Genomic DNA, 144,179 nt, shown 5'->3' with positions numbered 1-144,179 from the left:
ATAAATTGTTAAATACATAGTAAAAAAAAAAAACAGTTGAAGTGACAACCGTGTCAGAAATCTAGCGATTCAGAAATGTAAAAATTCAAATCGCGGATTCACAGATTAATGACACGTGTTTGTCTTCAATAGCTGTTTCCTGCTAATTTTTCTAGTAGATGCTTCATATACTTAACTGAACCAGTTTATTTTTCTAAAAGTAGACCTTGTTTGCTTACGGCATACAAGGTCACTTGGGGGAGAAAACGGCGTTTTTTCTGCTCCCAGTTTGTTTTTCTAAAAGTAGACCTTGTTTGCTTACGGTATACAAAGTCACTTGGGGGAGAAAACGGAGTTTTTTCTGCTCCCAGTTTATTTTTCTAAAAGTGGACCTTGTTTGCTTACGGCATACAAGGTCACTTGGGGGAGAAAACGGAATTTTTTCTGCTCCCAGTTTATTGTTCTAAAAGTAGACCTTGTTTGCTTACGGCATACAAGGTCACTTGGGGAGAAAACGGAGTTTTTTCTGCTCCCAGTTTGTTTTTCTAAAAGTAGACCTTGTTTGCTTACGGCATACAAGGTCACTTGGGGGAGAAAACGGAGTTTTTTCTGCTCCCAGTTTGTTTTTCCAAAAGTGGACCTTGTTTGCTTACGACATACAAGGTCACTTGGGGGAGAAAACGGAGTTTTTTCTGCTCCCGGTTTATTTTTCTAAAAGTAGACCTTGTTTGCTTACGGCATACAAGGTCACTTGGGGGACAAAATGGAGTTTTTTCTGAAAGATGCACTCAACATGTAAAATATAACGTTACCAATATACATACCAGAGAACAACACTAAATTATTACATAATACAATCCAAAATAGCATCCTAAAAAACCAAATACATGATCTTTGTAAAATGCTCGACAGAGCGCAAGAAATAAAAGCCTGAACATATCATAAACGGTTAAAAAGTAAACAAAAGTTACCTATAATACAAATTTCAAAAGTGTGAACGTCGACCTACAGTCGAATGTCCTCACTTGGGGGGCTAGTTGTATAGGAGGATATGCAAGATGGGCCGACATCTTTTATAAATATGGGTCTAATCCTAGTGGAGCTGATAAATGGGCAGATATGTTTGGTAAAGCAGACATATCGGCCTGTCGATGCTTGGCACGTGGCAACAATAGTTTGACACTTGGCAGGAAAAGCTTTGCATGCTTTGTAGCCACCTGTCATGGCATTTATTATAAATAGTAGGTTAGGAGTCATTAATGAGGGTAATTAAGATCTTTCTCTCTCTCTTTTTCTCTCTTTCTCTCTCTAATTTCTCTTTCTTCATCATAAACTGACTTTGTCATCGAAGTGGTTATCCCTGGAACACCCCGGGGTTAGCTAATCCTTTTTCTTTGTGTAGGTTCTCGTCTTGCCGATAGGAGCTTTACGGGTTCTATACTCGTGCTTTGGACTTTTGGACCGGGTTGTCGGATCCTTGCAGGAACATTATCAATCACCTATTATATGTAGATCTTTTATTGTGTAATCTCTAGAATATTTAAAGTGTCAAACTAATGTATGAAACAATAGTTAAAGTGTCATACTTTATGTGAATTATGTAAAAAGTCAAATTGAAATACGAAGTATGTGAATATCTTTGTATGTGAAAGTCAAATTCTATCTGTTACTGAATTGACATACTTGTAGAATTATTGTATTAGGTCCTGTTCTATTCACCTTAAAAAAATAATATTAAGTAAAAATAATTTCAGTTTAGTAAAAATAATTTCAGTTTAGTAAAAATAAGTTCAGTTCAGTAAAATTAATTTCAGTTTAGTAAAAATAATTTCAGTTCAATAAAAATAAGTTCAGTTCAGTAAAATTCAGTTTTCTTAAAGAAGAATTATAATAGAAAATCAGTAAAAATAATTTCAATTCAGTAAAAATAATTTCAGTTCAGTAAAATTAAGGTGAATCAAACAGGGCCTTATTCAATTGTTGTATATGAGTCAAGCAGTCAATAAAGTCACCGAGTGAGGTTCATCTTTGGGGCTAAATTCTACAAGTACTTCTTAAAATGGAACTAATTTAGATTTCGTTTGACTATGCCAATACTTCATCACCTTTTTTTAAAAAAAAATAATGCACTTATATACTATGGTTAAATTAGCTCATTAACAAACATGTTAAATTAATTGTAATGGTAAAGGATTTCCACCTCTAAAATTGGGAGGATTCAATATTATAACTTCTCCGTAACTAGGTAAAATCCCAACCAACTAAGCCAAATTTTGTTTGATACTCCGTATTCAACATTATCGTGGAAGCGAAATTAATTTTTACAGTAAATGGGATGTAATTCGCCTCCCAAAGACGTGTGACAGAAAATTGAATTGATTTTTGATTTGGTCCGTGCCCAATAAAAGAGTGCCTGTGTGTGTGGTATGCAATTAGTAATCCAATTTTTAATCAAGATTAAGTGCTGATTAAAGAGTAAACGACAATTATTGGTGGTCAATTTACAGCTTGCATTACATTCTTTCCTTCATTTTTCACCCAATTAATCATAATTTCACTTGATTTATCATCATTCTTTTCTTTTCATGGACCTGTTCCTTTTCGAGCTCTTTTAAATCCTCCGCTCTAAAGTATAATTAGGAGTAACATTGTTCTATAATTAATGGGTATATTGTATATATACCAAGATATTTGGTTGTATACTTGTATTACTTCTTCCATCGATAAATAGTGTGCCAAATTCGATGGATAAATAATGTCATTTTAAGGATACTACAAGATATTAACCGTTAAGTTATTATTGAAATTAATACTCCGTAGTTCATATAAACAAGTCGTAATACAACTAACACTTTAAGAAAATTTTTAAAATAGAAAACTAACCTAATATTGTATTTAGAGGCGAAAGGGCTCAAAGGACTAATATACAAGTATTTAGGTTTTAAGATTACATACTTGGGGTTGATGACTTGATGTATATGACTTTCTTCAAAATAACTACAGTTGTATGAACTTTTATCAAAAAAAAGTCCTGAAGGAACTAGTAGAGGTAGATGAAATTTAAACTTGTAATTCTATTTGTCACGCCATTGACACTGTATTAGGAAACCAGCAACTAAACAAAAAACTTAAGCTAATAATTGAAACCCATGATATTGATTTTATACGGATAACATTATTATGCATGAGAGACACATGGCGTTATCAAACATGCAATTATATACGAAGTATTATCCAAGAAAGGAAGCACCATACTCAATGCTTCCGTATTCACCATAATTTGCCCCATGTAGATGGTGTCCTATTTGATTTTTTGTCACAAAATTGGCAGAAAACTATGCTTATTTCGAGCACTATATGTCTATAAGATCAAAACATATATAACAGCATAACTTAAAGAAATCACGAAAATATGCTTTTAACCATTCCTATCAACATTAGAAATTTGATTGATATGTCACCATTAAAATAATGTTTGTACAAATTAAAGTCCCTTAAATATGAACATTAATGTGGACATCAAAGTATAATTTAATAATTAATTTGAATCATCATACTTTTTTAACTAATGGGAGTGACCAATTGGAAGAAAGTGGAGTTGGTTTAGGTACTGGATATTCGTATTAATCTTCTAAAGCTGTATGTATCCACATTCCACACTCATATTAATCCACAAATTTTGACTCAAATCTTATTGCTAAATGTAACTTTCATTTGTGGCTTACGAAATCTCTTGAACTTATTCTGCATACTAAGTCACCGCAAAATATAATGCAAACTAAGCTTATGACCAAACATCTACAGTATTATACACGTTGTGTGTCAATGTGTATGGAAGATGATGTTTGATAACTCTATGGGGTCGAGCACAAGCCCTTGCCACATTGGAGGAGAAATTAACCACATCTAAGTAAGCTTAGCTGGTAAGAAAAAATTAAACCCAGAGGCAGAATTTCATGATCTTTTAGCCAAAATTACTAGTTCTGTTTGGGGAGAAATTGACCATATCTAAGCTTACTTTGGTAAGAAAAAATTAAACCCACTAGCAGAATTTCACAATCTTTTAGCCAAAATTACTAGTTCTGTTTGGAGCAAGCTAGCTGCGCTAAGTAGAGGACATTTGACCTCATCATGTTGGATTACTAGTTCTGTTTGGGGAGAAATTGACCATATCTAAGCTTACTTTGGTAAGAAAAAATTAAACGCACTAGCAGAATTTCACAATCTTTTAGCCAAAATTACTAGTTCTGTTTGGAGCAAGCTAGCTGCGCTAAGTAGAGGACATTTGACCTCATCATGTTGGATTACTAGTTCTGTTTGGGGAGAAATTGACCATATCTAAGCTTACTTTGGTAAGAAAAAATTAAACCCACTAGCAGAATTTCACAATCTTTTAGCCAAAATTACTAGTTCTGTTTGGAGCAAGCTAGATGCGCTAAGTAGAGGACATTTGACCTCATCATGTTGGATTACTAGTTCTGTTTGGGGAGAAATTGACCATATCTAAGCTTAGCTTGGTAAGAAAAAATTAAACTCACTGGCAGAATTTCACGATCTTTTAGCCAAAATTACTAGTTCTATTTGGAGCAAGCTAGCTGCGCTAAGTAGAGGACATTTGACCTCATCATGTTGGATTACTAGTTCTGTTTGGGGAGAAATTGACCATATCTAAGCTTAGCTTGGTAAGAAAAAATTAAACTCACTGGCAGAATTTCACGATCTTTTAGCCAAAATTACTAGTTCTATTTGGAGCAAGCTAGCTGCGCTAAGTAGAGGACATTTGACCTCATCATGTTGGAAGTCTATAGAGGATCAATAGGGGATGGAAATGTGTATCCTATCCAAATTGCAAGATTAAAAGGCATCGCACATTAGGGGAGGAGAGTTGAAAAATTAAATAACATACATGTGAGCTAAGTTATCCCACATTAGAGAAATATTCCGCATAATAATAGAGATAAAATAGGTAACATATATGATCTCTACATCAGAGGTAGCATTCAAGTGGGTGTCAAATTGAGTCAATTTTGGTTGGTTCATATTCAAGTTGCTCGAATATATGGATTTTGGTTCGAGTCAGGTCGGATCGAGGCATTTTCATTTTTATAGTCAATATTGTATTATTAACATAATCGATCACTATTATATATTAGAAACAATGATTATATATAGGGTTGGATAACTTGGATTAGATCGAACCGGTTATGAGTCAAGAATAAATTAGTGATTCTCTAGTAAGAGCTCGGGCCTCAATTTAGCTATTTCGAGTACGTAAGAGAATCGAACATAGGTTGGTTTTGCCAAATCTTGTCTAGCTCCCGCCTCCGCCTATTACCACTAATTTTTAGGATGGAACCCTAATTATCTTAGACAACCCAATGGAGCTTGTGACATTTCTCGATCATTTCTTAACCTTATACGAAAGTATTTAATATATAAACAATTGGATATTTCAAAACCTACCTAAGACATTCAAAATACTAAGGAACAACTTTGAGAATCATGCATCTACTTAGGTGTGATTTCTTGTTAAATTTAATTATTAAAGGCCCTGTTAGCATTAACAATGGTCCTGGGTGATCAGTATCACCCATTGTATTTGTTAACTATTCTTTCAAAATGGTTGGTAGGTTTGGTCAATTGTATTTGTCGGGCTTGTGCCCAAAATCCAATAAATTGAGAACTTAATTTGTTAGAAAGTATTGACTCTAGTTAGTAAAATGACAAATAGCTATAATATCAAATTATGTTTTTTAAAAAATGAAATAAAAAATAAAAATTGACAAGTCATTGGTTAAAGTGTTAGACGTGTCACATTATAGAGATTGTAAAATTTGTTAACAAAAATTAGGATTAGGACTTTGATGATCCAAATTTAATTAATATACATGTACGTATTGTTAACCATGGGATGGAATATTAATTAGTAAACCTCATCCACCAATCATTTGTAATGGACACTTAACACAATTGGCTATCAATCCATACCATATAACCATCCGGAGTTTTAGTGATAGAAGATAAAGATATCATACCATACATTGATCTTAAGTTCGTTCTTAACCGGGCTTTGACTTACTTAGGTTATTATTCCGAATAGTGTGACGATAATGATTTACAAAAATATAGCTTTTAAGAAACTTGTTTACGGTTTTGTATTGGAATGAAATTTATTTACGAAAATATAGTCCACGTAGGCTTGGGGATACATTTGGGGGTAATTTTTTTTGTCTAAAACCGCTACTTGAGGTAGCGGTTTGTCATTAGTACTCTAAGTAAAGATACATTTAATCAATTTATGAAGGGTAAAATCGCTACCTCAAGTAGCGGTTTTAGTACATAAACCGCTACTTGAGGTAGCGATTTTACTTTTAAAAATAAAAAAATAAAATAAAAACTTATCCGAGCCTATGTGGACAGTAATTTCGTAATTAAGTTTCATTCTGACGTAAAAAAGTAAATAAGTTTTAAAATAACCATACTTTCGTAAATCATCCTTAAATTACCATAATATATGATGATTCGAGCTGTAATGAAGCAAACAAAAGAACTTTGACGATGTGTATATTCAATTCACAACCGACATATTATCAGTAATACAATATTATTAATCAAAGATGTACAATAAGGAAAAGTTAGTAAGGTTTAGGTTTTCTCTTTTCATTGGGTATTCAATAATTAAACAAAAGATGTTTAGGGTAAAAACATCTCTTTCACGTGAACTAAAAAGAAAAGGTAGCAAGTTTTATGAAATGCTAACACGTGGCAGCTAGGTGCCAACTCAACTTAAGTGGTCAATTAGAGTTTGACATAGTGAAATTTGACACTTAAATGGTGTATCAATGATTAAAAAAATTCGATACAAAAGAGTTGTTCAAGTTATTCAATATTCAATTTAAATGGTTAAAGTGTTGAACCCTAAATTACATTTTCGTTGTGAATTCAAACACATATCTACTCGCACTATGAGTACATTACAGGTTTATCAGTTCTCTCAAATCAGACTAGTTAGAAATTTTTTTTTTTTTTTAAAAAAAAAGAATCCAAAACCAAAGGTAGGCACGAGTATGTCATGCTCAAGCAAGCCGACACACGAGTCTACCTATCGTACTCGGCTACTCGCGTCAAACTTGTGCTAAATTTAGAAAATTATTATAATACAACTGTACAACTTTCATGATCAACTAGAGTGCCTCTTATCTTGTGTTGAACTTGTGATGGGCTCGTGCTAGGTTAACCACGCCGAAGCTCTACTTAAAACACAATAAACAGCCCAAGCTCTATTCAAAACACTTTAAATAAGGTTGAGGAGAGTGTAACCCCTCCAAAAAAAAAAAAAAAAAAAAAAAAAAAAAAGGTGAGGAGAGTGCAAACTTGGTTTGGATGGAGGGTATAATTGTACTGGTATGAGTTATTGGTTCTGTCAACGTAAGAGAAAGTCAGCTTGTGGTATGGGGCCGGGTGGTTCGAAACACAGATTTACAGAATTTAAAAAAAGAAAGAACCCAACAAAGAAAATGGGGCCCATAAAGTGTGTACTCAACTCGTAATACGCGCCAACATATCACGCTTAGCCTGCCATAATCTTCCACGAGCTCTAATAAGCCAACCATAGCCTGACACGTTTTTGGAAGACTTTATTTAATTTTTTTTAAATGAAAGTTTGTAAGTGATGAATTAATTATTGATGCGAGCAAATTACGAGGAGATTGCATGTAAGATACGGAGTGTAAATAAAATGAGTATTTGAATTTAGAAAATACAAATTACTCGGAAAAAAAACCTATGAAGTATTGACTCACCTGGTAAGACTCTTATCTCAAATTTTAAAAGTTTAGGTTTGAATTCTACTCGTATCAACTAAGGTATTTATGGACAGGGATTTCCTTACCTTCCCTTCTACTTGTTTTGGACAAAGGGTTTGTCTGGACTCTTGACGAATGAGATGTTATGGTAAACATTATGAGTTTTTTTTTTTTTTTTGGCACGAGGGGCAAGCCCAACAAAAGAGAACAAGCTAAAGAAAACTACAAAGAAAAAAGATGCAACAAAAAAAAAAAAAAAAAACAACTAAGGCCCTGTTTGATTCACCTTAATTTTGCTGAACTAAACTTATTTTTACTGAACTGAACTTAATTTTACTGAACTGAAATTATTTTAGAACTGAACTGAAATTATTTTTACTGATTTTCTATTATAATTCTTCTTTAAGAAAACTGAATTTTACTGAACTGAACTTATTTTTACTGAACTGAAATTATTTTTACTGAAATGAAATTAATTTTACTGAACTAAACTTATTTTTACTGAACTAAGATTATTTTTACTTAATATTATTTTTTTAAGGTGAAGAGAATAGGGCCTAACAAAAAACCTAAAACAAAACCATGGCCAAAAAACAAGCTAAGTACCCATCAAAGGTACCATCCTAAACCTCCTTACTAGAGATGGCAATATTAAGTGGATATCCGCTAACCCGCTCCACCCGCTTAAAATAAATGGACGAAAACCCGAATTAAATGGATGAGAAGCGGGTGACGGATGAAGCGGATGATGGATCGGTTCAGATGTGGAAAATTTTTTTTCACCCGCTAACCATCCACCCATCCGTTTAACATATATTAAATTTTTAATCAAAGAATTTTACTAATAAAATATAGAATTTGCAAGAAAATTACTTGTCTTTTTTTTGTTGCAAATTAATTTTTCAAACAATATGTTATTATTGTTTCTTTTTTATTAATAAATTAAAAAAATTATTATATAAATAACCGAAAATTAAAGTTTATCTGAGTTTTTTTTTCATTTTAGTACTCATCCATTTGTCATCCGCTCCACCCATTTCATCCGCGGATGATGGACGGACGGATATGGATGATGGGTGAAGCGGATGACGGATGGATGTGGATGGATCAATTAGGATAATGGATGGATGCGGGTGAAGCTTCACCCGATCCAAATCCGATCCATTGCCATCTCTACTCCTTACCCCTTCTAAATCCTCCAATAAAACGACACGAACATTAGGAATGACAACGGATCGGATTTGGGTCGGATGTGGCTAAATTCGAATCCGATCCGTTTAATAACGGACCCTGGACTCGGATCAGAATCTGAGTCCGAATTCGATCCGTCTCGTAATTTTCGGATCCGAATCCGGTCCGTTTATACGGACCTCCGAAATTATTCGAATATTTTTTTTAATTTTTATTTTTTGTAATGTCATATACCAATAATTGCTTGTATTGTCATACCGATTAAAGTATAAACATAACATATTTAAATTATAAACTAAGTTACATAACAAAATTTTGCTACAAAACAAGCAAATAATTGTCCAAAGTTATAGAGCATATGCTTATACCCTCGGATTCGGACTCGGATCGTACTCCGTCGGACTTTGCGTAGGGTCCAAGTCCGATCCACCTCCTATTCGAATTCAGATCTATTTTATCGGATTCGGATTTGGACTAATTTTAAATGGATTCGAATCGGATTTTTTTTCCTTCAGATCGGATCGGATCGGATTCGAATTGAACTCGGATTAAATTGTCATCCCTAACGAACATCCTCCGGGGTCGCATGATAGAGAATTATTTTTTGGTTGGACGTTACACCAATGTTAGCTAATATATCTTCCACTTAATTAGCCTCTCTATAGCAATGTCCAACAGTAACCACCCAATCACGTCTAGTTATAAGTGGACTTTCGAATCAAATGAATAAAGGGAGAGTTGGCGGGTATAAGATCCACCAACATTCGGATATAGTCTCTAAATCACCATAGTATATATTTTGAAATGATTTGGTTTGAAAGCTTTTGGTTTAGTCTAATTTTAATTTTACTTTGAATTTACTAGTACTTGTATTATTGAAAGAAAAATCATTATTAAATATAATTTCGTTAAACTTATCTTAATGAATATTGAGCACAAACTAAAAAATAATTGTAAAACATTTTTTTTTTATTGTTTTCTTTTTAATGTGTGATATGGATTGTTTTGTTAGTGTCAAATAAAAATAATACACTTGGGTTTGTTCTCATACGTTGAAATTCAGTTCAGTTCAGCTCAGCTCCTAATTTCCTTCTCTTATAAAATATTCATTTCATTTCAGTTCACTTCAGCTGAGTTCAGTCAATAAAAATAGACCCTTAAATGAAATTAGCCTGGTCAACTCATCTTGATCATAATTTGGTATTGATCATTGCTTTATAAACTTATAACTAGTATGATTGACGTTTACCGCCATACATAATTTCATTCCCCATTTTAAACCCAAGAATAAAACTCTACACGCCAAACACCTCCATATACTAATATGGCATGTATACGGTATATTAGTCTGTGCCGCGGCCCGCGGTCCGCGGTATACTGATGGTCGGTCAGAGTAGTCGAATTTCATTGTAGAAAAGAAAGCTCCTCTTTGGTGTTGGACCCACCTCTTCCTTTTCTTTAACAAGCTGACTAGAGCTGCATACCGCTTGAAACTTTTGCAAGGTTTAGGTTTATTAAGGTGATTTAAAGGCAGCTACACGACTACACTAACGTTTAGTGTGGATCAAAGTTTAGTTTTTGGTTTAATTTGCCTCCTACTCAAGTCTTTGATCAGAAAACAAAAATATAATAATGTTTTTTTTTTTTTTTTTTTTTTGGCATATCAATCAATAAATATATACTAAAAGACACACCGGTAATGATACGTGTCATCTTGTGTTGTGTCATTAAAAAAACAAATACTGTATTTTACACAGGGGCGAAGCCAGGATTTTCAAGTCCTGGGGGCCGGACTTGTTAAACAACAGATTGATGAAAAAAATTAAAATGTACTATTATTTTATTGTTACAAACAAAAATTAGTTGAATCGTACTCTATGATTTTTCATAGTAGCAAAATCATCACTCAAATTACTTTCGGGATTAAAATTAGCCTTTGAAGTGGAACTCTCTTCTGGTTGATTATTAACTTTTTTTGTAAAAAAAAATCTAGTGTTTTTTATTTCATGATTTAACCTATTCAATACAAAACAACAATTATCAAATTAAGTAGCATATATATAACCCTAAAATTTGATCTAATGGTCCATTCAATAAATTAAAAATTAGTTAAAATTATAAAATAAATAAATATATTAACTAAGTAAACAACTAATCACAATCATGTAAATAACAATAAGAAATTTATTAATTAAATGAAATTACATAATTTAAAATAATAAGAAGAATTTTTAAAAAATACATGTCAGACTTATTGGGAAAAAAAGTCATTATCTAACCAATATGACAAGCTTCATTTGTTGTATTAATTGTGTATTCATTACTATAAATAATATATTACAGGGGGCCAAAAGTTAAAATCAAGGGCCACAAATTTGGGCCGGGGAGGCCGGGCCTCCACCAGCCCCCCTTCCCTTCGCCCTTGATTTTACATATTACATATTTAAGGTAATAATTACGTAAAAAGTATAATAGAAGATTTAATGTATCTTTCCATAAAACAACAATAGTACTCCGTAGTATTTTTTTAGGAAACACATTTTATGTACTACATACATAAATCACAACAAGATTTATTCTTAATTATGTAATAGAATCTACAAACATAAACAATGAAATACAAATATCAAATCAACAAATTACATGATGCTTTTGTTATTTCATCAAGTAATACTCTATGGATACTTCAATAATACTTGTCAAGAACGACACATGTTGATCATTTTTAATGTTATTCTTTGCAATAATTTTTGTTGTTGTTCTTTAGCAAATTAGCATTCAATTGATAAAAATATAACACACGAAAGTCATAAAATTTGACATAGTGTTAATTTGAAAGTAGTTATTTTAAATTACCGTGCATAACACAAGCCCTAGTCTAGTTAAATTTATTAAACTTGTCTCACCCAATACTTTGTGTGTATTATTTGTAAAAAATAAAATATTTTTTGTTGAAAATAATAAGTAACTGAGGCAGTAATAGAGTTGTAGGTTATATTATGAATGTGTGTTAATTTTTGTTGGCCTCAATTCATTTTAATTAATTTTTTTGTTTTTCCCCCCTTAAAAAAGCATTGCACATTTACAACAAAAAACCCTCAAAACAATGAAATTTTGAAATGAAAAATTTGTAATATAAGATCAACTTTAAACATCATAAACCATCCTAATTTGCGATCTTGGCAATTGGTTATCACTACAAAAGTAGTTACCATGATTAATTGATAATTGATGAGTAGGATGTATATTTGTATATGTAGTTGTGAGTAGTTGAATTGTCTAGTTGGGGAGATTAGAGAGACAATTCTTAGGGTGGAGTTGCAATCACGCTAAGCGAAGTGCTTTCCACTTACTTCTACGGACTTAAAGACGAGAAGATTGAAGGGAGAAAATGATTACTCCAATTTACTCGTATCGAAAAAAAAAAAAATGACAATATCAATTAGTTTCGAACAAAATGGTTTAGCTATGCTTGTTACCATATGCTCAAAGTGTCATAATAATTAAAACTATCAAAGGTATTCAACCAATGTCATCTATTACGTATAAGATAGCTACTTTAATTAAGAATACGAGTATTTTTTTTTTTGACAAGAAGATTATGAGTACTTATGAAGGATAACTGGATAAGTGTAACTACATTTAATAAACAACATTATTCCTGTTTTAAAATTTTATGTTCTCGGTTAAAAATTTCCAAATTTTATGATAAGGATTTAGGAGTATAAAATTCTAGTCCTAAGACTCCAGCATTAACAATTGATTTTCTAATATCAATACTCTTTTTTTAAAGGGAATTCTAATATCAATACTTAACAAATACTATATTGCATGGTGTTTACAAAAATAATTGCCTAGGCGTCCACCAGTCATCTTACTACAAATTCCTTAACCAGCTAAGAACTTTCTTAATGATTTGTGAACACAAAAGCAAGATGCAAAACCAGGGAGGCAGGGAATAAAAGAAATCAAAATTTTCTGAACTAATGTTCTCTTAGTTTATTGGGCCATCTTTATGAATAAGTGACTATGATTAAACTCCAAAAAGGAAATTATGTACCAAGGACCATTATTCCATTAATCCACCTTTTGACTTTTGAATGCATATTAAATTTGTATCCATCATAGAATTTATGTACTCTTACGGGGCATTTGCCAATAGGGATATGGATGATGAGGATAAAAAGGTAGGATAAGGATAGAAAATTATTAGGTGAGATAAAGATAAAAATTATGATATACATTGTTTGAAATGAGTTGGGAATTAAATTGGAATAAGTAGCAAATTTATTTCAAATTTACTTAACTATCCTTACTAATTTTTCTCCTCTCTCCTCTTCCTTCCCTTTCATTAAGGGCAAATTTGTCTTTCACCTTTTAATTTTTATCCCAAAACCTTATACTTGCCCCCTATTATAGACATAGAGCCCCAATTTAGTCCCCATCCCTTTTATATGGGATAACTTGTATCCCTTCAAACAAACAAGGGATAATGGGACATGAGGGATCCTTACCCCACCAATAATCCCCGCAAACAAACATCTGGTGGCTTGGTGGCAACTTAGAAGAACTTTGTTCTCCTAAAGTTTCAGCCTACGGATTCGAATTGTACGGGGTTTTCACGGGTTGGGCCTGTTCTCATTGACTGAAGTCAGCTGAATTGAACTGAATTGAGCTAAACTGAACTGAGTTGAACTGAAATGAATATTTTATAAGAGAAGGAAATTAGGAGCTGAACTAAACTGAGCTGAGCTGAACTGAATTGAATTTCAACGTGAGAGAACAGACCCTAAGTCTACTAACAAGATTTAAGCACATAAGCAAAAGAATAAAACTGAGGTATTAAAAAAAATTATACTCATCTTCTTTCCCATTTTGTGTACCATATGACCGAAATGGGCCATGGCTAAAGATAACAAACTTAACCGGTGTAGTGGTTAAAGCTTGTGTTCCATGACATTAAGGTTATGGGATCAACCTCGTTAAAAAGAGCATTTTGGAATAGTTTCTTTTACTCTTTCCTCGCTTTCAAGAGCCTGAGTGGACTAGGAGCACCTTTGCAGCCCAACCCAACCAAAAAAAAGGTTGATGACTTCAAGTGCTATAGCCTAGCAATAATTGCAATTCTGATGGACAGAAGAATTAAGATGATAATAATAATGATCATAGTATCAATTTAGGGGATTTTATTACCCTTTGTAACGGTATTTGTTACTTGTACCTCATACCAAACTAATAGAAATGGAAACACTTATTTGTTTACGTTTGTTACATTATAAATTTCCATACCAAACACCCCCTAAGATCTACCTTTCCAGCAAATCGAAAGTTATGCCCGACATCAACTTTGGCATCACTTCATCTTCCCATTTGAGGTATCTAGATTTTTTATGCACCTCCCCATATCTATAGAAAATGGTGAACAAAAATTAACACGAACCGTTCAAGTATTAGCGCAAATGCCAGTCTGACAATCAAAGCATTCTAACACAAGAAGATTATCATTGAACTAAAAGCCAGAACAACATAAAATAATCAAATGAATGGATAGGAATGTTGATAGCAAGCCTCAGTGCAAATGAGAAGTTTACTATTGCCACTAAAATTTAAGAACTTCAGATAGATTATGGTCCATCCTACACAAGATTCAAACATAACTACTACTAACACAATATAATGCAAGAGACATGATTTATTAACACAAGATAGCAAAAACGTCACAGCCTTGGTTGTGTTAACTTCGGCTAAAAATGCTACTACATACACAATAAAAGACTTATAAGTCTACAATGTAGTGTGGGCATTTGCTCGAATATCCAAAATTTGCCATTCTAACACCACATTTTTCATCAGATAACCAAGATGTCACATTGAAAACATATCCTATTATCGAAATTTCATAGAGTTTGCCTAAACACTTGACTACAAGAGCTCAAACAACTTGAATATGGAGTATTCCATTCACAACAAGCAAATTTATATTTTATAAAGCTAATTAAAAACAGAGAACTACACTAACCAAGAAATTCTTTACTAGAAGAGATTTGATTTACCACAAACTAGGGAGCACAAACATAACATAGTGTTCATTATTAGCCAAAGCCAAAAATAGAGCTCCAGATACCCTATGATAACTAATTTTCAAGAGGTAGCAAAACCTGCAAGAGCTCGATTGACTTACAGTCTGAAAAACTACACAAATAACCATATAGACTCAAAACTCAAAAGGGTGACCATGGTAGCAATAGCTACAGTCTACAAGTGCTCTAATAAACTGATTAAACTCGAACATACTGCAAGATTAACAAGGTCAATTTAGCAGCAATAGCAACAATAGGAGCAATCTTTAAACTCTTTTCTACACCAAGAACAATAATCCTGCTTCCCAATTCTGTTATGACACCACCAGAGCATGTTTGACAAAGAGTTCATTTCATCGAAACTTTTCAGATTTCGGACCTTGTTCAATGCATTTTTTGAGTCAATTATAGCTTCCAATGCGTAAGCATAGCTCTTCCAATCATCACTAACATCCGTTCTTGCCAAAGACGGTGCCACCCAATCGATGACCTCTCTAATGTATCCAAGATCAGCAAACAGCATCTCAGTTAATGCAGGCATCAGTGGCTTAACTTGTAATCGTACCCTACATTCCCGGTTCCCAGCTGCAGTGCCCCACAGCTTATCTTCTCTCGTGTACTCCCAAACTATACCAACCATTTTATTCTTCTTAACAAATTCGCCCTCATACACCTCTCCACCTTCCTTGACATGCCACCAAGTCTTAGCTGCTTCGATCTCAAACGAAGCAAGTGTCGAGCCAATAGCCACAAGATGATCATCACCAAACACCCTACCCAACAGTGCAGCTGAGTAGTAAGCATTGATAGAAGCACTTGGATTTTCGGAATTCCGTTCATAATCATCATTCAAATTCCTAGTCCATGAGTGCAATTTATACACATCAAATGACCTAAGCTTAGTATACTTAGATTTCTCCCCTTTTCCCAAGCTCATATAAGAGGCTACCAATGCATACACTTCCCTCTTAAATTTCATCCCCCACTGAACATCAATTTTTGCAAGAACAGCAATTGAAAACACAAAATAACCCAATGCAAAAACATGATTATTGTAAAATCCAAACCCATAATCTGCCTTCGGATCAACAGAACCATGTTTTGATACAACTCCACCCCATTTCTCATCATATAAAAACCCATTTTTTTCAAATGAACCCACTAACCAAGGTTCAATTGAATCCCTCAAAAACTTCCTAATTGCTGGAATCACTTCCAAACAATTCACTTCTTCAGCAATCAAAGCCAATCTAGCAGCCCTAGAAACCTGCATTGAATAGCGATAAACATTTGTTGTCGAAATCGGGTTCGAATCTAAAGCCCCAACATCTTTCCATAATGCAGTAACAATTTCTGGGTAACTTTCTTCAGGAATTCCTCTAATTGAATGCCAAGAGATTGGAATATTATCAACCCTCAAATTCCACCGATTACCAACAATTCCAACTAAATCACCATCTATGCTTTTATACCTAAAATCATCAAGAACTTTAACTCCAGAATTATAAACTGATAGAAGCTTAACATGCAATGGATTTGCTAACATCAACAATTCACCCCACCCCTTTTTCTCCCATTTGTAATCCAAACTAAATGGGGTTGAAAAGACTGCTTCCCCATTTGTTGGATAACAAGTGTTGTGAAAATCAAGAATTTCCTCAAATTTGTTTGATTTTTCTTGAGGAATAACTGCAATTCTAACTACCCCAGAAAATGATTTTGAACTTTTGATATGGGTATTATCTTGTTTTTCCAGATTTAACTCAGAAGATGAGTAAACAACCCAAGTTTGATTGTTTTGAAGTTCGATTCTGTGTTTCGTTTGAGAAGAAGAAGAGCAGATAGTTTGAATTGCAGAATTCGTCGCAAATAAGAGAGGTAAAGGTCTAGAAACTTCTAGAGTGACATAAGGGCTTCCTCTTGCAAGCAAAAACCTAAAATCAGAACCCAAGAAATCAACAGTAACAGTCAAGTCACTGAACGATGAGACCAAATGAGGAGACGATTGTGAAGTGGAGACGGTGAAATCAGGGGTGAAATTCTGGGAAATGGAAGAAGACGACGAGGTGAGAGATGGGTAGGAGAGAGAAAGTGAGGAGAGAGAAAGTTTGACGAGATAAGGGTGGACGAAGATGGGTCGATCGCCATTTTTGAGGGTGAAATTGGTGAAGAAGGAAGTGGTGGGAAGAGCAGAGGAGAGGAGTTTTGGGGAGAAGAACTTAGATGGGTTAGGGGTAATGTTGGAATTAGCATGAGGGAAGACGAAATGAGAGGTTGAAGAAGATGATGGGGTTTCGAGTTTTGGTGGCATTGTTGTTAATGGAGGGAAGCAGAATTGAAAGGTTGAAGATGAAGGGGTTTCAATTGGTGGCAGTGCTGTGAATTTATTATGCAGTGTAAAATGAGAGGGTTTTAAGAATTACGGTGATGATGGTGTTTTGAATAGAATTTTGAATTTTAAAAGCTGAAAATTTGGGGGAAAAAGCCGAGTGAGGCCCCGTTTATCTCAACTACCTTTTTTATTTATCTTGAAAATAAAATACTCCCTTCGTTTCATAATGTTACTCCCATATACTATTTTGGGCGTTTCAAAAAAATCTACCCATATTGAATATATTTTATTTATAACTTGATTTTTTTTTTGAATTAATTGATTGTGTATTGATGACATGACTTTAAGTTAGGAAATTTTTACCTTAAATTATGCAATTATGATTATACTTTCCTAATGAAAAATCAAAAAAATTAAATAAGGTAAACTAATTATGAAATATGTTGTACTTTAAGAAGGAGGGAAACGCCGGCGCTGGCGTGAGAGAGGGATGGTTTGGGAGCCGGCACCGGCGTGAGGGAGGTTCGACGGCAGTGGTTAGGAGTTCGGCAGCAACCGGTGGGTGGTGGTAGGGAGGTTGTCGTTGTGTTTTTTTTTTCTTTTTTTTTAAATTTAGAATTTTCAACCCTAAAATTCTGATAATTTAAAAATAATTCAAAATTGAGATTATTTTGAGCGAACCGGTGAAAGTTGAGATTATTTTTATCAATTCCCCCCCCCCCCAAAAAAAAAAAAATTATGTCATTGTTATCAACTTAGATGGGTTAGGGGGTAATGTCGGAATTTGCATGAGGGAATTGAGAGGTTGAAGAAGATGAAGGGGTTTCGAGTTTTGGTGCCATTGTTGTTAATGGAGGTTTTGTAATTTTTTTAATTGTGTCAGAAAGTTTAGCAGATCAATGGTGTAAATTGAGAGGGTTTTTAAAAATTATGGTGATGATGGTGTTTTGAATAGAAAGTTGAACTTAAAAGAATATGAAAATTTAGGGGGGAAAACCTTTTTTTTTTTTTGTCTGGTATGTAGGAATGGCAATGGGTCCAAGACGGTAAGACCCGATTAGACTCGACCCATATTTTAGGGTTTGGGATAGACTGAATGGTCGAGTCTGGGTTAATTTAGACCTAGACATGACTCAGGTCCGACGCACAGACTTAAAGATATTTTTTTTTTTAAAAATAAAAAATTAAATAAGTCGTATATGATCTAGTTCCGAGAGTGAGGGATAACTCAAGTGGTTAGATCTTCCCTCCCGATTCAAGAAGATCATGTGATCGATTCTCACCCCTGCTCTTGTGGCTCTCTAAAAACACACACACACAAAAAAAAATAAAAAAAATAAAAAAATAGCTAATATAGTTTATTTATATGTATATAACCAATAATCCCAATCTCTTCGTTAGATCTAAAAATGTCACAAATGAACATTTATTTATCATGCACTTTTATAATGGCACTTTATAGTTTATACTACTCCATACACAGTGGCGGACCTAGAAATTTGACAATGGGGGACAATTTCGATAATTCAACTAACATCAACCTGTTTTTTTTTTAAAAAACGGGTACACAATACAAATGATTCGGGTACACAATACTAATAAGAAATAAACTAAATCACAAATTAATTCAAAAACATGATTTCATAAACATAATTACTCATAAACTAATTCTTTAATTTTTTATAATCTAAGATAAAAAAATTAGAAAAAAAAAAAAAAAAAAAAAAAAGAACAACCTGACATATAGAGGCGTTTCATTCACCTCAAATCATTTCCTATCTCCACAAATTAGTTTGTACGACTTTTTCCTTAAGCAATAAAATCAGCTAAGTATAAGATTTCAACAACAACAACAACAAAAGATTAAACACAAAAAAAGTTTATTTTGTCAATTGCCTAATACCTTCAAATCAATCTTGCAATTGGTAATAATTGGATTTATAAAATCTTATTCACACTGTACGAAATCACTATCAAATTCCAATCAAAATGTAACAAATTTATCATTTAAAAGCATCCAAAGTAATGAGAAAATATTAATGAAAAAATTAAAATCAACACACAATAACTTAGCTAAATTTGATATTTCCAACAAAAAAATCAACAAGAATTGTAAAATAAAGGTAATTATGCGTACATATAATAATCCAAAACCTAGGGTTTAGCAAACATACCAGAAACAGAGGGTTTTGACTGGGGTTTTCGTTATCCTCAGCTTGTTACTCCATTGAATTTTGAAGTACAAAAATTTTGATAGAGATAAACTAGGACTAAGTAGAATTCGTTTGTGATTTAATTTGCAGAATTTCAGAAATTTCTTCAGGTGTTGACGTCTTGACGGTAGTGGCGCTGTGGCGGTGTTGCGGCGAGAAATCCGACGGTCGGTGACTCGGTGGTGCCGTGCTCTTGCGGTGGTCGGTGGTGGGGATCTTCAATTTCTCTTAGGTTTTTGAATTTCAAAGCTTTTCTCTTTCCTCCCTTAATTTTCTGAAAATTTTTCTGAATTTCTCTTTCCTCCCTTTTTTCTGAATTTTTTTTTTCTCTTTCCTTCTCTTCAACCACGTGCTGCTGATTTTTTTTCTTTTTTTTTTTTATTTCTCTGATTTTTTTTTGAAAGTGGGGGACAATGGTCCCCCCTGTCGGGGTCCGCCACTGTCCATACATCTTCATATATAGTTTTCAGTCTTCAAGACATGTCTTAAAGCGTCTGTATACTTATTTTTGTACCCGTAAAATTATAAAATTTGGGAAAAATGGAATCTAAAAATTCAACCTTTGGCCGATCTGACAATAAAAATCCAACCTTCCATTAATCTCACAAAAATCTAACCTTTGCCCCCCTTCTTTGACTGATTCATTATCTGTTGATGACCGATTTTTGTAAGTTACGTGCCACGTGTCAGCTATTAATTGGTCAATTATTTTTTTTAATCATTTTAAAAAAATTAAAAGAAAAAAAAAACAGAAAAGCCCCCATCCCCACCGTACCTAACCACCCAATTTCCCTTCCACCACTACCACCTTAGGGAGGTGGTAGGATTTTGAAGGGGAGGGGGTTAGGGTGGTCGGATTTTGAAGGGGAGGGGGTTAGGGTGGTCGATTTTTGAAGGGGAGGGGGTTAGGGTGGTCGGTTTTCATGGGAGAGGGGCTTGGGGTGGTCGGTTTTCATGGGGGAGGGGTTAGGGTGGCTCGAATTTTGGGGGGGGGGGGGAGGGGTTAGGGTGTGGGTTCTGGGTGGTCGTGGTTGGGTAATAGTTTGGGTGGTTTTGGGTCGATGAACATAAAATATGGAGGGGAAGGAAAGAGAAAGGAAGGATGAAGGAGGAAGGAGTAAGGAAAAAAAAATAAATTTAATCTGTTTAACAGGTTCAAGGTCAAATGGACCTGTCAAAGAAGGTGGGGAGCAAAGGTTGGATTTTTGTGAGATTAATGGAAGGTTGGATTTTTATTGTCAGACCGGCCAAAGGTTGGATTTTTAGATTCCATTTTTCCTAAAATTTGATATTAATAAAATATACAATGTAACGAATCCGATGTATTTAGGGATAAAGGTGAAATAGGTGAAAGAAAGTTTTGATAAAAAAAAACACACACACACACTTGGCAAAACTCAATAATATGAGCTAGCTAGGTTCTCTAGCTGTAAACCTATCCACAATATAAAAAAGATGTTGAGTTAGGGCGGCCTGTTCTTTACAGGTATAGTTTCTAATTTCCTTTTCTCAAAAAATATTCATTTTTTAGATATATTCAGTTCAGTTCAGTAAATCATAACATGCCTTTAGTGCAACTCTTGGACAGAAATTAACTCAACTTTACTCCTTTTCGCAGCATCAACTTCAGCTCCCATGAATCATCCTCTGTAATGTATGGTTCACTCTAGCTAACACAAGGAATTTGAATGGTGTAAAGAACCTAATTGTGAAGCTTTCAAATGAAGGATTAATATGTATACGCACTTTTCGGTCAGTTTTGGTAGAAGATATTTGAACATCACAATTCACAATTAAGATGAAATGAAATTGATTTAGATTTATTAATAAAAACAATAGAATAAATATTTTAAATACTAGTTATCGTGATATTTAAAAAGAGTTTTGGACAGCCATGATGTCCATGAGAGTATCTTGATAATTATCTCTATAGGAAAATAACAATATATCTCCCCCTTTCATCATCATCTATCACAATTGTGGTCTTCACGATTCAAAAAATAAAAATAAAAAATTGTGGTTTTTGGATCTCACACAAATTTATCGTTACTTTTATTCATCTATCATCAAAGACAATTTATATATGAATTTTACAATTTATGTTCAGCTAGCATTAGGAAACCTAATTCCTTTTGCAATCCTGATGAGTTATGACAACTTATATAATACCTTTATTATCCCTTTGGTTTATGTAATCTTTATTTCTGTTAGGATAAGGGATAACCCAACCTATTCAAATGCTTTGTTTTTTACACGGTATACAATTCTTGTCCTCGCAAAGTCGCTTGTCCTCGCAAAGTCGCAATACGTTCACCGTATCATCAAATAAGTAAATTAACAAAAACTTGTTCTTATATTTTTTTTTTATATAAATAAGTAAATTTTTTTTATAAATTAGTTAAAACTATTAAAGCCGAATAGTGAAATTAAAGAAAGTTAAGAATACATAAGGCTAAAAATAAAGAAACAACAATCCACGGATTTGTCTTGTTGGGAACTTTGCAACTGAGAGTTGTCTTGTAAATCACATAAAGAATGTGCATGCTAATTATTTGCGTAAATCTATTCCAAATTGCAAATACCTGCATGAATCAAATGATATTCTCCTAACTATCCTAAGACTTGTTATGTTATTATTGCTACTTTGGTATTCTTCTAACTGTGCTAAGAAAAACTTGTTATGTTAATGACTTGTTATGTCAAAAAAAAAAAAAAAAAAAAAAAAATTTAGAAGACATGTAGTTGAAACTCTAATATACGCTTCTGTAACCTATGGATATTGTTGTAAAAATAAAATTAGTTATTAAAATATGAAAAATTAATTAAAATAAATAATATTAAATTTTTTTTTGTGTATTTACAAATTACGTGAGATTATTTTTAAAATAACAAATTAGATGTAATTATGTAAATATTACAAAGTCCGTATTGTTTTATAATATTTAGAAGGTCATTTTATTTTTGAAAATCCGTCCAAAGGTTATATCATTCTCAACAGATTTTCCTAAAACATATTCAGAAATGGAAATTTTTTAAGAGAAATACGATTAGTTCATACATTTGATTCTTGACTTTTGTATTACACTATTCTATCAATTTATTTTGATTGTATACGAGTTAATTCGGCTAACATTGTAACAAACTTGTTCAGATGTTTGACATAAGATTTATTAGTGTGGTTGATGGAATTAGAACACATTTAACAAGACAAAAAAAAAAAAAAAAAAAAGAATAATGTATTAGCAATTTGTACCTGCCATTTGCATCAAGTATTGGTTGTTCAATAATGGGTAGACATTTTTTTATCTTTATATTTTTTAATTGAGATTAATGCTCATAATACAATGTCCGATAATATAGTTTGGTTCCACGTGTAGTTGATGAAAGTATTCATCGTGACACTCTAGGATATTTAGATTACCGAATTAAGACGATTGTCTGATTTGATCAATCTCCACAGTGAGTATATGTCATCGATGAATGCATTATTGCAGTTGCTTTTTAATGGTTGGGATGAAAATCCGGGTCATTTATGATGAAACTTCGTGTTTGGGTCACTATCTCACAAGGGGAGCTCCGATCAATATTGCACTCTAATTAGAACCTGATATTCAAATATTAATTTAATTGAGCAGAAAAATTGTGATTGTAGCCTAATTACATTTGCATTATATTTAATTAATTGTTCAATGCAGAGGTTTGAGGCCATTCTGAAGCCTAGGTGTAACACCCTAGAAATTCCTTTCCTTCAAAATACATGTTTTGCCCTATTTAAAAATTTAAATAGGAATATCTAAGATATTACCGCCACCGTGAAAACGGCTAAGGCAACCATCAAAGACACACAGCGGAAGACTAACTTCAAAACCGTTCAAAACAAATCAACTTGAAAAGTCAACCAACAAAAATAAAGTCAAAACCAAAGTCAAATAAAATCAAACTACAACTTGGAACCATTAAAGGCCCTTATTCAAAAACCGTTCTAAAACCAAATCTTTGTGTTAGTCCACATAAAATAAGTCATAAATAAATAAAGCATAAAACACCTTGTAACCTAATGAAAACTAGTAAAATTCATTCTTCTCTCATGCCCCATCATGATCATGTTTCAATACCCGAAAAGTTTATCTCTATTTGTTTCCACTACTCTCCATTAGAAATGGGCCATCATAGGGCCAAGGTAAAGACATGGCCAAATACACAAACACACACAATCAGCAAAGCTGAGTACATAAGCGTAAATTAGCCACACTAACATGCTTTCACCTATCAAGACACACTTACCTCATTGCACCTGTTCACAAGCATACACACCAATCAACAAGACACAATGACTAGACACTAATTAATTCATTTTGCATTGATTACACATCGAACGGGTTTCCACCTACTAACCTCCCCCAAATAAATTTGAGGTTAACTGACACGGGAGCTAACCGTACCAGCGACAAAACCACACAAAGGTGGCGGAATTCCTGCGCATAATAATAAATAATAAAAAAGGAATATACAACGTCCTGTACTCCATTGGAAGTTATGGTTAAATATAAAACCCCATAACTCCCCCCATTATTCATACTCAAAGTATATACGTTCCAAGAGTTTTAGTGCGTAATCTCTTTCACTTTACGTTATTTACAGATTATTAGACTTGGTGATGACTCTCAAAGCATAATAAGTCAATCAACAATAATTATACAATCAAACTAACATACCAATTTAATTCTTGAATAATTAGTGACCACATATTATTTATTGTTGAACCCTTTTTAATTCTACCTCAGTGTCAAAGACACCTTAAACGCATAATGCGCCAAAAATCCTATCCCTCGGTGTTAAAAACACCTTAAGTGCACAAAGGCACCAACATACTATTTATTCCTTGTGTACATAGACACTTATATAACTCCTTCCTCATGCTTAAAGCATCAATAAAAATTATTTGAACCATAATAAAATTCCTTTTCAATATTCCAAACATAATTAAACATGTAGTTTAATTAATCATGCCTTCTAACATGCCATAAATAAAAATGTGGTTCAAACACAACATGCCCAAAATATAATTTTCCAAATCCATAACCATCACAAATAATTCATGCTTCACAATTCAATCACAAACACCACAAATTCTCAATTCCATACATAAACCTTAGCATGATACTACTTGTAATTGATTGAAATCAAACCTAACATGATTCTACATCATCAAAACATGCTAAGTACGCGTACGTACCTCAAATAAGCCCTTAAAGTAGTCGATTACACTACAACAATTCTAGAACCAAGTCCCCTACATAAAGGGACAATAATACTATATTAATTACCCTTGTATACACAATTTCCAGCAACTTAAACTCACTTTAAATAACTTATAATAATCTGAAAATTATTTAAAAACCCCTAATTAAACTCCTTTTTAATGGATAATCACACCCTTTTATTAAAAATCACAATTATACTACTTTAAATAAAATTCCAACATTTTAATCTAATCAAAAATCCTTTAAACTTCATCAAAATACATCTTTATACTTAAATTATCCATAGAAACATTAAATTATCTCTTACCCCTTTTAAACTCAAAGATAAAATTTAAACCATAAAAAAAAACTTCGTTAAAAATCAAAAACTGCTCGAAAATCGTATTTAGAGGCTGAATTTGGCCACGAGAAGGTGGTGCTCATTACCAAAGTTAGTGAGTCTTTCTTAAAACGTTGTTTCCACTCGAAAAACACTACTTTTTTTTTTATCAAAATCGGAGGAGTTTAGAACATGATCGGGATTAAGACGGGATTAATATTAACGAACGGAAATCTAATAATTAAAACATGAATTTACGTGTTCAAAATAATCTGGAATTAATTTAAACTAATAAGTAGTTATAATCACCAAAATTTCAAAACATCATTACTATAAAAGCCCTAAATCAATTGTTCATAAAAACCCTAAAAATAAAGTCTTGAATGAATTAAAACCCTAACTTTATAATTTATTAAAACTGAAAATAATGTCAATAATAAAAATCTGAAATTATAGTTTTAAATCATTATAACATGTTTTTTATACTAAATAAACACATTTAGAACTATTAAAATCAAAAACCCACATATATAATTATAACCCACCATTAAAATAGAAGAGGAGAGAGAAAGCAAGAAGTGGAGGATGGAACTCCGGCTAGGCGCGCGGCAGCCACGTTGCTGGCGGTGGTCGACAGAGCCTGGCAGGTGGTGGTCGGTGTGATGATGTGGCAGCAACAAGGCTGATATTTGGGTGGGTTTATGTCACCCAAAACCCACGTAAATGCAAGAAGAAAAAGAAAGAATAAGAAAAGGAAAAGAAGAAAGAAAGAATAAAAGAAAATAGCTTACCTTGACCATTTGACCTTTTTGGGTGGTAACATTTTGGGGATAAGTAGAGTATTTATAGTTCAGAGTAGGTTAGGGTAGGTTTGGGCTTCATAAAAATAATGGACTTAAATGATGAAGTAGGTGACCCAAAAGTAAAAATAGGATGATTGGGTTCATAATAAAGATGAGCTACGTTTGGATTAAATACTTATTGACTCAAATATAAATACTTGCTTTATCTATAATTCAATAATTAAAATAGTTTGACCCAAAATATATTTTATAATTAAATAAATAATTTATAAAATACATTAAAAATACGGGGTATTACACTAGGATAAATTCTACCGCATGTCTAGTTATGACCTTATTAAAGCTCAAAATGATGTGCAACATTCGTGAAAGAGACGCTACATTTGGTATCCAAACGGTGATGATTTCTCTATATATTACTATTAAGTAAATTGTTGATTTTGTTCATTAGTGATAGGGGTGGTGCAATAAAAAAGTAGGTACTTAATGTGGTTTAATAAAAAACAAAAATAATAAAATAAACATAAAAGGTGGTTTTTCAAAAAAGTTGGACAAAAAAGTGGTTTATACCAATTTTACCTATATATTATGCAAAAATTGCCCGAAATAATCCCACATTTGGGCTGTACGCTAAATATAATCCCACCTTTGGATTATTTTATAATAATCCGACCTTTATTGCCAATATTCTTTAAATGGTCCCAGGTGACTTGTATTTACACTTGTTTCCTCTTGATTGGTAAAAAAAAAATTAAAAAAAAAATTAATTAAAAAAAAAAAAAAACAACAAGCACCACCACTTCAGCCACACCACCATCCCCACCACCATCACCAACCAAACCCAAATCCAAAACTTGGAACCACCATCCAACCACCATCTCACCCAAACCCGAAACAACTTCCAGTCTACCACCTGACCACGCCTACCGACATCTTACGCCAGCCAACCTAACCTCGATCAAAACCCCCTTCGAAAATACCCCACTAACCCAAGACTGTTCGAAAACCACCAAACCAAATCTCAAGAAACAATTGGGCAACTTGATGCGGACGGAATCGGGGGCAAAGGATGTTAGCGCAGCCGGATTTGGAGGACGGAAGATATCAACGCAGCTGGAATCGGGGACAGAGGATGGGGGAGGTCAGCGTGTCTGAAATCAAGGGCAGGGGTGGTTAGCGAGGCCGGCATCGGGAGATGGGGGAGGTTAAAGGAGTTATGTCTTCGTCGTGTGCAATTACTAGATATATAAATGGATCAAATTATGGAGATAATTAAGTTCGTACATTTGGGTCGTCGTTTTGCCATAGCTAGAGGTACTAACGATCTTTGGACTAGTAAAATAGCCCAAAGCCCAATTGGACGGATCTTATAAGGTCACACAAAGGGGCTAGATCGAGCATTAGAGGACGAGGCCCAACATGGGCCTCATCACTCTAGGTGGCCGGCCATATGGAGTGGACAAGGGAGTTTTGGGCTTCGTGCCCTAGTCTAATTATAATGAGATTATAAATAGACTAGGTGCCTAGGTTTGCAGTAAGGAAGCAATTAACTGATCAGTGTGATCAAACCCTAATTGGCAAACATGAAACCCAACCCCTCTCATAGTCCTATCTCTCACGGCTCTCTCCTCCTCCTAGGCGCCGGTGGTGTGTCGCGGTGGTGGTGGTTCGTGCGGTGGTCGGTTGTCCATAAAGGTGGTGATCGCGGTTCTCCTCAATCACTCGATCAATCTACTATTAGTGGACGGCTCATTCGAATCTCGTGGACTAAGTAGAGGAGCAACGCTTGGGGCTTTATTCTCTCCCTGATTTGCCTGTCGAATAGCTTCGTGGAATTCACGCGTCAAAGGTATGATTATGTGTCTTGTGTGTTATGCATGTGATCTTGGGATTGGTACTTGATTGAATATGATTCATGTATTTCCGCTGCGTAGTACCTATAAACTCCTACAGTGGTATCAGTTAGCCTCTTGCATGAACGCGCTAGATCATAATTATATGATTATTTGATGTCCACGTTAATTTTATAATCAATCAAGAGGGAGAAATTAATTTAATTATGGTTCAATTATTATATTTAATGTGATTAAACTTTTGGAATCGATTAAATGTGATTTAATTATGCTCAAAATATCCATGAAGAGACCGAATTTTAGCCCTAATTGTTCAAAATTTTCGAACCCCCCAACCCTAAATTTCGAATTTTTCGAAATCGATAGCCCTAAAATATGATTTTTGTGCTTGTTTTTTATTTAATTCGATTTATTTTATGATTCATAATTTTAATCGGATTGATTTATGCATAAAAGTGTTTTGTGTATGATCATCAATTTAATTTTAAAAGTTAGAACTAAATTGGGATTAATTTTAAGAAGAACCCTAATTTTAAAGTTGAATGTGATTTAATTTTAATTTTTGGACTGATTTAATTTAATTTTAATAAATGTTATTTTAATTAAATTAAAAACACAAAACAAAAAAAAAATTATTTTAGGTGGCCGGCAACCGCGGCTGGGTGGCGTAGCCACGACGGCTGCCGACCAGATGGTGGTCCAAGAGGGAGGGCAAAGGGAGGGTGTCGGTCTTGGTGGCTGAGGTAGCAGTTGTGCAAGCGTTGCACGCTGCTGCCGTGGCTGCCTCTGCTGCTGGTTGTTGTTGCCTTGCGGCAGTGGCTGCTGCAAAGCAGCCAGCCACCGTGGCTAGCTCCGGCTAGCCAACCACGGTGGCCAGCAACTGTGCAGTCACGGTTTTTCAAAAAAAAAAATTTTTATCTAATTTTAAAAATTATTTCAAGATAATTGTGAATTATTTTGGGATAAAATCAGTTTTATTTTAGATAAGATAAAATATTTTGAAAATATAATCTTTTATTTTAAAAGATAAAATTGATTTTATTTGGATAAAATATTTTATTTTAGGATAAAATCAAATGTTCAAAAGTTGTTATATTTGATATTATCCATATTTAAAGTTGTTAAATTGGTAATTATCCTAATTAAAGTGGTTAATTTTGGATAAGATTGACTAGGATATTCTGAGCATATTCCAAAAGGATAATAATTGATTTAAATAATGTGATTATCCCATAATTAGATTAGGATATAATTGATTTTAAAATTATTTGATTGGCTAGTAATTAGGATAGAATCTCCTAAATTATTTAGGATAATCATGGAAGATTAAATATGATTTATCTTTCTAGATTAAAATATGATTTGATTCTATCTCATGACTAAATTAAATATATGATATTTTATAAACGGTCATGAATAATATATGATATTATCTAATTATGATTAAAATATGAGATATTTTAGGAAATGCGTTGACTTTATTATGAACATTCGATGTTGTATTTTAGACAAGCATGTTGAGTGATTTATTATATGACACTTTTATAATATATGATATTATGTTGCTATATATAGACTAGTATGGCCCATAGATTCTTAAATACGATCTGCGCGTCGTGATGTATTTTTGTAATCTAAATACGGTCTGCGTACCGTTAAGTATTTTTGTAAATTTTATTTAAAGTAAATAGAATAGTTATTTAAATAGTGTTAGTCCAAAGAAGCCCATGAAGTGAAGGCCCAAAGGAGAAAGGTGGATGGAGATCTATGATGATTCAAGTGGGAGCCTTTTCATTTCGTGTTTTCTTAGGACTAAGGGGCCATACTATGTCATGATTTATTGCATTAGTAGATTATGCATGTTAGATTTTATTTATGTTGATTGATGATGCGCTAGAGTTCACTAAATAATCACAACATAATAAATCTAGGTCCCAGTAATATTGAGATAGCTTTTCCAATTAAAAACTCGATGAAACCTTTGATATTTTATGATGGGTCATGCCTCAGTTGGGTGTCATATTATATCTTAGGGGAGTGGGGGTAAATCACGTTTTACACTTTTAATTGGTTATACTCAACAAGGTTACCTAAAGAGTTTAGAACCTTGAAGCTAAGGGTAATAATTAAGCATGAGATGATTAATTATTCAACCAAGAGTTACAAGAGTTGTAATCAGTAAAGAGTTTACTCACCTTGAAAATGTAATCATTGATGGTAGGGCCTCAGTTCGGTCAATTATTGCACAAATAAAGGATCTTGGAATCACTTAAAATTCAATTGGGATCAATTAATTATTGAATAAAGTGTTTTAAAGTTACCAAATGAATGCGTTTATGGTACTTTCATTTTATATTAAACATAATTATTAAACTTTGCCTTATTTTGACATAGATGGGTAGCCGTAACCACAATGACAACAACGTTTACAACCTTCGACCATTCCTTGAGTAGGATAGGTTGACAGGGGAGAACTTTTCCACTTGGGAAAGAATGCTAAGACTTGTTCTGAAATCTGAGGGTAAAGAGGATATCATTGATACCCCATTACCAGGACCTCTGCCAGAAAATCCAACTGCGGCAGAGATCAAGAAGCACAAGGAAGATCATGACAGAGCTATACCTATCACTTGCTTAATGATTGCTACCATGGAGCCTAATCTTCAAAAGCGTCTCGAGGACCAGGATGCCTACTCAATCATGCAAGAACTCAAAGCTTTGTTTAAGAAACAAGCTAGAGTTGAAAGGTATGAGCTCCATCGTGAGATTCTGGATTGTAGGATGGAGAAGGGAGCCACATTTCATGATCATGTTTTCAAAATGATCGGCCTAATTCAAAGTATGGAAAAACTGGGGCACCCATACAGTGATGATTTGGCAACAGACATCATTCTCCATTCACTACCAGAAAGTTTCAACCAGTTTATCATGAATTTTAACATGACTGCCACTGCAAAGACTATGAATCAATTGCATGCAATGTTGGTTAGTGCTGAGAAACAAATCCCTAAGGAACCTAAGAAGGAAGTTCTTATGATTCAAAAGGGAAAGGGGTTCAAGAAGAAGGGGCAAAAGGCTAGTGCCAAGAGCAAGGGCAAGCAAGTTGCCAAGGCTCCTGAAAAGCCTAAGACGACTCCAAAGCCCAAGGCTGCAAGTGAAGGTGAATGCTTTTACTGCAAGAAGAAGGGGCATTGGAAGCAAAATTGCCAGAAATACCATGACTTCCTCAAGAAGAATGGAGCATCAACCTCAGGTATAATGTTATAAACATTTTAACTTTCACTTAGGTATGTGATACCAAGTTGCAGTGCTTAACATAGTGATGTTGCGTAGGAACTGCAAATAAGTGAAGCTAGCATGGAAATGGAGCTTGAAGGTGCACTAGAATTATTTGAATGGCCAGAGATAGCTTCATAGTTTTAAATTTTGATTAGTTTATCATGATTTTAGAACAATTTCCAGTTTTGATGAGACAATATTTCGGTTTTCTTGTTTTGAATACTGAATTTGATTTACTTGGCTTGGACAAGTGTTGATCCATGACCAAGGTAATAAATTGTTTTCATTTTTCTAGATATGAGTTAATTTTGTTTTATGACATTGATATAAGTAGATCACAAAAGTAAATTTAGATGATTCAAAATACACTCACTTATAACAAGTAAGGTTAGGTCACACTAACCATTTGCACATCCTAAGTAATGGATGGAATCTTATTCTTATATGATTATGAATCACTTGAGAATTAGAAGTCATGATTGATAAAAGTTAAAATGACCAAGTTGCCTTTTAGTAGAAAGGGTAAAAGAAGCTAAAATGACCTTTTGGTACTCATACATATGATGTATGTGAATCAATAAGTTCAAAACTAGCAAAGGGATTTAACTATTTCACCGCTCTTACTGACGATTTAAGTAAATATATCGATAATTACTTAATGAAGTAAAGCTTGGAAACATTGAAATGTTCAAAATTCCAAAAATGAAATGTAAAATCAGTTTGAGATAAACAATTTAACACCACAATATGATTGTTGTGATAAATATTTTTCTCAAAAAGGAATGATCATCTAAAGGGAATTGTTGAATTGATTCACAATCCAGAAACATTACAATTAAAGTGTATGTTTATGAAGAAGGAATCAAACTTTGCTTGCCATTGTTCGATCCAAGATTTAATGATTTACAAATATCACTTTGAGGATATACATTACAAAAACAATTGCGAATATACTAAACAGGAAACTTAACCAAAGCAGTAGAAAAGATGTCATAAAAGTTATGATTTGGAAATGTTCCAAAGGTTATCTTTTCTAAACAGGATTAAGGGTTATGAAATCAATGTAAAATGTTTACTAAGATGACATAATACACCCTAAATCAGAAAAATAGTTCTTCATGGGTTCTCTCATGGAAACTAAGAGGTATTATTCCTACAATCGCGTAGAAACAAAGTGTTTGTTGCTCGCGATAGTGTCTTTATAGAAAGAATGTCTTCCTACAAAGCCAAGTGGGAGTAAAGTTAGATCTCGATGAGATTCGAGACGAGCAACAAATGGATATGGATAACACTACATCAGAGACGAAGGCATATGAAATCAGCTAATTTGATAAAACATGTGTCGAAGCAAGCTAATTCAACTAGCGAGGCTTCTATCGTTCCATTAGAATGAAAGACTTCAAAGAGTTGAAGAGAATAATTCTATTGTCGCTCATACCTATCGTAGGTTACTTGGGATCAAAACAAACAGTTTGTTGAAATTCTGAGAAAAGGTGGATTTTAAAATTTTCCTATTGGAATGGTTGGAACCCATGCCTACAAGCAAGCTTTGGATAGATGCCAACTCAGGAAATGGCTTAAAGCCATGAAATCCAGTATGGACTCCATGTTTGTAAAGATGTGTTAGTCCATAATAGTCTTACAAATAGGGTCAAACCTATAAGTTGGGTAAGCCTATTCGGATTATTCTAGTAATGGATATAAAAATCACTTTCATGAAATGTTCTTGATGGTGAGAATGTATATGATACATCCTAAGAGTTTTGAAATCCATAAATTCCTAGAAAGTTTTTGCAAACTTCAGAAATTCATTTTATGGATTGAAGTAAGCATCAGGGAGTTGGAACATTCGTTTTGTTTAGGCAATCAAACAATTTGATTTCCTTAGTAGAAGGAAAAGAGAATCTTGTAGAGACAAGAAGTTTAGTGGGAGCAATTGGTCTTTTAGTCTAGTATGTAGTTGACATACAGTTCATATGAAATGATATATCAATGCTTGAATAAGTCAAGCAGTGGTTAAAAAGATTGTTTCAATATGATAGACTTAGGAGATGTTGAGTACATATTGGGAATTAAGATCCATGAAGTGAATCTTGAAGAATGATTGGAATGAATCGAGAGACTTATGTTGATAAGGATCTTGACAAGTTCATGAAGCAAGAATCTAAGATAGGATATCTTCCCATGTTTCATGGTAATACACTCAGTAAGACTCAGTGCCTTCAAAAGCTAATAGAGTTGAGTTGTATGGATAGTGTACCTTATGCTTTTGCAAAAGGTCCATGTGCCATGAAATGTACAAAGCAAGATGTTGCATATGACTCGTACATATGTAGCAGGTTTCAAGCAAATTCAGAATGAGCATACGGAGAATTACCAAGAATAGATCCTTGAGTACTTGAGAAGCACTAAAAGGAATATTTCTAGCTATTGTGTTAAATGGTAATTTAAGAAAGTTGTCAAAAGGTTACACGAATGAAAGTTTTCCAAACAAGCAAGATGATTCTAGATGGTGATCTAAATGCATATTTGTGTCTGGATGGAAAAGGACAGTGATCTTGAAGAGTTCAAAGCAGAGCACTGTTGCATACTCAATGTCAGAATATGTGTATTAAACTATAGTAAGATAGTTACAGAGGAAGTTCGAATTAGAATGTCACGTGACTAACAGGTCACCTTTGCCCAAAATAAAGGAGCCAGAGTCACATCACAAATCCAAAAGGATATGAGATATCACCTCAATTATGAGATCATTGACCAGCGAAAGGTCGTGTTCTGCAAAGTTTTATTATGAGAGAGAAATCACTAAACCCCTTCCATGGACTAAGATATGAGAGTCATATTAAAGTCTTAGGATTGAAGCAAGTTATGTAATTTAAGTTATATATGTTTTGAGAAAGCATATTACATGAGAAATGCATCAATTTGCAGAATTATGTTTAAAATAGAAATTATTATTTCTCTTATTTAATTATGGTTTTGAAAATTAAATAATATGTCCAAAATAATTATGAATTTATGGGCTCATCAGGTTGATGACCTGGTGAATGAAACCCCACAGGTGAACAAAATTCATATATTATTTAAAGTTCCTAGTTCGAGATCATTAAAGTGGACATAAATGATTTCAATAAAAGAACTAGCATGTAAGATTGATTGGATAGCGCAGTTTCATGGGCTATAGGGGCATAGTGATGCTCGGTCAATCACTTGGATATGCATGAATGATGCATGATCGAACTATTGACCTACTTTGAAGTTCAAGTATAGAGCTTCCGTATATATTAGTGGATTCCTTTGACATGAGTGGAACATTGATTTCATTCAATGGATGGTGTGACTGTGGTACACTCAAACGTCTAGCCGTAACTGGAGATTATAAAGGGTGTTTCCCGGTTATTTCAGAAATTGAGTGGGAGTCATGTTACCACAAGATTGGATAGAGTCTACCTATTAAATTAGGAAATGTGTCATGGCCGCTTGAAGAGGGAGAATTCAGAAAATACGTGGCCGCGTTCAAATGCATTACACAATAATCATTTGGTTTTGTAATTCTAACTCAGATTTCAAGAAACGATTTGTAGAATAATATGATATCGACATGTGATGCAATCATATTATCAAATCGACACATATATTGACTTAAGAAATTTGAATATTGCACCCTTGTCTCAGACAAGTGGGAGATTGAAGGAGTTATGTCTTCGTCGTGTGCAATTACTAGATATATAAATGGATCAAAATATGGAGATAATTAAGTTTGTACATTTGGGTCGTCGTTTTTCCATAGCTAGAGGTACTAACGATCTTTGGACTAGTAAAATAGCCCAAAGCCCAATTGGACGGATCCTATAAGGTCACACAAAGGGGCTAGATCGAGCATTAGAGGACGAGGCCCAACATGGGCCTCATCACTCTAGGTGGCCGGCCATATGGAGTGGACAAGGGAGTGTTGGGCTTCTTGCCCTAGTCTAATTATAATGAGATTATAAATAGACTAGGTGCCTAGGTTTGCAGCAAGGAAGCAATTAACTGATCAGTGTGATCAAACCCTAATTAGCAAACATGAAACCCAACCCCTCTCATAGTCCTATCTCTCACGGCTCTCTCCTCCTCCTAGGCGCCGGTGGTGTGTCGCGGTGGTGGTGGTTCGTGCGGTGGTCGGTTGTCCATAAAGGTGGTGATCGCGGTTCTCCTCAATCACTCGATCAATCTACTATTGGTGGACGGCTCATTCGAATCTCGTGGTCAACGTGTCCGATTTGAGGTACTACAGAGGTCGGCATAGCCGACTATGGTGGCTGGGGTGGTCGATGGGGTGGAATCGGGGAACGGCGAGTTCGGTGGCGCTCTCTTGGTTTTTCGCGGGGGAAGGAGTGAGGGAGAGGGTTGGGGTGGTTCCGAGGAAGGGGTAAGTCGCGCGCCGGAGCTTGGTTTTCGTGGATTGCTGGAGCCGCGTGGTTGGCCGGAGCCGCGTGAATGGGGTTGGGGTTGGCTTGGGTGGTTGATGCTTTTTAAATATTAATTTTTTATTTTACTTTTTTTAAAAAAAGATTTTTTTTTGGACCAATTACAAGTTGTCACGTGTATGGTAACTTGTTATAACAAGTTAAATGACCGGTTGGGACCATTTATAGCGGGGTGGGTATAAAGGTGGGATTATTTAAAAATAATCCAAAGGTGGGATTATTTTTAGCGGACGGCCTAAAGGTGGGATTATTCTGGGCAATTTTTCCATATACTATTATATATAAGTATAGTTGTTGGTGAAAAGACATCATGCGAAAAACTAGTTTTATAGTGTATACCTACGGGATATGCTTAGTTTAATTTAGTGTAACTACCCACTTAAACATAAATTCCACATTAGATGATGAATGTATAAAATACATTTATGAGTCAATTCTTTAATTTGATATTATAGTAGTAATATATATTGAATGTAATGAATAGATTTTGATCGACAAGTAATTAAAGATTAACTACAAAGCCTTAGGGCCTGTTCTTATACGTTGAAATTCAGTTCAGTTCAGTTTAGCTCAGTTCAGTTCAGCTCCTAATTTCTTTCTCTTATAAAATATTCATTTCACTTCAGTTCAGTTCAATTCAGCTCAGCTCAGCTCAGCTCAGGTCAGTTTAGTTCAGTTCAGTTCAGCTCAGCTGAGTTCAGTCAATGAGAACAGACCCTTAGTTCGAAAATGATTTGGTCTATGGTGCCATGAAAAAAAGTGTGTGAAGTGTGAAACAAAAAAGAGTTTGGTTTTTAGAATGACATTTTTACCACTTCATTCCTAAAAACTCCTACCTTTAACTTTAGCCCCCTACACCCATATAAAAATCCTTTTTGATCTCCGATTGTGCTACTAGTCCCTTAATGGTGGAAGGTTAGATTTTGTGCTAGCCAGGCATGAGCTAAAATGGTTGAGGCATGAGCTAAAATTCTAAAATGGGGTAGATTTAAACTCTGGGAAAGAAGCATCAACATTGATTGGTTAATGAAGGTGCTAAAATTCTAGTATGTAAGGGCTTGTTCTAATACGATTATTTTCAGTTCAGTTCAGCACTAATAAGTTCATTTCAGTTTAGTTTAGTTCAGTTAAGCTCTAATAAGTTCAGTTCAGTTCAGCTCTAATAAGTTCAGTTCAGTTTAATTCAGTCAATCAGAATAGGCCCTAAGATGATTCATTTTTGTTGGCTCTGACATCAAAATAATTTTTGAAAGAAAACTAACTTTAACTTCAAGGTACAGTTTATTTTGTTAATGCGTTTGAAATTTTGATTGAATATACATTTTAATTTTGATCAAAGGTGACCAATAGCAAAGTGTGGGGGAATTTGATAATTGGATATTTGTCCGTATTTTTATTCTCTAAATTTATTATCATAGTCGTCTTTTATTCATTATATTTAGGGGCGGACCATAAGAGAGAATAAACGGGCCTTGGCCCTGATAACTTTGCGATAAAAAAATTACTTAGTATATAAAAACCCAATAAAAAGAATACTTATTGCTTTTTTTTTACCTAGCAGCCTAGGCCCTAATAAAGCTGAATATAGAGTGGAGTACTAATTTATTATACGGAGTACTAAATAACTACCCAATTCCAAAAAAAAAAGTAATGACAACCCATTAAATTACAACTTTATGCAATTTTGATTGATTTTTTTTTGCCTGGTCCGAAATTGGCCTGAAAAGCCCCATGGCCCGCCTAATTTGGACGGTTTGGGCACACATTTTCCGGTCCGATCTGATAATTGTGCAATTTTTTTACCTTGGCCCGGCCCTAACCCGGCCCGACATGCCCATTGTTCACCTCTAAAATATTATGAAACGGAGGTGATATACTAATATTTTACTCTCCCTCCGTCCCCTTTTTTACATTCTTGTTTGTAAAATTACGTGGGAACTAAGTAACTAAGAATAAAACAAAACACAATGGGAAGTATTATACAAAACATTAAATGATGTTAAAACAAAGATAGATTAATATTTAATAATGTCATGTCATCAATCTTTTGTAAAAAAAAAGGACCAATCATATCTATATTATAATTGTAGAGTCATTTTTCCAACTTTTAACCACATCACTCCAAACCATCAATCCTCAAATTCTGTTAATTTACTAAAAAAAAACAAAAAAAAAACGCAATCATAACTTCCTACTTTATAACTTCCACTTATATATTTACAAAAATAAATTAATAATATCATAGTAATAAAAAAATAAAAATAAAAAATTATAACAATATATATTATATAATATATATAAATTATTGAATTGAAAGTATCATGGATACTTTATGTGGGTCGAGTTCGGGTTGGGTCATGCTTAAGTCGGATCATGTCGAGTCATACATCTTATCGGTTTTAGGTTAGGTTTATGTCAAATCAATAATAGGTTGGGTTACATTCGGGTCGGGTGAATAATAGGTCGGGTTTAATTCGATTTTTCGCGGGTTAAAATGAGTAAGGGTCATTCTAGGGTATGAGTCGGGTTCGGTTGAGGTCAAAAATTTGCAGGTTATTCTTAGGTTGATCTGTTCGAGTCGGGTTCTATTGAAGTAAAAAATTTGCGGGTTAAAAAAATTTGCATCTATATAATTAATTAACAAGTCGTGTTGATTTAGGATCAGATTAGTAACAGATCGGGTTGGGATAGTAATAGGGCGTGTAAAATTCGAGTCGGGTTAATAATAGGTCGGCTTAAATTCAGGTCAGTTTTATAACAAGTCGAGTTAAATTTGAGGTGGGTTAGTAATGGGTTGGGTTACATTCGGGTTTGACGAGTTAAACAGGTTTAAGTCAATTTCGATTCAGGTCGGGATTGGTTTAAGTCAATAATTCACGGGTTATATTCAAGTCGTGTCATCCCATGTCAGTTGATGTTCGGTTCGGGTCTAAAATTCTCGGATTCACTAGGGTCTAGAGTTGGTTTTTGGTCGGGTCATTTTAGGTTCGGGTCACCATTTTTTCGGGTTCAAACAGATCGCTTAATGACTGGGTTCGGGTCGATGTATCGGGTCGAGCCAGCTTTAATAGGTCTAGATACATCAAGAATTTTATTAACATGTAGCATATTTATGGAATTTTGTTCTCTTCTAAGATGATCCATGGATATCACTCTTTAGTAACTAATAACTTGATAATCACTTCTATAAAAATATTGGAGTACTACTAACCATTTTTTTTTTGTTGTTGTTCCTCCATACTATTTTATGTTTATCTGCATCTATATACTCTGTAATTTTTAATCCTATCTTTAATTATAACACTTGCATTAGCACGTGCACATTCTAGTTTATCTAAATTTAGGAGTGAGAATAGGAAAGCAAGAGTGAAAAAATAAAAGTGAGAAAATAAGAGTGAACATTAATTACATAACAGAAAAAGAAGGATAATTTGTGATATTTAGAAAAAAAAATACTTACTAATAAATTTGAAATACCCAAAAAAAAAAAGAAAAAAAGGGTATTTTTATACGTCAAAATAAAAAGGAACCTCTGTCTGAGTTAAACAGTAGTACTTATCTGGAAACTTTTAATTTGCTTCTTCCCTTCAACTTCTTTAGCAGCAATTCTCTCTGCATTTTTTGAGGTAAGTTTTCGATTAAATCAGAAAATCCACTTACCCTTGTTTTAATTATTCATGTTATTGCTACTTATAGCTCTTTTTTATCATTGTATTTGTAACAGATTTCAACCTGAAAAATGATGAATTATTCCATCTCAATGAAGAAGCAAAAGGAGTGTGATGATTCTGATGAAGAAGGAAATTGCAAAAAAGATAAGTTAAGTGAATTACCAGATGAATTAATTATCCAAATTCTTATCTTTTTGCCAATTAGAGATGCTGTTAAATCTGTCTTACTTCGTCGATTCGGAAACTTATGGACATTAATTCCTACCCTTAGGTTTGATAAGAGCAATAACGAAATATTTGTGTTCAATGTTTTGAAATTTCACAAAAACCCTATCCTTGATAAGTTTGAGTTGTTTTGTTTTGGTGCAAATTTTTGTGAGTTGTTAAACTTGTACAAGTATAAACTTTCCAAGCAAAATTTGATCAACTTGACAAAAATTGCCTTAAAAAAAAACCCAAAAGTTGTAAGTGTTAAAAATGATGATTTCCGGACTGGTCCTTATTATCTTCCATCTGATGCCTTCAGAAATCGATATATCATTTCGCTTTATCTTCATAACATTGAGATTAAATTCCCAGGTGAAGTTGATATGAGTTCATTAAGGAAATTGGAACTTGTTCAAGTGATTATGTATGATGATACATTCAGAGTTTTAACAAGTGGGTGTCCTAGATTACAAGAATTGGTGATAAAGTATTCTCACAAATTGACTAAGTTGCACTTTACTGCTCCTAACATTGAAAAATTGGAGCTTTATTTTGATCATAGTGTAACATTAATAGAGGACCAATCTTACTCATTGAATTGCCCCAATCTCAAGATCTTGCATGTTAAAGGAATATGTTTGGGATGTCTACAAGTGATTAATGTTTCATCTGTTCAAGAAGCCAAAATCAATCGATGTACTGAGTGGCCTGGGTGTGAACCGTGTGATGAAACGAATGATATGGCTCAGGGCGAATTTGACAATTTACTCAACAAGCTTCAACATGTTGAGTTTTTAGAATTGGATGATGGAAAGGGAGCTTACATTGTGAATTTTTGCTTCTTTATTCTAGCTTTTATTGAAAAAAGATGCACCCTTCTCTTGTTTTGGTTTATCTTTGATTACCATTATTACTCCATAGTATGAATTACTCCCTCTTCTTTTATACTATTCACTTGCACCATTTTGACTGATATTCGTGCTTCATAAGAGTTAACATAGTCATGTTGCTACATATACATAATCTGCTTGTACTATGATGATACCTATGATGTAATTATTCGGTCTCTTGTGTAGCTAAACTGTTTGTCATTTTTGCAATTTATGCACATTGCACATAGCTTAGTAAGAAGTTGGATAAATTTAATTGGATTTATATTTGGTATTGTAATGTGACATCTTCATATGGTAGATAGTATGGTACTGATGCATTTATGTTAGGAAGTTTCATTTAATATCACATTGGCTGAATTGCTTATGTTTTGTATCAAAAGAAGTTTGCTTTAAAATGTATTTTAGATTAGAGATAGTACCGAATTGAAATCCTCTCCTATATATTCGTGTATGAATTACAATCATTATGCTTTGTTGTGGGATACAAATTGCTACTTGACCCTAAACGTTAGGGCCGGGCAGGATTAAAATTGTTTCTATATGTTAGCTTAGGACAGGAGTATGAAACATAATGCTCATTTCCTTGCATGTTGTTTTTATTTATGGGTGATCATTGCTTGGTAAAGCACGCACTATAACTACTTGTATAAGACAATTATTGGGATAAAACTAATGTTGTGTTTCACTCTGTATCAGCAATTAAAACCCTGTGGAGAATATGGAAATGAGAAACTGATTTTTCGAGCACCTGAAATTTATTTACTTCTCAAGCCAGGAATCTATGGAAGCTGTCTGGTAGACATTATCAGGTTGCTAAAAAGCTCATCGATCTTGATGTTAGTTACATTATATGCTGATGTGGTAGGTCGTCTATCTGCTTATGGATTTATCTAGCTAGCCAATACGAAGTATTTTAGAAGTAAACTTCCTTCACTTTTAGTTGCAACAGTTTGACTAAAATTGAGATTTTTCATGTACTAAAATTTCAGGATTTGTTCTGTGATTGCAATATGCTCATGCATGAGCTATCTTCTCCTTGTGTGCTGGGAAACCTTAGATCTTTTATCATCCGTGAATACAAGAAGCCATGTGAAGCCTTCAGTCAGCTGATAGCATTTGTGCTTAAAAGTGCAGTCATATTGGAAGAAGTGTCTATTGAAATCAATGGAAAGGATGAGCTGTTTTCAGCAGAGAGCCAAGAATTCATTCTGCAGCTGTTAAGCTTCCCAAGGGCATCACCGAAAGCCAAAGTTGAAATTCAAGTTAAGTAATTATGACTTCAGCATTGGTAATTCGCCTCTGCCATTGTTAATCTGAAGTTAATTGCAATTGAATGGTTCAATATTAGTGCTATAACTAATCTAGCTATTAGCCTAGAATGCTTTTGTTATGTGCAAGTGTATAAATATGAAACTAATGAAGAGTTTGTGCCAGACTGAGAGAAGGATGTTCCATCTCTTCCCGCCTGATGAACTGTTTGATGCTTACAGTCTGGAAATTCCGAGCAACAACACGGGTTAGCCTCTCTCCTCTGCTTCAGGTTACCTAAGAATACTACTTGAACCTTTTGTCTTCAAGCTTCGCTGCCCACAACAGATATGTTTGTGCTATTACTCTGACTGCTAGCTGTTCTTATTTTCATTCCTGCTGTTGTTACTTGTTTTGTACTATGGCAAGTTTGGTGTATTTTGCTAAGAGTCTAAGACCCTTTATTTTCCAAAGAATTTTTCTCCTTGATGATAAATGCTATTTCCTTTCTGTGTAAATAATAAAGAGTTTGTGCCATAATAATAAGTACCACTATTTTGTTCATACCACTTTTGAGCTAGATAATCATTATGCAGTTTGGATTGATCGTTTTACTGTGTTGTTGTGATCTATAGTTGGATACGAGCGTTCGTAGACTCGTAGTTGAGTCATCCTTACAGCCTGCCTTTCTTTCCTTTCCTTTGACACCCTTAGCTACTTAAGACCCCAAATAACCAATAAATTGTCCTATAATTTTGAAGAACTTCAAAGTACATCCATGTTTTTTGCATATGCATCTTACAATACATGTTAAGCATATTATATTTCAAAACTTCTGAAACTGTCATGAAGACTTGACCAATTTATGAGGGTTTGCTGGTGGTAGTTCTAATTTAGTGTAGTTTGTATAGAAAAGATTTTGATACACGTACAAATGTACAATAGGGACACGAGAAATTGTATACTTCTGAATTCATTATAACTTATTAACTATTTCAAAATTCATATTTGCTGTATCACTAAAACGTGGTTTGTCAAACTGTCAAAGTAACAAAAACAGAACAGTTTCATAAGTCTTAATTATTGATTTGTTATACAAGGTGCTAGATGAAGCCCGTGCAATGTACGGTTTGTTTGATTTTTTTTAAATAATGTTTTTTTTTTTTTTTGTATTTATGAGCCTAAAATTTGTTATATATTTAGATAAAATTCCTAATATTAAAAGATAATATATAATATTTAATTAATTTAAACTTAAAAATCTCATTCACCAATTTTGCTTACATGACATTTAAATTATTTAATTCTAAAAGAAATTAATAATCTCTTATTTAATTGGCTACTACTAAAATTTATAATCCTACATGGCGCGCTGAGAAAATTAGATCCTATGTGGCTCTCTAAAAAAACTCCGAGAAAAACTCCCCTTTAAATATATAATATTAGATTAGATTGTCGAATGAGTTACCTTATTAAATTACTTTTCTTAAAGTTTGACGGTGCTGAAACATATATTAATATAATAATATACTCCGTATTTTCCATGCTTTTTACACGATTGGGCCTGAGAAATGCGAACATGTGACCTATCATACACATATCTTCAATATAGATGCAAATAATATAGATTTCGTGTGTTTAATATATATCTTAACAACAAACCACACTAGAATATTTTCTTCTAATCCTAACCCTAGCCCTCTTCCTCCATTGTTGTTGTTTTTAACAAAAACCATGAACACTACAAAATTACAAGGCAACAAAAAAATCAAACATGGCAACAAAAGAGATCGCTTAAGTGAATTACCAGATGAATTACTTGTACATATTCTCTCTTTTCTCCCAACTACAGACGCAGTTCGAACAGTCTTACTTCGTCGATTCGGAAACTTATGGACTTTGATTCCTACCCTTACATTCGAAGATCCCGATGACGATGAATTTGTATGCAATGTCCTAAAACATCACAAAAGCCCCGTCATTCACAGGTTGAAATTGTGCGATGTCGTTGGACTTTCACAAACAACTCTAACAAAATGTGCAAATCTCGCTTCAACAAAAAAAACCGAACAACTTTTACTTTTTATGGAGTATGGAGATTTATGTGTTGTGCCTCGTCGTGTGTTTCGAAGTCAGCACATTGTTACGCTCGTTCTCGATGGTTTAAAACTTGCACTTAAACGACCGGTTTTCGTGGGATCATTGATGCGATTGGAACTCGTCAATGTGAAATTTTGTAAAGGCGCGCTTGAAAGAGTGATAGACGGATGCCCTTGTTTGAAAGACTTGCTTATAGTGAACCCTATTGGTATACGAGGTGTACAATTTACGGCTCCAAATATCGAAATGTTGATGCTTGAACTTCAAGATGTGATGGATTTTACAATTGATTGCCCTAACCTTAGCATCTTGCATGTTGAAAAAACATATACGGAACAACTACAATTCATCAATGTTTCATCTGTTTATTATGCTTCGATCACCATCCCTTGCAGCATTCCTCATCGCGATTTTGCTCAATTAGTTGATACGTTCCCAAATATTGAGGTTCTTATTGTGGGTTATGAAGCTTATGCGGTGAGTTTATTTTTTGTTTTCATTAATATAAAGGATCCGTTTGACATCGTTGCAATTTTTTTTTTCAAAATCATATGATTTATGTCCTATAATGAATCAAAAATCAGTTAAATTTATTAAAATCATGATAATTTTAAAAGCTAATAACAAAAACTTGTTTCATGTTTTTGGTTTTTACATTTGTGCATACATTGGAATTAGTTTTCAAGTCTTTTCGTCTTAGCACTTTTGTACGCGATTCCTATCATCATATTTGTCCATGCTCTTGCCGTGCTTTTGACATGAATGTGAGTAGATGCCTAATCATTTTAGCTAGCAACTTGTGCTTGTTGCAACAAATGGTATGAATAAAAATAACTTATGATGCATTAACAATGTTAACAAATGTCATTTGTTGATTAATTTAGCATTTTGTATCATTGCAAACCAAATCTTTTACTGTTAGAAATCAGTATACTGAATCGAAATCCTGTCATCATACAGTCATGTACAATGTTTGCTCTGTTAGGGGTTACAAATTCTTATTTGTTCCTGAATTGAAAGCTTCTAATCATGCACTAGGTGATTAAACAGACTTAATTTTCTCTCAAAATCTCGGTGTTTATTGACTGTTACATGTTTGCGGTATCATCTTAATTAGGATACTACTCTGTATTCATGCATCAATCATGTAGTCCAACAGATTGAATGTTCATGATAGATTGCTTGCCAAGTATGATTATCAAAATCAAGTTTTTGTGTTATGAGTTCGGATATTAAATTGCTAATTATGTTGTTCCACTCTTCATCACCAGCAATTAAGACAATGTGGAAATTCGAAACTGGATTTGGAAGATAATAACAAATGGGTTCGTTTATCTCTGAGACCAAGAGTCCATGGAAGCTGCTTACGAAACATTATTTGTAAGCTGCTAAAGGCGTCGCAATGCTTGCAGACACTTATTATCTATGCCAATGGGGTAGGTTTTTCAAGCTATTGTACGTATGTATATACATTGTTATATACTTTGATATAACTTGCTTCGTTTAATTTGTTCATCAGGATTATTTCTGTGACTGCAACATGCTTCAGCGCGAGCTTTCTTCTCCTTGTGTGCTGAAGAAGCTTGAAACTATCACCATACATGAATGCGAGAAGCCATATAAAGGCCTACTTCAGCTGATAGAATTTGTGCTTAAAAGTGCCGTAGTCTTGGAAAAACTGGTTATTCGCTGCAGTAAGGATAAATTGTTTTCAACAGAGGGGCTCGAATTCATTAACCAGGTATCAAGCTTCCCAACGGCATCGCGGAAGAAAGTGGAAATTAATATTATGTTGAGTACTTAGAAACACCCCCTATTGTGATTTTAGCAGCTCGATGCATGTTATAAGGTGACACTATTAATCTGAGTTGGTGAGTTTGCAATGTAAATGGTTCTATATTAGTGCTAAACTGCTAATATACTCTATTAGCTAGCCTTGAATGTTTTGGATTTCTGCCATAATGTGAAGTTCTCTGTAACTCTATTCGGTCATATATCTTCAATTCAGCTAGAAAATGATACTGCAATCGGAAAAATAGTCTCACTGAAGAAACATTTAGCATAACAGTTACACAAATTGTAACCTGTCTTATAACAATTACTCGAAAAAATCTGTAGAGATTGGAAGGTGTGCTCAGGTATGCAAGTGAACGATCTTGGCAGTCACCGTTACAGCTTAGATTGACTTGCATAGTTGCATATGTAACACTGCATAGTAACGGATGTGCACAAAGATAATTATGGGGAAAATACAGAGCTTTGCTAAAGTCCATTGACAACATAGCCTGTGTTCAAGCTTTGCAGAAGAGAGAAGTCCTTAGAGCCTTAGAGGTGAAAATATCCATGACATAATTTACTGCCAAGTGCCAACAGTTGCTAAATGATGCAAGATGGAAAGTCAAGGTAGCTCATGTGTACCGTGAAAGCAATCGAGCGGCGGATTGGTTGGCCAACTGCAGAGTTGTTCAAGACTCTCAATTAAAATTCATTAATAATGTGCCGGTAGAACTTAGTCGTATTTTAGAGGTGGATAATAGGGGTGTGGCATTACCACGCTTTGTAGTGTTCTTTGTTTTCTTTGCTTTTTATTTTCTGCCCTTTATTTCTTCTTGGATAGTAATCCTCTTTTGAAAAAAAAAAAAAAAAAAAAAAAAAAAAAAACTACAGTGATGTTAGCAAATTACGATCATGAAGTTGATGACTACTACAGATATTGCAAATTCTGATAATCATGAGAAAAAAGATAATACTAATTGTAGCAACTCAATGGTGAACTATTACAATGGTGAACAATCAAATGAAAAGAATGAGTGGGAAGTTATAACCAGAAAAATTCAAAAGCCAAGATGTATAAATGAAAATATAATTCTGTAATTTCAAAAGAATTGAAATTGAAATGTTGTTCATAGTAATTGTTCAATGATGACCCTCTTTCAAAAATTTCATTCTTAAAATACAATATTAACATGGAACTAACACAAGGGTCAATATATGATGAGGAACAAAAATCAAGATCAACGATCCTCTGTTGAATACAGAGTAAAAGAACAAAAAGACAATCCCAAAAGCCATATTCAATAGGATCTACCAGTAATTTCCAGCAGATTCGAAGTTCTGTCCAACATCAACTTTGGCATCACTTCTTACATCTTCCCATTGTAAGTTGAGGTATCTAAAATCTTCTACGCACCTCCCCAAATATGCCTGTAGAAAATGATGAGCAAAAGCATATCAATACGACCCTTCAAGTACTAGCAAATGCAAGGCAGACGATTAAATTATGTTAACACAGAAAGAGACTTGAAAGATACTTCAGATAAATTAAGGTTCATCCTACATAAGATTCAAACATAAATGCGGTTGTCACTTTTTAGCATATAAGATAAGATGTTACAGCATATACTAGATGTTTTTGAGTTTTACTCGATGAAAAAGTGGCCAGTCACTGAAATTATGAAGATAGCCTGTAAAACTTTTTACTGTGAGTGGATAATGTCATACAGAATGATACTCTGGGACTCAATAAAAGGGATTAAAAATTATATTGAAGCACAGTTTTCATTTCCCTATCCATAGGCCAAATAAAATCTCTGAACATGCCTCTTCTCTCTGTCCCACCCACGGCCACCAGTCAGAAAATGAGAAACTTTTGCCGTTGGGCACTAATACACTAACCAAATATACCATAAACGAAAAACAGCTCCTCTTCGGGTAGTCTGGCAATGGACAAAGGGTTGGTTTTAACAAAGATGACAAACACATTGCTGAAGGACGCCATATAGAGTCACAAACATCACCCTGGAGCCTATGTCAAAGGTAATTAAGATAAACAACAACAAACAATTCAATCCTAAGAATATAAACAAAGATCTGCAGACTAAAGCAACAGGACAATCTGGAAGGATATATTAAGAAAGGCCAACACAGAATTTGATGGGCAGGCTCAGAAAGTGATCAGGAGAAGTAAAAACTTCGTACATGATATTAGCATATTACAAAGGAAAACAGTTTGCAATGTAAGAGTTAAGACAGTTCCAAAGCAATCAGCCCCAGAACCTGAACTCGTTAAGAGGATATCAGAAGTTAGAGGGAAAATATGAGAATCTAGTCCATCCTTGTTCTTGATTTTGGTTGGGCTATAAGCCTATAATAAATCCTATCAGAGGATTTAGAAATATCTTAGATAATTTTTTGGACCCTTATGCAGCAATACCCTTCCATAATAAGTCAAAATGTCAAATGGTAAAAGGAACAAGTAATAAATTATATGAGAGGATTAAAGTTCCTCATAAAGCACGACTTATAGGCTATAATCATCTAGTTGATGTCAGATATCCAGTGATGCGCAGGTGCAATAAGGTAGGCAATAAATATGTTTACGAGTTTGACAGGATCCTTGCCGGAAAAGAAGGCCAAATTCAATTTTAACAGTACAGGTACAATAGCATACAATTCAGAATATTCAAGGATTTGATCCTTTCAAGGTGAATTGGGATAACAAAAATCATGTATGAGAACAAACACACCAAGTCCATTTACACAATGAAAAAAAAAAAGAAGAAGAAGAAAGTGCATCCCTTTCAACGTTGATTGAGAATGAGCATAGTCAAGGGAACTGCAAAGAGATACAAAAGGCAAACCTGTTAAGCAATATTTTTCCCCTAAAAATTCTATCTTTAACAAAATTCAACAATACTATACATGCCTTTCTCTGATTTAGTCAATATTGATAAATGAGACAATTTCTAACTCACATTTACTTTTAGTAAAAACGATGTCATAAAAATATACCAAAGCACTTCATCACCAAACCAAAAACGCACTCACTAAATCAAGCATGTGGTAAGTTACATTACCTGTTCCATATTTCAGATACTTGCCGTGATCCGTTGTACAAAATAAACCACATCAAAATAACGATTAGTGTATCTGCCCAAGTTAAGGAGCTCAATATTAAGATAAAAAGAAATTCCTGTAAACAGACTAACTTTGGATAGCAAAAATCACTTTATCAAAATCTAATACAAGGCATTTATATACTTTGATAAATAGGCTTACTATCACATGCAACAGAAAAGGCCATAAATAACCCAGCAAAACGAATAGAACTATCCTATTTCCCTATGTGGTCAGACTTTCTTCTTCAATCTCATTAAAGGAAACAAATTACATTAGGACAATAGTTATTCACTCCTCCGTTCTCACTTCTTGAATATGAAGTACTCTGTATATTTCAAGCTAGCGGTATTTGACCCAATCACATAGCTTCAGAGGTTCTGAAGAGTTAAATTGATTTAACAATGTAAAGCAAGTATCCATCCTCAAGAGTTAAATTGATATAACAATGTAAAGCAAGTATCCATCCTGAAATAAAGGTATAAGTAATCGTAGCTGTTTGCAAATAATGACACCGAGACTAGATTGAAATCACATCAAGGCACCAGCGGTCATTGACAGGAAAGCTACTTCAGAACATGTATAGGAAACAGACACGGCAAAGGCCTTATTAGAGTTCACGATTCTAAGCATAAGTAATCGTAGCTGTTTGCAAATAATGACACCGAGACTAGATTGAAATCACATCAAGGCACCAGCAATCATTGACTGGAAAGCTACTTCAGAACATGTATACAAAACAGACACAGCAAATGCCTTATTAGAGTTCACAATTCTAAGCATCACATAGAAGTCACAAATAATACTATAACTCCACAAACAACTAATACCATCGTTTTACACACATAGATTTAAAAAACTCCATGATTTAGAACATAGAAAGCACATGTTAGAGATTTTTAGAAACTCGAACACAATCAAATGAAGCATCAAGGATACTGAAAAGGTAACTCTCCCACCAATCTAACATATAGAGTCCAAAAGTGACATTGTAAAGGTAGATCTTGCGTTGCAACCAATTCATGATTGCTCGACGAACACGAACTGCAAAATCCTAGATCAATGTCACAACTCAAATAAATATATTCTCCTAAATTTGACTTGAAACCTATGAAAATTATCATCATAAACAATCTACATCTAATCACAACAATGATTTGCTTCATCACTAATACAAACATAAACTAATGTTGAGTAAACAAGTAATATCATATAGTATGAATTTCTAACAATTCGTCATCATAATAATATTCATAAATACTGCAATTAATACCACATAACAAATCTAAATGCAGAATTCAATAGTTAATAAAAAAATAATAATAATTATAAAAAAAAAATTCTTGCAACATTTTGTTTGTCAAATTTAAAATTTCCAGAACATAAACACCAATAATTTCAATCAAATTGAAACTTCTAGCTCTTATTATCTCTTGATTAATATAAGTTAACCTAAAAATTTCCAATTTTTGATATGAAACAAAAATAGATTACCGAGAGTAGGAACCGTTGCCCTAATTCGAATTAGGTTTCGCCAATTCAGCTGATCTCGATCAAAAAAACAATCAAATTTGGTAATCTTGAGCTAAAACTTGCGAATTCGACAACAAAATCTTAGAAATTTATCCAATTCAGCATGCTAAATTTAAAGGTTGAAGAGAGAAAAAAGAGTAGTTTAATTTGAAGAAAGCCTAATTGGGTCTGCCAAATTTGACCCGATTTGTGTTTTTATTCAGTTACCGTTTCCTAACTTCCTTGAACTTACCAAATAATATAAGGAATAGTCAAAAACTCAAAACCCAATTACTCGTATAATATGGGCCAGTTTATTATCATCTATCCAATGGGCCAATTGGCCTATAATAACAATCACTTTATTTTTTTTTTTTTTTTTTTTTTTTTTTTTTTTTTTTTTTTTTTTTTTTTGGGAGTAAGGATTGATCAGAATGGTCACATTCCAAGTGATTTACGAAGTCCTTTCTTCCTTCTGATTTTAGGTATAGCGAAGTCGCGACATAGCACGTTATGTGTTTTATTAAATGACTGTTTCAAAATAATAGGACACTTCTATGAGCATAGATTGGATGTCTACTATTGTCGAAACAATGAGATACCTTTGAGTTTTTAGGTAGATTGACTTCCCATTGCACAATCAAATTTGGTAAATGTGTTAGTAGTTTTGAATTTAGCTAAACAAAGAAGATGATGAACCTACAACAATAAACCTACTTGCAATCTTTAGTAAATAATTGCATATTTCCCCTTCTTTCTTTTTTAAATTGGGCAAGATAATGATAAATATTGGATTTTTGTTTGTTAATAAAGAATAGATTTCATCTATATTCTGTTTTTGAAATAGCCAAAAATGACACAAATGGAAAAATTCATCAAATCCATCCACTATCCCATATTCCCATGTGATTGAATTTGTACCTAACCAAAATTTAAAAGATATGATTCAATGTTGATTGTCTTAGGTAATGTGTAATGGCACACTTGTTTAAATAGTTAGATCTTTGAACAATGAAGTAAAATCGCAACTTCGCACCTATTTGAACAAAATCTCACATAACATGATCTGACTATAATTAGAAATGTATAGTAAATTATTTAGATATATGTAACTTTCATTCATCTCATAATTTTAAACTAACAATGTTGATAAAAAAAGATGATATCTTCCAAGAGCCAAAGCTTTCTCCATTTCAATTACATAAGAGCATCTCCAATGGTTCAATTATAAGGACTTGCTTGTAATTTAAATAAAGTTCCTAGCTACATGCTTATCATTGGAGAACAAAAAATTGAGCAACATACAACTGTAGCCCAATCAAGCTACATGCTTGATTGAAAAAGAGACAATAATCTCCACTCATATTGTAACATGTGTATAATTATCTATTATTTTTTAAAATTTTATTTTTTGCAAACTACAATATATTGTGACTTACCATTGAAACAATTTGTTGCTTAAAAAGTGTTGTAGCTTAGAAATTGATGTGGAAAAGCAAGCTACAAACCATTGTAGCGTAGCCTGCTATTGGAGATGCTCTAAAATTTCAAACCAACAATGATGATCCAATACTTTTGCAAATTAGAAGGGAAAATAAATTGTATATATACCAAGAAATCCGTAACCATGATCTCCATCTTGAATACTAGTACTAGTAGGAAAGAATTAGGTACATATAAAATACGTAGTAGTAAAAGAATACTATAAAATCTATATAATCTAAAAAAATTTACTAACAAGTGAATAAATCACTCATTTATAACAATAGTACTATACTAACGTGCATAAAACACTAATTCTATTTCAATATCAATAAACTTTAAAACCCCATCTTTGTCCTTCGTTCATTCTCATCAATAGCCAGTAGGAAACTCACAACTTCCAAATTCTGCAAAAAAAAAAAAAAAATAAAAAAAAAAAATTCATAAGTCATTTTAAAATAATAATAATACAGTAATAATTAATTAATTAATTAATTAATGTAATTAAGGAGCATAAAAACAATTGAGACTTACTAGGAGGTTGGGTTACAACATGAGCAGCACCACCAAAATCACACGTACCAGCCGCACGTGTCTTCATCTGATAGTAACTGTTAAAAGCATACGAAGCATGTGCATTGAGGTTACCGGGATTGTAACACGTGGCACCAGGCTGAATCGGACGGCAGTCCGCTTTCCCCTGACCACAGGCCCAATCAAGCCCAGTTTGCAACTTCTTGGCCTCAACAGCCTCATTAGCCACACACCAACTCTGGCCCTCTTTAGGGACTACCGTCTTTCCGGCATTATTCGCAGCAGCCGGCGCCACCGCACCACTCACCGGAGCCACCGCATTTGTCACCGGAGCCACCGCACCAGCGGCCGGAGCCAGTGCACTTGTCGCCGGCGCTACCGCACCAGAAGCCGGCGCCATCGCACCAGCTGCCGGAGCCGCCGCAGCAGCTTTTGACGCGGTAAGAGGGACATCATAGACTTTTTGCTCAGTTGGGTAAAAAAGCCCATAGTTTCTCTCGCTTGTTGGGCCGGGCTTTTGGTTTTCGTTGAACAAAGCGAATAAGTAAACGTCCAATGGGATTTTGGGCCTTAAAGGGGTCCCACCACCTGTTAAGACTCTTTTGATTAAGTTTCCGTTGTATGCTGCTGCATTTTGGCTGCTTGCTCCTATTTCGTTTTCATCTCCTTTTGATGGCCAACCTGTGGAAAAAAAAATATAATAATTTAATTAATTTCCATACAAATAATTATTGTATTGTTTAATGAATTATTTATTATTTTATTAATAAACATTCATCTATAGAGTTTAGCACTAAAGACAAAAAAACAAATAGCAATAAAGTTACGCGCAACGGTCTTATATACGGAGTACATAAAAAGAACAAACTTATTTTATGGTAAATAAAACCTACGTCTTATGACTAATCATTTTCTTATTATACGTAACAAGTACAAACATACTTTATCGTAATTAGAAGCTTAGAGCCTCACGCTATGTAGATCATTTTTCTTAAATAAATAATTATTGTATCGATTTCTATGATTAGCAAGGATATGTGAATAATAAAGAAGCGGAGGGAGTAATACATAATGAACTAAAGATATACAGTACCTGTTTCAGTGACGACAATTTTGAGGTCGTTGAATTTAAGGGCATCCATAGCAGCATAAACAGCATCCAATTGGGCCTCAAAAAGGTTATTATACTTAAGCCCATTACCCGAATCCACATTACCAGAATTGGGCCTAAACAAGGCATAATCCAACGAAATATCACCCGAATTAGCCGAATAAGCAAAAAACGGGTAAGCATTAACCATCATATAAGACTTAGTTTTCTTCAAAAACTCAAGCATAGGTTTAACAAACGGGTCCAAAAGTTCCTGTTTAAACGACCCGGATGAAGGCGGGTACGAGCTTTGGAGGACGGAATAAGAAATAGGAGAAGATATCTTTATGTCATTTGCTAGAGAATTCTTTTGTAAAGTGGCATAGACATTGTTCATGGCGGGAACGACGTAGGATGTCACTTTCGAGTCGGCATTCGCTTCGTTCCCGACCGCGATGGCAATAATGTTTGAGCTCGGGTGGTACGGTAGGATGTTGGTTTGCACCCATGAGTCCGTGAATGACTGACTACCGGCTGCTTCGGCTAGCTTCTCGTTCGGGAGGGCGACGGTGACGGCTATTTTTGAACCGGAGAAGGCTTTTAGGACATTTGCATCGGTGTCGTAGAGCTTCACACGTGTTATTCCTTGTTGTTTAAGGAGTTGTACCACCTTGTCTGGGGTTGGAAGGTTGTTCGCTATTCTCCCGTAGTTGATCCCAATTTGTCCGGCGGTCTCTAAAAAAAAACAAAACAAGATAATAATTGTATTAGAATCATATTTTTACATTAAAAATAAAATAAAATAATATTATTACGATAAAATGTAATAAAAGTATGCAGTATGGTCCGATACACTTATTAAAAAAAAAATTGTGTATCGGACCATACTAAATCCCTCCCGATTTGAGAGGATTGATTACAATAGTAAGTAATAGAGAATTAAGTTACATACCGGCGGCGAGGGCGGAGGCGGAGAGGAGGAGGAAGGAGAAGAGGAAGGAAGGGATAAATGAGGGAGCCATTGTTGAGAGGAGAAGTGAGAGAGGTTAGGAAAAAGAGAGAGGGAGGTTTATAGTTTATATAAAGAGGAAAAATGGGGGGTTAGGAAAGAAAGTGGGGGTTTAGAGTTGACAGAGTGGAAGGAAAGAAAAGAGGAGTAAAAACGTGATAATGGCCAAATTGGGGGGACGTTATTTCAGAAAATGCCGTGGTCTTTGGTGTTGTGGGTTGTTATTTGTTTTTTTTTTTTCTTATTTTTAATTAATTGTTGTTATTTGTATTTAGTCAATGTAAATATTTATTAATCCTTTTACTTCTTGTTGTAACTTAGTTTTACAAACAACTACTTTCACCTGTTTTTGTGAACATGATTATTAGGTTTCCATCAAAAAAAAAAAAAAAAGTTTAGTTTTCAAAGTAAATAAAAATGGTCAGCTTATTTATAATACGTTATTAACAAATATAGTTTACGGCATATTCTTGTATCTATTTATTGACTTATCTTATCTAAATTTATTGAAATTTTAATAGATGCATCTATTGAGTTTGACATGCTAAAAATTTCTACGTAAAAAACTAATAACTAATTATGTCGGACATTTTTATATTTAATTTTGTAATCATGTATATACAAGTTGTATTAAAAAATTTTTTTAAAAAAAAGGCACCTTGATTTTTTATTTTATTTTTTTATTTTTTTTATTTTTTATTTTTAACATGACATAGAAACATATGATATACAAAGCTTGCATAGCCTATGTGCCGACTTGCTTTCATGAAGTATTAAACTACAATAATTTTGATAGTATTTAAAGTCCATACCTATGCAATTTGATCATCTTGCTAATGAAAACTATCTACGTAATTACGTATGATAATTATAAAATTTGGTGAGATACCCGAAAAAAACATTAGAAGACATAATTGAAGACACATATTCTCCACTAGACGATTTTTTTTTAATTAATTGCCATTTCTTTAATTAGTTTCACTAATTAGATTAATTTTTAATTTGGACCAACGTCATTTTCCATACATATACCAAAGTTTCTAAGTGTTCATATGTTGTTTTTAACATGACCCATGGCCCACATATTGAATTTAGAACAAATATAAGGTGACAAATAATTAATGTAGGGACCTAAAAAATTATTTTCAACAGATTAAAATTTAATAAACGTTAGAAATAGTTGTACGTTATGAAGTTATTGCATGGGCTATGAGTGTTTTTTTAAATGGAAAAAATATAAGTCCAACAAGTACTTGATAAATAGACAGGTAGAATCAATTTGCTGAATGCTGACAATTTGTCATCTAATTGCAACGGTCGACTTAAAATTGTAATCATATTGATGTGATTATATGAACATAATTAATCTATGTTTTTAGATGTTGCTTAACAGTTAATGTTTTGTTGTTTGAATGATAGTTGTCCTTGCTAATTATATCAATTGTCAACGATATTATTAGGGTAACTATTGGATGGATGAGTTACAGCTCTTTCAAATTATCTTAAGATTACGACACATAAGCTAACAAAAATAAATAAACAAAAGGTGTATTTATTTGGCTTGAATAATTGTCAAACTCTCTATTTTTACCCTTCGTCACCATACCTCAACCATCATCCAATTTGGCGAAACAACTAGAAAAATGTATCATTATATTATACAAAGCTTGATCATACATTTCACATTCGTGTGTTATTCTTTTGAATTTATAACTCACATTATCCAACCTATATGTATTGATTTTTTGAATTGAAACTCGTTGATTAATTAAATGTTGATATCGATTGTAAATTTTTAATTATTAAAATATATAGCATGATCACAAGTGGCTTGTGCGTGGAGAATCGAAAGCATAATTGCTTTGAAGAATCTCCAACTAGTCAAATTTTTTTTTTTGTCTCCAAGTTGAGTAACAATATGATGATGAATTTAAACCTTACAAGAAAAGAACAGTTTATTGTTTAAACATTTAATACTTTCTTGTTCATCTTACTTGATAATTATTCCTTGAAGCTTGCCTAACATACACGAAGACTGCCTTAGGTGTAATAAAATCCTTAAAGTTAACTAGAAAAATTTAATGAAATCACATTTTTATAAGTTTTTGTCATACTAAAACAATGTAAAATATTGGTAGTACAGTTGAGAAAAATAATGGAAAAGTGCATAGACTTTTTCATCGAGGAATACTTTGTCCAACTGCATATTGACTCATGGTGTTGCGAAAAAGTAGCCAACCTTTTGTTGGTTAATAACCCACTACCTTGACCCCTGGTTATGCCTATGTCACTTATGTAATATTTAGGTATGGAAAACCCATATTAAATTTCAATCCTTAGGGTTTTTATAATCCATTTAACCTCGAGTGTTAAACCTTCACTATTAGTTATAATCTAGTGCAAGTGGATTAATACTATGTATTGCTGGACTAACTCCACCAAAAGATTAAGCTGATGGTTGAAACTCATAATCAATTTATATACTCTATCACGCTCTCTCACATGATCGATTCATATAATCATCATTACATAAGTCCGTATTTGTATCATTGTATGTAGTTCTACTCAGAACTTTTTGCTATAATTCTAATGTTTTGATCTAGTCAAAATACAACTAATTCACATATAAGCATTATGTAAATCAGTGATGAACATTAGACAGTAAACTACTAAAAGAAGGTTTTGGCACGTACAAATTTATAAACATATACTTGGTACTAGAAATTTAAAAGCCTTTGGGATTGGTATTATTTTAATTGAACTAATTCAACTACTACTAATGCTGAACACCTACGTTAAATCTTAAACATCCACATATCATATCGATACTCTATATTTTGTTAGATTCAATTTAAAAGGATAGTTATATACTTGGTATACTATTGTCTATTAGCTAACAACTACATAGTAAAATAAAACCAAGTTATTCACCTAACATGCATGAAGTACAACAACAAAATGGCATCAACAATAATTATTACAACCAATTACATCTTACATGTTCCTTATAATTGGCTTGTACAACGTAATTTCTACCATATGATCTTCAATATTCAATGGGAAATAAGTCAAAATGTAGTTTGTCTGTATTGGTGACAGTTATGTGTTATTTTGGTTGACCTATAAAATACTTGGTATAAAAGAAAATTGTAGTTGGGGCAATACTCATTTGTGGCAAGATGATATCGTGTTTCAATGGGAACTTGGAGAGTTGGAAATACACACATTACGCGGAAAAAAAGGTAGGAGTAACATCACTTTCATTTGTGTTCATCTTTATTTTGATTTATTATAAGTAGTTTGGGTAACCAAGTGAAATGTGAATGGTGAAGGCGTGAACCCGAAATTTTTAGTTGGACTCCCTATCCATAATAAATTAAAAAAGAATGAGTTGAACTTTTATGTATGATATTCTAGGGCGATTGATAAGAATGAAGAATTAAAAAGGAGAAATAGGATTAGATAAAGGGTAAATGCAGAAAGAACGTAATACGTAGTATATAATTTATTATTTCCTTGAACTACTATATTATGTACGGAACATCTACTTCATTATTTGTCATATTTAGAAGCGATAATATTTTTATGTTTGTGTATAGATTAACCATTTCCCCGAATCATGAGAATAGGCATATAAAGGATGCTTGCATAGCATAGAATCATTTGGTTATTCACTATTACGGCAGCACACCCTCTCTTGAACAAATGTCTATTTCACTAGTATACATACATATTATTCTCTTAACAACAAAGAAAAATCGTACAATACCAATATTACGGCAGACACCCTCCCTTGAACAAATGTCTATTTCACTGGCATACATACACATTATTCTCTTAACAACAAAGAAAAATCGTACAATAAGTCAATAACAATAACTATCTTGCCAAAGATACTTGTCCCCGAATTTAAATGATAGGGCACCATATAATATAACTGTTAATATTTCTCAATCAATAAGAAGTTAGATACACGATGCACAAGATCACTCTTACAGTCTTGAGTTGAAGCGTCTGAGCACTCCGAGCTTCAATGTTATAAGGATCCCAGCTCTACCAAGCTCTTTTAGTATTTCAGTTTCAAGGGTGGTAGTCGTGAAGTTCAGACAACATGATCCACTTTCAAGGGTATATTTAGACCTGGCAATCCTGACCCAAACCCGATGACCCGACCCGAATGACTCAACCCATGATCCAAAATTGACCCGAAATCAGTGACCCGAAATTGACCCAAAACCCGAATTAACCCGACCCGACCCATACCCGACCCGAAGTGGAACTGACCCGACCTTGACCCGAAACCCGAAATGACCCAACCCGAAACGACCCGACCCGAGATGACCCGACCCAAAGTTGACCCGAGACCCAAAACGACCCGACCCAAAGTTGACCCGACCCGATTATCGGCCGACCCGACCCAAACTTGACCCGACACGAACTCGACCCGACCCAATTATCGGACGACCTGAAATCAACTCGAAACCCAAAATGACCCGACCCGAACTTGACCCGATAATCTTTTGACCCGAACTTGACCCGACCCGAAATGACCCGACCCGAATGACCCATTTACCAGATCTAGGTATATTGGTATTATCAATAGTTAATAACTGATACAAAATGTCTGTGAATGGATCATTTGTCCACTCCAACTCTCCAATAGAAATTTCTAACTTTTGGATAACAATATGGATCCTAACTATTTGTAATAACAACAAAACATACAATACGTGAGAGTGCCCTCGAAATTTTTACCCTTCTAGCTCCAGTGTCTAATTTTCACATTGACAATGATAAGTTTACTTCGAATGGGTCCCTATACGCCAGAACAAATCTATCTAAGCTCAACCTGAAGTCCTGAAGTCATCTACAGTTCATCAATATCATGCAGTGGCATGGCATCTGGCAGAGAAGAAATTCCGAGCAGCTCTTTACCGTATAAGAGGAACAATACGAAAAAAACTAGAAGCATCATAAAGATTAAACCGATGATTAACCCAAAGCGCCTTTTAGGTGCTACTACGTGTTTTTTATCTGATTTTGCTTCACTTGTATCTTCATTATCATTATTGTTTTCACCAGAGTTTCTGTCTGTTACTTGCTCTGCTCTTTCCGTGCTGACCTCTGCAATCTCACCAGGTCTTTTATCAAATAATCCTTTAAATTGCTGCTTAGCTTTTCTTGCAGTTTCCTGATCAACGGTGAAAAATAGCAGTAAGAATTTGGTACAAACTGTATGGCCAAAATTCATCAACTTAGTGACAAAAATTAAATACCTGTTCCCTTTGCTTCAATTTTTGTAAGGCTGCTTTAGCATCAGATTCAGATGATTTGTCAAATTTCATCATCTGCAATCATTGAAAGACACGGTTACATTGCCATAATAGTTCATGAACAGAACACCTTAACGAAATACCTTGGCAACCTTGCTATTATGCCATCATTGGCGAGTAAATTACCTTATCGAAATTATTTTTTGCCTCCTCAAATTCTCCAAGTTCCATATAGGCCATTCCACGGCGATACAAAGCTTTGACGTGGGCAGGGTTGGCATCTAATACCTGCCACAATAAAACAAAATCCCAATAGGAAGAAAGATAAGCAGATGACAAACAACTCTTCCATTTTTCCATGTATAAAAGGAGTTTTACACCCTAACGTACCTTGTCACATGTTTCAATGGACTTTCTGCACTCCCCCATTTTCAGATAGCAGGCAGCAACATTTAAATGTAACATGTTCTTCGCGTCAAATCAAATAAGTTAGTAATATACTGAGTGAATATTACAGAAAATGTAAATGAAAAAAAAAATACAAACGATAATAAACCAATATTAGGACCTACTCTTGCATTCAGAAACTCTTTCCCCTCTTCATCATCCTGGGGATTAACATGATTAAAGTCCCGAAGCACCTGTAAGGATAATGATCTGGTATATTAGTAACAAAATTGCGGTGGCTTAGTCCTATTATTGTGAAAATCACACAAATTTAAACAAATATACAAAAGCCAAGTAGGCATTTAACAGTATTCAAAAAAAAAAAAAAAAAAAAGGCATTTAACAATGATACTGAAAGATCTAAACTCTGACAAAAATGTAAGCAATGCTTTTTTTTTTTTTTGAAAGCAAATTACTAAGCAATGCCTTTTCCCTCCTCACTTTTAATGCTTATATAAAGAGTGATCAATATACATAATTAAGATTTAGATCCTCTACTTAATTATACTACATGATTTTTTCACAAGTTTAGAATCATGCAAGTAAAGGCGACCATGTTAAAGAAGGAAAAATGTACCTTCTCATATTTAGCTTTTGCCAGTCCATACTTTCCTTCCTTGAAAAGCCTGTTACCCTAACAATGGACAATCAGAGAAAGTTTCAGTTTCCACATCTTTGAAGCAGAATTAACCAACCAAGAACTACAAAAGCTGCACAAAAAAATTCTACTGTATTTAACAGTGAAAGCATTAAATTCCAAGGTCATTGAAGAGTACAATAATAGAATTAAATGTCTGAATAGAAAATAACAGAACATGCATGATATAACAAACGGATCAGTAACTGAGGCAAAGCAACACTGATCCTGTAGATCAATGATAGTGCAATACCGTGGATCTAATATTCTCTGCCTCGGCCATAATACTTTTGAAATCCAAACCAGTCCAGTCCTGTCAAGAAAGACCGGTCTAATGTTAATCAGAAAGCAAAAAATCTCTCAGTACATGCACAAAATAAAATAAAAAACCCTTGCTAATCCTTCAAAACACAAAAACCTTGATGTTAATGCTTATGCATCTAACAGTTAAATCAAGAATCTATTACCCTTTGAGGATGAGAGAGTATTGTGTCAAGATGACATGCAATATACATGAAAGGGTGACCCTCCCATACAAGTTTTCCTAAGCTAAACTTCATACTACCCCGTTCCCTTGAAATCGTACACCGTAATAATCAACAATAAATGGTCCAGTTCTCAACTCAGAATTCATTTGGTGCTTGGTAAATACTACCCATCTACTCCAATTAAATTTCAAGCTAATTAAAAGAAAGTGGAAACTTGTATACCTTTGGCATCTCGAAATTAAGAAGTTCAATTTCCCATTCCACATATGCCCCTTCTGGAACATTAGCTGGCCTAGTAACCAAAAGCATGATGAGAGATGTAAATCAGCACTTTCAAACAAGAAGAATCATTGCAAGAGAAATTTATTTCATAAACAATGAAAAATATTGCTTCTTTTTTTTTTTTTTTTCCTTTTTCCAATTTTTTTTTTTTTTTTTTTTTTTTTTTTTTTTTTTTTTGAATAAGAGATTGAGAGAAACAAGATGAGAAAGTAACCTTGGAAACTTGTCATATGCATAATCAGGCGGACAAGTAACAAGAGCTAGTTCCCCTGGTAACATTAATCGTACAGACATTTCAAAGCCTTCTGGTACCTACAAAGGCAAAGAACATAAGTCATTCAAAATGTCACATTATGTGTATGTATGCAAGTATGCAGCTCCGTCCTAGTGAAAGCAGGCAAAGATGATGATTGATTACTTTAAAGAGTCTAACCAATTGACTAACTGTGGAGCAATATGCATGCAAGAAATTGGTTATTCCAGACCTAATTGGAAGATGATAGGCCCACAAGGAAACAATGACAAGCAAGTGCGCAATGACAACCAAATGTGCACGATATACAGATTCTATTATTAAGAGCCAAAACAAAGCCAATTGTATTCCCACCACCATATGATTTCAGCTACACAGCACTCTGCTGCCAAGGCTTCTATGACACATTATTCAATTGACAAGGAAAGATCTCGTCATTTCTCCAACACTTCAAAGGTAATAAACAGAATTAACTCCTTCCATCCACATTCAGGTGTAGTTTAGATTTATAGGCAGAAATCAAGGAGGGTTAACAAAGGGATAAAATTATTCGTATTACAGTATAATTTTAATGACAAAGTGACTTCCAAATATAAAAGTTGAGGGCAGATTAGAATAAATACATCGATATTTGTAAGATGCAGATTAAAAAAAAATTATTGTCGAGTTGATAAGAATTGCTTTGTGCTTATTTTGAACAAAAAAAGGCATCTGCATATACACTCTTCTAGAATAATACTAACAAATAGGCCAATCCATATTAATGCAAAGGGCAGGGGAGTCTTTCTCTTCTTGATAACAGCAACTATATCGAACAGCAAATATTTTTTTTAATGCATTTTGTTTTATCCTCTTTATTTATACAATCTACAGTACATAATGTGCACGATAAAGATAACAACTCACCAGGCCTTCTCCAGAACAGAACTCTAGTGGCTGACCATCATTATCAATTCTTGTATCATAGAAGACTGTCTTCTTGTCATCCAGAAGCATGCCCTTGCAATGGACACATAGTTGACTGTCCTGAAGTGGGCAGTCCATGGGAAATTCCCCTAGTAATCACAAAGAATGAGAAAATCTTAAACATACACCAAATGAAATATTGCAAGGGCTGATCAAAAACAGGATCAAATAAACCATAATTGATTAAAACTTATACCCCACTCTTTTCAGTATGTATTATCAGTAAACCAGACCAGATATCTTTGGGAGGAAAATTTCAGTGTCATAGCTCGAATAATATAACTATTGAATGCAATATCAATCAGCAACATAATTATAAAAGCAGCGAAAAATAATAATTTTGAATAATGCAACACATTGGAGTTACTGGATTACAAAATTACAGTACAACTAGTCATTCAAAACCCACCTAAGAAAAGAAAGAAAAATAAATGTAAACAGAATCGAGAAATGAGTTTGATAAAGAATTCAGAGAAGCCAAAGCTACCACAAGTACATACTGGCCATAGCACACTACAATATGGAATCTGAGGAATGCAAAGCTTGGCAGATCCGTAAATTCCATTAAAAGAGGAGGTATATACAAACTGAATCGAGAGTACAATTTGCAAGCCACAACAGCCTGCTAGAATGCATGCATAGAATAATCATAATATGTACACAATGTGACTACAGCTTTTCACCTCCACTATTAACATCCAGAAGCTAGTGAAAGATGTGGACTGATGAAAAAAAAAACAAACACAGACATACACAAGATATCATCTGGTATTATCTAATCAACGTATAATATCAGAATCCAAACCACAGACATACACACTCACAAAAACAAACAAACAAAAAAGACTTGAACCTTCTCCATCACGGATCCGTCTCTTAATGAGTCGCCCATCTCCAAGCACATCGCGGACCTGACATTACAGAAAACCCATTATCATGACCTCCTAATCTAATCATAAAAGCATTCAGTTGATCACTCAAATTGAACAATAAGTATTTCTCAATTCTCAGAAAACATGGTATATGTCACAGATATATACCAGCTCATGTTGAAGTATCGAGAATTCAACATTGACACCTGAGGCTTGGCCTAGAGTACGGATGACATAGCTCACAGCTACATCATAATATATAAATGGGGCATTTATAATCATCTAACTAAACAGTTAGGAGGAGATAGAATAGAAGAATGTGATCATGATGTCAAAATGATACAGAGTAATATTTTAAATATTAACATTCATAAGCCTCTCATATGAATTTCATGTTATCTGCTACCAGATTGTTGCAGTGGCCACGTAACTCACTAAGATGATGACTGACTAAGGCAATTTGGTGAAAAGAAACTACTCAACACTTCAAGAGCATACTTTATCTTACTGAAAACTCATCAATGGAAAAAGTTAGTTACACAATTTTCAGCAAAAAGACAATTTTATCAATCAAAAATAAAATAAATTGATACACACAAGAAAGCAAGAATGCATGATTATTTTAGAAAGATGAAACAAACCTGGACAAAGTGAACTAGTTCCACTTCAAAATGAACTTCTTCCAGACCTTTTATTTGAGGAAGGACTGAACATTCAGTCAAGTATTGATTGGTTACATAGATCATGGCCTTCTCCCTCCTTGTCATAGTTCCGATTCCCATCTCAAGACCTTTAGGCAACTGTCAACACATAGATTTAAAGTGTTTAGGCATCATTTCCATGAAGAACAGGAAGAGAGGTGATCCTCAAGATAACTTCAACCAATGGCATGTCAAGCCAATCCAAATGTAACAAACTAACCTCTGAGTTTCCAAATGTAAAGAAAAACAGTTCTCCCTCAACATGACTCCAAATCAACCTTCCATCTGCAGTTTTTGCAGATATCCTGAAATGAAGCATAATTTACATTAAGAAATTAAGGCCAATGTTCACAGTTCATTGTTCACAACAAGAATGCGAATATTTTGATTACAAGAAGGTGGTTTTTTTGGTTAAGTAAATTTAATCTTCAACAGAGAAAACAAAAGAACTTTTCTTTTAACATGTTCAGAAGGAGCCTTTTTTCACCACAAAAAAAAAAAAAAAAAAAAAAAAAAAAAAAAAAAAGGTTAGATTAATGCTTCACCAAATAGGCACAATCCCCAAATCCCAAATGTACGAAATTTTCATTTCTTTCAAAAAATGAAACTTCCAGGTACAAGGCTCCTAAGCCAATAAGATAGTTTCCCTTACACCAAGTCAATCAAACACCATCCTAACTGCCATATCATATCCGCCATAGTCTAACCAGCACCTCGCAACCTCTAGAAACCATACTGGAATTCACCAATCAAGCAATGACAAGAGACAACCACTGCAAATTGTAGAGGAAACTAACTTAGCCAAGAATCATGCCCCGGCATTTTCTCTCTCTATCCTTTCCTTGCTCTTTCTAGTTATGGATATAAAACCAACTGACCCGTTGTAGTGGATTGTAAGAAAAATCACTTATAAAACTTCAAATAAGCATCAAGTTAAGTTAGATCAAACCAAGAAACTAAAGGAAAACAGAGATATGGCAGTTGGCGCAGGAAGAATCATATACCAAGCTTTTACTTCATAAGGAGCCCTAGGCGACTCCCAACCTTGCCCGTCTTTTATGACCTGCACATGTAAAGAAAGTATAAATGCACTGGAAGAAACGAGATATTATGCTAGTACTACATGAACTTCATTTTGTGATATTACCCATCAATTATTTGGGGAAATGGGGGTAAAATGAGACATTGTCTTTAATCTTTTTACGTATGGGCCGAGTACAGCACCTAATTACTAATGCTAGACAATGTATCATGCTAAAGAAGAGAAAATGATATGTGGCTCTGTCAACTGGTTTAACTTCTAGACACTTATTATATCGAAGAGCATCACTCAATCACATATACCACAGGTTACCTGTAATAGACTGAAATTACTCGATGTAATAACAGTACAACGAAAGAGAAAACTCAGAAATTTGATTAAACAAATTAATGGTTTTACAACGATAGTAGTAGGTTTAGCCTACAAAGCTCCAATAGTGACTTTAGGTCACAACTCTCCTAAGAAACTACTCCAAAATTCTGCCCTGTCTATTTCCTTCTCTTCCCTCTCTATTTATACTAAGGAACCCTAATAAACTAATAAAACTAGAATAACTATACTACCCCTCCAATACCTATACTACCCCTCCAAGTTAGTCTATTACATTACCTGCCAGTATAACTTATACATATGTATACCTATCAAAACACTCAGACCAGACAAGGATCAGAGGAAACCAGAATCTGAACAAGTGTTCTATTGCAGACTGTATTAACAATCCAAAATCATGAGCCAAAATAAATAAGACAACTATTCAGCACTATGAACCTTCTCATGCTTTCTTTTTATCCTAGAACACGTCTCTAGAATATTGAATTCTGCAGTTTTACGACATGTTTGCTATGTGTAATGCGTTGGGGATAGCCGGATAGGGGATGGACAAATTAGGAATTGCATTACAATTCAATTAAAAGTAGCATTAGCAGCAAGAAGAGGAAGATCAGTTAATCAATAATCAGACGAAATTAGGAAGACATAAATGATGAAGAATTTTATCAAGTGTCATTTTAGTTTCAATTTGTACCTGAGAGAGATACTCTCAAAAGCTAAATACTACCTCCGTTACATATTATTTGCAACGATTAGACATTTTTCCTCTCTACTTTATGTCAAATCGTTGCAAATAATATGTAACGGAGGTAGTATCAATTATATCTTCTGTAATTCTCATATAATCAATCAAGTTCATCTCCCTCTAATTTTGCCCAGAATTTCAGTTTATTACAATATAGAAGAGAATCTAAAAATCTTTTCCAGACAAGAGTTTCAGTTCATTAAACTATGATAAGAAAAATGGAAATTATATGCCAAACGAGATCGTGATCTTTTACATACCTTTTTCACAACTCCGAGATCTTCAGAAATAACCTGAAAATAAAACAAGTTTGATGTTTTAAAAATAACTGTGATTTTTATACAATAGAAGCTAAACTTCATGCCTAAATATTTTATAGGCACCCAAACAGCCCAAGGTACTTGAAATCAAAAAGGACAAAATATGAACTGTGATCTTCAATGTTACCTCACAAAATGTAAATAATCTCATTCTTGCCTTATTATAAATATTGTTTGTCAGTAATTTCCTTTACAAAAATTTTCACCACAAAGTAGACATTATAGTGTTATCATATCAACATACAACATTTAGTGAAAAATAAATCTTACCTTAGCTTTGCCAAAATCAATGAGTTCCATCTCAAAGTTGAGATCAACATCCTTTGGGAAGCCCTCTGAGACTGGAACTGGGCAATCAGGCTCACCATAATGCATCCCAGATTTCATCCTGAACTGCATACAAATGATAATAGCAGAATGATAAACCCAAAGGAGGATTTCAGAACCTAAAAATCATCAAAATGCATGACAATACAGAAGCAGAATCAGCAGGCCAGCATCTTCCTTAGATACAGAGTATTATCTTTCATTACTTTGTGATGCAATCAGAAATCATCTACGAGTCAGCACTCAGCACCAATAAGCAATAGCCAACTTTAAGGTGCGTCAAAAAAGGACCTATAACTTTGAATTTCCCATGTCTAACATATAAAAACAACTTGAGACATTAGCTTACTGTCAATATACAGCACCTATAAGTATCACGAGGAAAGTTCATATGATCAAATCACACACATCCACACAATTTTGGAAGATGCAAGAAGAAAACCTAAACCCTCAACACCTATAGCTAACACATCTCTTTGCAGCAAGCATATATGTCCTTACAATCTGAAACCACATCTGTCTTTGTTTTTCTGTTTACCCCTCCCAAAGATGAGAAGATCCAGAAATTGGAATTTCCTTTATTGCTGTTGATATTGTCTTCAACATTATACATTTATATGTTATGTTGATATTGTATAAAAAGCTTACTAAACAATTTGTCTGTAGCACTAACAGAATATTACCATGCAAACTTCACCCTTCTGCATTGTAGGTATTCCTTCAAGCAATCCCAGTATCATCTTGCTTTTACCCAAAACTTGCCTTATAGGCGCTCCCGTACCTGCTAGAGCAGAGATATTAATAATATATACGGCATCAAGGTGTAAATTTAACTTTCAAAAAGCATCAAATACAAAGCGACCAAAGACCGTAGATGATAGCTAAAAAAAAAATTCTGCAAGCACTAAAGATGACTAATAATAGCACCGAATCAAAATCCATTGTAATTAGTTGAGATTTAGAAAATCACAAGTTTCACAACCAAAAGTTCAACGCACAAAAATTATCAAGAACCAAATAGCCGTTTAGAAAGTATCACTAGAGAATAGAGACTCAGACAACAAATTCCTTACCTAAAGATGATGACAAAGAGGAAAATAATCTAAGAAAAGCATAACAAGAGACCAATGGAAAAACAGAAATCTAGATAGCAACTTCTGGTTGCTGCACATGACACGATACTAGCTAATATTTGTTGCATTTGGATGAATCAAGAATCTAGAATATTTTAGTATCTAGAAGCTCTTTCTAATTTGTGGGGGAGTAAGAGACATTCTTGGAGCCACTTTGGGCGAATGGACTTTGGATATAACGCTTTCCATTTTCCAAGGATACCCTTTTCCAGTCCCTGTTTCACTTACAGGATGTCATATCTTTCTTGCACTTTCTTTTTTCTTCCATCGTCAATATAGCATTTTTCAACCTCGTAGAGTCCAGGAGAGAAACACAGAGATGCAACAGAAAAGTGGCAGAAACAGTAGCAGGCTAGCAGTAAGAAACTAAGAAACAGATCGTTGCTCTTTTATAATAAGATGCCTCAACAATTTGACCAATGCTTTGACACTTACAGTCTTACACGCACAAAATAAATGAAGTTTCACTAATCCAAAACCTTCCCATGATAAGTGGCGAGAAAGAGACTAATAAGATCATTAGATCACAACAAAGAATAAAAGTACAATGCTTTCGTTGTTAGCGCTTAGCAACTAATATAACCACATGGCTGATATTTACATGTTGGAAACGCTTAGCTGAATATACAATTTAAGGTGAAAGACAATTGTAATAACCAACAATGTATTAAGGAAGAACACTAACATCCAACATTAAAGCCATTATGGTTGATCGGTCCAAGAAAGAGTTCAGCAATTAATATAACAACATTAGTTTAAGTCTCGGGGGCAGTACTCAAGACTTCATATCGATTCCTATCCCGTCTACATCACTGCCCTTTGCGGCTTCTAATACATTCCAAAACAACATATATTAAGACAAGGAAAAAAAAAAGGTTATACCGAGTTACCGACCTCCAAAATCTTTTCTGGTAGAGTAAACACCAACTCCTTCCATTGTACGCACAGTGCAATGGTAGATTACCTAAATAATTAGGAAATACAAATTATTTCATCAAAATTAAGAAATACTTTACTATACAATAATCATGGCAAAATTAATCATCAAAATATGATATAATTATGAAAATTTAATCATCACAAACCTACCTGATCACCATCAGAAGGTGTAGATTCTCCTCCACCAGGTCTCAATTCAGCTTTCAACAACCCCCCTGGCACAAGATTCTTCTTCCTTCTGAAATTAGAAACAAAATTGATGAGAAATTCATCACAAAATGAAGCAATTAAATCTGAAAAATTGCCAAAAAAAAAAAAATAATTGAACCTTTTATCATCTTCGGAAGGCTGCTTCTTCTTCGGCGGAGGCATGGTGTCCTGCTCCACAGATTCCAATACCGCCATTAGACTAAAATGATGAAGAAATTGCTCGTAATTTGGTAGAAATCTTCAATTTGAGTGAAATTGCCCCAAATTTTGCACGCAAATAGCTTAATTATGAGCAGAATTTGGTAGAATAGAGGAGATTAACGACAGAAATTAGGGATTTGAATGATTACTCTAAAAAAATTAGGGAGTGAATTGAAGTGGAGTGGTTAAGTTAATTTGATGGTTGAGGAGCTAAGTACGCCGTTACTAATAATATACGTACTTTGGCCATGTTCTTTTGAGATTTTGGGCACATTAGATTTCAAGTGCGAGCAGTTTAAAAGAACATGGCCTTTGTAATTCAATTACATCTGTATTATTTTATTTTTTTACGGGGTAGTTTAAGTTAGGAAAAATGTAAATTAATAATCCCACCTTTAGTCGGTCTTCTATAAACAATCCCACCTTTTGAAATTCCAAAAATAATCCCACCTTTAACATGGATCTTCCATAAACGATCCCTATGACCTATAACCGGTTAAACCGGTCAAACTTTTTTTATTTTTTTTAAATTCATCTTCTTCCACCTTCCTTGAGTTCCTTCTATGAACTGCCACCAAAATTACCACCAGTCCACCACCTCCTCAACTCCTCACTTGTCATCGGCCACCACTCACCCAGCCATCACCAATCGCAACCCTCACACAACACCACCAACCATAAACACCTTTCCACTCCTCCACCAGCAAGCCCCCTAACACCCACGCAACCTCTAGCACCACCTAAAGGCTAAAGCCCGAAAACCCCACACCCACCATCCACGACTTCTTCCGCCGCGATTCAACAAACCCACCCTCCAAACAAAAATCCCACACATTATCGATCCTCAAACGCAGCGTCGCACAACGCGCCACCACTGCAGCGCCTACTTGCAGGCCGCTGATCCTCCATATCTAACAACTACAACATCAATTCACACCCACAAATCAGCCCTAAAATGGGTAAAATCATCCCCAAAATTAAATTAAGAAGGAATAATTTGGGTCGATTATGGGCTTTGGAGCTTGCAAACTCCGTCTCAAGCCCCCAGAAAACCAGACCCATCCCTGAAAAATCAACCCCCAACCATGACAAACTCCATCCCGATCCCAAAATCCCCACCTAGCCCTGAAAACTCCCCCCGAAAACGCCCTAACCACCCTAAAAAAAACCCCTTTGTCAAGCTTCCGATTGGCTGATTGAGTTGTTGGGGAAGGCAGGGGCAGGATGAGGAAGGGAAAGGGGGTCGTTAGGTGGCTGTTTTTTTTTTTTTTTAATTTTTAAAAAATAGAATAAACCAATCAATAGTCAACACGTGTCTTGTAATCTAATAAAACCGGTTAGCAAAACAATCCAACCGGTCATTGTTAGTGGAAGATCCCTATCAAAGGTGGGATTGTTTCCGAAATTTCAAAAGGTGGGATTATTTGTGGAAGACCGATTAAAGGTGGGATTATTAGTTTACAATTTTCCTTTAAATTATTTAAGCTACACAAATTCATAATTATATTGGGACTTTTATTAAATTATTATAAGACGGGATAAAGTTATCTTAAATTCTTAAGTAATTAAAGTTATCGTTTTTTTAAAAGGTGTTTAGTTTAGTCGTTATATGTGCTAAATTTCTTAAAATAAGTTTAATCGTTATATGTACTAAATTTCCTAAAATAAATTTTACCCTTAAAAACATTATTTCGTATAATGTATTAGATAAATCATACAATTATTAGTCTTTACAATATGTATCGATTAGAAATTAACATAAAAATTGCTAGTAAAGATCCTATTTTATTTATAAAAAAAAAATACATAAAATGATCGGATCAAATTAAATTTTATTTTTCTACTTGTATTTAAGTTTATTTCGTGGTTTAAATAATACAGAGTAGTGAAAATTTTATATTTGAAAAGTGTATTTTAATATAAATCTAATAACATCTTATTTAACAATATTCTATCTTACAAATAATGTACAAATAAAATCAATGTTTAGGGCTTGTTCACTTCAGCTTAATTTCAGTTCAGTTCAACTATCAGTTCAGTTCAGTTCCGCTCCTAATTTCCTTCACTCATAAAATATTCATTTCAACTCAATTCAGTTTAGTTCAATTCAACTCCAATCAGTTTAGTTCGATTCAGTTCATCTCAATAAATGTGAACTGGCCCTTAGTCAAATATGAAGATTAGATTATACGAGCTAACCATAGTCAAGATAATATTTAGAGGGAGTATTTACTATTTAGAAACGCGTTATGCCAAATTCATTACTCTTGATTTTTCAAATGTTACACTTATCTTAATTTGGATTTTTCAAGTGTTACTATTCTTTTTTCTCTTTTTTTTTTTTTTTTTTTTTTTTGACAACCTACTACTTTCACATTTTTTACGAAGATTATCATCTGTTTACTCCGTATCTCTACACTCATTGTTCTTTAGAACATGGCAATTATGGAAATACGTGGGTAAGAAGATATGAATTGGTAGCTTGTACTCAATTTGGTTTGTATAAGATTGCCAAAATGCATAGTTTGATGGGTAAGTTCCCAATTGTCGAAGGAGAAATTATACTAGTATTTACAAATTAGGCTTTGGTGCAAAACACGGCCACATCATGCAAGTTTGGTCAGTTTCATAGGCTCCATACGGCACCAAACCTTTCACCACAAGTTTATATCCAAATGATAGCGAGACTGCGAGAGTAATCTGACACATTAGACATGGATGAATATCTGCTTGTAACAATATCAACAAAGTCTTGCACCCATATGGTAGATTGGTAGGTGGTATTGGTAAACCAAATTTGGCATAATGTTCCTGCTTGTAAAGAGGCGCCTCGCTGTTCCTTTTATTATGCTCATTATCATAAATAAATAAATAAATAAAAAATCGCGGTCTTATTAAGATCATGATGAGATATTTCCAGCACCTTATTGTTTTAAAGGATAGTCAGCATAACTAAATACAATGCACAATGACAACTGACAAGTATCCAACTATCAACCCTTTGGAAGCTGCTTACTTAACAATTTCTTGAAGGAATCTCTTCACTTGACAATTTCTTGAGACTTGCACGGGCTTATAGTTGCGATGTATGAGCCGAGGAGTAATACACACTTGGCACCAGTGCACCACTGTACCTGAAACTCATCATCAGACAATGATAGATGCAAAGTCAGAGGGTAAACTATCAAAACTATCATCAAACCTGACACACAATAATTCCTTTTATAGCAACATCCAAATTTACTGAATTTGACAAGGTGAGCTCATGCTCGCTGCATTTCACAAGGAAGAATTGGTGACATAACTGTTACTGCCACCAAATTCCAACTACCAAGTTTCGAAAGGATGAAATTTGGCCTAACAGGATCACTACTCATTCAATTCTTTAATATAGAAAAAAAAAAAATCCCTGTCAAGGTCTGAAAACCATTATCCTTTGGAAGCCAAAGCAAGCCCTTAATTGATGAGGAAAAAGGAGAACAGAGAGGCCAAAAAATAATGTCAAACCCGGTGCATTTCAGGATTTTAGGGCACTAACCAACTGAATCATTGTAACATGCCTAAGAGAAGAAAATACTATTGACCAAATATCCTCTACAGGTCAAATTACATGTCCACAACATGCAGAGAGAGCAAGTAAATCAAAATCTCCAGTTACGTAGAGGGTAATGAATAGGAAAATCAGAAATTTTCTCCCTGAGTTACTTTAGCCCAGGTTCACAGGTTGGGTGTGTTATTTCTAAGACAATCAAAACTGTAAAAGCAAACAAAGTAAACTAGTAGAGCAAGAAAATTACATAACGGGATTTCAAGATTTCATTTAAAAAAAAAAAAAAAAGTTGAATCACATCACTAGTCATCAATCTTGAACATGATTTTGGTGGACAATTGGACATGCATCAGTCCAAGATCAGAATACACTTTAGTTACAATCAAACGGGAAATTCTTTTGATAAGATTTCTGCACACCTTAAATTAATTTTTACACTATATATTAAAGAGGGAGAGTGCAGAAGTCAGCTCCGGAGTACAGAAATCCCTACTACTACCTCCGTTAACAGTTATTTGCAACATATACTATAAATGGATGCTAACTATTATGTGCAACAAATGTTTTCTTTCCTATTTAGGTAATCATTTCTCCCTATCTCTCTCCTCATCACATGCACCCAACTTTTTCTCTCTCCATTTTATTCTCACAAACAAATTTTGCCTAGAAGTCCGCAAACACCCCCTTTGTTGCAAATAATAGTTAACGGAGGAAGTATTTAAATGTCTTGGTTTTTCCCCTAATTATATCATACTAGCACAATAATCTCTCGTTATTTATATTCCATTATACTTTTGTGTCACTGTGGTGAACTGATGACAGACTCGCATGGTATTATTTTTCTAGATACTAGCATTATCATGTAAAATTAATAATCTGACCTAAAAATTATAAATTTCAAAAACTATCACAAAAATCCTAGGATTTACCTTGGAGGTGGATCTTTTACATATTTCACATAATTTCTCCCCTCATATCAAGACAGAGATTAAGTGTTAAGAAAGCAAAGCTGAAGGAACAAGGAAGCTTGCTGATATTTATCTTTTGGGTGGAGCGACGAATAAGTAAATCTAACCTGCCACATATCAAGTGGTAAGAGATTTTTTATTTGACTTACCCGTCATAATTTATCTATCAGAAGACCAAATCGGCTATGGAAACAAAACCCAGGCGAATTTCAGCCTAAAAATCAAGAGGGGCCACATTTTTTGGACCAGAATAGACTAACTGGACTAGAAACTAACGCACATTAGTCCAATTCACAAGTCAAAATTGAAAATTTCAGCCAAAACCTGAACTATATCCTGGGCCAGAACTGATCAGCTCAAAAATTCAGCTAATCTGGATAAAAATAACAACACCAACCCCCCCCCCCCCCTTCTCTGCCACTTAAGATCCAAACTTTGGTGGGGTTTTCCAGTCCATTCATTTCAACAGGCGTACAAATGATAAAATCAAGTAAATATCTTAAACAAAATACTATTTACAATGAATTCGATCACAAGGACATACCAGACTGTCAAAAGCTTCTTTGGGGATGTAAGATCGTGCTAAAACAGAATTTGCTTGAGCTCAAAAACCATAGACAATGGCAAGTGAATGCAAAGCCAAGAGCAGTTAAAGATGTGCATTTAGCCAGAAGCCCTATGTGGAGGCGGCCCTTTTAAACCTTGAGCTTTCATCATACACAAATACTTGGGGGGTGGCACAGCACCAGCCTTCATGCAGAGATCTATTACAGCAGGTGCGTGTCCATAATAATTGCGGTCTTCATGCAAAAGTGCTGGAGGGTCTTGAGGCCGACGAAACCACACCATTTTAGGTGGTACCAAATCATCTACACCTGCCTTTTCCCAGAAATGATTACCTCGCCAATTCTGATACTTGAATACTCCACAAAGTCGGGCCTTATGGCCTGATGGCCCCACATGAACTTCTGAACAGTATTTGCAGACCTTAGCTGAATAGACTAACAAGAGCTTTTGCACACCATGTCTAAGAATTTCCCATGCGCTTAATGTTCGATTTCCTATGGCTTTCAGTTGATCTGCAGACAAGGAATCAGGTCCGCTCAAATCAAGATCTACATTAGGGTCAGACAAAGAGTTCAAAGATTGAATATCCAAATCATGAGGAATAGCTCCTGCCTGACAGCACAGTTCAACAACAGCAGGAACACGATCAAAATCAAATCTTTGCTGGTGCTTGATCACATCTTGGACCATGTTATCGAGATGGAATGTCTCCACGGGGACAAGTATATCATTTAAACTTGCCCTGATCCATTGATGAGCCTGATTCTTGTTCAATCGTCTGTGGCCATGGCACGAACGAATAAGGTGACCTGTCTCACCAACATATACTTCCGGACAGTACCTGAAAGAAGTTGCACCAATCAAAAGTAGAAAAGATAATGTTACTACAAAATCTGAAGTAGATAGTACCAAAAACAAAAAGTATTTGAAAACAGCGTTCAAGAAAGAATATTTTACTTGAATCTCATAACTCATCATAAAGGACAGTGATATAAAAGTTGCAAGACTTCACAAATACACAACAAACAAATGAGAAATTTTCTGAACCACTTTTGGACAATGCTGGATGAATTATTGGCATCCCCTGTTATACACCCATATATTTATGTTCCTATATAATTATTTCAAGAAAGTAAGTTTGACTTGAGTCTCTTAACTCAACAGAAAGGGGTTGCCAAAGATACATAAGCATCAAGAATTTAAGAGTACACAACAAACAAATGAGAGAATCGTCGAATCACTAATCTGCCAATGATAATTAAACTAATGGGATCACTTTAAGTTTTAACAGGCTTAACACATATGAATAAATGTTGAAACAGAAACCCAACAAGTGTGATTCTTTAGCTTTCTGTTTTTAAATATCAACAAGGAATTAAATGCAACACAACTAAGGGCAAATGAATCACTATGTTAATAAATAATTAGTAAAAAAAAAAAAAAAAAAAAAAAAAAAAAAAAAAAAAAAAAACCTACTTGCAGGCTCGTACTGGCAACACCTTGAGGAGTGCAGAGACACCGCAGATGACGGCAGATCGAGCTTGAAGAACTTCTTCTGCAATAGGAATCATGGATCGGATTGGATATCCACTAGACCTGTTTTCTATCCTCTGCTTTATCATTGGCCTCAGCTTATTCCAGTCAATCTTTGTATTATTAGCATACCATCTTCTTCCCATCACATTAGTCTCTACATTAGCTATCAACATTCCACTCAAGATTTTACACCAATTCTTATGCTTAATTAATGCCATGTCTTGAAATGATTGCTCCAAGGAATTAATTTTTCCAGAGTAATAGCTGAAGAAAAGTTTGCACAGTCTGGCTAACGAGCCGTAATGAGACTGCGAATTTAGGTCCACGAAACAGTCCAAACCTGGCCCAGACGTCTAATACAGTAATACATAAAAAAAATTGAGAGATATTCAAACTAGATGGAGACAGAGATCAGGTCAAATCTAAAAATCAGGCAAACAGATATCTATAAATTCGATCTAATGCAGTAACAATGTAAGATTTAGTGCCGAAAGAGATATATAGAGAAAAGAAATAGTGCAATTTAAATCAAAAGTAGGGAAAGTACTTAAAATTTGGAATGAGGATGCAAATTCATGAATCATCCAATACAATGTTCAGTTATGTAGTTCAATTGAAAAATTGAATTAAAACCAATTTCTTCATCTTCTACATACTAGCATTTCGCTATGAATAACTACTCTTATCTGATAATTATAAGTTCTAGTATGAAAGAAATCAAACTCATTACAATATGAAATCGAACCTCTACACACCCAACAAGGTAAAGCCCATTACACCTAAAAACACACCCATGAACTTGTGAAGATAAAAACACATATCACATCGAAACTCATTTGACATAAAACTACATACACCTTTTACATTAAATGTCTTAGGACGCATTGCAACTTGTATTTCACTCTAAAACTCATCACAACCTTTTAAACAAAGACTAACACTTGATACACCATACAATTTGAGGATAAATTCATTACACTTTCTTCACAGGAAAATCGATACACTAAAACACCTCCCAACATGCAATTCCATTACAATTTTTTACTTGATGTAAACACCCATATAAAAAAAGATACACCTTCAATGCCTCGCCTTTGCCAAACAACTCAACATCACAAAAAGAACATCCAATTCAGATATTCCCGTCAACCGATATCATATATCCACATCAACTGATATCAAATATCCACATCAACCCAGTCCCTGATCGAGGGCAAGAGGGGCAGATAAAAGTCCTTTTTTTTTTTTGAATGAATAGTTTGATTCTAACAATTGAAGGGTTACATAAACAAAAGTCAGCCAACAACACATTAGCAAAAAAACAACCAAAATTGTATCATTTATCTGAGTAGGCTCGAAAAATTACAGAATAGTATAGTATAACAACAGCAACAATCGAAACCATTATACAAGATTTTATCTCATGTACTCATCAACCATGATCTTCTCTTTGAATTCCCTTTTATGTAATGTTTTCTTGCTTAAGTATAAGGATAGCAAAATTCTAGCAACAAAATTGCTCGTTACAATCTTTCATAACTTGAAAAACTATAGCCAATAGTTCAATAATCCACCTTGGAAGAACCCTAAATTGACTATACTAACAATTAAATCAACGATTAACACTAGATTTTGAAATTGATATTCGATATTTTACCTCATAAGCAGCTTCAAGAGAAGAGAGAAAGTGCAATTCAATGGAGGAGTGAGAGGGGGGCGAAGTGCAGCGAATCAGCGCAGACGTTAACAGGACTATGGGAGGGCAAAGGGTAAACAATTAACTTGAAAAGCATTAGTTTGGTTTATTGTTTCAAACTTACGATTTGATTTTTTTTTTTTGGTTATACCGGTTTATCTTTTGGACTAGTCGGATTTAAGGCTCAGAACGGTTAGGTTTCATAACCTTCTCAATTGTTATTGTGGGGGGTTTCATAACTATTACGCTAACAACCAATTGATATTTACGATTTAGATTCAAATCAGCAATTTTAATATTCAATTTTGTTTCTTAAAAATTTAAAATCAAACTACAATAAAAAGTGTGTTTTCGTTACTTTATTATATCTGGACTTTTAAAACTTATCAGACCAATCTAAGATCACCAGGGGCACTCTATCTCATATTTTACTGTCATATTTTAGCATCTATAAGCAAAGGCAATATGTAATGTCATTTGTATTTTTGGCTGCTCTAACTTATCCTTGCTTCAAAATATGTACATTCACCGAATTATCTAGACACATATGAAATTTTGTGATTAAACTAATAACTATTTTTAAAATTTAAAATAATTAATATACTATATAGTACTGTAAAACTCCAAACCAAACCACACCAAACTATTTTTGTTTAGCTCGGTTGGACATGAAATATGGTTTAACTAGTATAGTACCCGGTGCATTGCACGATGGTGATAAGTAATTTTTCCATATTTATTTTATATATTGATGCCAAAATCAACTTCCATATTTTTAGTTTTAAACTTACCTAATTTTAAAATCTAGCAAATAAAAGGAAAGGCCAAAAAAAATTAAAAGGAAATTTTAATGAGAGTTTGACACATAGGACACTTTAAGGATTAGATAACATCAGCACGTTTTGTTTTAGTAATAGTTAATAGATAGATTTGCTTATTTAAGTCTTTAACCGTCTTTTGTGATTTTTTTTTTTTTTGTGTGTGTGTGTGTTCCACCTGGTTCACCCTTCGGGCTAATCCAAATTCGAGATCAGTTCTGAGTTGACACATTTTTTTTAAGTGTAAAATAAAAAACTTTTGTTTACACCCGATTTATAATAATAATAGTGTAAATCGAGTCGTATAAGGATAACTTTTAGCTAATTTTAGGATAAATTTTTGCCCTTTTTGGGTAACTTTAAACATGATATAATTTTTATATTAATAGACAACAAAAAAAAGTTTTATAAAGGTAATTTAATTACGTACAATCACTAATAATGGATTTTTAGTCAATTAATAAAATGTGATTCTTTACTAATAAAGCGTAGATAATTTTTATTTATATAATGGAATACGGAGTAACTTTAATTTATTTTAAGGATAACTTTTGTTCATTTTAAGGTAACTTTATAACGGATTTAATACAATTTTTTATTGTACATCTTTTTTTTTTTTTTTTTTTATTTTTTTTATTAAGTTTGTAGTGTAAAATTACTGTATCGTGGGCTTTGAGGAACTCAACTAGTCAACTATGTAAAGAAGACAATGTAGAGTTAAACTATAAATTGTCTAGTTTACCACATTACTGCCTTCACCAAATTAACTACTCCTCTTTTTCTTCAAAAAAAAAAAAAAATAAAAAAATTAACTACTCCTCTTTTAATCTGATCTATTACTCCCCCTATCGCCACCGTCTCCACCCCGGAATTTGACATACACTACTTCCACTTTTCAAGTTTCCGAGATTTCACTCATCAATCAAAAGGTAAATCTTTACCAATTTTTTCTAAAACCTAAAATTAATTCGCTATTCATCTTTTTAATCTCTAATTAATATGTTTCATATTCTCTGTATCATAAAATCTGCTATTTCTTACTATCAATTTGATTTTACCCTAATTTTGACGCTAGTTAGTTGATGAATTGATGTATAAAATTGAGTAGTTTTGCTTATTTGTTTTTATTTGTGTATTAGATGTCTCGGGTTTGGAATAATTCAGTTGCAATGATTTAAAGTCCGGAGATTTGGAGTGATTTTCTTCAAATGTGTTACCAATTACCACAGAAAATAAAAGAACACAAATAAAGAAGAAAGTTGTTTCATGTTCGACTGTATTGTATCATGCTACCTCCGTTAAATATTATTTGCAACAAACGAATATTTTATATCTCACAAATAATACCCTTTTGCAAATAATAGTTAACGGAGGCAGTAGTTGTAGATAACCGAGTTTTTTTTTTTTAAAAAAAAAGTTTTTTTTTTTTTTTTTGAGATGCAATATGTTGGATCAAATGATATCTTGACTAATGTAGAGATAAGTTGATGAATTAAGAACATCTTATGCTAGTAGTATGAAAGTGGAATGGAATAATTATAGGACCCGAGTTTTTCAGGCTCTGGTAGTTGGGTATACCCTCATCATTGGTGTTCCTCTACTCAAGTACTCTTCGAGATGTTGTGTATAGCGACTTATACCATTGGATTGAAAGTTTTCTCGCTTTGTGAGGCATCTTGTGCCTATGTGGCTCGCGAAAGAAGGGAAATTTTGTAGTGTATACTTAAGTTGGGTGTAGAGGGAAGGGATGTGTTATGTGTATACTTATTTGTCATTATGCATTGACCTATACTTCAATATTTGGTCAACTCGATTGAAGTTCTTATTCAATTTGGTGAATATGAAGTTTGTAACTGTACAGTTTATTGTCAATTTTCTTAATATAGTGGGTTGATTACAGGTGAGTGAGTAACACGGTAAGGGAGCACTTTGAAGTAGGATGCTTTGAGGAAGTATTTATTATTCCCTTGCATCTAATATATCTGTGAAGCAATTCAGATATGGCTGCGCTTGAGGCCCTGAAAAAGAAGCTTACTCCATTATTTGATGCCGAGAAAGGTTTTTCGTGTGAAACCACCCTTGAATGTGGTGATTCCGACATGGTAAAACTTCCTATCCCTAAAGTTAACAAGAAGGTGTAGTCATGTATAGATTGTTTCAGTATTTTAATATGCTATTGTGTTCTTTGCAGCTCTCAGATGGTGGAACCATTAACTTATTGAGCAGATCATATGGAGTTTACAACTTTAATGAGCTAGGATTACAAAAATGCTCTTCGTCTCCAGTAGATGAAAGCAGTCCTAGTGAAAAGACATATCGGATTGCATCCCGTGAGATGAGAGTTTTTGGAGCTATAGGCAGTGGTGCAAGTAGTATTGTTCAGAGAGCTATACACATTCCCACTCATAGAATCATTGCATTGAAGAAGATTAATATTTTTGAGAAGGTGAGTTTTCTTTCTTCTTATGGCTTATCATCATTACTTAATTTATCGGTTCATCACTAGATGATAAGTGACACTTTAAATTTTTACTTATATCTTTCTCTTTTGTTCTTGGTGTTATTCTAATGATCGTTTGAACTTTATTTTATATGAAGTTTTTTGGTGTGATATGTAAAATTAATATCATATTGTGTCACTCAGGAGAAACGACAGCAGCTCCTCACCGAGATCAGGACACTGTGTGAAGCACCTTGTTCTGAGGGACTAGTAGAATTCTATGGGGCATTTTATATTCCCGACTCTGGACAAATTAGTATTGCTTTGGAGTACATGAATGGTGGATCTCTTGCAGATATCATAAGGGTTCAGAAGTTTATACCAGAACCTCTTCTTTCATCTATTGTCCAAAAGCTTCTATTGGTAATTTGTTCTTTTTTTCTTCTTTCACTTAATTGTACCTAACTTGTTTATGGTGATGTGATGTGGTTTGTTCTATTTCACTTAAGATTCCTATATTCTGTATTTTTCCTTCAAGGGATTAAGCTACTTGCACGGAGTTCGACATTTGGTGCATAGAGACATTAAGCCAGCCAATTTGCTTATCGACCTCAAGGGAGAGCCAAAGATAACAGATTTTGGTATAAGTGCTGGACTGGAGAATTCTATGGCAATGGTTAGTTCCTATTACTAGATAGGATGAATTTACTTAAGATATTATCGCTTCACCTATTTGATTCATGAATATTTATGTTTCAGTGTGCAACCTTTATTGGAACTGTCACATATATGTCTCCAGAGAGAATTCGTAATGAGTCATATTCATATCCAGCTGATATTTGGAGCCTTGGTCTTGCACTTTTTGAGTGTGGTACAGGAGAGTTTCCTTACATAGCAAATGATGGACCCGTTAGTCTCATGCTACAGGTTATTTTTATTCTTCTTTCTAATCTTATGTTTATTCTCCCTCTATTCTTTTTTAATTTATTTTTTTATTCATTTTTATTTTTGATTATATGCTGGTCTCCTACTTGAATACTTTTTGAAGCAATTTATATTGTTCTCTTTTATAATTTAGGTTGTTTATAATTGCCTTGGCTTTGTCAACTCCATCCTTGTTATAGTGGAGGGGCTCCCTTGTTTTTAACAATATTAATTAACTTTAATTTGTACAGATCTTGGATGATCCTTCTCCCTCACCATCCAAGGAAAAATTCTCGTCAGAATTTTGCTCATTTATTGATGCTTGTCTACAAAAGGATCCCGAGGCACGGCCCACAGCAGAACAGGTGAGTTATATGTCACTTGTGTGATGCTTGCAATAGGATTAGGCCTTTATATCACATATTATGTGCTTATGTGCCAATTAAGTAAGGTTTTCCCTTTGTATGGACTTGCACACGCTTATGCTTGTTGGTGACTTTTGGTTGGACTTGACTCGCCATGACAATTATAATTGTTGGGACTTGGATAGTTTGCTAGTGGAGGAAAAGAGTTTTTACTGTAATCTTTCATTGATGTGCATTTAATTTTTCATTACAAAATGAGCCCATAAGACACTAACTGTTATCTTGTTGACCATGCTTATATCAAGTGTTCAAGTGACAAAGCCCTCTATAAAGTCTATTCTAGAAAGGTGCCAAAAATATACAATGCTTCATGGAATTTTCAGTCTGGATACTCTAGAAATGGCCTTTTTACCGCATGGGGTGTGAATATGTGATTACATAGTATGAAGTATTATATTTTCCATACATAAATCGATAAATATCCTTTTATCGAATTTTGGTTGGATCATCTTATTGGTCCTTCTAATATGCCCAATTAGCGTTTTGCACACTTGGTTCTCACTCCTAGCTGGCCTATAATTCTTAGTGAAACTTGTTATAAAAAGTTCTTGCAGGGACAAACATGTCTCTGTTGTGAGCCTTGGATTTGTGAGCTACCCTGGGCCTTGGCTTGTTACTTGAATGTTGAGACTACAACCTGTGACTTATAGGCATCTGAGTTTATCAGTGTCATTTCTCTTGGATGTCATTTCAGGATTGAGTAAAATGATCTATGGTTTGAAATTTATATTTTGCTTTTGTGCAGCTTCTTTCACATCCATTTATTACAAAGTTCACGGATTCTCAAGTTGACTTAGCAGCTTTTGTTCAAAGGGTTTTCGATCCTGTGCAGAAGTTGAAGGATTTGGCTGATGTAAGCTTCTCATTCTTGTGTACCTTTGTTTACCTTTTAAAGTAATAATATTTTGGATGGTTGAAATATGATTTAAATACATGAAAAATATGAACTTTTCTTTCGTACAATTTATATACTCTAGGAACTGCTGCTGAATGGTCACTTTTGAAGTTATGATTAGTTTCTAGGGTTAGTGTTGTTTCTTTATAGTCCAAAGTCTTTTAACCAGTCTAGTTATGAGATTTTAGTTTTAAAACGTAAACTTCAATAAAGAATATTAAAATTCTGAATTGTTATCGTTTATTCACCTGTGTTGTTTGTATTAGAATGTTTTTTGGGTGTAGAGAGAGCGCAAGGGCTATGATGTAGATGGATTTGACCTCGGGTCTTGGGTACCATTCCCCCAAGACTTGAACAATTTAACTAACCTAGCCAGTGGCTCCACTGTCTGTACTAGAATTTGCAAATGCATGAGTTGCTATTGAAGCTTGAGAGCTGACAGCTTGATGCAACTTGAGCTGAGAACATATAGTCAACTTATAGCTCATGTATTTGTTCTCAATTTCCAAAATTTTGTTTATGCAGATGCTTAGTATCCACTATTACTTGCTCTTCGATGGACCTGATGATGAAGAGTGGCAACATGTGAAGTCGCTTTACAGTGAAGAATCTGTTTTCAGGTTTGTATGTTTCTTTCCTTTATTACTTATTAGACAAAATAAAATAAACAATTTGAGAAGAAAGCTTTCTCATGTTCAAGTGCATTGTAGATATAACAGTTCTTTTCATTTTGCCAGTTTTTCTGGGGTGCAATATGTAGGATCAAATGATATCTTCACAAAATTGTCGGATGTACGGAGAACCCTAGCAGGCAAATGGCCTCCTGAGAAGCTCATCCACGTTGTAGAGAAACTGCAGTGTCGTGCTCATGGTAGAGGTGGAGTTGCAATTCGTGTATCTGGATCATTGATTGTTGGAAACCAGTTTATTATATGTGGTGACGGTATGCAAGTAGAGGGCTTGCCAAATTTTAGAGATCTCGACATTGATCTATCAAGCAAACAAATGGGAACATTTAAAGAGCAATTTATCATTGAAGCAGGAGATGCCATTGGATGTTACTATATTACTAGTCAAGAGCTTTACATCATGTCATCGGACAGCTAAGATTGCTACATGCCTTTTTTTAGTTACGAGGCTAGTGTATTCCTCTAGAGTTATAATTCTTAAGTTGACAAGCACTCTTAAGTTAGAAGTGTGTAACTTGTAAATCCAATTTGTATAGTGATACTAGCTAGCACTGCAGCCTAGCATCAATTATACTGTAATTGAAATTGTAGATATATATAAGCTGATTTAATACAGAGAATAATGTATGTATAACATTGCTTTGTAATTTTAACAAAAATTATCATTTTTTAGTTCCAAATCAAGTCAGTCCTATTATCTCAAGTTTGTTTAGTTGTTTGCTCTATTTACAAAATTAATATTACACCTTAATTTGTAACCCAAAATTGTGAGGAACACTCTTTAATCAATAATTAATACTTCATAATAATCTTTTAGCTCTATAAATTTTATTAGAATAGTCTGCTTGTATATAACATGTGAAAGAAACAGCTACACGGCTACACTTGTATCATTTTTCCTTAAGAATGAAGATCATCCAAGAACAGTACCATCAAGCTTTAAAATACAAAAAATTTGAGAAAAAAGGTGGGGAAAACAGCTAATGGTCTGTGGATGGTGTAAGAATCAGCAAGGAGTATATTAAACATATGAAGAAAGACCTGTACATTTCTACAAAGTACAAACAGTTGCTTAACACACGACAAAGTAATCTCGGATTGTTCTTTTTTTCAAGGAAGATGGAGGACTTAAAACAGAAGAAGGGCTCCTCGATGCAGATTCAGGAGTTTTATCAAAGGCTTCATTCAAGTTAACTCCTGGAAGTAATCCATCTCTAAGGAGCTTGTTGGGTATGGTTTCTGGAGTCTTAAACTCGACTATGCTTTGATCTTGTATTACTTCTTTATGACTTGTTCTACACGGGCTTTCCTTCTGCAGAGAAGCCTCATGGCAGTCAGTTTTAGATACTGCCATCACTCTCCTCCGAACAGCAGTTGTTCTAGGTGACAGATAATTTCTATTTTGTACATTCCAAAAGCAAACCTAGGAAGCAAGGAAATAATTAATATCATAAAGTGGGGGCAAAAAACTGTAAACTGCTTTTAAACTGTAATGTTATAACTTACTGTGAAGTCATCTGAAGCCGTGGCAATCTTCCCTGGTTCTTGTAGGCACCTGTGGCATACAATTGAATGCTTGGATGAGTTTCTATTTGTTGCTTGATAGTATGATATTGGCATTGACAATTACATATATGTTAAAAACATACCAATCGACTGCAGTGACTTCTTTTTCATGGCTTGTCAATGAAATGGGATCTTGATGAGGATCATCTACCTGATTTCAACAAATTTTGAGTAAAGTACTTTACCAAAAAGGCTAGATGAATCACTATTTTTGCTATATTGAAAAGTGAATACAAACCTGCCAAATGTAGGCATTTCCGTCTCCAGATCCACTCAGTATGTGAGATGCATCTGGACTGATGCTTGACTGCAACCACACAAAACCAGAACCAAATTAGAACGATCAAAGCATTTATACATACAGTTTCATGTATTTGAACATGCAAAGACCGGTTGTTTTACCTTTATAAAAAATGATCCTATTTGGCAGCCTGTGAAGGAGCTGATAGGACCTTTTTCTGGTTGGAGAACATTATACAAATATATTCTGAAACAAAGAAATACAAAAATCAAATTAAGGGAAAATCGAAGGCATAATCTGACATTATGCTTAATTGTCTTAAAGGTACCTATTATCTGTACAAGATGCAGAAAGCAGCACTCCGTTAAGATCTTGGGATAGGCTAGTTATGCCATGTTGTCTCCCATTCTGTAAAGATATCAAACGACTCATAGAATTGAGGCTATGTACAAAGGACTGGATATAGCAGAATAAGATAAATATAGTCTTGCTGATAAGAACAATATATACTTGTGGGATTGGAAAAAGAACAATATATACTAACCGTGTTTGTCATGGACTCATGAAGTGGACTAGCTTGAGCAGCTGGAACTCGAAGATTTCTTGTGTCCCAGAACTTTACAACACTGAAATTGAATTATGACAATGTCAAACTAATACAGATCGAGACTTTTAAGAGTATTGGCATAGGTCTGATTCGGAGTAATATCTGCAGTACCTGTCTACTGCCCCTGCTGTGGCAATTGAGACTCCATCTCTGAGATAAAGAACTGATGTTACAGTCATTGAAGCTGCCTGAAAGCATGAGATGTCAATTATACTGATACAATTATAAGGAATTTTCTAATTATTATTTTTGCTGAAAAGGTTACTTACCTTACTTTTTATGAACCGCTTACGTTTAGCAGAGGTATGAGCCCCAGTAACCTGTTCAGTTGACCTTTAACAAAGCAATTAAACCACTTATCAGATAAAAGCTTTTGATTTCAGATATTATGATTCAAAAGAACTGTCATTCACTTACATTATACCGTCTCTCCCTTGGCAAGGGTTACACCTCAAGTCCCATAGCGCAAAGGATCCATCTCTTGATCCAGATACAACAAGATCTGTCAGGTTGTAAAGTAACCAACACAGAAATATTAAATATTGTACACCTCTTAAACACACACTAATAGTTGAGGCAGAAGGACCATATAAACCTATATCCTTACCAGAATTTGTAGGATGGCAAGAGACAGATTTAACACTGCCTACATGGCCTCTTAACATTCCATAACATTTCTTTTGCTCAACATCCCATAACTTGATCTGGCAAGAAAAAGGATAACACCCATAAACAAATTTTCAATCAGAACAGTCTACTCTTTCTTGGTAATGCGCAACAGTTCAATTGTGCTTACACTCATTTTCGTTAACTATGGGAAATTGGGAATGGCTCAATCATTTGAACATTTTGTGCTAACAAGCCAAGAGTTTGGAACATTTAGGTTACATATACTTATATACAGACCAGCCCCTATGGCTGATGTTTGATAACAATCAGTGTATTGGCTCATAATATAGCAAGCTAAAATTGTTGAAGAACCATGAATGTGCTAAGTAGGTTGTTATAAAGGACAGAAGAAAGACCGGCTTGACTTAAACGTTCCCTAAAAACACCTAGTAGGCTAATTCCCTGCTCTACCACACCAAAATATTGCTAATAATGTGTTGAAAGTTTTAGTAGCTTACAGTATGGTCAGCTGAAGCTGTCAGAACTCTAGTGTCATCCTGCAATGAACAATTGCATCACAATACAAAATCATTTAGTCTTCATAGTTTTTTGAACAAATAACATCACCAAAAACCAAAACACATTGTAGTACAAATGTGCCAAGGTCAATTGAGAAAAGGGGGGTCACCTTAGTCCAGCAGATATCATAAACAGAATTATCATGAGCAACCCAGCTCGAAACAATCGCTTTCTCTGCATTGATCAAACGAAAGCACAACAATAAACCTCATTAGCTCATCAAACGGATTCATCATAAAAACCCCAAATCAAAATTGATTGTGAAGCAGACAATAATTTTTTTTTTTTCAGAAACCTGCATTTTCTTGGTGGGTTGCTGAAGGTTTAAGCTTCAAACGAGTATTGATTAAGTTCACATAACCTTCTTCATCTGTAACACCCAGAATATGGGCATTCCTAATTGTCTGCATAGATAACAAATTTAAATATTCAGCAAAAAAATAACACACACCCACAATTAAATCAATAAAATGAGCTAATCCCACATAAATATTTGTCAAAAATTAAATAATTTTCCAGAAAATGGGCATTTCTAATTGTCTGCAAAATATCAATATGAACAATGAACAGATAGATTACACCCACTATAAAAACAAACAAATCACAATTAATAATTGACAAAAATCAAGCTTCATTTTCTGTTAAAGTTAAACTAAATCTACAATATTTTATAAAATGAACAAATCAAGCTTACTCACTATAAAAATCAATAAACCCCAAATAAAAATTAGCAAGAAAAATCAGAAATTTAAACAAATAATAAGAAATTAGAGGTAACCTTAGCAAATGAGACCGACATCGGCGGAGTAGGAACGCCATCATGTGAGCTCTCTACACCTCTGCTACAGCTGGGTTCATCGCTTCGATCATCTAATGAGGTATTATAAACAAATAATGGTCGTTTTCTTCCTGAAAAAATCAGATCAAACATTTAAGATTTCAAAATAAACCCAGAAAATTGAGAATTAATAAATGAAGAAGAGGGATTGTATCACACCTTTGAACCCATGAAGCTCTCTTGATTTAATATCATGTAGGATTGAGTAGGAATTATAGATCTCCATTGTTATTGAGGTTTAGAGAGAAGAGAAGAGAGATGAAGAAAGAGAGGAGAGAAAAAAGTTGGAGAATTGGGAATTTTGCAGTGTTTTAAGTGGTTTTGAGTAGGGTGGCGGGAGGAGAGAAGAGCGGGAATATTTTCGAAATTTGATGTTTTGGTGGTCTGACCGCCAATCTGTCCCTCTTTACTTCTTTGACGTGTTAATTTTTGTTTTTGTTTTATGACTTTTATCTAAAAAAATGGTAAGAACAACCTTGAGGTCCTTGAGTCCTTGACTAAATTTCAAGTTTCAACCTTTCAATTTTGAGGCTTCACGGTTTTAAAATTACTAGTATTTACGGATTAGATATTTTAAAGTTTCAAGTCAAATATAGTTGAAGAAGTGAAGAATGACAGAATTCCTACTCCTAATGGCTACTCCATACCACTTCGATTTGGCAAGATTTGACCGTGTTAGTGATAGTAACTCAATAGTCACTACTCCTTCGATTTAGATTGTTTCAAATAACATATAAATTAAACATTTTTTTTAATTGTTGTCTAATCATATTTTGTTCGCTAAATTCCCCTAATATGCGACATTTGCATGTGTTTTCCTCTTTATCTCTGTCCTTATTGCCTTGGTTCTTTATTGTTATTCTCTATTTCTCTCCTAAATTTCTAATCTTAAATTTCATGTCTTACTTTGTTACTGCAATATTAAAGGAACGGAGAAAGTTTAGGAAGAATTTAAAATGTTGCAATTATTTTCAAACAAGAGTTACTCATAGATTTCGATATTTTAAACGAGCCGATATTTTGAAAATTAAATCTATATAGCGATGCATTTATCTTAGGATCAAAGTTGTATCATAGTGGAAACCTAATAAAATTGGTCCTAACAAAATATAGCTCAAAAACAAATGTTCTTGTATAAAATGGTTTTCCATGCCTTTTGTGCATTCTACATCATGTCGTGTTTTTTCTATATTGCATCGTGCCCCATATGTGCTCACCTCCCCCCACATGCCAGCCCTTCCAATCTTAAGTTCATCTTATTTCAACTTATACGAAATGTTAAAATATAACCTAAGACAAGTTCAAATAAATTACTGTACACAGTAATACGAGTATAGAGTATCAATAGACATAATAATATGAAATACTTCGGTATAAAATAATCGAATGAACTATACAAAGCCATACCAATTGCTAAATAGTTTACCAACCAAGCAAAGCTTGTTGGAGTTAGTGGAAAACTCACCTTATCACTTTGAGCTCACATATTCGAGCCCCAATAACTACATTATGATTGGGAGTAGTAGGATTCTCTTACCTCCCTCCTCTACCCCGCCACCCCGGCACAACTATCAAGCATTGACCTACGAAGGTGGATCGACTAAACTAAACGTGTAAAAGTGTTCAATAGCCCAAGATACAATTAAAGGGTCCAATTAGTCCGATAATGGGCCTAAAAACTAAGTCGGTGAAATAGAGATAGAAAATTATAATTTTTGAATAGGATTTGATTTAATTGGATCACTCAAAGCAGCAGGTGAGAGGCGCTTCAGTTGCTTACTTTAAGCAGCGTACCATTCAAGCTCTTGTTTATTCCTCTGTAATTTTCGAAGAACAAAAATGTCAACTCCTCCTAATCAAGCTCAGGAAGAAGATAAGAAGCCTGGCGATCAATCTGCTCATATCAACCTCAAAGTCAAAGGCCAGGTTTTCAATTTATTTTGGTTTTAATTGATTTGTTTTTTTTAGGGTTCATAATTTATTTCAATTTTGGTTTTGTTGTCGTTTTAATTGTTTATTTTGATGTATTTTATGTTATTTAGCTAGAATTCTGAGTTTGAAAACTTAATATGTTAGTCTGCTATTTTTCTGTGTAGTTGTTTTGCTGTAATTTGTGAGTGTGTTAATTAGTGTGTGGAATTAAGAATGATTTAAATTATTGGAACATTAATATATTTGGAGATAATTAGGTTATATGATTTGTAATTGGTTAATTATATGAGTTTTAATTTGAAATTTAGTTTGAATTTCAGGAACTATTGGTAATTTCCTGCTCAGTTTAATGCAGATTGACTACTAAATTGTGAATATTACAGATGTGGTGAATATTGATTTTGTTGAATAGGGATTAATTGGCAGCTTTAGGAAGTTTGTGGTTTTGATTTTTGATATATGAATTGCCTGGTTGTAAGACTTGTATTTTGTTACGTTTTTTTGGAGGAGTATGTTATAAAGTATGCAATTGACTCATTAACTCTCTTTAAGATTTAAACTAAATAAATCTGCTCTGAAGTGGTGCCGATGTTGCGTGAAACGTTTAGCATAGGAAGTAAAGAGTAAATCATATGCTTGCTAAGAGAGTATAAGGAGTGAGTGCGAAAACGCTTTGCTACTTAGAGAATGTGGAATTGTAATTATTAGTTTATAACTATGTTTTGAGGAATCGTAGGGGAATTATCAATTTATTAGTGATTGTAATGACAAGTCTTTTGTCTATGAGATATGTTATTTGGTTAGGGGTAGGGTGTTCTCATTACTTTTGGCCGGTGGAATCTTAGGTAATAATGGTAATTGAAACGTCTAGTTGTACACACTAATTTTTACCCTTGCGAAGAGTGAAGGAGTGGGATCGTGGAGGAATTAAGTGAGGGAGAGGGAGACCGAAAATGACTTGGTTGGAAGGAGTTAGGAAGGATATGAAGTATATGGATTTGCATGAGGAGGAGGCATTGGATCGTAAGGGATGGAGGAGAAGGATCTTTGTCGATGATTATACGAAATAATCAAATTTGGTTCATATAGCCGACCCAACTTATGGAATTAAGGCTTTGATTGATTGGGAAGGGGGGTTTGTGTATATTCATTAGTCTTATGTACGCATTGTATATGGTAACTTGGTAAGACTTGATTCTGCCTTTAGATGGCTCTGCTCACATTAATATGTCATCGGCTCAAATTTGGTCACGTCTGGATGTTTTTATATGACTAAGAAAGTTTCAGACGTTAAGGCAAAGTTGAAATCTGTATGTTTTATACACTTGTTTGAGATTCGCAGTTCAACATTGTAAAAGTGACACTTTTTAAGACCCAAGACTGAAGTGAGGAGTACGCGTAATACAAAGAAGATAAAGATGTATATTGCTCATGATAACGCGCTTATCTCATTTAAGGGTTTAACTAAATACTGTTTTCTTTCAAATACTTGCAACACCTTGTCTATACTGTATCCTTAATATTCCTTATGCAAGCGACGTTTGACAGATTATAAATTCTTGGTGCTATATGATTTGAGGAGCTAATGAATTTGATCCATAAGCTTTTGAGGCAGTTTATAATATTAATCCTGGGCACCGTGCCGTGCCGGGCCGCCGCGGGCCGTGCCTGGCGGGCCACGGGTGGTTCGTGCCGTGCCGGTCGTGCCGGCGGGCCCTGGATTTCGTGCCGTGCCGTGCCGGCCATTTTCACAGGCCAGCCCACGGCACGGCACGGCCCTCGTGCCTGGCGGGCTCGTGCCGTGCCGGCCACGTGCCGGCTGGCCTGCGCGGGCTGGTGCAGTTTTCATTTTTTTTTTTTTTTTTTTTTTTTTTTAATGACAACATTATAAATTAATAAGTTTATAATGTATATAAGTTATAAAATTATAATTATAAGTTTTATAAGGTAACTTATAAGTTTATAACTTATAAGTTATAAGTTATTAAGTTATGAATTTTATAATTATAAGTTGAATATTTATGTTTTATAATTTGTATATTCAATATTTATATTTATATATTTACTTTATACTATTACTTTAAAATTTAATGTTTATGATTTATTAGTAATTGGTATAATTTTTTTTTTTTTAATATGAATTTACAAATTGTAACAAAACGGGGAAAAAAGGCAAATTGGACTTTGGATGTGAATAATGCGTACTTTATATTATTATTACTTGAGTTGAGAAAATTGTACAATGATAACAATGATAAAAATCATACAATGATGGTATTAAACAAAAATTGGAAAATGATAAAATTGATATTTTTAAAATCGTACAATATACAATAATTGTCTATTCTTCTTCTCCTTCTTCTTGCTCGTCTTCGTCTTCGTCTTCGTCTTCGTCTTCGTCTTCGTCTTCGCCTTCGCCTTCAAGGTCATCGGCTAGTTGCATAGATTGGGAACTAGCCGAACCCGAACCGGAAGCGGAGGTTCCTTCTTCGTTGTCGTTGTGGTCGTAAGAACGGTCTTGTGAGCGATTTTCCGCATCCAACCAATCTTTGAAACACACGCACATTTCTAGTGTTTCGGGTTTTAGACTTGTTCTTCTATCGTCTAAAACCCTTCCGGATGCGCTGAAAGCTCGTTCGGAGGCGACGGAGGAAACTTGGATATCAAGAATGTCTCGTGCCATTGCCGCCAAAGTTGGATGCTTCGAGCTTTGTTGTTTCCACCATGCAAGGAGGTCGAGGCTGTTTATCTCATCGTCGTCCATGCCTTTGGTGAAGTCGTAACTCAGGTACATCTGCAACTCCGAGACGTCGCTTTGCGTTCTCCTGATTGATGAATCACCTGAAAACCTTGAAATCAAGTTAGTAGCTTGTGAAAATAAATGTTTGGCCTTCTTACTTACGTTTTTGGATGGTTGGGAAGGCCCTGAGCGAGGAACGGTGCCATATTTGGCTTCATAGACTCTATATAAAGCAAAAAACTGATCCTTCACATTAGTCTTATAGTTTTCTACATCATCGTCAAGAAACATGCATTGAAAGTAAATGTCAACTAACATAAATGTGTTTTCATACTTTTGCCTAGGATCTAATATGGAAGCAAAAATATAAATCAAAGGAATCTCACTATAATATTTACGCCACTTTTTTTCCATTGCTGGAAGATACTGATCATAATCACTTTGATCGCGATGATCAGCGAAAAGTTGGGCGAGTAAGCATGCATTAGAAAGGAAGTTTTGAGCACAAGGATTGTAAACAGTAGAAAAACAATATGTCATGTTATATAATAACTGTAAAAATTGCATATATCTTTCACAGTTTTTCCAATCATCATCATACAAAGCATTTTGTGGAAATTTTTGGTTGTAAAATAATGTTAACGGGCCCTTGTACTCAATTGCCTTTGTTAACATGTCATAGGTGGAATTCCACCTAGTTGGGCAATCGGTTCTAATTTTTATTACCCTTATCTTTTGTTGTTTTAGAAAACTCTTCCATTCTTGGTATCTCATGTTAGAGCTATTAATAGACATAATAGCATCTCTGATTTTGCTGTAGTATGGGCCAATTGCCCGAACTCCATCCTGTACACATAAGTTAAGTACATGGCAAACACATCTAGTATGAAGAGCTTCACCGTCTAATAGTACATCGGTTAAGTTTTGTTTGATAAGATTAGCTGTGTATGTCATAGAGGTTGCATTATCAAAAGTCATAGACATCATTTTATCTCGAAGGTTGTATTCGTCTATTGCTTGCATTAAATGGTGAGCAATGTTAATGCCGGTGTGTGGGTATTCCAGCATTTTGAAATGTATTATTCTTTTTTGTAACATCCATTGATCATCTACCCAATGGCAAGTCACACATAAATATTGATATTTATAACCACTATCCCAAGAATCGGCTGTTAAAGATACTCTACAGTTAAGGTTAGTCAATTCGGCTTGTAACCGGACTTTGTACTCTAGGAAATTTTTCATTGCGGCGGAACGAACGGTTTTCCTAGAGATTCTTTTATGTTGGGGTTGTAGTGCTTTGTTAATGTAGGTGTTGAATGCGTCACTTTCCGAGAAAAGAAAAGGTTGTTCGGCGTGTACTATCATTTTTCCTAGTTCATCCCTATCCCTCTCATAGTTGTATGTAAAGCCGTATGGATGGAATTGGGAAATTTTGGGCTGGGTTGGATCACTAGCTGGTTTTGCACAAGCTTTCATGTGTCTAGATAAGTGTCCCGTCCCGTTTTTGGTAACTGTCGTGAATACACTATTACATGTTTTACATTTTGCCCATTGTTCACCATCTTTACTTAGGACAAAATAACGCCATACCTCACTCCTTCGGTTTTTCAAAAGTAGCATCTCAGTTTCGGTTAACCATTCATGATGTGTGTGATGGTTAGTAGTGAGACTAGTGGGAGTGGCAGCAGAAGGGGTAGAACCGGAGGGAATTCGGGTACTTTCTTGGCTACCTTGGCTAGAACAATAGTTTTGTTGATTACCGATATAATTAGGTGGAAATTGGTATGGTGGTAGTGGAAATTGGTTTAGTGGTGGTGCTGGAAATCCCGACGTATTATATGGCTCATAGCCCGGGGGGAAGTAAATGGGGTCATTGGTTTGACTCGTAATTTGGGGGCTCGTTGTATTTGGTGGTTCCCTAGAACTACTACTACGGATAAGTCGGCCTTTCCCCCTAGACCTAGATGATGGGTTGTTCGATGCCATAATTAACAATTAATTTTTTAATAAAAAGTGGTTAACTATAATAATAATAATTAATAACAACAATTTTAACAATAAAAATATCAATAATATTAATTAATAACAACAACTATAACAATAACAATAACAACAAAAATAAATAATAACAACAATTGTAACAATAATAATAATTAATAACAACAATTATAACAACAACAATAACAATTAACAACAATAATAATTAAACAAGATTATTCTAATAATAACAATAAAACAATAATAAATTTAAGATTAGTTTAGATCTTACAACCGTGCTTCAACGCTCCACTAATTACGATTACGAACTTTTTAATTTTTTCCGATATTAGGAAAATAATTAGAGAATTTAAGAGAATAATTAGAGAATTTAAGAAAATAAGGATTATTAGAGATTTAGAGAATATAAGAGATAAGAAGAAGAGATTGTGATTTTGTGATTTGGGAATGAAATGGAGGTGAGTATTTATAGAATTTTTGGCAAAAAACTAGCCGTTTTATAGCCGTTGGCCCGCGGGCCGTGCCTACGGGCCGTGCCTGTGGGCCGTGCCTGCGGGTCGTGCCTGCGGGCCAGCACGGCGGGCCATGCCCGTGCTCGTGCCGGGCCGTGCCTGGGAATTCTCAACCGTGTCCGTGGCACGGCCCGTGGCACGGAAGTTGAACTTCGTGCCGTGCCGTGCTTGACTTCGGGTCGTGCCGGGCGGCACGCGGGCCAACCCGGCCCGTGCCCAGGTTTAGTTTATATCAGTCTTTGTCAAGAAAATATGTTAATGGGAACGGAAGTCCTGTCTCTTTCAGCTTTGTGGTGTGTAATATTAATGCCTGGCACTTGTGGCGGTGGTGGGGTTGTGAACCAGGTGAAACTCATTAGTGCATATTATGTGCTGTAAGATATTTTATTTTTTTATGATTCTAAGAACGTAGTATGGGCAATTTTGAAGTATGTCATAGTTTGTACAGCCTTTTGATAAATGCATAATATACTATAATTTTAGTCCCTAATGTTAGTCCAATGGCCGCTTTATATTGGTTATTTTATGATTTTATTTACTTTTATTATTTTAGATTTTATTTTATTCATTATTTTATTTTATAGTTATTTTTATCATAATTGATACTTAATTTTATGTTGTGTGTTTGTGGTAGGAAGAAAAATATTCGCAAGCACTACGAGCCCAATAGCAAAGCAGACTAGCAAATATAAAAAAAAGGGGAAGAAGAAAAAGGCACGTGACTTAGCAACATTAAACAATAAGAAAGCAAAGATAAGAAAGCAGCAACAAATAAAGTAAAGAAAGGAGCGTGAAAACCAAAGATACCCCAAAATCTTATTAAGGTTCATCTTCAACAATATCATCCGAAATTCAAGCAAATAGAAGATGAATTTCCATCTTAAATTTTATCTTTCCAACCTAGAAAATCAGGGGAGGCCGTTGTTTTTGGCTATAAAAACCCCAAAACAATCATCTCAGAGGACACACAACTTAGCCAATAATTATACAAAGAGTACGAGAGTTCGAGTGAGTCCGTAATTGGGCAATTGGTGAAGAGAAGATAGCCATTGGAGGGCAGCTTAGTCTCGAATCCAAGGTAGAACAAGAACGAAGGTGAATCGCGGGGTCGAAGCCGGGTTTATTCGGGTGTTCTTCAGAGTATATTTTATAAGTCTTCTTCTGAACTTATTTGTTCAATACTACTGATTTATTTGATGTTCTTTGCTAAATTGATGAAGTACTTTTATTGGATTATTGATATTATAATTGATTCTTGATAGTATTATTTTTTCGATTTAATGGGTATTTGAAATTTGCTCGTTCTTGATTATTAAATTTGCAATTTGACATTGATTGTTATCTATCATGTTATTAGTTGTGAATTATTGTTATCTATATGATTTGGCTTAGTTTGAATTCTATAGTGAAGTAGTATCTAATTTTTATCAAGTCTGCGATTATGGTTTGGTTTAAATCAGAGGGCATTTTCAATCTAATTATTCTAAGCATTTATGTGATTAGTTTAATTAGGACTAATGAGGTCTCCTAGTTGTTAATGCTTCCGTATCTAACTCATGCAAGTTGCGAAATATTTGTGTTAATTAGATCGGTTTAGAGTCAATTTCGGCTTAGTCCAAATTTGGTTTCAAGTAAGGGAGATAGGGAGTCTTTGTTACTATAGTCTCTACGATTAGTCTAATCGTTAAATTGAGTATTTTGCAGAGTCGGTCAATTGTTGTTATCAATAGTTTAGTATGAGTAGTGCCGAAGTGGAATTGGTTAGTTGTGTCGTCAATAGTAGTTTATTAGTTTAGTTCCGTATTAGTTTTATTAGTTTAGTATTATCTAAAACAAACCCCCCCATTCTATGTACATATGTGAATAAATGTATAGTATGTAAGTTTCCGTAATATATCTAGTTAAACCTTGATTAAAGAGTTAAAAGTCTCCTCGTGGAATCGACCCTTGCTTACCCTTTTACTAGGTTGTTAATATTTTTGAAGGTTAAGTTAGGAAAATAAATATTTAATTTTATACGGTAAACGACTCGTATCACCTTTCCTTTCCATATATGATTAGCTTCATGTTATTGTCGCGGATTGAGATAAATTGTGGTATTAATTTCATTGAATGATCTCATTTTGTTATGTTGAGTGAATCTCTTTTTGTTATAGTTAGATTTTATATGTCCAATCTAAAGCAGTCCTGTATGGACTAATCACTGCATCATGCAATAGTATTGCATCATGTTTTGTTTTAAAAGCTGCCTGATTCCATATATAATTCTTTTTCCAGGATGGCAATGAAGTTTTCTTCCGAATCAAGAGGTCCACCCAACTGAAGAAGCTCATGAATGCATATTGTGACCGACAGTCAGTAGAGTTTGACTCTATTGCTTTCCTGTTTGATGGACGTCGACTACGTGCAGATCAGACTCCGGATGAGGTATGTTCCCTTATGCTGCTTTCTCTCTGCAGATTATCTTTTTGTTGCAATAGATCCTTTCATGTCTCTACTTGTCACTTTATAACCTCATTTTTGCACATAACTTGCACAGTTGGAAATGGAAGATGGTGATGAGATAGATGCTATGCTTCATCAGACTGGAGGCACTCTTGTTTTCTAGAGGATATACTAAGACACTTCGGTAGGATGAAGTAGGCTTCCGTGTATTGTTTTGTTTCATTGGATAGGCCATGGCATGGTACAGTAACTATATAGTCTAAAGTCTAAACCAATCGGCTATGTAACTTCAGTGAAATTATGTTCTTTACCATTAGCTTATAGTACTAATCTGTGTGGATGGTTAACAAGATTGCAAGAAGACAGCTTGTAATTTGTAAGCATAGCAAGTTTGAGATTAATTTTATGTCTGTACTCTATACATTGTTATCAATTGGTTGCAGGATAACCCCTCCTCTCCCCCCCCCCCCTCCTATTTCTGTAAAATTAAATGTTGAAGTATGAAATATCCAACATCTTAATCAAAGTAGGGTAAGTCAATCTTAAGATTGAGAGGTGTTCACAAATTGAACCTTGAACCAAATTATGTCATTGTGTTTTGTGTCTTCCCAAATCGTCAATTTGATTAATCCTTTACACCGGCGACAACCACAACCAATTCTCTTCCCCCTACCTCACTAGTTCTTTTCCTGTTATTCCTTGAGGCTGTTGTAGGTCAGTAATGTTGCTGGGAGGGGCAACCATAAAGGGTAGGGTAAGAATAATAAGCACCAAGTTAACTATCTTGTAATTTTTTTATTTCAAGATCTCGTCGCTAAGAGTCCATAATCTTCCAAAACTAATCGCAACATTATAAAAAAAAACATTGATAAGTATATTAATCAACATAGGTTCTTAAAATGGATTATCAAATTTGCCTACATCATTGGATTCATCGCCTTTAAATGCGATAGTGAATCCAACCAAGATTTTTCATTCTATAATAGTAAATCCAAACCCTACAACGTACATTAACTCAAGAAATCCCAATCGGTATAGTAATCAACTTAATACCGAGTATCAATTTTATATACATCATCGCCTCTAAACATGATAACAATGAACTCACGCAATAATTTTCATTTCTTAGGGCAAATCTCAACTCTGTCACACATAATAACGAAGAAATCTCGATAAGTATAGCAATCAACACATGTACTCAAAATCGAGTATCAAATTTGTCTATATCATAGCCTCTAAACACGATAACATTGAATCCAACCAAAAAAATTTCATTATCTCAGCATAAATCAAAACTTTGCAACATACATTAACCAATAACCAAGAAATCCCGATAAGTATAATAATCAACGTAGGTGCTTAAAACCGATTATCAAATTTGTCTACATCATCGCCTCTAAACACGATAACACCGAGTTCAACCAAGATTTTTCATTCTCTTAGTGTAAATCAAAACTCTGCTTCATACATTAACCAAGAATTCCCGATAAGTAATCAACACTAATTCTTAATACTAAGTGCCAAATTTGTCTACACCATCGCCTCTAAAACACGATAACTCGAAATTCAACCAAGATCTTCCATTATCTCAGTGTAAATCAAAATTCTACACACAGAATAACCAAGAACTCCCGATAAGTACAGTAATCAACACATCTACTTTAAACCAAGTATCAAATTTGTCTGCACCATCGCCTCTATAGACAATAACACCGAGTTCAACCAAGATTTTTTATTCTCTCATCGTAAAATAAAACTCTGCAACATACATTAACAAAAATAAACTCCCGATAAGTACAATAATCAACACAAGTTCTTAAAATTGAGTATCACATTTATCTACATCATCCCATTAAAAAAAAAAAAAAAAAAAAAAAAACCCAAAACCAAATTAATCATGATTGGGCTACGTTTGAATTGGGCTTCCAAACTTGCAGTCGCCGCTGACTCCATATTTAATTTTTTTTTATTTTTTTTTGAAGCAGACTCCATATTTAATTTATTTATAAATAAATCTGAGAAGACCAAAACTCCAATTATAAAAGAGAGACTCAAAATTGAAAAAAAAAAAAAAAAAAAAGGGGGAGAAAAGTGGTGCATTCAAGGAGGGAGGGAGACTGTTAGCGTGATAACGAAGCGAAGCTCGAAGAAGAGAGAGAAAAATGTCTGGAACTCAGGAAGAAGACAAGAAGCCCGGTGACCAAGGTGCTCACATCAATCTCAAAGTCAAGGGTCAGGTAATTTTTTCAAGGATTTAGGGTTTATTTTTTTTTTTCTGATTTTTATGTTTAATTTTTAATTTTTGTGATTTTTATGCTTAATTTTTTTATTTTTGTGGTTTGTGTAATTCTAGGGTTTATGCTGCTTTGTTTGGTTTGATTTTTGGTGGTAATTCACTCTATTGTTTCGTTTAATTTGATTTGTTTGTGTTTTATATTAATTTTTGTTTGCGATTAATTGTTAGTGTTTCCGGATTGCTTGAATTTAAGTGATACGAGTAGATGATTTTAGTAGGCATTTGATTAAACTGATCTGTTTATTTGATTTTGAGTTGATTCAATTGTTACAAATAAGTACAAAAATTCATTAATAATTTTATTTTTAAAAATTGATTGAATTATCGCTGATACCACGGGGTAGAATCATTGAATCAACTGTCAATTAAGCCTTTGAATCAAATTATGTGTTGTTTTTAGAATTGCAAGATCTTGTCAGAGTGAATTAGTGGTGGTTTGAGTGTACAATTTTCCTCAATTTGTTTTAAATTGTTGTATCCTGAGTACAAAGGATGTCTCTGGTCCTTGGATTTAGATTTTCGTATTCAGGGGAGGAACAATCTGTTTACCAGTACGCGTTAGAGGTGACTTAGCGGATTACAAGGTCAGGAGGCATTCACGATTTTATTAAAGGCCATATTAGTTTGGAAATAGTTATAATTGATGGATAGTCTGGAAATAGTTACGGAGTATAAAGTATAAACTTATAATTGGTAGATAGTTTGGAAATAGTTATAATTGATGGATAGTTTGGAAATAAATATAATTGATGGATAGTTTGGAAATAAATATAATTGATGGATAGTTTGGAAATAAATATAACTGATGGATAATTTGGAAATATATATAACTGATGGATGGTTTGGAAATAATTATAATTGATGGATGGTTTGGAAATAATTATAATAGATGGATAGTTTGGAAATAATTATAATTGATGGATAGTTTGGAAATAATTATAATTGATGGATAGTTTGTAAATAATTATAATCGATGCATAAGTTGGAAATAATTATAATCGATGGATGATTTGGAAATAATTATAATTGATGGATAAGTTGGAAATAAATATAATGGATGGATAGTTTGGAAATAATTATAATTGATGGATAGTTTGGAAATAATTATAATTGATGGATTAGTTGGAAATAATCTCAATTGATGGATAATTTGAAAATAATTATAATCGATGAATAATTTGGAAATAATTATAATCGATGGATAGTTTGGAAATAATTATAATTGATGGATAGTTTGGAAATAGTTATAATTGATGGATGGTTTGGAAATAGTTATAATTGATGGATAGCAAGGGGCGAGTGTGGAAGAGGAACAAAGATCGAGTAGGATGTACCTTTTATGAATTACAAGTTAATAAATTTGTTGCAGAAGCACCTTATCTGCGGTGCAATTTTAATTTAAATGTCAATGTTTGTTGCTCACTGCCAAGCTTTTGTGGTGTTCTATGATGTTGGAACATGTTTAGTGATAGGTTATTGAGTATGCCGGATGAAATTGTAGTCGATATATCATACATGTGGGCTCTATCTGACTATCCGCGTATCTTTTTTGTTGGTGTTTGATGGTTAGTAACTGTGTTAAAGCAACCTCATGCACTAGACATTATGAATCGGTGATATTAATTGATTGACAGCTGATTTAATTTGATTGACAGTCAATTATTAATCAAATTCCTTCACATCACCACTAGATGCAATACAATGAACTAAATCAAATTTATTCTCATAATCTGTATCTTATATAATTGCATTGTATCTTTTTGATTTATTTCCATTATTTCCTAATATCTAGTCAATTATTAATCAAATTCCTTCACATCACCACTAGATGCAATACAATGAACTAAATCAAATTTATTCTCATAATCTGTATCTTATATAATTGCATTATATCTTTTTGATTTATTTCCATTATTTCCTAATATCTTTCCTAATTGTAATTAATCATATTTTTACCCTTATTAATACATTTTCATATTACAGCATACATTTCTATAGTTTCTCATGTGTAATTATTATAATCTTGATAATGATGGATTGATGGGTACTGTGTAGTGTATAATACAAGTAGTCAAGTATTGATTTGTGATATCATATTTCAATTATAGCTGAAAGCATACTCTCTCTGTCTTTTTGAAAATGCTTGGATAAAGAAGTAGGCTACTAGGTTCTATTGCCTCTATGGAAGAGGGGGATGATGAGTGAATAAAATATGCTTGATATATACTACTGTTGCAAAATTTTTGCAATGTTGTTATCCATGAAACTAGACCATTGATCATTCTATTTTCCCAATTTACTTTAATCCTGTCCACTGCAGGATAAATTAAACGATCTTATATTTATATTTTTCTGTCGATGAAATTGGGTGAATATCTATTTCATTGTTCCACTTTACCCTTTAGCTTTGTAAAATACTAAAATCAGTTACAGAATATTTAAGTTTCAAATAAATTCTATGGTTTGAGGTCTAGATCATGAGGTGCCATTTTTGTAACCTTAAGGACTGATACCTTCTCAGATTTAGTTAGTTATGAGTTATGACACAGGTTGCCCCCCTGCCCCCATTAGAACAAGTGGATTATCCCTAATGATCTTTTCACATGAAAATCACTTACGGAGTATCTGAAATAATTTGATCTTTTTTGGGTCCTTGTACTGAACTTATTTTTAGCTCTGAAATGAGCCTTCAACTTTGTAGCCCTTATCTAAACTTGTTTGAACTTATCATAACCTCCTAAATTAATATGAGCAATTTTTTTTCCCAAAATCTTTATATTTGAAGTTGAGAAATTGAGAAGGCGGCCTTGAAGCTGGTATTAAAAAGCATTCCTTTTGCATGCATGCGTGTGTTTTTACCGTTCCCTTTTATCTCTACCACATGGCTTTGCTGATGTCAAGTTTAAATATCCTGGCCATGATTTCTGTTCCAGTGTCTGATATGATATTTACCTCTAACTGAGCGTATTACACTTTTTATATATTTTGAGTATATGCATCAGGACTGCTTCAGTTCTTAATGTGTTTCTGTTTGGGGCCTGTTTTAGGATGGGAATGAGGTCTTCTTTCGTATCAAGAGGTCTACACAGCTGAAGAAACTTATGAATGCTTACTGTGACCGCCAATCAGTGGAATTGAACTCTATTGCTTTCTTGTTTGATGGGCGTCGACTTCGAGCCGAGCAGACTCCCGAAGAGGTGTCTCTCTTCTTCTCTCTCTTTTTTCTGCTTTACCCTGTACTTATATATCCTGGTTTAGGGGGTCTATATCAATTTTACTTGTCTTTTTGGTCTTGAGTCAGATTGTCAGAACAATGATGGGTTTAATGGGAATACTTACCTTTTATGTTCCTATATTTCTCTAACTAATTTATGTTATTTGCAACAGTTGGAAATGGAGGATGGTGATGAGATAGACGCTATGCTTCATCAGACTGGAGGTGCTATGATCTAGTTATTGCCGTACCTCAGGTTTACTAGGTTGAAAAAAAAGTTTAGGTTATTTCTGAGATTGGCTTTGTGAAAGACCATGTCTAAAACTTTATTGTAACTTGATGAGTCTATTTTGAACTTAATTGCTCTGTTTGATCTCTGTTTGTCGTCGTGAATTCTGGATGCTTGGTATGTCATTGCCTGTTAGGGCATCGCCCCAAAGCACATCTTATTATCTAAACTACATGGAAACTATTTTGTATATTCTCATTGTCTGTGGCTATGGAACCAAATTCATTCTTTGTTGTCAAATGAAATATCTTAGGATGTTTATAAACGTGCTCAAAGTTTGAGTACGATTGTAATTAAGCTAGAGCTTCTGAGGAGTACTATGCTTGAAATTTGATTATCTAACCAATGGTAATCTGGTTTTGCGAGCTCAGTTTGAAGCTTGATTACTTTCCCTTGGGAATTAGTTAGGTTACGAGTTTAGGACTAGTAGACTACTGTGCTGGAAATTGCTTTCATTGTTTCAATGCCTTTAACAGTTTGACCTATGTATTTGATTTTGTTGTTTCAAGTGCTTGGAAATCATAGTTCTTGCTAATTTGTAATATTAGTAATGTGTCTGTATCTGATAGCTGAACTATTACTTGCATTGTAATTTTATTTATTTATTTTTATTTTTAGAAAACCAATTTTTTCTCCCCTGTTTTAATTATACTAAATTTGTATTTTTAAATATTAAAAAAAAAAAAAAAAGTGTTTATCAGAAAAGGTTATCATTATTTTATCAAAAAAAAAAAAAAATTGCACCTGTGCCATTATATTATAAACGGTATCAAAGTTGGTATTTAAACTACATCCGTATCTAATATCATGCAACCATGTATTTTGCTATGGGCAGAATAGTTCATGAAAACTTGACTCCAATCAAGGCCACAAAATAATTGAAGCCTTTTTGCTATGTGGGCCTTATCCAATTACACAACCACCTTTTCTTAGCCACAAAATTCCCACATCATTCAACAAACACTAGCAATAGTAGTGACAAACTAATTTCTGATCTTTTACTCTATCCTTTCCCTAACGCCATTACTCTTAACACTCTCACCTTCTTCAATGGCTACCACATCCACCACCACCTCCCTCTTTTACTCCAAATCTCCCATCAAACCCTCTATTACTCCTTTAACTCCTACCGTCGTCCCTTTTCTAACCACCCGAACTCGTCGCCTTCGGCTCACTCCAATGATGGTCACAGGAACAGACTTCCTAGGCGATTTCGGAGCCAGGGACCCTTTCCCAGCTGAACTAGAGAGCAACTTCGGTGAAAAAGTCCTAGGAAACGTGAGCACAGAACATAAGATTCTCATCCCACAAACTAAAGCTCTCGCTCTTTCGGAACAGCCTTGTATTCCTATATCTCCTACTGATGCTCCAATGTCTATGGATGATGCTAAGCAGCTCCTCTTGAAGGTCGTCGGATGGCGATTACTCGAAGACGTAACCGAAGATGGTAAGGTTGTGTTGAAATTGAAGTGTTTGTGGAAGTTGAAGGATGTTGAAGCAGGAGTTGAGTTGAAAGATAGGATTACTAAGGTTGTTGAAAGTGCTGGAACTGGAAATTTCCCTGTTTTTCATCAGGAGGATAATAATCAGATGACTGCTGTTTTGTGGACTGAGCAAATTGGTGGGTTGAGTGTTAATGATTTTATTGTTGCTGCTAAAATTGACAAGGTTAAGATTTCTGATCTTCTTCCTAAGAAGAGATTTTGGGCTTAGTATTTTTTGTTCTTGAAAGATGTAATAGAAATTGGTTGAATTAATTCAATTGGTTTCATTATCCCTGTTTTGCAACGATACATAGAGGGTTGATCTTCACTTTTTTTTACCCAAAAAATCTTATCTCTATGGTAAGACGGAATTCTTTATTTTTGCATATTTCCTAATTATATTTCATTTGTCCGGAATTAGTAGTTACGTATATGAAGTAAATTTCTTTGGTAATTATTCAAAATAATAGTTACATAAATGAAGTTATTTCGTTGATAATTATTTTGATCAAATTGGCATATTTAATGGCACCAATTTGGGTAGAATTTTCTTGCCTAAAATTGTGGTTTGGTCCCATACTCCCATTGCAATTTGTAGTTGATTTACTGTGATATTTTTAAGGGTCTGTTCTCTTACGTTGAAATTCAGTTCAGTTCAATTCAGTTCAGCTCCTAATTTCCTTCTCTTATAAAATATTCATTTCAGTTCAGTTCAGGTCAATTCAGTTCAGTTCAGCTGAGTTCAGTCAATGAGAACAAGCCCTAAGATGCAACCATACTGAAAAGTTGAGATTCTTGAGAACTGAGTTGGAGGTTACTTCAACTTTAATCACTTAAAATTTTGTCATTGAAATCAGGGCCGGCCCGGAGGGGTAGGCCTCGAGTGCGACCGCCTAGGGCCCACGTCAGAAAGGGGCCCAAAAATTAAAAAAAAAAATCAATTTGCATAGATGTAGAATTTAAACTGTCTAAACTGTAGTTTTTACTCGTTAAAAAATAAGCTATTTTTAAAAAAGATAATAAATGCATTTAGTTAGCAATTAATATTAAATTACTTAGATGTCAATTAGGTGGAGATAATTATGCAACATAACCTCTTCTTCTTCTTCTTCTTCTTCTTCTTCTTCTTCTTCTTCTAATCTTCCGATTTTATGAGTATCTGTTTCAAAATATTAATCTTTTCAATTACACCGTTTCATATTTATTCAATTACCGAAATATTATGCAAAGTTATTACTCCAGTATTGTGTATGGAGACTTATTATTCAAATAATTTAAGTTATTTTCATTGTCTTATATTTAAAACTATTGCGTGTAAAAAAAAATTGTTTACGTAAGGGGCCCTTTTCTTACATTATGCCTAGGGCCCATAAATTTCTAGGAACGGGGCTGATTGAAATAAGAATCACATGTCCATTATTACTGAATTAGTAAAGACCAATTTTAGGATCATATAATGAAAGAGGAAGTTCTTGCAACAGAAACCAATTTCCATATGTAACCATTGCATAATTGCTAGTTTGAGGCATAAATTGTTTTAGGGTTGCAAATTCGCTTTGATGGGAAAAATAATACTCTGTACTTGGTTGATTATATTATAGCTATCCAAATTTGTTTTATTTATTTATTTTTATTTTTACAATTTTACATTGAATCTATGAGAAATTCAAGCTCTCAAATAATACGGGTGTAAATATAATATTGTAAGATAGGCATAAAATTATTCTATAAATGTTTAAAAATTGTTTTGAAATAAAAATAAAAATAAAGGCCGCCTATGTGTTTTTCTTACCAATAATGTTTTTGTCGCAAAATAAATAATAAATTCCCAAGGATCCACTCATAATGTATATAAAAAAAACATTAGTATTTGAAAAAATTAACCCTAATATATGACGTTGCAAAATAATAGTCTCTTCGTTTAATACTTGCTCCATTTTTTCATGCGCAAAGTTTTAGTAGAAATTGGAGAAAATAATAATGCTGTATATGGAGTTGGGTAGGTGGAAGAAAAAAAAATTGTGAAAAACAAAAGTAGTTGTAAGGATTGGAGGAGAGTGAATATGAAATTAATAAAATATGATCATGGCGAGTCTACTAGGTGAGTGAAATTAGTTAAATACTCCCTCCGTTTTTTTTAAATGCATCACTTTGATTTTTGCACCATCCACATACCATGGTTGACTTAGGGCCTGTTCACTTCAGCTTAATTTCAGTTCAGTTCAGCTCCAATCAGTTCAATTTAGTTCTAATCAGTTCAGTAAATGTGAACATGACCTTATTTTTTTCACCTCTATAAAATAAATAAATGTTATTATATAAAATATAATATATCATTAGATTTGTCATAATGTCTAGTTTCATAATATGATTTTGTTGTAATTTTTAAAATTAACAATTACATATATTAAAGGTCAAAGTTGCATCTCGGCAAATGTGCCGGTCAAATTGATGCAAATAATAATAAAAAACAGAGGGAGTATTGAAAAAAATTTCCAAATAAGGAAATGGAACAAGTATTTAAAAATGGCCGAAAAAAAAAGTGAAACAAGTATTTAAAAACGAAGGGAGTTTTTATTGTACACTTATAACTGGTTATTATGTAAGGAACAAAATATTTGTACCCTATAAGAGTGAACCATAAAATGTCTTATAAGCAAACAAAATTTTTAATCATTGATGTACTTGAAATTTGAAATTTACACACACTTCATGTTTGGGAAACTATTCTCTAATTTTCTTCAAAAAAAAAAAAAAAAAAAAAAATCTCTAACAATGCTTGAATATTTGGGATTATCTGGCTGAAATGGTAACAAATCCAACTAAATCAAATTTTATTTAATTTTTTAAATAACTCATCAATGTTTATTCATATCATATTATAAACATCTCAAATATACGAAATACAAAACAATACTTATACAGTTTCATTTTGAATTGAAATTTAATGTTCACGTAAAATAACTAAAAAAAACTTTATTATAATAAATTAAATAAGGCAAAAGCTGATGAACGCTTCAGGACATTAGAAATATTGAATTAAAATAAAAATTAATTACCTCGATTAACGCATAACTTTAAAATGCAAACTAAATTATACTCGTACTAGTTTAGAAAATATTTTAAATATTTATCTAATATCCAAAGATGTCGCTGGCAAGAGCCTAAATATAAGAAAGTGTATTTTTAAAATTTTGAAATACCCATCAAATCACACATTCACATTAGTGGTATGTTGAGAGTGAGAGTTAGCTCAAGTGATTCTGAAATCGATTCTCATCACTCTCCTCTTTAAACACAAAAAAAAAAATATTAGTGGTATGTTTGGAAATCGGGTCATCAAATGTGAGGGTTGAAAAAACACAAGACTTCAGATTTGTAATTGGCCCAAATTGTTGACATTCAAAAAAATAAAAGCCCAAAAGTTGAAATTTAAAAATTCCAAAAAAAAAAACTTTAAACATAACTCCCGTAATTTTCTCACAATCTCACCGACATTCCCTCTTTCTCTCTCCTCTTTCCCTTCTTTCCTTCCTTCCTGCAACCACTACTTACTACACTACTACCAGTCATTCCAACTCAAACTAACAATACCAAAAATCATGAAAACAGTTTCAAAAAATTATAATTTAGTTCTCATTTTATTTATATTTGCAATTATACCCTTTACTTTCTCTGAATTTACCTCTAAACATTATGTTGATGCTCTTTCTAAGAGTCTTTTGTATTTCGAAGCGCAACGTTCAGGGCATTTGCCTTATAATCAAAGGGTAGTTTGGAGACATCATTCTGCTCTTCTTGATGGGCTTGAACAAGAGGTACGTCGTATGTTTATTATCTCAATGACTCAATTCGACATAAATTTCTATTATACACTCGGACGTACACTGTATTAAGCAAACAAAAAAAATGAGAAGGTTTTTTTTTCGTATATTGTTGTGATGATAGAATATACATTGGGGTTATAATGATTTATTTTGGTGTATAATCAATTTATAAATCTATAATGCTCTGTTTTATAATTAGGAAAGTGAAAATTTTAAAAGATGTTATTTTATTATTATGCTGTTCATTCTGTTTCAATTTGTTTGCTTGATCTGCAAATGTAACCATAAATGAAAAAAAAGGGAGAAAAAGTAAAAGTGAAAAAAATGAACAAGTTAGTGTGGGGCCCAAGCTATGAAGAAATAGTATTACTTTCTTTTGATTACAGGTTAAATGCAACAATATGATTTTTGCAATTATTTACCCATGTTTTTAACTTGTTCATTAGTTAACTACTTCGTACTATATAATTTGAGGATTTAATATGAATTGTGCGTCGGCAATTGTGTTCGTCACTGTTGTACTTTTATATAACTTGAAAATCATTAAGAGAGTACTCGTAAAAGTTTACCATAAAAGGAATGAAGCTAGTAATTGGAGACGATTAGAAAAGGGAATGATATAATTATTTTGAGATTGATGGAGTATATGTTAAAAAATTAAGTATGCTATATTGATGACCGAGATGAAATAATGACCAATTTACTTATCATAAATAATTGGTACTCTGTAAATAATAATAAACGGCATATGAAAAGCTAAAAAAAACGCTTAACGAGGTAGATTGGCATGTTCATATTTATTGAGCTGAGTTGAACTGAACTGAATTAATTGGAGCTAAACTGAACTGAACTGAACTGATTGGAGCTGAACTAAACTGAAATGAGTTGAGATGAATATTTTATGAGAGAGGGAAATTAGAAGCTGAACTGAACTGAACTGATTGGAGTTGAACTGATTGGAGTGAACTGGTTAGAGCTGAACTCAAATTAAAGTAAATGTAAATAGGCACTTAAGTGAAAATGTGAAATTTATTTTGTGTTCATTGCCTACTTTCATTAAAAAATATATGTACATGTATAGATTGATTTGGTGGGAGGGTACTATGATGCCGGCGACAATGTCAAATTCGGGTTTCCGATGGCGTTTACGGTGACAATGCTGTCATGGGGAGTCCTTGAGTATGGAAAAGAGATGATGGAGGCCGGAGAATATGATCATGCACTTGAAGCAATTAAATGGGGCACAGATTACTTAATCAAAACTCATCCTCATCCAACTGTATTATGGGCTCAGGTTTAATTTGTGCCCTTGTAACGCTTTCTTTTATATTGTTTGTTACACCAATTGTTGTTAAATGTTAATATATTAATATAAGACGTGATGCATTCATGCGTCATTTTAATTTAATCAAGGTTGTTACATCTTACATGATAAAACAAATACGAAGTATTAACTAAAGAGAATGTTCAGGTAGGTGATGGCAACTCCGATCACTATTGCTGGCAACGCCCGGAAGACATGACAACCTCACGGCACGCTTATAAGGTCGACGAAAACAATCCGGGATCAGATGTTGCTGGTGAGACGGCCGCAGCAATGGCAGCTGCATCCTTGGTGTTTAGGACAACTGACCCACGTTACGCTAATATGCTCTTGGACCATGCTCAACAAGTAAGCATTTAATAACTTTGTAATCTACGTTACTTAAGCTCTTATTTTTAGCTTACATACTTTTGTTAACTTTTTGACTGGATATGAGTATGACCCTTTTACAATTTTATTTTGGACTAAAATGGTCCAAAATTTTCATTTGGTCTCAATTATTGGTCACAATCGTCACATATTTAGTCCAAACACTTTTATTCGAGTCCAAATACATAGTTCATACGAAATAATAATTAACACGAGTTTGTTACAAATATATATATATATTTTTTTTGGGTGTTATATCAGGGCAATATACTTATTTATTTATTATTATTATTTTTTTTTATGAAGTTGTTTGAGTTTGGTGACAAATATAGAGGAAAATATGATGATAGCTTAAAAGAAGCAAAGGGTTATTACCCTTCATGGAGTGGGTACAAAGATGAGTTATTATGGGCAGCTTTGTGGCTATACAAAGCCAGTAAAAAGGCAAATTATTTGGACTATGCAATCAACAATGCCGTCTCTTTTGGTGGAGTCACTTGGGCCATCAATGAATTTAGTTGGGATCTCAAGTATGCTGGCCTTCAAATTATTGCTTCCATGGTAATCATACATTTTACTATGTTTATTACTTGCTCTTTCTCAAATAATTGCAACATATTCAAAATTTTCCACATTTCTAAACAAATGCATTGTTCCCTCTTCAATTCATCATGTTTACTTGTGTCCACATATTTATGCTCCGACTACTATACACATTTCTATTCAAATAATGTAGACTTTATAGAGTATGTTTTCTATAACCCGATTAGACGTCAAACTGTACCTAAAACTAAATAACTCGATACGATCCAAGTTGGAAGAATATTGATATGACTGTAGTTTTGTACATACATGATGGTACTTAAATTGAACTGAATCTGAACTAAATGACTCATCACCTTAGTAGGGCTCGAGTTAGTAAGGCTCGAATTGAGCCTAATCTGAATAACCCATTTGTCACATGTAGAGCTTAGTGATTTGCATTGTTGTATTTTCTTGTGATAAATTTACTAGCTCTAACTTTCTTATGATTCTTTGTGGCAGCTATTAAGAGAAGAGAAGAATGATAAAAACAGGAAAATACTAGAACAATACAAATCAAAAGCAGAACACTACATTTGTGGTTGCCTCAACAAAAACAAAGCCAACAATGTGAAACGCACCCCAGGGGGCTTACTGTACACCCGCAGATGGAACAACTTACAGTACGTATCAAACGCTGCGTTTTTACTTACAGTCTACTCTGATTACCTTCAAACGACGAGTCAGACACTAAACTGTTCCTTAGGAGAAGCAAGCCCAAAAGAAATCATGGGCCAAGCCAAATCACAGGTGGACTACATATTGGGCTCTAACCCAATGGGCCTAAGCTATTTGGTTGGGTTTGGGCCTAAATACCCATTAAGGGTCCATCATAGGGGTGCATCAATTCCATCTTATAAAAAAGTGAGGGATTTTATTGGGTGTACTGAGGGATACAATAAGTGGTATGGACACCCAAATCCAAACCCAAATCTTTTGGTTGGGGCTGTTGTTGGTGGGCCCAATGATAAAGATGAGTTTACTGATAAGAGGAGTAATTATATTCAGATTGAAGCTTGTACATATAATACTGCCCCATTAGTTGGAGTTTTTGCTAGGTTGCATAGTATTAAGAATAATACCATATATTGTTCTTCTATTTAGAGTTCCTCATTTTTAAGGAACTTGTTACTCATATTAGTTATATATATATATTGCAATTTTGAAGCGTGACTAAGGTTAAGTCCGCTCTCTAATTTCTTACTAAGTTTTGTGTTTAGACATATTAAATCGTCAGTAACTAATCTGTACCCAACCTGTAAAATTGCCCAAAATCGAGGAACTATGGGATAAAATCTAGCTAATACAAACAAATATGAGCGCTTTATCTATGTAATTGCACAAGTTGATAAGCATTGGTATATATTTGAGATTTAGAAGTCAACAAGATTAATACCTATATGTTTTGGATGCAAAAGAGGTGCTACAATAAATTGATATATATCTAAAAACTTGTACTTATAGTCCCTTATTAGTTATTACAGCAAAATTTCCAAATAAATGACATAAGCAACTAGAAACAACAATATTGTTTGTCAAAAAAAAAAAAAAAAAAAAAAAAAAGAAACAACAATATTAACCCAATCCAAAAAGAAAGCACATGTATACAACATCAAACAATGCAAAACATTTAGTAGTCGGTCCAAATTAAAGCTTATTACTGTGAGGCATTGCACTTCTCGTTAATATCATCAGGATTATCATTACCATCATCAATATCACTGATCACCTTATCAGCATAGTTGTGACTTACAACACCTTGACCAGAATTTTCATCCAAGCTTCTTTCCTTCTCATCGGTTAATTGTTGCAGCACCTCCGCCGTTGACGGCGCCCTTTCTCCTCTTTCCGATGATGACACCGTTTCTTCCTTTCCTACTCCTTTGTGTTGGCTGTATTTCTAATAGTCACACATTCACAATACATACATAATAATGTTAAAATTTCATACATCATATATTCGTTTATGTATGTGTAGACGTATACTTTGTCCCACATTGAAAGACAATGTAATAAAAATCATATTCATATTGTTAGCTTATAAGTTATGTACTAGCAACATTCCGTATTTCCTTGGCGGAAATTGATTTAATATAATTCTGTTAACGTATAAAAAAAAAGTTATGTATCACCCCTATTACTAGCTACTCGTACCTTAATTAGATTTAACATGAAAATTAGCTACAAACAATATTTTCTTACAAGTTAGACGGTAGCCCAAAATTGATTCGATTAATCTACAATTGTAAAGATGGACTAAAATATCTAAATGAAGTAAAAAAATGTACCATGTTTAAGGTTAATCAGCTAGAAAATCATCGTATAGTCACTTTAGTGTATAAAGAGTCATAAAAAGCGAGGTAAATGAAATTCCTAAACTAATGCCTAGGATATCATGTGACCTAAAACTTTAACCAATTAATTTGACTGATGTTTAGATTCCAAAGATCATTATAAACTACGAGAACACGATATAACAACGAAAGATCCTACTTATATTGCTTAAAGCAATTGAAATTGATAACAAAAAAGAATTATAGCTCAAAAATTAGTACCTTGATAGATTTAGAAGCAGCATGTGGAATTGCAAGAAGTGGATTAAGTTGAGGAGATTTGCTAGAAACGAGGTGAACAAGCCGACTCATATTGAAGATCTATTTTGTTGTTAAGTTTATCGAGTTTCTAAGAATAGTAACATACATACATACATATTAATTGATTTGTTGCCTCAAAACAAGATCAGAAGATCGAAGTAAATTCGTATTTCGTATTATTATATTATGTATGCATGTCGTGGCGTATAAATGGAAATTTTGTAACACGTGGTGGAATAGGAGACGGCCATGTACTAATTGTTCTCTTTTCTATTTATTTTATTCTTTGTTTTGAATATAGAAGCATCATCCACAATTACAACTCAGTCATTTTATAAGTTGTTAGAGGTTCCACCTCACCGGCTTTGATAACATGATAAATGGGTCAGGGTCACACCGCCTTATAAAGTGGATAGACATTCTTTGTTTTGATAACATGATAAATGGGTCAGGACCACACCGCCTTATAAAGTGGATAGGCATTCTTTGTTTTGATAACATGATAAACGGGTCAGGACCACACCCGTCATAATTGTCTACTTTACACGACCAAGGAGGTTTCACCTCAAAATCATATGACAATGAGGGAAGTAGCCACTTAGCCATATAAAGTGGACACAACTTTTCTTATTTCTTCAATTTGAGATACACATCCCAATACAAACTCTTACTTATAAACTCAACCAATGTGGAACAACACACCACTCACATATAGGTTTTCTCATAGGCTCAACATATACATATAGCATCCCAAACAAAATTCAAGTTATATAATTAACACAATGTGTGTACTTATGTCATTATTTTTTTTTTTTTTTTTTTTTTTTGATAAAAAAGAAAATAGACTCTTTATAAGTGAGAAATTAGCTATATCATATGTATAGAAATCGGAAATTTATTTTTAATCCATGTTTCAACTTTTTACTCAATTCATTGTCCCTTAATAAAATACAGAGTATTCATATGTATGATATGATATACAATTAGCTAATTAAATTTTCTAATAGAATCAATTAATTGAACCAGCTAATATATATCATACATACATATATACTCTATAAGTGTATAACCAGCTAGGCCAACAAAATCATTCTATTAACAATTAACATCGTCATAACATTGGTACATGTACACTGTACACACAAGAGTCTTGCGCCTCGTTACGTTGCAGCTTCCCCTTGAGTGTTTGCTCCTCCACTGCCTACTAGTGCCGCCACTTCATCTCTTTCAACCGCCGCCTCCTGCAAAACACGACGATTCAATCCCTCAGTCATCATCGCCACCATCATTAGTTCCTCTAGCATTTCCATCTTGTTGGTCTCGGTATATACCATCATCCTTCCCCATGTTGGCACTATACAGTTTTACCATAATAACACATGCAATAATACAAATTAATCAAACAGTATTATCAATGCAATATTCTACGTTAGTGAAAAATATAGTATTAATTTATACATGAAACTGTATATAATTGACTGAAATGTAATATAACCTCCGTTAAAGGTTATGTGCAACTTTGGGGTATTATTTGTGAGATATAAAATATTCCAAAGTTGTACATAACATCTAACGGAGGTAGTAATACAAGATTTCAATACATGAACGTACCTGCCAACGTAGTCATGAGCAAGAAGATGGCAAGAATAGCAAATCCCTTCATTATTTAATATTTTTGTGCGTAAGCCTAACAATCTTTGCCCTATTTATTATGATAATGCACAAAATTATTATGCCATATAATAATTTATATCTCCGAGAAATTACAAAAATAAAATCTCACAAATGGGTGGAGTGAGGCCGATCCATTGGCATTATCTTTTTGATTTCATATGGACAACATTTTTTACATGTTTATTTTTTTATGGCTAACATTTTTTTGATAGGATTATATGGACAAAACTTAGATAAAATCTTAATCCACAAGAGGGTGGTGGCCAAAAAAAAAAAAAAAAAAAAAACCTTTCTCCCTCTCTATAACCATCATAATCTTCGATACACAACCGGTTGTAACTGTTGGATTAATGGCTTTACAAGGTCTAAATTATATACCTCTTTATCATGGTTTTCTAATGGGTTTTTTTTTTTTTTTTTTTTTTTTTTTTTTTTTTTTTTTTTTTTTTCCCCTAGGATTCTATGAGTTACATTTTAAATTTTTAATACATGCATGTTAGAAGCTATAACCTTTTAATTTTGTGATGATCTGAGCTTCTTAATGTTTCATTAAGCTCATTTATATGGTGTTTATGGAGGGGAATATCCACATTAACATCTTATTCAATTACTATTGTAGTATATATGCAAAATCAATTACTTCATCCGTTTCTTTTTAATTGACACGTTTCTTCAGTCACGTTTGTCAATGCACATATTCAATCGTTAATATCTTTAATTACCGGCAAGCAAAAATTATAAAAAGTTGATATTTTGAAAATATTCATTGTGACAAATCTAATAATATCCCACTTCACTATATATTTCTTCACATATAAATCACAAAACATGATCAATGGGAGGTGTGTAAATAGTGTTAAAGTCAAAACGTGTCAATTAATTAAAAACCGGATGTAGTATACAATATCAGAGCAAGGCCGCTCTACCTACATTGTGCATTCAATTGGGTTAGGCCACATTTCAGACCAAAAACAGGGCGCTAATACTTGGGCCTAATTGTTTTTTACAAATTCTTGGGCCTACGTTGGATTGTGCTAGACACAATCAATTTTTCATGTTGGCGCAGTCCGGCATAAGCCATAAGAGCAAAGGTGTGAACTAACAAGGACCAAATACAAGTTTGTTTTCTTATAGACAAAATACAGATTATGTAGTAAATGACAAAAATGTAAATAAAAACTTGTTAAACATGGTCTTATGTTTTTTTTTGAAGAAAAATATGGGCTCATAATTATCGATTTAGTTACAAAAATATCATGCTGATTGGACAAAAAGTGAAATTATTTGTGTATTAAGATTTAAGATGATAATAAATTGGAACTTTCTCATTAACATGTGAGTATGTTAGATATGGGTCTGGGCCGCACTTTTCACGGGAGAGTGCAAGTCTACCACTTTACAAGACCAAAGAGGTTCCACCTCAAAACTATATGGCAATGAGGGGAGTAGCCCCTTAGCCTATATTGTGGTGGTAAACTGGTAACTCTTAAATTCTTTCAATGTGGGATTCCATTACCGCTACACTCCACCTTTTTAATGTTTTAGTGTGGGAGAAGAGAATGCTCACGTGTGGGTTGTTTTTGGGTTGAAGAGAGCAAAAGAAAGTCAAACGAGTAGAGGTTTTATAGTATACCCTCCAGTTTCTAAATAATTGACACATATGATATTTTTCATTATTAATAAACTATTTATTATTATAAGGGTTTTTCTACATTATAAACTTCTAACTTTCTGTTTTCTACGATGTGCTCCCCTTTTTGAAAAATCTACACTTTAACCCCAAAATACAATTAATTTTTATACAGTAACCTTGCCGTTATCTCGCCACTAACTAATTCTGTTAGTAGGGCCCAATCTCCACCTAATAATGTTTTTTTTTTCTTTAATTTTATCAATTTGCATGTTGGAAATTATTCCGTTAAAGGTTTTGGGGGCTATTTTGGCCTCGAAGGATCCAAATTGAGCTCAAATTTTAGAAAAAGCACACAGACACCTCTTTTTGCGTATTATGAAATGTGTCGATTGCGTGTTTATGTATTTAATACCCCAAAACTAGGCATTCACGTTATTTTTTATTTGTCAAATCTGAGTCAGTTTGCACCCTTAAGGACGAAAATAGCCCTCAAAACCTTTAACGAAACAATTTTCAACATGCAAATTGATAAAAATATTATTAAGTGGAGATTGGGTCCCACTAACGGAATTTTTTCACGGCGCGATAACAGCAAGGTTACTATTATAGTGTGGATTTCTTAAAAAGAGATGACACATCATAGATAGATTACGGAAAGTTAGAACGTTACTATATAGAAAAACCCATATTTTAATTAAGGTTGGATAGTTGTGGACTTGTGGGGCCGGATATCTGTATTGTAGTCTATGGATTTGCCTCATCATGGATAACTGTGTGTGGGCGTACGTGTGTTCTAACAAAGGTAAATTAAAGTTATTGAATTAAAAAAAATAAACGATGATGCAAGAAAGTATACAATTATGTTTAAATTAACATCAAAGATTTCTCTAACAACATAAAACTTATACATGATCCTTTTTTTTATTCATGATCCACAAAGATGATAAAGAGTAGGTATACATTATATTGTAGGTTGCATATACATGTATATAACAACCATGCATAAAAGATTACAAACATACATACGAAACATCACATAAATTAAGACAACTCTCTTGCAGTTTTGCTTCCAATTGCCAAGTAAAAGCTAATTTAAAATTATGAAAATTCTACTATGATCCACTTTATCTAGACCATCACTATACTGAATTATCATTGGTCAATTTATTTATTTATTTTACCTTGGTCAAACCTTATTTTTAGTTATTTCCTTTTTTAATTATTTTTTTATTTTCCAAAATTTAATTACTGTATTTCCAAAAATCATTTTATAATTTTTGAAAATAATTTATTAAAATCAGTATTTAATTAAATAAAAAAAGATTAAATTAAAAAAAAAACACATTTAACATGTAACGCTATTTTGACAAATATGAAAAATAATATTTTCGATTCTCATTAATATAACTAGAATACGTATATATACAAAACAGAAGCATGATATGTCCTAATTATAAGGAATACAACTAGCAATGGTAGCATGCATTTAGCCTAAATATAAGGGGTTGAGTATTGACTTTTCTAATTTATAAATACAAAAAATATATTTACTACATTTAACAATTTATCATTGTATTCTTTCCAAAAATATATGTATAAAAAAAAGTTTGTCATGTAATTGCTCACCTCCACGTTTTTTTTTTCATTTGGTTATTATATGCGATTCGTCCAATATTAGGATAAGACATTACTTATATATTTAGAATAGGTCTCAATCTTCTTGATTATTGTAAAATTATAATAATAACCAAAGACGGTTCATTATTTTAATTAATAACAAGCTAGTATCCAAGTAATCCAACCATTGGGTCACACGATAGATAAGAAGATAATCATCTAATTTGACAATTAGGTTGCCACTAGAATAGCTCTAAAGGTGGTTTGATTGAGTGTTAATTTAATTTTGAGGAATATGCATACAGAAATCAAACCACAATAGCTGATATAGAAGTGATCATTGATATCAAACTTGGTATATGTACATAGTGACTTGGCTAGTGAATGAGGATTGAGGACCATGCCTAATTGATATCAATTAAGAAAAATATTAGGATATTAATGCATGCACAGTATGAACTAATAATTAGCAATGTCCAAAATAACATATGGTCGTAGACCAAATAAACAATAATATTGTGTTTTGTAGGTAATGTCCTATTAGCATTTGGGTTAATGCCTTATACAAATAGAATTGAAAACTATATCTTTTTTTTTTCGGATCAAACAAGTATTCCAAAACAAAAATAGTTGTCTTCTCCAATTTGCTCACAAACCCAGATTTTTAAAAATTGTTATTTTTTTTTTTAAATTTCCGCATGCATATAGTGACCGATTTCACATTCCTTGTTTGCGATTATCCAATTAACATATATTGTTGTAGGATTAAAAACAATCCCAGATTCACACATGAATCCAAATTTCGAATGAACTCTTCACATATAATATGTAAATCGATGCATATTTTCAATTTTCATTGATGTGCGAGTGTATTGACGGGACAAATATTACCATAACGGTGGTTAATCGATCTTATCCATGGATGAACAAACTTGAATAACAATGATGAATAATGAAGAACAATTTTTTTTTTATTTTGATTTTTTAAATTTAATGTTATTTTTTTATTTTATTAAAAACTGATTTTAATAAATAAATAAATTTCAAAAATTATAAAATAATTTCGGAAATTCAATAATATATTTTGGAAAATAAAAATTGAATTTAAAAAGGAAAATAATAAAAATATTGTTTGACCATGGTTAAAAAAAAAATTAAAAATTTGACTATTGATAATTCAGTATAGTGACAATATAAACATCCTTAAAATTAGCTTTCACTCTTTTTTTTTTGAATCACAAACTGCAAGAAGCATATTTATTTTATTTGAAACAAACCACATTAATTAATTATATTCTTAGAAATTTTCTGAGCATCTGAGGCCAATAAGGAGGAGGAAAGAGTTCAACACAAACTGAATTGTATGGACCTTCAGAACACATGATAGGATTTCTAGCATTGCTAGTCGGACAGCATGAGACAAATACACAATTTTCACCCACTCCGGCACAACCACCCAACCTCGCCGTCTTTGGTGGCTCTTCCACTATTTCCACCACTTCTTCTTTTACAACCACCGGTATAACCTTAAAATTTTGTCCCATTTCCATTTTCTTCACCTCAGCTAGTATTTCTTGTTTCTCGTTTTTGGTGTTTTCCATCCTTCCCCATGTTGGCACTACATGTAAATCCATATAATACAAATTAGTTACATTAATACATGTTATTGTAACTATGTAAATACTTATGTTCTTTCCACTTTTCATATTTGTTACGGAATAATTTCTATAATTTTTTTTACATATGCTGTATATATTTTCATTCTTTTTCATGCAAACACGTTTATTATCCAGTACAATTTCACGTTCATTATCCACTAGTACAATTTAGGTTATTTTCATTCTTTATCCAATAGTTTAGGATTCATTAATGTGGTTATGTTTTTCTTGTTAAGACCTTTTTAAGCCGATTTATTATCCATGTGGTAAATAAGCCAATTGTTGTTGTTAGTGTTTTATTTATTTTATATAGAGGTGATAAAGTTAAGTCAACCATGATATGTGAATTTTGCAAAAATCAAAGTGTTGCAATTAAAAAAAAAAACAGAGAGAGTACAAAATTCATTTATTATTACTTAAACAATAATTTAAACTAAATTAAAAAAAAAAGACTGATGTTAAATAGTGTTAATTTTGTTACCTTATCAAATGAGACAAGGAAAATACGAGAAAAAGAGAATTAAGACCATATAATGCAGGATAAAATTCATTTTGTATAAAATTCAAACTTATATATAAAAGATTAAATATCCATTTTTGACCATATGCTACCCAAAATTTAACCATACATTATAGATTACTATTTTTTAAAATAATAAATACATTATTAGAGGTTTTCAGTGTAGCAGGTCACATGATGCGGCAGGGGTTATTTGTAGGATGTTACTGGTTTTGTCAAAGGTTACTTGTATTTTGGGGTTACTTATATGAGTTACTCGTAAGTGTTACTTGTATTATGAGTAACCCCTACAAGTAACCCCATACCAAACCCACATACCAAATTAGTAACACCTGACCAAAAGCAGTAAGATCATACAAGTAACTCCAGAGTGGCAGAATACAAATAACATCTACAAGTAACATCCTGACCAAAATCAGTAATACCCTATAGGTAACCCCTGCCACATACAAAAATTTGTAATAATTTATAGTATCTCCTAGATGTCAAAATGCAAAGGGAATAAGATGAGGCCTATCCATTGACATTATCTTTTTGATTTCATGTGGACAACATATTAAACACATGCATATATATTTTTTATGGCCAACATCTTTTTGATAGGACAAAACTTAGATAAGATCTTAATTAACAAGAGGGTGATGGGCATGGTGGCCAAAAGATGAAATAAAAAAATAATAAGTGTTGTGTAAGGTGAGTGTACGTTAATTTTATTGTAAGACGATCAGTTTGAGAGCAACTTTAACTATTTTTATGGTAACAACCCCTTAAAGAATATAACAACCTTTAATTTGTCGTTAGTTTGAATTTTATTTTAATGTATACTTTCTTATAGATTCATGATTATTACATACTAAAGGCTAATAAGATTATTCTAATAAATTATAAGTTTTTTGTAAAATAATATTTATTATTAGAAAAATAATAACTTTTGTAGTATAATTAAAGGGTAACTTTAAATACTTTTAGGAAAATTTGCCAATTGGAGCCATTTAAAGTTTGCACTTTGTAAATTGCAATTATTTAAAAAACAATAAATTGCAAACTGCACTCCAAAAGTTTTATAAATTGTAAATTGCAACTCAATTCAATTTTTTCATCAGTTTGCGCGTCGAAAAATATTCGGTTAAGATTTAGGGGCCATTTTAGTCTTTAAGTGTTCGAGAATTGATCTCGGAATTTACAAAAAAATAACATTAGTGCCTTGTTTTGCGTAACAAAATGTATCGATTTGTGGGAAAATATTTGTTGCTGTAAAAATGAGGCATTTACGTTAACTATTTAAAGACTAAAATGATTGCTAAAACCTTAACCGAACATTTTTTCGACACACAACGATGAAAAATTGAATTAGGTTGCAATTTACAATTTATAAGAACTTTTGGGCTGCAATTAATAATTTTTTTACAATGGCTGCAATTTGCAAAATTCTTACTTGAAATGGCTACAATATGCATTTTTTTCATACTTTTAAGATAACTGTAACCCTTTTTACAATAAATTAACGTACACCAACCTTTTTGGAAAATTTGTGAAATAAAAACTCAATCTCTCTCACTTCCTCTGCAGCCAATTCCCGGCCAGCTCCCTCTCCCAATCTATAATTGTAGAACCATCGAAATCTTTGTTGCTTAGAATATAATCAGTTGTATCTATTGGATTAATGGTTTTAAAAGGTCTTAATGAATTATCTACCTCTTTAAGTATTATTCTAGAATAAACCCAATGCACAATAACTTATTGTGCACCCAATCATTTATATATTATTAGAAATTAAATGTGATTATATCATACGGTGATTGAAACATTCTAAAGCAAATTTGGTTCGCTTTTGACCCAACATATATGTTTTAGAGTCCTATTGAGGTTGATCATCTATCATATATGTAATGGAAAAATTAACATAGATAATCCAAACTATATTAGCCCCCTTCTCATTTTAATCTAAACTAATGTCTATATCAGAATAATCCCAACTATAGGGTCCCTTCTCAAATTAGTCCCTTTACCTGCAACCTGTTATACCGATTTTTTTTTTTTTAAAATATTTTATAAGAGAATAATTAACTTTTTATAAGTCTCTTTCAGACAATTTTCCATTATTATTATAAGCCAACTGTATAGCAAATGTTGGTACACCTGAATTTTTTTTTTAATTATTTTATTTTATTTTTGTGTCAAACACAAATTAAAGTTATTGCAATTTAAAAAATGAGGATGATCGGAAATATACAATATAATTTACATCCAAAGGTTTCACCAACAACATAAAACTCATACATGGTACACTTTTATTCATGATCAACAAAGATAAAGAGTAGGTATACATTATTAAATTGAAGGTTGCATATACATGTAATGTATATAACAACCATGCATAACAAACTTACAAACATATGAAACATCACACAAATTTTGATAGCTCTCTTGCAGTTTTAGGCCCTGTTTAGTTCACCTTATTTTTACTTATTTCAGAAAAAATAAGTTCAGATCAGATCAGATCAGAAAAAATAAGTTCAGATCAGATCAGATTAGATCAGAAGAAATAAGTTCAGATCAGATCAGATCAGAAAAAATAAGTTCAGATCAGATCAGATCAGGAAAAATAAGTTCAGATCAGATCAGATCAGAAAAAATAAGTTCAGATCAGATCAGATCAAAAAAAATAAGTTCAGATCAGAAAAAATAAGTTCAGATCAAATTATTATTATTATTATTATTATTATTATTATTATTATTATTATTATTATTATTATTATTGATTTATGATGTATCGGATTTGATTTTATCGTTTGTTTGAACTAGCAACATTGTCTATGTTATTAAATAGCACAAACAATAAACGATAATAATTAAAATTTCATTATAAGCTCCAAATCATAAACGTTTACAAATATAATTTTCATTTCAAGACGTTCTAAATTTCCTTCGCTATATTAAGTTGTACTTCTTTCATTACAGCTTTACGATTCTCGTTAAACAAATCATAATCTGCTCTTGGTTCGATTTCTATACCACTATCAATGGGTATATCCAACTCATGTAATCGAATAAAATTGTGAAGTGCGAATGTAGCAACCATAATTGCCAATTGATGTTTAGTGTCCATTTGTGGCATCATTGTCAATATTTTCCATCGACCTTTTAAATGTCCAAAACATCTCTCGATCGTTGTTCGAAGTGAAGAGTGAAGATAATTAAAAATTTCAAGCATGCCTTGTGGTGGTGGACCATTTCGAAATTCAGGCAAATGGGTTCTAATATCTTTTTCTTTTATTGGACTCAAATATCCAACGGTATTCGGATATCCAGAATCTACTAGATAATATTTTCCTGTTACAAAATAAAATTATACAGCATATTAGTATAGTGTCATGTATGGAGTAAAAACATACACTATTTTAAATTATACCTGGAGGTGGATGGGGAAATCGAAATTCTGGTACAGTTAAGCAATGGTTCCATACAGTAATATCATGAGCACTACCTTCAAATCCAACGTTGATAAACGTGAAAAGCCTATCAAAGGAACAAGCAGCCAAAACATTCCATGTTTTTTTTCCTTTACGCCCTCGGTGTGCCACACCATCATCATCGCTTACAACTGCATTTATATGAGTCCCATCCAATGCTCCAACACAATCCTAATAGTTCATTAACATTTAGGATACATTTTATAAGTGATTATATATTGCATATGCATAAAATAATATAATGACAATGCAAGATAATAATAATGTTTCTTAATACCTTGAAATATGGCCAATATTTTGTGCTGTCACCTATTTTTTTTGGCACCACGGTCAAACTTTGGTATGGTCTTATGATCTCGGTAGACAAATGAACCATTGCTTCCAGTACTTGTTTAAAGTACAACCCAATTGTTGCAATAGAGTGCTGAAATCGACCGGCAGCATCACGATAAGAACTGCCTTTAGCCATGATATATAAAAATATTCCTAATTGCTCAGCCACAGATATGTAACGACCATCCGATAATAAATTTTTATTTTTCATGCAAGTAACAAGATCCACAAATATGTTTCTATCTAATCTCAATTGTTCTTTGCATAAATCAGGATGGGCATGTAGTAGTCTGTTTATGTATTCGCTACTAGATTCTCCACCTAACCTTAGAGGCAATCTCTCAATTGGTGTAAGAAGTCTCTTTAGCTCTTCCAATGCGATAATTGTCAAGCACATTGGAAGTGTGTTATCCATTCTACAACATAAACCAACAAAATACCAACATTATTCAATTTGTAAAATAAAATCAACAATGACTTTTAAAATAAAGGCTAAAGCATCTTAATTAGATCACCTGAAAAGCAATAGCATCATATGAAGCTACTTAAACCTAAAGGTCAGAAAAAAATAGTAGCTTCATATGTGGAACCTTAATTAAAACTAGAACAACATCAAATAACTAACAAAGAACATATGAAAGTGCAAAACAAGTCATAGGAAAACATAATCCAAAGTTAACTTCAAATACTCATCTCCCCAAAAAACTAATTAAGGACCACCCAATGTTGGATCTTGAAATGCTGTCTTCAAATACATGATCTTCTGATCATCAGTACGGAGACCTAAGAAGAAATCTGCATTATCGCCATGATGAAGAAAATTCATACATTGGTAAATAAATCCTTCTCCTTGTTGAACAATAGCCTCAATATTGTATAGAGCATCTGAGACATCTTTATACTTATTACCACTCCCTTGCTTACAATTAGTTTCAATAGACACTTTCAACAACTCTATACAAGAGTCAATGTTACTACCCTTGTTTTTTTTTTTAAGTTTACTAGTACACCCATCACTCTTACGTTTCCCCAACGAGGTACTTTTAGGAGGTGAAATGCTCTGTTCATCATCCGAATTATTTATTCCCCTACTTATTTCCATATCTCCTATATTTTCATCACTGTCCCCGGACCTTTCCTCATTTTCTTTACCAATTTGTTCCCCACCTAATTCGGGAGAAAAACTCCATTTGCTAGTAGCAAAAGACCCTGAAAAAAGTGCCCGTAACTTCTCTAGATGAGGCAATGGTCTCCTTAGGACTCGCAGGCAGACCTTTATGTTTCTGCATAAATGCACAAAACTTCGATTAAATAAATTTTAAAATAAACTAGTATTGTAGAGGTCATAATGCAACAAAATGGATAAATAAAATGTCGTACCTTCACAAATATATTCCACCTATCATCTTGTTCAACTACAGGACAACCAGTAATAGGATCAAATGTAAGACCGGTCCAATTGAGTTCCATTTCATTCCAATTTTTGAACCTTTTCCTTAAATCATCCCAATGATTTCTTGCTTGTTTAATGTTGAAATTCTTCCCACTTTTAACGTTCAAAGTACTCACTATTCTATCCCAATTAACCTTTGATAGTCCACCTGCTTTCATCTCCAAGCATATGTCCAAAAAAAATTCTGTACTGTCATCAGACCATGCTACCCTACCAGCCATTACACTACGATCAAGAGCACTTTAAAATTATTAGTTTCATGCATGAAGGATATAGATAATCAAAATAAGTACATAAATATATACGTTATGTTTCTTCTTCATCAAAAAATATATACGTTCCACTTCTAACATCTATTGAGAAACTAGGACCAAATAACCAAGGACATAGATTATCATCAAATTGCCCATTAGCTGAGTTGGTTGGTTAGAGCGTCGAGCTAATAACCCCAGGTTTGATCCCTGCATTGGCCATATTTTTGGTTTTCTCACAATCCTCTTTCTATTATTTTGCAATTTATTTTTATTTAAAAAAAATAAATAAATAAATGGGTTTTCAGAACTAGTGGCGTAAATTGTAATGGTTACATCACATCAACCGCAAAGTTCACGCAAGCACAAAACAAGAGTTTACCGAATTTTATAATTTAATTTTCCATTCCTCTTCAATATAACAATTTCCCTAAAATTAAAAAAAAAAACAACCATAAAAACCCGAAAACCCTAATTCCCCTCCCCTTTCATTTCTCTTTTCTCTTTCCTCTCCTCTGCCTCTTTTCCCTTTCTCTCTCCTCTCCTCCTTCCTCCTTCTCCCCGTAATATCTCTTTACCTTCCTCCTCTGATATCTTTTCCTTCTCCTCTCTATTTTCGATTGAGTTCTCCTCCTCCTCCTTTTCTATTCTCTCTCATCAACCACTAACCAAGCCGCCATTAACGAAGCATCTATTGTCATTTTTAAAGGTTTTTAAGGTCAATTTCGACCAAGAAAACTCTAAAGCTAGAGGTTTATTGGTCGAATTTGGCCTTATTAACCAAGTTTGAGGTGAAGTTCGAACCTATTTCAGATTTTGAGGTAAGATTTCATGATTTTAATTTTTTTTTTTTAAATTGTTGAAATTCGATTTTTGGTTGGTTTTTGTGGTAGGTTTTGGACGGTTGGGGTGGTGACGGTGGTGGTTTGGGAGGGTTGGGAATGCCGAGGTGGGGGAAGGTGGTGGTGGGGATCTGGGATTTGTGGTTAATTTCGAACGGTTTGGGTGTTTTCGGGGGTGGTGGGTGCGTGTGGTGGGTGCGTGTGGTGGGTATGTGCAGTGGGTGTGTGCAGTGGGTGCGTGTGGTGGGGATGGGGGGGCTGGTGGAAGGGTTGGTGCGTGTGGTGGGTGTGTGATGAAGTGATGATTGTAGACGAAATTATACTCCGTAACTACGTAGTATGTAAAATTATAAGTTCAATTATAATTATAAGTATTGAAGTATTGTATCAACTACACGTAACTTCCATCAAGTTATAAGTTCAATTATAAGCTCCCAAATGTATACTTCGTATGTATGTAAAATAAATTCTGAAATTATTCAACTGTATACTATAGACGCCCAACAGATGAAGTGATGATTGTAGATGAAATTATGAAAATATAATAAAAAAAATAACAAAGAGTTAAGGTATTTACCTGTCGACGAGATTGTATACGAGCAAGCTACTACAATGACCAACAGAAGGACAAAATTTGGGAGAGATTGATGTGTTGTAGGTAAGAGATATTGCAATACGAAAAAAATATATATATACACAAAAAAAAACTGTAGTACCAAACTACCAATACTCCCAATTAATATTTTTGTCACCCAATTCAGATTTCTAGAATTGACTGACAGTAAAATTACAATACCGAGAAACCCAATTCAGATTATAAAAAAAGTAATTCAAAATAAAAAAAATGGTGAAGAGTAGCAACAATGGTGAAGAGTGTAAAGTAAGCACAAAAAACAGAGAGGAGAGAGAAAGTATGAGTACAGAAAAAGAGATAGACAGTTGTTATGGGAAAAAAAAAAAGCAAGGTCAAAATCTGAAAAAGTGAAAAATTAAAGAACAGAAAACAAAGTAAAAAAATAATTAAATCATTCCAAAAGGTTAATTAAAATAAAAATCATTTATATGCTGCATTTGCTACATGAATTGAAAAGCTAAACTTATATAGCTGAAAATAAGGTTAATTATGAATCATTTTCCTTACCTTACTTGAAGTTAAAAACATATATGCGTGTAAGTGGTCATATTCGGACTTGATTTACTCGAATAACATACAATCCCATCGTTTATTTATCTATTTATTTATTTGTTACTAATGCATCAAAAAATCTTAATTTTTTTGGAAAAGAGACCAAAATTGACCCATTATCACTCTCTCTATGGGTTGACTACGTGAGAAAATAAGGTGGTCAGAGTGGTGATAGAACTCTTTGCCTGAATAAGCTTAAACAGTGAAGACTGAAGAGTCGTAAATTTCATGACTGTTGCTTATAATTTACGCATTTTTAGCCTTAACCTTGGTCTGCAAGCAATAGCCTAGGGTGACCAAAAAAATTAACAGTACGTACAATTACATTTATGGGTACTTGTGTGTTTTCTGCCCTAAAATTGACCACATTTATTATGTTGTGATCATTGAATAATTCTATCATCTTTGATTCTTTGAACATACATACATGTTCAGAATTGATTCCTTAGTGACTAAACCATCTATACTAGTGAAATTGATATGTACAAATTTTACGAGTAGAAATCTCGCGTTTGATCTTAATGAATGAAAAAATGTAAATGTTTCTTTTTTAACTTGTTTATATGAACCCTAGCGACATGAATTCCGTAGCTACATCTGCTGTATTTTTTCTATAATCTTTCTTCATTAGGGTGGTAATGATAATTTCAAGTTTATGGAGTTGTTTGATTTGTAGAGTACGTGTTCTTAGTTTTAGTTTTGCAATTTGGTCTTACAATTCTCTACTCTATAGTTCAACACTTCAACTCTTATACTACGTACAATTTTACCAATTTTATTTTTCACACTATTCCAAACCTTTATCACTCAATTCCAGTGATTCCACGCCTTTTCTAAACTCAACCAAACAGTCCACATTTTTATGGGTTCTGACCTTATGAGTACTTATTTCTTTTATAAGATTAGTATTTCTTTCTCTACAGAAAGCCAACCCTAAATGCCATAGACTAACGACAAAGTTGTTTTGGTTATTTGGGCATTTTAATTTTCAATCGGACACATTTTCTACTTTTGGAATTTCACAAATAAATTATTTTATATTTTATAAAAATAGATGTTCTATAGCTTATTGTGATACTTTTGGAGTATCATTCACACCATAATCTAGTTAATGGTTAATTATATAATATGATTATATGTTTTAAACAAGTGATGTTAAAAACTAACTTGATTTGAAACAACTAAGAGTGAGTTAGTCTATTATTTGATCAACTCATTGTAATTTGTAAAAAGTCAACAATTTCGTGCAATAGTGTGTGTAACCGTGTAACACCAATATAGTGCAAACAACTCATGCATGAAACAACATTAAAAAATGTAGTACCAATCTATTTTGTACGAGTATCATTTTAATTTTTTTTTTGGCACTTTTAATTTACTTACGGAGTGTAATTCGTGCGTGACCCAAATCATGTCTTCCAAGTTTCAATAGAGGAGCCTAGCGCTAACATGGGTCGGAAGAACCTATGAGAGGTTCCAACTCGGTAGAGTCTTTTTCTGTATATAAAAAAAAAGGTTCAATAGAGGAACAAATGAATAAAAAAACACTTAAACACCCTAAACAAGTTAAATATAAAAGCTTAAATAAAAAAAGGAGAATGAAATTTTAGAAACAATTCAATTAACAATAATGATATTATTATTATTATTTAATAATAATATAATATAATATAATATAATATAATATAATATAATATAATATAATATAATATAATATAATATAATATAATATAATATAATATAATATAATATAATATAATATAATATAATATAATATAATATAATATAATATAATATAATAGTAATAATAATATAATAGTAATAATAATATAATATAATATAATATAATAATAATATAATACAATATAATATAATAATAATAATAATATCATATAATAATAATAATATAATATCATATAATAATAATAATAATATAATAATAATAATAACAATAATAATAATTAAAAATTAATATTAATTAACATTAAAAGTAGAATATTGAAATAATTAAAATAAGGTCAAATCAGAAAAAATAAGTTCAGATCAGATCAGAAAAAATAAGTTCAGATCAGATCAGATCAGAAAAAATAAATTTAGATCAGATCAGATCAGCTAAAATCAGGTGAACTAAACAACCTCTTAATTTGCTTCATTTTGCTTAGTAAAAGCTAATTTAAAACTAGCTTTCACTTTTTTTTTTCAATCACAATCTGCAAGCATATTTATTTCATTTTAAAAAACCACATTAATTATATATTGAGAAATTTTCTGAGCATCTCAGGCCAATCAGGAGGAGGATAGAGTTCTACACAAACTGCATTGTATAGACCTCTAGAACAAATGACGGGATTTCCATTATCGCTAGTCTGACAGCATGAGACATGTACACAATTTTCACGCACTCGGGCGCAACCGCGCAACCTCGCCGTCTTTGGCGGCTCTTCCACTATTTCCACCACTTCTTCTTTTACAACCACCGGTATAACCTTAAATTTTGTCCCATTTCCATCTTCTTCACCTCAGCTAGTATTTCTTGTTTCTCATTTTTGGTGTTTTCCATCCTTCCCCATGTTGGCACTACATGTAAATCCATATAATATAAATTAGTTACATTAATATATGTTATTGTAAATATGTAAATGTAATTAGATAATATAGTTATGTTCTTAATGCTTTTCGATCAAATTTGTTTATTTCTATAATATATTACTAAATTCATTTATTATTACTTAAACAATAATTAAAAAAAAAGACTAATGTGAAATAGTGTTAGGGCCTGTTCTGATTGACTAAACGGAACTGAACTGAACATTTTATGAGAGAAGAAAATTAAGAACCGAATTGAAAATAAGCTGAAAAGAACAAACCCTTAATTTAGTTTGGCAGTTCGATTCCTAGTTTAGTTGGTTAACAAATTTAACTAGGAATCAAACTGCCAAAGTATAATAAGTTAGAAAATATACATTAATGCAATGAACCTCAAAAAAATTTAAATTGTATGATATAACTGATGATAAAATACCATACTGCAAACAATATTGTATGAAAAATTAAATGAGTTTTAGGCATAAATGAATTGAACCTGCCAAAGAGGTAGTCACGAGCAAAAAGATGGCAAGAATATTCAATCTCTCCATTGTTTAGTGGTTTTATTTGTAAATATAACCTTGAGAGTTGTATTATATGGCAAACAAATTGGCCATACTTATAACGCAAAAAATTACCCTCTCCGTTTAAAATTAATTGACATTTTAACCTTTTTCACGTACTACTTATACATATTTACTTTGACTACACTTTCCGATCCCCCACCTAAAAATGTAGTAAAAACAATCTTTCTCAAAAAATATGTAATAACTCTACAAAACTGATAAAGTAACCCCTATAACATAGACGAAGTAACTCCATAATGAATGTTCACATTGAATAGCCAGCCACATTTAAGAATTTGTCAATATTTTATTGTGACTTATAGATCTGGGATTTCAGCAAGAAAGGAGGTTGACATAGGGTTGTCTAGAGGGAATGACAGACCCTTAGACCTGCCGATGTGTTAATTTATTCATGGAATAGTGGTCGTGATGTATGTGTCGACTTCACAGGATCTTCTCCTTTGACACAAACAGGGCTATCTAACTTTAATTTGTTCCTGGACGGGTTGTGGCTGATGCGGCTCATCGGAAGCGGATTAAGTATGAAGCTCGTTGTCGGGTGATTGAATATGGTTTCACTCCTTTCTCCTTTTCTTCACTTGGGGAATTAAAGAAGGAGGCTGTTGCGATGCTGAAGCAGATTCAGAGGTTCTCGACGACGCAAGACATTGGGGCTCGTGCTGCAGCTCATATCTTCATTAGGGTAAGCTTTTCTATAGCTAGAGGAGTGGGGCCCAAATTATATCTCGGTTTTCCACTAATTTACCGTAGGTTGTATGACTTTTAATTTGTAGGTTGTATGACTCATGGTGTTAAGTTGCTTGGGGGTCCTGTCAGTGCGGATGCCTCTTTCTGTGGTGAGCTTGTTTCGCAGAGGGTGTCGAAGACCATTGTGCTCATGGATGCTGTTGCTAAGCTTGAGGATCCCCAATGTGAGTTATTACTTCTTCGTGCGTGTACTGGAGTTTCAAAACTCTACTTTTCTATGCGCACTTGTCCTCCTCGTCTTTTTGAAGCGGCCCAGATTTCTTTTGATGTGGCCCTTCGAGGTTCTGTGGAGCGCATTGTAACTGCTTCGGGGCCAGGTTTTGGTGATTGGCAATGGCGCCTTGCCACCTTACCTTTTTCTTATGGAGGACTGGGTGTCTATTCAGCGGGTGATGTTCGACACTATGCTTTCCTTGCGTCGCGTTTGCAGTCTTCTGGTCTACAGGCTTCGCTTCTTCGCAATTCTGGTATTGTTGGTCCAGGTCCGGCCTTCGACGACGCTCTTAGTCTTTTTAATAGGACTGTGGAGACTGACCTTTTGCGTTACCCTGGTGAGATCGCTGCCCCCAAACTCATGAAGAAATTGGCAGATATATATTTCACGAAGGTCACTGCATCTGCAGAATCCACTTTCTCCTTGTCTCCGCGTCAGGTTGCCTTATGGAAGTCCCAGCAGGGGGATTACTCTTCTGCCTGGTTGCTAGCGGTCCCGATATCAGGTCTGGGTCAGACTATGAATGGTAAGACTTACCGTTGTGTTCTTTGCTACCGGTTGGGTGTTCCCTTGTTCTCCGTATCGGCACCTTGTTCTGCTTGCTCAAGAGTTTTTGATGGGGATATTTATGGGGATCATGCAGTGTCTTGTGCTGGGATGGTGGGTATTAAATATCGGCATAACGTTGTTCGTGATACCCTTGTTGATATTTGTTTCCGCTCTGGGATTTCTGCAAGGAAGGAGGTCAACGTTGGGTTAACTGGAGGGAACGAAGGGGCTCTTCGGCCAACAGATGTGTTTCTTAACTCCTGGGATAGAGGCCTAGATGTATGTGTTGACTTGACGGGGTCTTCTCCATTGACTCAATCTGGGTTGTCTGACTTCGTTCCTGGTCGTGTTATGTCGGCTGCGGCTCAGCGGAAGCGAGACAAGTATGGGGCGCGTTGCAGGGCTATTGGCTATGGTTTTCTTCCTTTCTCCTTTTCTTCATTGGGGGAATTAGAGAAGGATGCCGTTGCGTTGCTGAAGCGGGTTCAGGCGTTCGCTAGGACTCAGGATATTGGAGCTCGTGCGGCTGCTCACATCTTTAACAGGATTGGGTTCGCTATAGCTAGAGGGGTGGGGGCCCAGATTGTATCTCGGCTCCCCACTAATTTCTTGTAAATCTTTTGACTTTGTAGGTTTTTGTTATTTAATAATAATAATAATAATAATAATAATAATAATAATAATATTTTATCCTTTTTTTTAAAAAAAAATGAGTTAATTGGTTAGTCTTCTAACAAACTCCTACTTCCTCTGTTTTTTTTAATAGTTGCAACACTAAACTTTTTCACGCTTGGCGATGCATGTTTTAAATCGTTAATATCTTTGATTACCAATATGTAAAAATTATAAATTTTAGATATTAAAATTATACAAATTGAGGCGAATTTAACAAGATCCCACATGACTATATATTTATTTATGTATAAATCATCAAAGCTAGTCAAAGTGAAACACATGAATAATGTAAAAGTCAAACTGCTGCAACTATTAAAAAACGGAGAAAGTATGACTTTCATGTATTGAGGATAGTCATATTGTCATTGTGAAATATAATATTTTATATAGAGTTGGGCACGCATAGAATATATGCCGTTACAACTTACAAATTTAACACAAGCCAAGAAAAAGTTGTGACTTGCTAGGCTCATGCTAATCTTCCATAAACTTATTGTACACATAGCCTGGCCTAGGTAGCCGGCATGTTGTGTTAGCAAAAAGCAAACCCTTGATATATACACTTTGCATTACACAAGATAATAATTTTGAGGGTTTTTTTTTGTCAGAAACTACCTAATAAAATCTAAATTTTGTGAGAAATTACCAAGTAAAAAATGTTATAAGACACTATCTAATAAAAGGTAAAATGTTGTAAGAAACTACCTACTGATAAAAATAAAAAAAACAAAAGAAGTATATTGTTGTTTATTAGGTTTTGTTTTGATACTCTGTATAAAATAAATACATGACGTGAAATCTCTTTTTATTGGCGAGTCTATTTTACAATGATGGTGTCTGATAGGCTGCCTTATCCTTACCTACCAAATAAAATGTAACAATGAATGTAGGCTGTATCTTGTATTATACGTGTGCCTTGGGTCTAAGCTAGGCTCACTGATTGAGCTCACTAAAAACATGCAAATGACCAAGCCCACTAGCCAATTTGCCAAAAATCAACCTGTACGCCCCAACTTTCACCGGTTTGGTGCAATGGAAAATTTGGAAGTGGTCCTATGTAGTGGTGTACCGGTGTGTATGGATGTAGAGGCAGGGAATATATTCTGAATCGAGGTAAAACCATAAAAGGGGCAATAGTGTAATTTCAAGTGGCAGTAGATATTAATTTTGGATGGATGGCAACTAACTAATTTTGTGGCAATCAACGACGGATCTAGAAAATAAATATAGACCAGGCAAAATCTTTAAAGTATATTCATATGTCAATCTAGCTTTAGATTTCTATCACAAAGAATAATAAATAAAGAATAGGAAAAATTGATTCTAATAATCCCACTTTTAGTCGGTTCGCTATTAATAATCCCACATTTAAATTATTATTTAATAATCCCACCTTTATAAGGGATCTTCTTCTGTTGGTCCCTATCCTGTTGATAACCGGTTTTTACAAGTTAATATGCCATGTGTCGTGTTTAAATTGACTGAAAAATAAAACCTAAAATAAAATGAAAAAATAAAAAACAAAACAGGAAAAATAAAAAACAAAACTGAAAAAAAAAGAAAAAAACCCACCAGCCACCTCCTCGGCTCCACCCACCAGCCACCTAACCTTACCTCAGCCCACAAAAACCGGCCAGCCGCCACCCATACCCCTGAAAATGGCCGGCCGAAACCCCCCATTACCGAAAACCACCCCACCGAAACCACCACACCCACCACCGACCAAAATCAACCCCCAAAATCATCCCCTAACCCGAATCCCATCCCCCGAAACCACTTCAGCCACCACCCTAAAATCCCACCCAACCGCCGAAACCCCCTCTACTCGCCGACAATGCCCTAAATCGCCGAAAACCACCAGAAATCCCTGAAACTCTTACCCAAATTCAACCTAAAGTCATCTCTTGAAATAAATCCATTGTTTTTTTTTATTCCTTGAAATTAAGGGCTTTGATGGTTTTCATGGGTGAGGGTTGGAATCGGGCCAGTTTTTGTCGGGGAAAGGTGGGAATGGGGTTCAGGTGGTGGGGGTGGGGGTTCGGCGGTGGAGGAGGGGCTGCCGGAGGTCGGGGTTAGGGACCTTAGGGTGTTCGTTGGGGCTGGCTTGGTTTTTTTTTTTTAAAAAAAAATTAGGTTTTTTTTAACCATTTTTTTTACCAATAATTTAGTGACATGTGTCACTCAATTTTTTTTTTTTTAAAAAAAAGTTTACACGTTGTTCAGGTTACCGGTCACGAGGGACCAATAGAAGAAGATCCTCTATAAAGGTGGGATTATTAAATAATAATCTAAAGGTGAGATTATTAACAGCGAACCGGCTAAAGGTGAGATTATTAACAGCGAACCGGCTAAAGGTGGGATTATTAGAATCAATTTTTCCTAAAGAATATTTTAATTACATATTTATATTTTCTTAAGCCAAAAAAAAAAAATTTAAATGAAAAAAAAAGAAAAAGAAAAAGGCTGAGCATTTAGCAATAAATGTAATAAATAGCGTGGACCAAATTAAATGTTGGGGAAAAAAATCTGGTAATTGTGGGCATTAGGTTTCGAACTCTAGACACAAGGGTTTCATGGTTAGTGATCCATCCAACTCAACCTAGTTATTTCTAAGATGTACTAATACAACGTAGATTAATTATACTGATTTTGGATCATGGGTCGGGGAGGGCCATAGCCTGGGCTGGCCACCCCCTGGATCCGTCATTGGTGGCAATAGTGTAATTTCAAGTGGCAGTAGATAAGAATCCAAGTGGCAATAGAGGTAAAACCGTAAAAGGGGCAATAGTGTAATTTCATCTGTCCTTAGAGTTCGAGCATGTGTACTAAAATTAAGCTTTGAATGAATTACAACCAACTAATCCTAGGCTATTAATAGTACTATCCCAAGGTGGTTTTAAGGTGGTTGAAACCACTTATTACAATTAATTAATGAAATAAATGCTGACCGTAAAAATACCTAACAAACTAAGAATCAGTTATAACTTATAACTACTTTTGGTGAGCTGGAGTTTTTGCTAACTGGACCAAGCTCAGTGCTTCTTGAAGCTTCTACTCAATACATTGTCATCTGTAAAGGTGGATAATAGCTTAAGTGATTAGAGATTTTCTCTCGATTTCAGGAGATCTTCTTATAGAATATCCCTAGAAAAAAAATTAGATGAAATTTTGGAGGAGATTAAAACTCAAAAAACGAGCAGTGGTAAGAATGCCATTTTTTAGATTTATTAGACTTATAGAAGCAAAGATAGAGAAGTCGAAGATAATTAAAGCTTGCTAAGTTTGTTTAATTTGTTGAATTCTTATTCTTACCAATCTGACCTAGTGACCTTTGTATATCAACTAAGGAAAGACATGATGAGAAATTTCATATTAAATGTGAGATTTTGTGGCCTCTTTTATTAATCAAGAATTCGTAAGGCTATGTTGTACATTGCCTTGATGTTTCGATCCAACAATTCCAATATCATTGAACTAAAATCATGTACTTAGCTAGTACAATACATAATACTAATTCGTCGATTTAATTAGCAAGCTATTCTAATTATCTATAATATAGACGAGTGACAGTGAACTTAAGGTATCTTTACAGGCTAACATTATTTATGCCATTCAACAAACAAGTCAATGCGTGCATATTTTTGACCATCTTATCCGATCATGATCAATTGCACTTACTGTTGTTTTCAACTTCTACCGGTTGGAAAAACCGAACAAGCTAAGGAGGAGGAGAGTTCGATCCACAAACAAGGCCAATGGAGGTTACAATGTGGCAAACAAAGTGAAATCATCTATCGTCTTTCTCCAATGTGAGACACTTACAAGTGGGCTATAATGAGTTTCAACAAACTTTTATCATAATTTTGAGTATCAATATCTTTAATTATACATGATTAAAAATTGTAAATTTTAATACTTAATTTCAATTATACGGAGTATATAAGATAAATACAACACCTAACTTGTTTATAGTTTATTCATATCACAACAAAAAAAAAAAAAAAAAGTCAAAGTTATGTTAAAAGTCAAAGTAGACTTGTAGTTAACACATTCATCATTTCGTTCATAAATCTAGTAGATTTCTAAGAGAAAATGATATACTTTTATTAGTTGTACATTGTGTTGGAAGATCTTAAGTGAAATACAAAGAAAGGTGAGAGGAAATAAAAGAGAAAGTCCCACTTTGATAATTTACCAAAACTTTATGTCGTTTATTCTTTGGAGTAGTTTTATACTACTTGTTTGAGAAGCGGTAAGTGGGTTATGGACATCTTATCTTTTGGTACCCGTTATTCTTTAACGGTTTATTGTTATTGGAATATTGTATCTATTACAATATTCATTCATGATCTATTCGTTTGAATTAAGTTGTTGAGGATGCCATTGATAATTCGGGTTACACTCATTCATAGTCGATTATTAATGGCTAACCGTTGCCTCCTTGATTACCTATTTTATTAGTTGGCCAATGGCACATGATACTCCTCTTTTTAAGGTTGGCAGTTTCCCTTTGAAAACTATGTTGGCCGTTGCCCTCTTCTCTGCACACATATATTCAAGCTTCCTTGGCTTCCACAAGATACACACAAAATCAAAACATTCTCTTATTCTTTTTAAAAATACTCCTTTGATTTTGGGCAAGTAATCTGAGTTTCAGTCTGATTTGTGAGGAACACATATTCCGTCGCCGTGCTTATCCTAGAGGGCGACCACTTAATGTCTACTGCACCGGAGTAGCGCGAAATCGTTATTTAGGTTAGTGGTTCACCACGACGTGGCAATTGTCAATTTAGTCTACACAACATTGAGATAAGTATTTTCCATTTAATTGATTATTTACTTACACATTGTACATATACTGTGAAGGCCAAAAAGTTGGAGATAAAATTGGTTTCATACTTTATGATTCTGTTAAACTACTAGTTCAGAGCCAAGCAATAATGTCAGCTAGTAATTTTTTCTTCTGATTTTAAGATGTAGAGGTAAGTAGGCGATTGTTGATCCAAACATAAATTAAGAAAACTCGAATGCAATGGAACACAAAAAATTGAGAGATAATGTACTGTGTATATATTGTATAATTTGTACAAGAACTTCCATTTACATTTTGCATGTATGTACAATGTACACAAAATATGTATTCTGTCCTAATTACTGAGGATATTGAGAAAAGCTGATCTAGTCTTAACTAGATGCCTAAACAAGGATTTTAAGGCTTCGCCGAGGATTAGAAATTCGGAGTACAATTTAGTATTCTTTAGGCGTATAATTGACTCGAGAATAGCATCGACAACGTCGAATTCACTATTTGTTGTCGATGTTGGTAAAATACCTGTCGATTCCAATAACAAAAATAGAGAAGATGAGGGGGAAAATACTTAATTGAAGATCTCAAACTCACAGTCGCGCCGTGGAACAATAATCCACTGCCTTAGAAGCGAAATACGCCACCACCGGTACAGGTTTCCTGAGGACGCACGCCCCCCAAGTTTAACGCAACTCTCCCCGTAATTCGTGCACCCGAACCCGAAGAGTGGAATTGCTCAAGAACCGTTCAGATCTCAAAAGGTAGGTTTTTGTTTATGTGTTTAGGGTTCAATAATATAAAAAATTATGAATACAGGAAAGGCAATACTTGTATTTATATGTGTCCCAAAATTAGGAAACAAATAAACAAACCGACCTAAGGAAAAAAAAACGGGCCTGATCGGGCAAACATCCGCCCGATCGGGCGCGAGATAAAGTTTCCTCAGACCTGGTGTCGCGCACGGTCGGGCGAACACCGCCTGGTCGGGCGATCTAGAAAACCCACCTCGGGCGAGCCATTGAGCGAGAGCCGCGCGATCGGGCTCGTAAAAACTCGAGTCTGTCGCCCGGTCGGGCGAGGGCCGCCGGATCGGGCGCGAGAGTTCTCCTATTTTCCTTAACCCCCTCCGCCCGTTCGGGCGAACCACCGCCCGATCGGGCGCGAAAATCCGTTTGCATTACCTATTTCCAACAATCCCCCACTAATGCGAGCGGATCTTCAACATGAAATCTGAACAGTAAATGAAAGTCTTAGTACTTAAATGCTAGTATCCAAAGGTTTGAACTAACACATTAGTGCACAAGGTTTTCTACACTTTCCTAGTGAGTATCCTAAGATTTGAACTCCTAGGAGCGAGGAAGGGACATTGAATACACATACCTTTACTTTAGAGCTTAAGTAACTCCGCCAATCTTGGCCTACACCTTGGGCTTTCATGAGTACTTCAGGAAAACTACACCACAATTTTCCCTTGAAGGAGGCTACCCCTCGTACTCACGTAGGTGTTCCGTCTGTGTATAAAATACACATTCCCAGTACATATAGGGTCTTTCCTTGCAGGTTTAAAACACATTCAAACACCTTACAAACCCAAGATTTTCTGTGCAATGGAATAAGAACATTAAGAACAAAAAGTTCAACCCTATCAACTCGACGGTGCATCTATCAATCCACTGCTCAATGAGCTCTTAGGCTAGATGCATTAAGGGATACTCCTAACCTCAGTCATTTGGTACCACTATCGTTCCCTACTCGATTAGTTACCGGGCTAGTGATTCTAATTCATTTAAGGATCACTATCGTTCCCTACTCTCAAGCAACTACGCTAGTAGTATTAAGAGCAAGCAATGCTCAACCTTCCACCTGCGGTGTCATTTTCAATCCTACTCTAAGAGCCACTGGGCTAATGGTCTTAAATCCACTTAAGAACCATTATCAATCCCTGCTCAAAGAATAACTGGACAAATGACATTAAGAGCCACGCTCAACCTTACTGAATCCACTTGATCAACAAACCACTGAAAAAAAGTTATAGATTCAATAAACATAAATGGTGTAAATCCAACAATGAGTCAACCAAAACAAGGCTCTAGACCCATTCAGAACAAAAATTCAACAAATTAAAACACTTCGGTGTGTCCATGTAAGCTGTCTCAATTGACCACCCAATCTGGGTTATGGACATATTAAGAGCACTTAAAGCTTAAACCTGCAAGCATCAAGCAACAAGTCTACCAAAGCATCTCATAACCATATAAATTAGAGGGTTATTAAGCCAGATCACTTCAGGACGTAGACTCAATTTTTTAAACTTCGTCACTAGAATAATTTAAAATACCCCACAAGATCTTAAATATATTCTCTTAGACAATCAAGCACTTACCTGTGCTTCATCCTAGTATAAGGACTTGCTTGATTCTTCTTTGCTTTCACGTAATCTAACATGAGTATCAGCTCCACAAGATCTGTCTAACTTTGTCACTACATGTGTAGTTCCTGACAACATACATAGACACTTGTGAAAAATAATGTAGAGAACATGAGGATTAACTTACCCCCACAATGGACAAACTTCCAGAGATTAATTTTTGCAACAATAATCTTCTTAACCACGTCATCCAATCTAATGAACCTTTTCTTCATAATGGATAGTGTACAACAATTTGTTTTGCAGCTCACTCGAAACAGAGCACCACCCTTCATCATGTAAAACCCATACACTGAAGAGGTTCAACTAATCATCGTTGTTCATTCAATCATTGTCTCTTAGTATTTACTGGATAGGTACTTGAGAAACTTTCTCACTTTAACCTTCATCCCTGTACTATCTGAAACTCAGACAATAATTGAGTAATTCTCTCTTGACAAACAGAATGAACAATATAGTTCACAACAAAACCACTACACGTCAAGAATAGTTTGTTCATCATTTAGATTGCAAAACATTAGCACATTTGAAATAAACATCAAGGCCAAATAATAAAAATAACTCTGGCTTAGGCATGATAAATATAATTTACCAAACCACTTTCTCTACATCACAATAATGAGATTGATTCGTACCTTTATTAGTTCATTGACATACTGCCTAGAACCATTCAGCTTATCTCATTATCTTGTACTTGTTTCTTGGCTTATAGACACATATACATCTTTATCTTCAACAAACAACATGCATGTGAAGTTAACAACTTATGATCATTCTAGCAAATGAACTCTATCAATGCGAACCATAGTAACATCACACATGAATCAAGAAGTTCAACTCATGCATCAAGAAGTTCAACTCACATGCCAAGAAAAACTTAATCATAACAAGTTAGAGTACTCAAATATAACCCCCACTCACCATACATATCACCAAGGATATAACATCATGAGCAAAAATATCTCATCTTCTAAGTTGTCACCTATGTATGCGTTTTAAATACACACCCTTGATTTACAATCAATCATGGTAGGAAGCTTAAGCAACCTTACTGCAAAGCAGACAAGCTTAGAACAAACCAGGTGAGTCATAAGAGCTGGTCAGCACCAAACTTACAGAATAAATCCTAATAACATAGTATCTTACCTTTAGCCCATTTCCAATCAACCACCTTTCAACTCACCTTGAAAGATACTTACAACTGATGGATTTATAATAGCAAGGAAAGATATAATATTCTCAAGCATATAAGACTCAAAGGAGCGCACACTAGCATTAACATGCTTCTTTCAACAACTAGTTAATCAAGGTGTATTCATATGGTTCAGGAAGTTTCATCCACCACTACATGAATATATATACCACACAACAAACCATCTACATACAACTTTCGATCAAGAAAGTAAAACCCAAGATGATACATAACTAATTTAAGCTTTAATCCAATACACCTTAGATGAAGAACTCATCAACTTTACTGGTAGAATAAAGCTTAGGAAGCAAGAAAAAATCCTATGAACGAGCAAAACTAACATGTCATGTCATAGGAAAACATATACTTGAGACCATTCAAGGATTTAACATATCAAGCTCGTACATGATAAACGTAGCAGATATTCAGCATACATATCACCCACTGTCCCACAAGCCTTCATGCTTTACGTGAAACAAATATAGAAGTCAATTCTTCATTATTAGAAACCCCCACATCACATATACCACATGAAAATAATCATAACTCGGGTAACAAAAAAAGGGAGTATAAACCAAATTCTTGGGTGAAATACTTACTAAACAAATAAACAACTGATACATATCTGCAACCCCCCACAATACTAACATTCACAAAATATTAATAGTTTTTAAAGACATATAGAATGTTAATTCACATCCTTACCTCATGTGGGGCAATTACACTTCAAATTTGCACGGCCATTCTAGCTTTGTTAACTCAAGCCTTTTTATTCTGCTAATAAGCACGGAAATCAACCTGGTCTCATATAGACCATCAACAAGAAAAATAATTGCTACACCTCTAGCCAATTAAATACATTTCAAGTTCGTGAACAAAGCTGATTAAGATCACAAGAATTAAAAGAAACAATAATTCTAAATCCCTTTTTAATCTAAAAAAGAGACACTTACAAGCTTATCACATACTCCGTACTCAACAAAACATTGTCCATGGTTAGGAAAAAAAAAATAAAGACACTATCATAAGATAGAACACATGTCATCCCTAATCTACTAGGACAAAACACATTAAAGTCCATGAACATAAATAAATTACCATTGGACGAAACATACATTAGCAGAAATAAATTACTTGCAAAACAACAAGTCAACAAACAGATAGCCACATATACACGTCTTTTACGGAGGCCTTCCTCCTTAATACCACTCCTTTACAAGAGTAAAACTAACATACTAGTCAGTTACAAGATCTAACTCACCTCACCCCCCACATAGCATTGCATTAGCTCATAATAATAAATTATGCATACTTGGGAACATATAATAAACATATTATATAGAGTAGAGTTAGAAATAACTTAAATAAATTGAGAAGCATGATTAGCCGTGCATTGCTTCTCCATTAATGTAGAGCACTCAGCACCTTTACGAGACTTCATCAAGTCAGCTGCTGCTAGAAATCCAATGAGACCAAACTTGACACTTCAAAACACCAAAGAGCTGTAACGAGCCTTGGTAATTTCCATCCGCAACTAATCTACCATACCGTATCTCGCAATACCATTGTCGCAAAGGAATATTCAACATCGGTTGCGAAACCCATCATGGCCAGTGACTTGATTCTCAAGCCCAATTTCAATATTGAAGACTCTATAAGGTGACGTCGAAGTAATAGCAGAATACTTTTCAATTTGATGAACTCATGAGGTTATTATCTCTTCTTGAAATATGAAGACCAAACTTAAACAAAATCCACTAAAGTAAAGTGGACAAAAACCAAAGCAGATTAAAATACCACCG

At 33.8% G+C, this 144,179-nt stretch overlaps 12 protein-coding genes, 3 long non-coding RNA genes and 1 pseudogene across 21 annotated transcripts; 6 read left to right on the top strand and 10 right to left on the bottom strand.

Annotated features, from left to right (window-relative positions):
* Positions 1–14,135: 14,135 nt before the first annotated feature.
* LOC110723909 lies at positions 14,136–19,908 on the bottom strand. The gene is made up of 2 exons (XR_002511790.1): positions 19,562–19,908; positions 14,136–14,381 (listed from the first exon to the last, which is right to left on the bottom strand). It is a non-coding gene; the product is annotated as an uncharacterized LOC110723909 (long non-coding RNA).
* An 18,927-nt stretch (positions 19,909–38,835) lies between these two features.
* On the top strand, positions 38,836–45,736 carry LOC110723908 (FBD-associated F-box protein At4g10400-like). 5 transcript variants are annotated; one of them, XR_002511789.1, is made up of 6 exons: positions 38,866–39,213; positions 39,312–39,406; positions 41,055–41,219; positions 41,348–41,620; positions 41,793–41,874; positions 44,978–45,115. XR_002511789.1 is itself a non-coding variant. In XM_021903320.1 (3 exons), the coding sequence occupies exons 1-3, from the start codon at positions 43,341–43,343 to the stop codon at positions 45,508–45,510; spliced, it is 1,293 nt and encodes a 430-aa protein (XP_021759012.1). In that variant the 5' UTR covers positions 42,991–43,340; the 3' UTR covers positions 45,511–45,736. The 5 variants fall into 5 exon arrangements, 1 of the variants encoding a protein (XP_021759012.1); XR_002511786.1 differs by having other exon boundaries at positions 38,836–39,213; positions 39,312–41,219; XR_002511787.1 differs by having other exon boundaries at positions 38,836–39,213; positions 39,312–41,219; positions 41,348–41,646.
* An 821-nt stretch (positions 45,737–46,557) lies between these two features.
* Positions 46,558–50,354, bottom strand: LOC110723907. Of its 3 annotated transcripts, none has more exons than XR_002511784.1 (4): positions 50,097–50,354; positions 49,542–49,656; positions 48,563–48,635; positions 46,558–46,910 (listed from the first exon to the last, which is right to left on the bottom strand). It is a non-coding gene; the product is annotated as an uncharacterized LOC110723907 (long non-coding RNA). The 3 variants fall into 3 exon arrangements; XR_002511785.1 differs by having other exon boundaries at positions 46,558–48,321; positions 49,542–49,646; XR_002511783.1 differs by having other exon boundaries at positions 49,542–49,646; positions 50,097–50,351.
* Positions 50,355–51,696: 1,342 nt separating this feature from the next.
* On the bottom strand, positions 51,697–54,616 carry LOC110723906 (glucan endo-1,3-beta-glucosidase 14-like). Its single transcript, XM_021903318.1, has 4 exons — positions 54,173–54,616; positions 53,224–53,955; positions 52,131–52,811; positions 51,697–52,003 (listed from the first exon to the last, which is right to left on the bottom strand). Exons 1-4 carry the CDS (start codon positions 54,240–54,242, stop codon positions 51,969–51,971), a joined length of 1,518 nt encoding a protein of 505 aa, XP_021759010.1. The 5' UTR covers positions 54,243–54,616; the 3' UTR covers positions 51,697–51,968.
* A 4,160-nt stretch (positions 54,617–58,776) lies between these two features.
* On the bottom strand, positions 58,777–70,740 carry LOC110723905 (peptidyl-prolyl cis-trans isomerase PASTICCINO1-like). Its single transcript, XM_021903317.1, has 21 exons — positions 69,789–70,740; positions 69,313–69,362; positions 69,135–69,222; positions 68,940–69,009; positions 67,596–67,693; positions 66,856–66,978; positions 66,526–66,558; positions 65,153–65,211; positions 64,369–64,453; positions 64,089–64,247; positions 63,429–63,486; positions 62,516–62,664; positions 61,571–61,668; positions 61,297–61,366; positions 60,840–60,899; positions 60,527–60,583; positions 60,075–60,143; positions 59,893–59,970; positions 59,689–59,790; positions 59,506–59,577; positions 58,777–59,420 (listed from the first exon to the last, which is right to left on the bottom strand). Exons 1-21 carry the CDS (start codon positions 69,852–69,854, stop codon positions 59,097–59,099), a joined length of 1,968 nt encoding a protein of 655 aa, XP_021759009.1. The 5' UTR covers positions 69,855–70,740; the 3' UTR covers positions 58,777–59,096.
* A 987-nt stretch (positions 70,741–71,727) lies between these two features.
* Positions 71,728–77,867, bottom strand: LOC110723903 (APO protein 4, mitochondrial-like). The gene is made up of 4 exons (XM_021903316.1): positions 77,674–77,867; positions 75,957–76,369; positions 74,458–75,321; positions 71,728–72,529 (listed from the first exon to the last, which is right to left on the bottom strand). The coding sequence occupies exons 2-3, from the start codon at positions 76,232–76,234 to the stop codon at positions 74,577–74,579; spliced, it is 1,023 nt and encodes a 340-aa protein (XP_021759008.1). The 5' UTR covers positions 76,235–76,369; positions 77,674–77,867; the 3' UTR covers positions 71,728–72,529; positions 74,458–74,576.
* A 1,277-nt stretch (positions 77,868–79,144) lies between these two features.
* Positions 79,145–84,596, top strand: LOC110723902 (mitogen-activated protein kinase kinase 3-like). Its single transcript, XM_021903315.1, has 10 exons — positions 79,145–79,459; positions 80,431–80,632; positions 80,722–80,976; positions 81,175–81,393; positions 81,509–81,646; positions 81,730–81,897; positions 82,146–82,259; positions 83,065–83,172; positions 83,740–83,834; positions 83,952–84,596. Exons 2-10 carry the CDS (start codon positions 80,531–80,533, stop codon positions 84,319–84,321), a joined length of 1,569 nt encoding a protein of 522 aa, XP_021759007.1. The 5' UTR covers positions 79,145–79,459; positions 80,431–80,530; the 3' UTR covers positions 84,322–84,596.
* A 134-nt stretch (positions 84,597–84,730) lies between these two features.
* Positions 84,731–88,928, bottom strand: LOC110723596 (denticleless protein homolog A-like). The gene is made up of 16 exons (XM_021902944.1): positions 88,503–88,928; positions 88,284–88,414; positions 87,801–87,909; positions 87,615–87,679; positions 87,445–87,483; positions 86,925–87,021; positions 86,735–86,819; positions 86,587–86,650; positions 86,429–86,505; positions 86,255–86,336; positions 86,039–86,118; positions 85,872–85,956; positions 85,708–85,776; positions 85,553–85,620; positions 85,410–85,458; positions 84,731–85,326 (listed from the first exon to the last, which is right to left on the bottom strand). The coding sequence occupies exons 1-16, from the start codon at positions 88,567–88,569 to the stop codon at positions 84,976–84,978; spliced, it is 1,518 nt and encodes a 505-aa protein (XP_021758636.1). The 5' UTR covers positions 88,570–88,928; the 3' UTR covers positions 84,731–84,975.
* Positions 88,929–90,066: 1,138 nt separating this feature from the next.
* Positions 90,067–98,406, top strand: LOC110723901 (small ubiquitin-related modifier 1-like). The gene is made up of 3 exons (XM_021903314.1): positions 90,067–90,269; positions 97,806–97,955; positions 98,068–98,406. Exons 1-3 carry the CDS (start codon positions 90,183–90,185, stop codon positions 98,134–98,136), a joined length of 306 nt encoding a protein of 101 aa, XP_021759006.1. The 5' UTR covers positions 90,067–90,182; the 3' UTR covers positions 98,137–98,406.
* A 1,613-nt stretch (positions 98,407–100,019) lies between these two features.
* Positions 100,020–104,010, top strand: LOC110723900 (small ubiquitin-related modifier 1). The gene is made up of 3 exons (XM_021903313.1): positions 100,020–100,210; positions 103,317–103,466; positions 103,657–104,010. The coding sequence occupies exons 1-3, from the start codon at positions 100,136–100,138 to the stop codon at positions 103,720–103,722; spliced, it is 291 nt and encodes a 96-aa protein (XP_021759005.1). The 5' UTR covers positions 100,020–100,135; the 3' UTR covers positions 103,723–104,010.
* Positions 104,011–104,516: 506 nt separating this feature from the next.
* On the top strand, positions 104,517–105,640 carry LOC110723899. Its single transcript, XM_021903312.1, has one exon. The coding sequence runs from the start codon at positions 104,823–104,825 to the stop codon at positions 105,483–105,485; it is 663 nt and encodes a 220-aa protein (XP_021759004.1). The 5' UTR covers positions 104,517–104,822; the 3' UTR covers positions 105,486–105,640.
* Positions 105,641–108,202: 2,562 nt separating this feature from the next.
* LOC110723897 (endoglucanase 11-like) lies at positions 108,203–112,562 on the top strand. The gene is made up of 5 exons (XM_021903310.1): positions 108,203–109,074; positions 110,165–110,377; positions 110,555–110,755; positions 111,083–111,337; positions 111,821–112,562. Exons 1-5 carry the CDS (start codon positions 108,859–108,861, stop codon positions 112,460–112,462), a joined length of 1,527 nt encoding a protein of 508 aa, XP_021759002.1. The 5' UTR covers positions 108,203–108,858; the 3' UTR covers positions 112,463–112,562.
* A 238-nt stretch (positions 112,563–112,800) lies between these two features.
* LOC110723898 lies at positions 112,801–114,101 on the bottom strand. Its single transcript, XM_021903311.1, has 2 exons — positions 113,914–114,101; positions 112,801–113,258 (listed from the first exon to the last, which is right to left on the bottom strand). The coding sequence occupies exons 1-2, from the start codon at positions 114,001–114,003 to the stop codon at positions 113,016–113,018; spliced, it is 333 nt and encodes a 110-aa protein (XP_021759003.1). The 5' UTR covers positions 114,004–114,101; the 3' UTR covers positions 112,801–113,015.
* Positions 114,102–123,893: 9,792 nt separating this feature from the next.
* LOC110723895 lies at positions 123,894–128,060 on the bottom strand (annotated as a pseudogene).
* On the bottom strand, positions 123,972–125,275 carry LOC110723655. The gene is made up of 3 exons (XM_021902998.1): positions 124,805–125,275; positions 124,467–124,698; positions 123,972–124,387 (listed from the first exon to the last, which is right to left on the bottom strand). The coding sequence occupies exons 1-3, from the start codon at positions 125,273–125,275 to the stop codon at positions 123,972–123,974; spliced, it is 1,119 nt and encodes a 372-aa protein (XP_021758690.1).
* A 2,861-nt stretch (positions 128,061–130,921) lies between the features above and the next one.
* Positions 130,922–131,781, bottom strand: LOC110723896. The gene is made up of 2 exons (XR_002511782.1): positions 131,675–131,781; positions 130,922–131,169 (listed from the first exon to the last, which is right to left on the bottom strand). It is a non-coding gene; the product is annotated as an uncharacterized LOC110723896 (long non-coding RNA).
* Between the last annotated feature and the right edge of the window lie 12,398 nt (positions 131,782–144,179).

Source organism: Chenopodium quinoa, unplaced genomic scaffold (assembly GCF_001683475.1).
Source record: "Chenopodium quinoa cultivar QQ74 unplaced genomic scaffold, ASM168347v1, whole genome shotgun sequence".
Lineage (NCBI taxonomy): Eukaryota > Viridiplantae > Streptophyta > Magnoliopsida > Caryophyllales > Amaranthaceae > Chenopodium > Chenopodium quinoa.
The sequence above is the reverse complement of the archived record's forward strand: the minus strand, read 5'-3'. Positions and strand labels throughout refer to the sequence as shown.

Excerpts from the sequence above, each read along its gene's own strand:
- LOC110723905 (XM_021903317.1), bottom strand. The coding sequence starts at position 69,854 with ATGTTAAAGGTGGGATTATTTTTGGAATTTCAAAAGGTGGGATTGTTT. Across the intron at positions 61,669-62,515 it reads TCTGTTCTGGAGAAGGCCTG|GTACCAGAAGGCTTTGAAAT; the intron begins GTGAGTTGTTAT and ends TTGCCTTTGTAG. Across the intron at positions 59,578-59,688 it reads CAAAAAATAATTTCGATAAG|ATGATGAAATTTGACAAATC; the intron begins GTAATTTACTCG and ends CAATGATTGCAG.
- LOC110723908 (XM_021903320.1), top strand. The coding sequence starts at position 43,341 with ATGAACACTACAAAATTACAAGGCAACAAAAAAATCAAACATGGCAAC. Across the intron at positions 44,184-44,977 it reads TGGGTTATGAAGCTTATGCG|CAATTAAGACAATGTGGAAA; the intron begins GTGAGTTTATTT and ends CTTCATCACCAG. Across the intron at positions 45,143-45,225 it reads TTATTATCTATGCCAATGGG|GATTATTTCTGTGACTGCAA; the intron begins GTAGGTTTTTCA and ends TTTGTTCATCAG.
- LOC110723906 (XM_021903318.1), bottom strand. The coding sequence starts at position 54,242 with ATGGCTCCCTCATTTATCCCTTCCTTCCTCTTCTCCTTCCTCCTCCTC. Across the intron at positions 52,812-53,223 it reads AATTGTCGTCACTGAAACAG|GTTGGCCATCAAAAGGAGAT; the intron begins GTACTGTATATC and ends TTTTTTCCACAG. Across the intron at positions 52,004-52,130 it reads TGTTGTAACCCAACCTCCTA|AATTTGGAAGTTGTGAGTTT; the intron begins GTAAGTCTCAAT and ends TTTTTTTTGCAG.
- LOC110723902 (XM_021903315.1), top strand. The coding sequence starts at position 80,531 with ATGGCTGCGCTTGAGGCCCTGAAAAAGAAGCTTACTCCATTATTTGAT. Across the intron at positions 81,394-81,508 it reads TTGTCCAAAAGCTTCTATTG|GGATTAAGCTACTTGCACGG; the intron begins GTAATTTGTTCT and ends TTTTCCTTCAAG. Across the intron at positions 81,898-82,145 it reads CCGTTAGTCTCATGCTACAG|ATCTTGGATGATCCTTCTCC; the intron begins GTTATTTTTATT and ends TAATTTGTACAG.
- LOC110723596 (XM_021902944.1), bottom strand. The coding sequence starts at position 88,569 with ATGGAGATCTATAATTCCTACTCAATCCTACATGATATTAAATCAAGA. Across the intron at positions 86,651-86,734 it reads CAAGGGAGAGACGGTATAAT|GTCAACTGAACAGGTTACTG; the intron begins GTAAGTGAATGA and ends GCTTTGTTAAAG. Across the intron at positions 85,621-85,707 it reads GAAATGCCTACATTTGGCAG|GTAGATGATCCTCATCAAGA; the intron begins GTTTGTATTCAC and ends TGTTGAAATCAG.
- LOC110723901 (XM_021903314.1), top strand. The coding sequence starts at position 90,183 with ATGTCAACTCCTCCTAATCAAGCTCAGGAAGAAGATAAGAAGCCTGGC. Across the intron at positions 90,270-97,805 it reads ACCTCAAAGTCAAAGGCCAG|GATGGCAATGAAGTTTTCTT; the intron begins GTTTTCAATTTA and ends TTCTTTTTCCAG. Across the intron at positions 97,956-98,067 it reads CAGATCAGACTCCGGATGAG|TTGGAAATGGAAGATGGTGA; the intron begins GTATGTTCCCTT and ends TAACTTGCACAG.
- LOC110723897 (XM_021903310.1), top strand. The coding sequence starts at position 108,859 with ATGAAAACAGTTTCAAAAAATTATAATTTAGTTCTCATTTTATTTATA. Across the intron at positions 110,378-110,554 it reads CAACTGTATTATGGGCTCAG|GTAGGTGATGGCAACTCCGA; the intron begins GTTTAATTTGTG and ends GAGAATGTTCAG. Across the intron at positions 111,338-111,820 it reads TTCAAATTATTGCTTCCATG|CTATTAAGAGAAGAGAAGAA; the intron begins GTAATCATACAT and ends TCTTTGTGGCAG.
- LOC110723899 (XM_021903312.1), top strand. The coding sequence starts at position 104,823 with ATGGCTACCACATCCACCACCACCTCCCTCTTTTACTCCAAATCTCCC.
- LOC110723903 (XM_021903316.1), bottom strand. The coding sequence starts at position 76,234 with ATGGCATTAATTAAGCATAAGAATTGGTGTAAAATCTTGAGTGGAATG. Across the intron at positions 75,322-75,956 it reads TTGCCAGTACGAGCCTGCAA|GTACTGTCCGGAAGTATATG; the intron begins GTAGGTTTTTTT and ends AACTTCTTTCAG.
- LOC110723900 (XM_021903313.1), top strand. The coding sequence starts at position 100,136 with ATGTCTGGAACTCAGGAAGAAGACAAGAAGCCCGGTGACCAAGGTGCT. Across the intron at positions 100,211-103,316 it reads ATCTCAAAGTCAAGGGTCAG|GATGGGAATGAGGTCTTCTT; the intron begins GTAATTTTTTCA and ends GGCCTGTTTTAG. Across the intron at positions 103,467-103,656 it reads CCGAGCAGACTCCCGAAGAG|TTGGAAATGGAGGATGGTGA; the intron begins GTGTCTCTCTTC and ends TATTTGCAACAG.
- LOC110723655 (XM_021902998.1), bottom strand. The coding sequence starts at position 125,275 with ATGGATAACACACTTCCAATGTGCTTGACAATTATCGCATTGGAAGAG. Across the intron at positions 124,699-124,804 it reads AATATTGGCCATATTTCAAG|GATTGTGTTGGAGCATTGGA; the intron begins GTATTAAGAAAC and ends ATGAACTATTAG. Across the intron at positions 124,388-124,466 it reads ATTTCCCCATCCACCTCCAG|GAAAATATTATCTAGTAGAT; the intron begins GTATAATTTAAA and ends ATTTTGTAACAG.
- LOC110723898 (XM_021903311.1), bottom strand. The coding sequence starts at position 114,003 with ATGAGTCGGCTTGTTCACCTCGTTTCTAGCAAATCTCCTCAACTTAAT. Across the intron at positions 113,259-113,913 it reads CTGCTTCTAAATCTATCAAG|AAATACAGCCAACACAAAGG; the intron begins GTACTAATTTTT and ends TGTGACTATTAG.